The sequence below is a fragment of the Centrocercus urophasianus genome, unplaced genomic scaffold (assembly GCF_019232065.1).
Source record: "Centrocercus urophasianus isolate 14NV4802_14NV808 unplaced genomic scaffold, USGS_Curo_1.0 seq_13, whole genome shotgun sequence".
In the NCBI taxonomy this organism is placed as follows: Eukaryota; Metazoa; Chordata; class Aves; order Galliformes; family Phasianidae; genus Centrocercus; species Centrocercus urophasianus.
In genome coordinates, this window is record NW_024884475.1 from 22,057,619 (window position 1) to 22,201,797 (window position 144,179).

General features: G+C 36.2%; 1 protein-coding gene across 3 annotated transcripts; it reads right to left on the reverse strand.

Annotated features, from left to right (window-relative positions):
• Positions 1–3,705: 3,705 nt before the first annotated feature.
• Positions 3,706–99,263, reverse strand: ATP8A1 (ATPase phospholipid transporting 8A1). 3 transcript variants are annotated; one of them, XM_042812172.1, is made up of 36 exons: positions 99,184–99,263; positions 88,355–88,469; positions 86,742–86,841; positions 85,521–85,619; positions 83,629–83,674; positions 79,995–80,035; positions 76,358–76,431; positions 74,385–74,454; positions 73,662–73,789; positions 69,345–69,456; positions 68,325–68,490; positions 66,000–66,127; positions 64,247–64,324; positions 63,456–63,544; positions 59,811–59,883; positions 58,412–58,517; positions 57,714–57,796; positions 57,512–57,561; positions 52,812–52,881; positions 51,730–51,814; positions 48,273–48,412; positions 46,780–46,918; positions 45,601–45,665; positions 41,629–41,801; positions 36,565–36,748; positions 36,356–36,466; positions 31,751–31,825; positions 31,498–31,620; positions 29,070–29,148; positions 26,209–26,270; positions 22,431–22,487; positions 21,905–22,012; positions 14,200–14,288; positions 13,673–13,765; positions 8,896–8,987; positions 3,706–8,253 (listed from the first exon to the last, which is right to left on the reverse strand). In XM_042812172.1, the coding sequence occupies exons 1-36, from the start codon at positions 99,230–99,232 to the stop codon at positions 8,156–8,158; spliced, it is 3,450 nt and encodes a 1,149-aa protein (XP_042668106.1). In that variant the 5' UTR covers positions 99,233–99,263; the 3' UTR covers positions 3,706–8,155. The 3 variants fall into 3 exon arrangements, with proteins under 3 accessions (XP_042668106.1, XP_042668105.1, XP_042668107.1); XM_042812171.1 differs by lacking the exon at positions 76,358–76,431 and adding an exon at positions 79,040–79,113; XM_042812173.1 differs by lacking the exons at positions 76,358–76,431; positions 86,742–86,841; positions 88,355–88,469; positions 99,184–99,263 and having other exon boundaries at positions 85,521–85,566.
• Between the last annotated feature and the right edge of the window lie 44,916 nt (positions 99,264–144,179).

Genomic DNA, 144,179 nt, shown 5'->3' on the forward strand with positions numbered 1-144,179 from the left:
GATATTGAAGGCCCTAGTTTCTAAACATACAGAAAATGTACCTGAACTTACATTGCGTATTTATACTGGTGAACTTAACTAAAATAAATAAAATAGCACGATTTAGGCTAGCTGAAAACATACTGGTCCCGAGCAGCCAAATAATCCTATGCTAGAAGAACAGAACGTGTTTGCTAATATTTCCACATAACTCCTTGGCATGCAATCCCAGAGCTGTGCTGCACTGAGGCATTTTTTAGAGGGAAATATTTATTGGTGGCCTTTTGCTCAGCGCCATGCATACATTGGATGAACTGATCCCGAAGTTCTATTTGTAAAATTAGCCATGTATAAATGTAAAGCTTGTAATTTAAGATGTATTTACAGCATTGACAGCACTAATTATTTAGTAGTCACACCAACAGTTTATCAATAAACAGTGGTGGAAATCTGGTGTCAACTGTGTCTCTGCACATACACTACTCCATGAACGCATCTTCACTTTGGCAGTGAAACTATTCTGCTTATTTTCCTGTCAAAAACACTATTTTGCATTTGTAAATGCTTTACATCTTTAGCTGTGCACCTGTTGTGCAGACTTGATATGATGTAAGATTCTCTCCAGCTAATAGACTAATTGATATCTTGTATATGCACCTCAAAATGTAATGTGGTTGAAAACGACACTGATTAGTTGGGTATTTTAATCTGAAACAGCCACAGGAACATGTTTTGTTTGCCCCCTACATTCCTTCATCCAAGTAAATCAACAAACCAAATGGAAGAAGAAAAAAAAAGGCATCTAAATCAAACACACGCAGCGAGCCAAGAGAAGAGCATGAGAAAAATGGGCAGTTATTTAAGGGCCTCCTTTATAGTTCATTTTGTGACAAATGCAGTCATATCACACAGAAGATTCTGCAGTGTCAGAGGCTGAATTTCCCTTTTCAGTAAGTCCCAAACTCCACGTGTGGGATCAGATTAGTGTGGTGCAGCTGGCCTGTACAACAGCCATCAGCATATTAGTGTTTATGAGATTCACAGCACCTCTGGTCTGAACTGTGGCAAATCTTTGTTTTTGAAGAGATACCAAGAGTTAATTGTTCTTTTTCAAGAACTGAATAGTAGGCTTTTTTCTTAGCAGAGATCTAACAATGTTTCTTTGCGTTTATAAAGAAAATAGTTCTGAAAATATCACCTTTAATAATGATTTTTGTTGCATAATCAACATTACAATCCATGAAATTTCTAAGGAAAAGACAACTCACGTTCTATAGAGCAATGCTTTACGTAGTAGGATTTGATTTGACTGTTGGAACCAAGACATAACAGTGTATGTGCTCTACAGCATATAGCAACATATAGCAGAAATAAATACTGAACTGTATCAACTTCAGTGTGGTTTGCTAATATGTAATACATCTTCAGGTGGTAGAAATATTTCTCTTGCAGTAAATTCTAGCAAAAGAGATCTCGCAGGCAGAAACATTAATGTGATCCATTTTGGCTAGAAAAGAACAATTTTATTTCCTTCAAACATTGAGTAGGCAACATAACCACTGACAAAGGTGACAGCAAGCTGAAATTTGGCATTTCCCTCAAAGATGTGCCATGTGTGAGTGACTGGGAGTTTGGCACAGTTATCGCCTATTAGCATTTATCAGTGTACATGAAAGGACAGGCTCCAGAACAGCTGCAGCAGGCTCTGAAGTAACATCTACTCATGTATTAACACAGGGACTGATTTTTGCTATGCTTGATGACAGTCTTTCAGATAGGGAGGTTTATTCAGCCTAGGCAGAGGCTGTAAGGTTTGACGTGTATGTGAAATTCAGCCTCATCAGGAAATGCTGCCTGAGCTTATTTGCTTCCTACTCTGATTCTGAGCTTGGCCTCATAAAATGCTGAGAAAGTAATACACAGGAACAGCTTCATTGAATCAGGCCTCAAAGTGTATGGTGTGCCAAGCTCCTCAAGGAGTTTTGGGAACGATGACACCAGGTGTGGTGGGGATGGCATCGTGCAAACAGGCTGACCAAGAACGGTGAGTAACTGTTAAAGTAAGGATACTGATAGTGAGGCAGATAGTGCAAAAGAGAGGAAGAGATGTTGATAGAACACAAACCCAAGGGTTGAAGCAGTCATTGCCTACGCTGGTCATCCCCGGCACAATTGGATTTGGGCTCTGAGTTAAAGTGCTGAATTTTCTTCTGATCAAGAAGGACCCAATGGCAGAGATACTGCTGTGATTTACAGAAAGTATCCATTCTTTTAAAACCTGCAGACAGAACAGAAATGGCATTTTGGTCGACAATTTTAATGACTAATGAAGCAGTTTGAAGGGCAAGATGTTGGCCTGAAGAAAATATTTAGGCAGTACTTGCTTACCATCACCACTTATTTTGAATGAATTAGATCAGCCCTTTGTTTTGTTTTCCTGTATGAAGAGTTTCTTCCACACACGTCTCCAAAACATATCAGACCTCCAGTGTGCAAAGGAAAGCACTACATGTGCTCGCAGGAATTTCCAAAGGATTTTATTTGAAACGAGGTACGCAGTATAGCAAATGGCTAGGTATGCTGATGGGCTAATGCTCCTGGAGTATAATAAAATGATATATGACAATTTCAAAATTATTTTGCTGCTACTATTAGCATAAGGGTTGACAGTAGCATTAAAGATTTAGAGCCAGCCCTTGGTGCAGCTTTTCTGCATGCAGCCATGTGGGCTTTGCAGGCTGCTCTGAACAGAACTGCTTTTGAACGGTCTGCTGTTCTGCAACATCCAGGCAAAGTTCTTCATTTGCAATTATGCTGAGGCTGCAATTCCATGATATGCTGTCTTTACTAGCAGAGCTAGGAAGAAATGCCTCTCTTCTTTCTCTTCATCTGACTTATGACGGATTCAGGTCTGTAGTACGTCAGCTGAGTGAAATGGTTTTGCTTATGACTAACATTTCCCATAAAAGAAGAGAGTTAGGACTTGAAAAGGAACCTGTATTGCTATAACCTGGATTGTAACCTGAGTAATTTCAATGCTGTTATGACTGTCAGCATAACAGAGGACATGGAATTGCTTTAAAGCAGCTTTACCATTTGGGAGGGCATCATGAAAAAGCACAGAAGGTGTATCCACTATCGATCCTAACAGAATACAGAATCTACAAGACAAATCAATTGCCTAACATCAAAAAAGAATCAGTCACCTATCTTCACCCAAAACACAATCAGGTGTGGCTGTACTGATTTTTATTCAGTGGGTGGACACTGTTAGCATGAAGAAGCATCTGCCACTATTGAGGTCAAAGGATGCGGTACTTACCACTGTTATCTGAAAACTGAAGCAAGATTCCCTTATTCCTGCTTTGCCATTTCTGTTCTGCATACTTCTTTCCAAATAGGGCAGCACCACCAGAACTACCTTAGGGCTCGGCTGCAAATCATTACATTGCTGACTCGTATATTCTTTTTGTTTGTTCAAAACTCTTTCTGGACTTCACATGAGAGCCAAGTAAGACAGTTGAAAATAACTCCTTAAAAAAGAAACTACGTTTTTATATTTTTTCAACTTCTTACAGTAACATAAGTGATCTCTGATGCTTGTGAAATGCCATTTCTGATATGTTCCATTTCAGAAGAATAAAAAAAACGAGACTGATGGAGATAGTTTTTTTTTCTTTGAAAGTAATCCCTCACATTTGCAACCATTCATTTCAATAAAACATCTTCATTAATGGCAAAGTTTATTATTTTTTAACAATTAAAAGACAAAACATTTAAAATCTGCAGTTCAAAACATGCACATTCACCAAATGCTAAATGACATGTAACACTGCATAGAACCAAATGTGTTACTAAAAGAGAATAACTATAAAACACAGTGCATTTAACATCCAGTTAAAACGAAACCTGAGAAACTACCATAAACACCGATTCAAGAAGTCTTCGTTCATGCAGCTTCATAGTTTCCACAACAGTTTCAGCAGTAATGGCTCAGTGGGGCTGTAAAGCCTCACTTTGCCTCGAATGCAGATTTTGCTTGTACACAGCAACCACTTTCTGCAGCAGTTCATACATATCAAACACTGAAAATCTTAATGGAAAATTAAGTTGAAGTATTAAAAAGCAATATCAGTGCATTTATGGCTTCAGTTCTACAATGAAGAAACACAATAAAACATAACTTATAAAAAAAAACCAAAAACTTATTCTGGTCACAGCTTTGCAATTACAAATCACTATTTAGGGAAATGCTTTCATTTAAGCAATCCTCCAAAAGTACCAACCCTCCTATGTGCCCAACTCTGCATGGCCGTTACTCAGCTGAGCAGCCCTCATACTTACGAGCAGCCCAATTGAAGCTTATGTGAGTAACGGCTTGCATAAGCAGGAACCAGGTTTGGAATGCTAAAATATTCCTTTGTTTAATGAAGATCTATTGGTTAACAGCGAACAAACTGGGGGAGCGAGGGTGGGGGGCGAAGGAGCCACTCATTTGTTGAGTTTGCTACCAGTGAAAACATTCAGTACCAAGAAAATGGAAACGACAAACTCATTTGCTTACACAGCGCTAGCTTCTGGCTATACTATGAGGAGACTTTTAACGAAGGCAGTAAAAATGAGGGCAGAGCAACCACCATGCATTGCCTCAGAACACTGAAAAAATATCACTTCATGCAGACAAAATGACAAATTCATCAGAACTACAAGTGCTTTTACACAACACAGAAGAAAACAGGAAAATAACTTCTCTCCTTAAATTTAACACATGTTCCAAATCACTACTCATTCAAGATGGGTTTAAATGTAACGAAAAGCCCTAAGACACTTTATACGCATCTCTGTGATACAGGGGATTTTATGAATGGATGTGGGCATATAGGAATTTTCATCTCTTATTGTTTCAAAATATTTTATCTTTTTTATACAAATAGAATGATGATCAAGTATAAATCTGTTGAAACTGCCTTGCAAAAATAAGTGTAAAATTAGGAACTGGCAAGAAAAGTTTCCAAATACAAGTTAGCAATAAGTTTGTTAAAATTGTTTCCAGTTACTCTTTTGAATCACTTATATATCTATGTATATATATTTAAAAATAATTAAGCAACAGTTTTTATATAAGATATCTGATTTTGAAGTGGCACTGCTCCAACTTTCCAATGTAAATGTATAATACTAACTTGTAATTACCCAGCACACATGAAGCAGATGGAAAATTCCACATGAATTCTGTATTTAATACAAATTTGAATTGTTAAACGGTGAGAACAAGTGCACTGTTACAACCATTTTTTACCCACACTCTTTTTTCTTCAAACAAACATCTGCACAATCCCCTTACATTAACAAAGAGAGGATGAACAAATCAGATGATAACAGACCACATTACTGTGTACTTAACAGGAAAATAAAGTGCATCTTGTATTCTTGATCTGATTTAAAAAGTGGGCACACATAGGTAGGTTGAGCTCATATTTTAGAATGCAGTTGTACACAAACGTAAAAAAAAAAAAACATGGTTAGAATTGTCACATTTTCTTTTTACTGCCTCTACGAAGCAGAATCTTCCTACCACTAATTTCAGACAATACATAAGATGCAGCACGTGGGAAAAGTATAGAGAAAAAAGAAAAACACTACAATAAAGTGAAAAACATACTTTGTGAAATTTGAATTCTGTAAAGATGTAAATAGGAAACAGTGACAAGACCCTTAAAAAACTTAAATTACAGTCTAATTTAGAGTTGTTTCAGTTACTTTTTAAATACAGATAAATGGGGGATATGCTGTGAGTCATTTTCAACAAGCTTCTACACTGGGGCAACACTTTATTTTAAATATGAAGAATAACTATCACAATATATCACAACAAATTTATAGTGCTCATGTAATTTCTGCAAAACCCGTAAATAAACCATCCAGAGCAGAAAAATCATAAAAGTTAGAATGAAAGAATGGATGGATTGGGACATTTATAAAAGAAAAACAGTATCATGGTTAATTTCAGAAATGTTTTCAAGTTGGCCATTGTCCATTCGGTGACAGAAAAGAGGGATCCCCGTCTCAGGAAAGGGCCATGCCCCCAAATTTTTTCTTCCTGCCTCAGGTCAAGTGATTTGCCCCTCCCATATTGATCCATCTATTTATCTCTGCCTGAAATGGCTTTTCTGAAGGCAGTTCTTGTCTGCATGACTGACTGGCAGTACTGTTTCTAGTGGGATACGTCCCCTTTGTCCCTGTGTCTTGTTTTCTCTTCTGTTTAGAGATCACTCTGAGAAAATGGGAGGAAGACACTGCATAACATGCATATGAAATGCAGACTGCCTTCCACTGATACGCCTTCTGAAATATGTACTTTCGTATCGTTTTTGTTATTGGGGTTCTCTTTTGTATTTGTAAGCTTCTTTTAGAACGGAGCACAAGGAAACTGAACAGTGCAATGAAGTTACATGTTAAGTGTCAGGTGAAAGGCAGACAGATGAAATCACCTCTAGTAAGTGATATTATAAGATTTTCTAAAACTTACTGAGGACAGGAGAGAAGAGATGCAAATATATGGCCTGTTGCTTGTAAGTTGAAACTGGCTGAACTGGAGAGCAAGAGGAAATTCTTAATCTAGCAGATCATTAAGGATGTCATTGTTCTGCTTTTCCTTTTAGCTGATCTCCATTCAAGGGAAAAAAGTATCAGTTCTGTGCAATGCACTGAAATTTAATTAAAAACAAAAGTGCCTGTTTCTATGGAAAAATGTATTCTAGATGTAATTATGATGTCATTTAAAATCAGAAAAGCTACAAGATTTAACTAAACTCTGAAAGTTAAAAAAGCTTTTTATTGTTTGAATCCTGATGGCCACTGAGAGGCAGGCTGAGAAATACCAACTACAACTACCTAAAAACACTATTATCACCATATTCTTACTACGAGACTTTTAATTTAGCTCCCCTTCCCTTCCATCTTTTAAAAAAAAATTTATTATCCATTTTTTAAATAAAAACCATAAGTGTATCTTTCTCTGCAGTCACTTCCTCTCTGCTTTTAATTAAAGGTGCACGTATAGGTATTTTGCATGATCAGTGTTTTTGAAAGAGACTGCTGAAATGTTATTTCAGATCTTTATAGGAAGTAGCTTCAGCACAAATAAAACAGTACATGCCACACACTACTGCAGGGCATGCTTTGCTCTGTATTTCAATGTATGCATTATTTTAGTATAAAAAGATTGAAAATGTGACTAATTTTTAAAAATAAACTAACAAACTTGCCACTGAACCTACTGTATAAGCAGATACGAGTATCAGATGAAATCGCAAAAATAATTAAGGTTTGATAGGGGAAGTAAGGCAGTGCAATTCTTTACAGTTTGAACAAAATGTGTACTCAATTTTACAAGGTGGCAGCCATTTTCAACATATGCACTACTAAATGAAAATAAGGGAAAAAATTCTATAAGGCCATGGGTGCAATACTTGCACTTTTGAAAGCAAATGCCATCAAGGCCACTCACATTAGATGCGCTGCACTGTAAATCCTTCTCTGCAAGTGCAAAGACTCAAGCATGCAGTTCTGTGATCAGGACTGGAGTTCATTTCCTTTCAAAGTATTTCTGACAACAGAAAAAATTTATGGAACTTCTTTGGCAAGCGTTTTTAGGCTAGTTTGACACAAACAACTATAAACATCTTTGACTCAAAATCTTTCTTAAAGAAGGTGAGTGAACACCATTAAGATACTATTTTTTCAGCACTTGTTGAAATCGAAGGCTTGTTATCAACTGTATTTAAATACATTGCCACTTAAAAACCTTCACAGGTGCTAATGGTCTGTCAATGTAAAGTATGTTTAGCAATCTGACCATTACCTTCCAAGTATATAACCAGTATTGATTCAATTTCATTGTAAAATAAGCAAGCTGGCAAGATATAAGGTAAATTCCAATCTGTTTACAAAGGCTAAGCGAATACCCGGTAAAAAAATTTAGAGATGTCGTGTTTACAGTATAGTTGCACAGTGCTTATGTCTACTGAATACACAAATCCAAACTGTATGGAATAAGACCATCACAGATCTTAAAATTGCTGATAATTGGGCTATGGTTGCAGCTCCCAGCAAAGATCTAGTAGTCTGTCTCACAAAAGCAATTTATGAGGCCTGAATATTGAAGTGTGTTCTTTCACCATTCCTCAGGCCTTTGTTTTGTGGTATCATAAGCTCGTATCACTTCAGATTGGGAAACAATTCCATTTTCATCTTGAGAGAAAGCGTAGCCGTCTGCAGATACAAAACAAAACAGGGACCAATTAAGTTTTTAATCACATTTTGCATATTCCTCAGTATTTTAAAGCTTTAACGAAAGCAACTTATTAAAGGCCAATGAAGGTGCAGAGTGTAGGGAGAAAACCTACACCATTCTTAGATAATTTCGCAGTCATATGGAAGCGAAGAGCTCTGTGTAAAATCTTAGGAATGAATAGTATCCTAACCACAGGCAATGTATATGGTGTACTGAGTTTACATTCAAACATGAATATGGTCACATACGTTGTCAGTTCTTACAAACACAGTATCTGATAATTACATTCTGTATGTCTTTCTTTTTTTTAGACAGACTGAATTAAAGCAGTGTAAAGATGCTTAAAAGTTAAAAAAAATTAAGATTTCCTTGTAATTCAAGAACACATATTAACTAATTCATTTATTAAAGATAATGATGAGATGTTAAAAATGAGTTTTATCCAGTCTGTAATACAAAATAGAGGCAGAAATTTTAAAGATGCATGCTGGATGTAATAAAGGCAGCTGCAACAAGTATTAGGACACTGCATCTACATCTTTACTACATAAAAAAGCAACAAAAGGTGGAGTTCTACTTCTATGCTACAATGGATATTAGGTTACTTATTAGACACTTACGAAGCAAGTTTTGCTGCAGAGAATCAGAGCGATACAGGTTCACATGGTTCTTCTTAAAAACATTCTTCAGTAGTTGGGCTCTTTCAGTTAAGCTAGGAAAAAAGCAGAAAAAGTTTACTTACTAGTTACTGTATCTCCTTCATCCTTTGAGTCTGTTAAAGAGGAATTAATTATTAAAAGAAAAATGTTCATTTTTTGTTTACTATTTGTGTCTGAATTAATTGTTAAACAGATGATTAAGAGCCTGTGCAAGGGCAGATTATGAAGTCTAGATCCTTGGTATTATTTCTTATTTCTTGCAGTACATGCAAAGCATCTGTCTTGAAGCACTGACAATACAAATAAATGAACAACACTGTAAACATTTGAATGTGACTCCTTTAGAAACATGTGGTGTAAAGGGAAGGCACTGGCTTTCTAGAGGCAGCATGGGTTGGTTAGTGCCAGGCAACATTTCTTACAGAAAGAAGGGTTCAGTTTCTATCAAACAGTATCCTAGAGGGGATATGAAAGAAGATGGAGGGAGAGTTACACCAGTTACATACTATTTTTGATAGCACATTGAAGATGCACAGACTATATTAAAAAAAATCGTAATAAAAACGCTAATTTCTTGCTCTAAATTTGATATTCACTGTGAATTAGATCTTACGTTTTACATTTCCAGTGCTTGAAAATCCAGTCCCTCCCATTGTGAGCTGGTCTAAAAATGAATTATCTTGCTTAAATCTATTGCAAGTACATAGCAATACAGTTTTGTTAATTCTGCTAGATTATCAAAGTTTTCTCTCTGCTAGAATGTAGTAAACATGAAGGATTTACACAGACCTAAATCTAGTGAGCTCTGACTAGTCAAATTACTCCTTACCACTACTTGTCAACTAGCTGAGCAGATTACTTTCTTAGACTACCTACCAGACTAAATGGTAGGAATGCAACTATATTCCTTCCCTTATTGGAGTAGCATTCAAACCTGTAAATTAGAAATGCTTATTTTTTCTTCATTAAGCACTCAATTTTTTTTGTTTATGAAGCTGAACCACTGGCATAAACTGGAGAGACTAGAGGTCTGCCTCCCTCTTCTGTTTCCCTCCGATCTGGTGGTTAAAGCATATGCCAGGAGGTCAGAGCTTGGCAAGAGGGAAAAGAGAAATAAACCTACATCCCCACATCCACAGAGTAAAGCTAACCACAAAATCTACAGGGTAAGTGGATGGGTGGGCTAAACTGCTTCTGTGGCCATGCTTTGGATGGAATGAGTCTTCTTTATAAAAAAGGAATTAGGTACCAGTTACAGGAAAGCAGTCAGCATCTGCTGGCTGAGCTAAAATCCCAAGAAAGGAGAATTTAGAGCACTGAGATACACCTTTCCTTTCATGTTTTCTTGAGATAGCTCTTTCGGAAAAAAAAAAAACCAAAAAAAAATTTCCTCGCTACTGCTCCACCAGGCAGAGTAGGTGCCTTGATTTTCAGTTCAGAGCTACAAAATACTGATAAAGTAATGGAATTCTGAAAAATTGGCGACTGAGGATTAAATCACAAGGTGATACACAGGGTGAATAAATGAAGACTTTCACATGCAACGGGAAAGCAGAGAGATGAAAGACCATACAAATATTCTGATAGGGGCATAACCTGCATCTCCTTTGCAGTACATCTGAGAAACCTCTCTTAATATTAGCTGAAAACAGAAAATTTCAGTGATTTTTTTGAGAGGTGTTATTTTCTAATACAAAACTATTTCATTAAAAGAACAGTAGGCCTATTCTAGTATTTTAGTACCGTCATTATCACTTGCTCATGTTCCAGAATGAAACATTCAAGCTGCCTAAGTGCTAAGCACTGAAAATACTGCCTTAAGTTTTACATGAGGTACACACATCTGTTAGTTTACGTATAATGAAGTTTCCACTGCATAGATCTGATTGCTGGTATAGAAAATACAAATAAAGTAGGAAGTAATTTTGGAGAACAAAAGTGCTTCCAGCTATTCAGGTATTAAATTCCGCTCTATTTTATACTTGATGAAAGAGCACAGGCTCTTTTTTATGAATCATCCTGCTGCCATCCAAACACATATATTTAAAAATCTACATGTAAAGTCAGTAAAACATAGTTTCATAATTAACCAGTCATAGCAAGTAAGTGACTATGCTTATCATGTACACCTGTATGGAAAAGTGAGTATTAACTGCATTTGAACTTGCTATATACATATACACGAAAACTGTGAGTACTTCATATATTCCTAACCAATCATGTCTGGTTTAAAAATAAAAACTTTACAAGGTGCTTGAATGGAAAACAACTATTATATGAAGCAGCATTTGTGGCAAATATCTCTAAAGACATTTGCAAAAGTTAGGGCTGTTATTTATGCTACTGTTAGCCTATGTAATAGAAATATTTTTATGGTAAGTAATATTATTGCTGTTTCTGGTTACTTGGCATTTTATGAGAAAAAAAATCTCTTTTTCTACTGTAACATAGAAAGGTACTTCCAGAGTTTTTTTGCACACTAGGAAAGAATATTAGTTGGTGCTAAAGAATGTACACTAAGTTTGTAAAAAATAACTTGATGCTCTCCTACAAAAAGTACTATAAATCTAGAATACAGGAGTCAGGCATGCGTATTTAGAACAGATGCTGAGGACATTCCTTGCCAACTTAACTATGTACTCTGCACTGGTATCTAGTCCAGGCTTCTGCGACTTAGAGACTCAAAAACCATCACAACTGCTCAGCCAAGCTTCTGAAGATCACAGAATCACTAAGATTGAAGAAGACCATTCAGATGATCTAGTCCAATCATTTACCCATCCCCATCATGCCCATGGTCAGGATCACTACACAGGTAGCCTTGGAAAAAGGCTGTGATCCACTCTGGTGCCACAGCTCAGGTGCTGTGTCCCTAGTGTGTGCAGGCAGAAGGAGATGGAGCCCCATGTCCTGGGACACCACTGGGATGCTTTGGGATTAATGGGATGTGGTGAGAGATGCAAGTAGGTCCCCTTCATCAAAGCATTTCCTTAACAAAGAATACTTTATCCACGAAGGGTGAAGTTTTGTCTCTGTTACCTGAATTAAGAACACCCCCAAAAAAAATCACCGAGGAAATAAATCCTTAAAACACACTAAGATGTCTAATATCCATGGATTTGTATGCGAGGCAGATGCTTTTCTAAACTTCAAAGAATATAGGCCCAAAAATGACTTTGTGGAGAATAAAGAAAGATATTCTAGCCACGTAACTGAACAATCTCAGTGAAGCCTTCCTATTTATTTAATTGTGACATAAAGAGATGTCTGTAAAAGCACTGGTGAAAACACCAAGTTCCTCTGATCTAAATAAGAATGGATGTGGGAAAAATTCTGGAGGCTGAAGGAAGAGCATGCTGAAAGAGCTGAATTTCGGAATACGTGAGCAACCTTGGTTATGAAAGTGCAAAACTCTAACCAGATACATCACCTTACTTTCTTCTGCAGCTACAAGATGCACCTCTTTCAGCACTTCCTAGTTCTACCTGCGTTCCTTTCAGTAATTTATTCTTCTACCACTCCTTGAGAAATAGCATTCAGCAAATACTGCTCCTGGCTCACAGGTAAACACAATGATATACGAGTTAACTTGGAGGAAGATCCTGCCCTGGTGCTAAGAAAGATATGCAGCTAGAGAGAGGCATCCAAAGCAATCAGCTTAGATATTCAACACATTAGAAATGTTGGTCATCATCTTGGTATCCAATACCATTTAGTCTCAACTGGGTAAATTCTAGTAAGTTGATTCCCACAGGATTGGAGGAAGGATGCTATAACATTAAAACAGACATGAAAACTAATTATCTTTATGAACAGAAGGTGCTTCCTGAAATTGGAACTATGATAAAAGAAATGTCTCCTTGCATTTTTATGGTCTCCTTACATGCATGCCTTTCTTCCTATAAAGCTTCTTAGTTTAGCCCTTTACCATGAAGATATCAGAGAAAACAACAGTCCAAAGTTGAAAAAGAAGAGGAAAAATCAAATATCGACAGCTTCAGCTTTTGTAAAACTTCACAGAAGTCATGAAAATGAAGACAAGGAAAGAAAGTCCCAGTTCAGCCAAATGGCACTAATGAAATAGAATTGGGTAGTGGGAGGAGCATACTTTGCCATCTCTCAGTCCTTTTCAAGGTTACAAGTTATTCATGAGTTAAAAAGATGCAAGTATTTCACTAAGCACTAAGTTTACATATGAAAATTGTTCAGTTTCTCAATTTTACATCCTCCCTTTTCAAATTACCTGCCTGACACATAATGGAGGATGTAATAAGAGAATTGTGGAGTGTCAAGTTCAAGTTATTTCTTACCTCACAAAATCTGGTCAAATTTGTTTGCTCTTGACTAGCATTAGATACAGTCCCAGTTTGCTCCATTTAATTTCAACAGGTCCCTGACAGATTTTGCTGTTTTTTCCTATGTTATCAAGGATGCTTTTATTTATTTTTTAGATGCTTAAGCCCAATTTGTAACCGTACTACTGAACAATGCAGATTTAAACTGCCTTTGCTTTGACTGTTAACAGAAAGTGACAGGATTAAAGTTTCATCATCATCAGGCTGAGTAGACCCCAAATCTTTCTACAGACACCTACACGAAATGTTTTTCACTCTATTTAGTTTCATGGTTTTGGAAAGTAATATTTTGCCTTTGATACATGTATGAAGCTGAAGCATCATTATTATTACTAATTTTATTATCATATAGAAGACATTGATACATAGATTTTTTACAGTACCTCTTGCCATGTACAACTGCCCCAGGATCCTCAGACTTTGCTTCCAATTCCTGAACTTCATCTACCAACGTCTTAAAAGTAGCTCTTTTTACTCTGAAAGTAATACAAAATACTGTCAGATTTATGATTTTTGAAAGCAAAAGATCAGGTTATTTTAACACTTACATATGCACATTCAATATACAAATCCATTTTACCCGGTAACTTAAAATCTAGTCTTAAATGAATAAATATGGTAAAGCAAGTCTGAATAATATATTTCATCATCTGTTCTTGCAAAATAGAAACAAAAAACAGGCATTAAATTATTGAAGGGTTTAAAATACTAAGAAAATTTATAACCAGGGGTCTGAGACTGAACAAGACACCAGGTTTGTCAAAAACAAGCTGAAAAATAATTTCATAAAATTAGAGCTGATCTCTATTTGCTTTTCCTGCTGTTGTAATTAGAACATGCTATTGATGTAATTAAGAACATGCATGAAATTCAGTACTTTTCCCATGAACATCAGTGTTTTTGCACTCACACTTTGTATACTACATCAAAAAGCAAAGCTGTCATGGGAATACATAAAAGTCCCATCCAAAACACTCCAGAGCTGAACATCATAGCTGCCTGGAAGAAGAAAGCACAACATTTGATTATGTTACGAAGAGAACTAGAAAAAAAACAACACAAAAAACAATGTAGAAACATCAATGACTTGGTTGAGACAATGAAAATCAAGTTTAAATGAACTGTTCTAGAACGTCTAATGTAAGCACTAATTCATGTTAAGATGCTGGTAAAAAGATCACGCTGCTTAGCTCTTTTAGAGAAGGGGAATCTACCCCTCCACATCCCTGCTCTATATTACTACACTGACTAATTTCCATTAAAATCAGATTTAGTGACCCCCCTCAAGCCCATCTCCCAAACTTTGTCAATACATCTCTCATTTGCAATCAACCCTAGCAGCTGCAATGATTACTGACACTTGCTATGGATACTGGATGCTGCTACATTTTGCACTGTAACTCGGACTGAAGTTGAGCTGTCTCCAATAGAACTCCCTCTACCACTACTCCCACACTGCTACAGACTCCTGTGCACAAACTGTTAAAAGATGAGAACTAACAACTAATTACATAATTATGTAAGTATGTAACATAGCCTTAAATGAACATGCTAATACATAGTGGAATACTTGCAAAATATGTTAATGCTCTCCGCTGCGTTTCCATTCTTATCCACCTTCCTCTATTAATACACAGGATTTTCTTTTTGTAACTTATTAGCATACTAAAATTAAATTCAAAACAAGTACCAAAACATAGGGACTTCACAAGAAAATCTTTATTCTACTCTTGCAAGTACATGATCAAGTATTTAGATTAACAATATTACGAATGCAGAGAATTAAAAAAGCATAATACTGGAAGATTATTTTGCAGCCAGTATTAAGATAACTCTGAAATGAAATTAGATTATTTCATAAATTACACAGAGATTGGAAATAACATTGCTACACAAGGATACTCTTTGAAATCCTTGTATCACTATTTGGAGACAAATTCCTCTGAAAAGCTAAACTTTAGTGCCCAACATAAAAATGTTAAAACTCTACTGGTATCAATAAGCAGAACAATGTAAGTAGCTTGCAGTAGCTGAAGCCCAACTTTTGAATGCACATCTCTGAATATTTTAGAGTTATACTTGGTATGTTACGTGTAAAGCCTAAAATGAATTATTTTTCAGAAAAAATTCTCATTTTCATACAGGCAAAAACTCCTATTCACCACATTTTTGTATCCAAATTCCGACCAATTCTCTTAAAAGCATAAGCCTATATTTGAACTGAAAGCCTGGTAAACTTTTGACAGCTATGTTGAAAGGGCATAGATACTGCCCTGAGATTATAGTAATAATTTTTGCCAGTGGTTGTTGGCAAACATGTAATTACTGAGCAATGACAGGCTCAAAAAACCCAAACCAATTCACAGCTTCAATGGGAAGAAAAAAAAAACAACACTGATTTTCTTTTCTATCAGAATGTGAAGAAAAATGTATTTGTGCAGTCCATTTATAAGCAAAACATGACTTTTAACACAGGTGATTAAATACTAATTTCCTAAGAAAACAGCCAGTAGGAAATGTCTATCATAACTACATTTTACAAGATCTTTAATAATTAAATATAAATTAGACAGAATAATGGTTTCCTAAACAGAAACAAAAAGCAGAAAAACTTGAAGTAATTACAACTGTTACTTCCTATTTATTAATAATATTTTTTAATTTATAGGACACAACTAAGAGCTACCCTTGCATTAGCCGCCCTGTATTAAATGTTTGCCGGTGAAACAGCAAAAGTGATAATGTAGGTCTTAGGATGTTAATTCTGACCATTGTAATGCTAACTATGAATGAAGGAACAACTGGCGCCTACTATTCAGTCCATCCAGCCTTTGGCTTTACAAATGAACAACATGAATTGAGGCAAAAAAAAAAAAGTTTTTCTGCGTCATATTTGAAAGCCTGTCAGATTTTTTTTCTTTTACAGAGTTAATCCAAACCTAAAAGATTTAAAGCCGACATTCGTGTTAAAGACAGAGGGCCTCTTTGTATTTTTTGGATGAAGAGGGGAAAAATAAAATCCCACAGAGGTATTTCCTTCCTTTCTGTACAAGAAAGCTCCCCCCTCACTCTGTAGAAAACATTTTTGTCTCTAACTTTTCACATCTCTCTACACATAGGCAGGTCATCTGGGAAATGGCAAACCAATCCTTTCCAGACAATGGCACTAACAGGAGCAGCCTGTTCTGGGGCCGGACTCTGGCTGCCTCTGTTCGTGGTTTACAAATTGTTCCTAATGTGAGAGATTTGTGGTCTATGCCAAGTTTTCCCCCTTTAGGCCTTGTGAAACCAAATGGAATCTGCCACAAAAGTGGCTCCCAGGGGAATTCAGAAGTAATCCAAAATGAGAGCTGGAAAGCCTAGTTTATTGTAGAACTAACAAATCCTGCAGGGAAGATAAATAATTTGTCGTCTGCACAGCTCACGCTCAATATTAGGACTTTCTAAAATGAATTAACATTGCTTGCTAAGTGCTACACACAGACATATTTTTAAAGAAAAAGATGGACTGAAAATCATTCCTGGATAAGAAATCCTGGAGGCAAAGTGTTTGAAAGGACGTGTAATATTAGGAAATTACGTGCCAAAATGAACAAAAATATTTCCTTTTTCTTCACTATGAAATGTTCTTCTGAAACAGCTATTAAAGATTTTAAAAAACAATAGCCCTCTAAAAGTAAAAAGACGAAGATTCTTGCTTTAGTTTACTTCATCTGCCATCTATGTGCATATCCTCTCCCCCTAAACCACCGAATTATTAAAATAACATCTTTTCAACACCAACAACAGTTGGTTAAAGCAGTTCAAATCAACAACAGTTTTTCTTCTCAGTTACCTTCAGAGACAACTTCATTAGTTTTAGTTACGTATTTCTCTTCATACATGTCTAAGTACTTAGCGTTGTAACACTAAAACAGATCTGCAATTAATTCTCAGTGCAGCAGTCTCCACAAGGAGCTGTAGTCATGCCTGCAGTGCTTCTTTGCTCTTTGCAGTTAAAAAAGAAATAAAAATCCCATAGGTCCTATTAAGTAGGAACTTTGCTTATTAGGTGAATTAAAAAGGCAGTCCCTCCCCTTTTTGAAAATCCATTCAAAGTAAAAACAGGAAGTAGTAATTAAGAAGCAGATAAAGGGATATTTGCAGACAGAATTCAGAAGTTCTTACTTGAACGAGTCCCCTGTGAGACAAGAAAAATGGCTACGAGACCCGCTGTCACTTTTTCCCCCAGTTTCTCTGATTTTCTTCAGCTAAGAATACTACTAGGTCATTGCAGGGCCATGAATTTTCCTCACAGCAGATAGGTACAAAAGAGAAAAGGTATCCCTCAGGGGGATGAAATATGGCTCCAGTAACATCAACACAAATAATAAATAACATTTTAAGTAATAAATACACACAGGTCACTATAAATCCTAAAGCTCCAAGAAGCATTACTGTGATGACAGAATATAAACCTTAATGAAGTCAATAGAGCAATACAGGTTTGTAATCATCAGATTAGCATTTATCTCTGACCACAGTAAGACACTTGAGTTCAGAAAAGGATGAAAAGCAAGGACGAACCTTACTACATATTCGCAGGACTGGCTTAGGAGTGTTTGTTCATTCTTCCTTTCTGAACTACATTTATAGATACTCAATTCTCTCCTTGCATTTTATAAAAATCCAGATTATTTCAAAATTTATGCAAAAAAAAAAAAAAAAAAAAAAAAAAGCATCAACAACAAGCAGCCACCAAAGAAGTCCACAATAGTAAAACAAAATAAATATAGGAACAGCAAGAACTGACTAAAAAATATCTAGTACTAGAGACCAAGTACAACTAAATTGTATGGTCTTAACACTCAAAACAGAGACCAACCCAAGGGAATTAAATGGAGACATTATTGATAAATTGGAAAAGAAAAATCACTTATGAAAATTCCTTGCTTTTGGATTCCAATAGTGAGAAATTAAAAGCAAACCTCTTGTTTAAAGAACTTAATAAGATTAAACGTGTAAAGTGTTAGGACTGTGAGATAATATTAAAAAGGAAATATGAGATTAATTTTGATTCACTTAAAAAAAAAATCCTCAATAAATCGTCAAATTCTTTTATGAAGCAATATTGTTCTACATAAACATATACATGCAAAACAAATTTTATTCCCTCCCTATACCTATAGGTATAATAGGTATAGGGAGGAAGACAGACACAGATCAATGATCACTGTTTTGGTGTTCTGGAGAACTTTACAGTGCACATTTAGAGTACAAAAATAAATTAAACAGTTCTGCAGATACTGAACTTTTGCTTTTAATCTTAATACCATATTTCTTATTTCCAGTAAATTTTATAATTTTTAGCTACTTCATTAATCAGGTGTATAAAAAAACAACACCCCCCTAGAAACTCAAAGCATAAAATAGTATCAAGAGAGTCAGGATTTGTATGAGTGTAAAATAGACACTAAGTTGTTCATGCTTCCCTCCCAGTTATATCCCTTCAACTTGAACCACACTCATACTTGTTTCAGAAAAACAATTTATACTAGCATAGAAATTCAGCATTTTTATCTATTTAATGGAAAGGTTCTACGAGCATTAGATTCTACTGACACCCATTTGAATAGTTACTCTGATCAGATGATGTAAGTTACAGAAACTTCATTAGTTAACAATAGTTACTGCGAGAAGATTACACGGACAAAAAGGCAGAACTAATTGCAGCATCATTTCTTTCTTTCAGGTGCTATATTGCACAGTATAGCAAAACAGGAGAACAAAATTTCTCCTGCTAATCCGCTCGATGACAGATTGGAGATGTGTTTTGTTCAGCATCACACAACAGTTTTCTGCATATGGAAGAGTTTGTACAAAGTAAATATTGAATAAGAAGAGATTTGTCATTTACTTTTAGTTACTTATGCAAACTATACGTGGCTTTAAAATGAGAAAATACTGTAGGTGTGCTTGAGAACATATTAAGAGTATACTCCACTTATTCTCTTTGTGAATGTTGTATGTAAAAGAAAAGTCAGTTAGTGTAGAAGAGATTCACACAGTTGGCTTTCTCAGATCTACAATGAAAATGTTCTTCTTGTAGTCTGCAGTGGCATCTTTTTCCAAATGAAATGGCTTTCCCGTTTCTGACCAAAGTCACAGCACTGTGAAATTAAAGAATGAATTTGGGCACAGGTTGCTGTCAGCAGTTTTGGCCACTGAGTTAGTACTGGAAAAAATAAGCAGTTCCCAAATCTAACCCCCTAACATTTGTACAAAACCTGTTTATAAAAAAACAAAAAACAAAAGAGCAACAACAACAAAAAACATTCAGACAGTCCCTTCTGCACATTTTGTCTGACCAGGCTAAGGCAAAACAGACAAAAAGCTACTGAAACACTGGTCAGCTTGTTTCTTTAAGTTCTGACAAACATACCTGGATAGTGCAAATCTTCAAGTGTGACTTATACATTTGAAGGAATCAGACAAGCAGCATTTGCATAGAAAAGTAGAGATGTACATATGCATTTCTTTCTACCATACCACAGTATGTTTCACAGCTGTGAATCTTTTAGCTTGAATACTTAGGAGACTAGACTTATTTCAGCAAAACCCAGCAAATCTGCCCTAGAGGTTTCCAGGATAGCATACAAAAACCCCAGCTCCCACCTGAGGCACTGTATTTATCAACAGGACTGTCTTTGTCCATAAAGAATGTACCTCAAAAAGCTAGATGAGCTTTTAAAATGAGCACTTAAGGTCTATGAGAAGTTTAAGAGAGATCATTCCAATGTTAGAGGCCTCTGGCTCTATTCTTAGGAAAAAAAAAAAAACCAGAAGAAAAAAGCAACTCCTCCAACAACTGTGTGCATCTAGTGCTACTATATATACATAAGCAAACCACAAATTCCTAATGACAAAATAACTAGATACATTTCAATTACAGATACATTTTTTCCAAATTCATTTATTTAACTTAGTAAGTTGTATTACTTTGGTGTCACGTGAAATCCAAATTGCAAGAGGATTTACTTTTAATTGGCAGAAACCTCACTTTACAAGCAAATATTTCGCAAAGTTTGTAGGAAAAGCATTCCTTTCACTGACATCTTTTGTTTACAACTTCAGACTGAACATACATTCAGTATTCAGCTATTTCCACTGTAAAGTAGCCAACTCTATGCCTTACCAAGTGCAACACATCCTGCTGCCCACATTGTTCTTACTGCTATAGCCATTCTTCTGTCTTGAACAACAAGACAGTGTAAAAACACAAAAAAACCCAAGCAAATGAAAACCACACATGACCAATTTCAGATATATTCTGAAATTTCTTCTAAAAATATAGTGAATATGAAGGAAAACGCTTAGGTACAATAGCTTTAATCAATTTAGAATAATGTACTTTTTTTTTTATGAGTAATGGAGGCAACAAGTTAACATAAAATCTACCTACATATAGGAAAGTTAGAGGTTATAGTAGAGGGGAAAAACAGCAGGAAATTATATAAATTTCATCCTCTTTCTTTGGTGCCCAAGTACTTAAGTCAACTCCTTGTGTTTTCCATTGTAATTTAGTACTTACATAAACGGCTACATATTTGAGAATATATATATATTCTCATATATATCTATATATGAGAAAACAATAGTATGCTCATAACAGCTTATGTGAGAGGTGAGATTTGTGGGTCTGATTTGACTCCAAGCAAAGGAGGGATATTCACTACATTTCCCCCACTGTGCAGGTGTTTTTAAATTGTTGAATTACATGACAGAAGCAAAGTTAAAAGTACCTACTCCCCTATTTGTGTGTGGCTCGGTCTCGTTGATGTGATTTGAGAACAATCAGAAGAGCATCTTTTTGAAACAAACAGGTATTCTCACCTGCTTATTACCAACATCCATGCCAAGAAACAGATATTAGTGTCTGTAGAATAAATACTAAGCTTCAGATGTTTTTAGAAGTGAATAGTTTTGAGAATTTGGGACTGAAGTTCCATTAAATAAGGACAAGCAGCAATTGTGTATCTTTTGTAGATTTAGTACTATTTGCAATACTTACAATAGGTTAACACAAATAGGATAATAATAAAAAGAAAAACCAAAATTTACACTGAAAGATTAAAGAAATGGTACAATAATACATTCCAAGCACAACACTAATTGAAAAGTAAATGTGTGATGGTGATCAGCTTCTCACACAACTCAAATTTCTGACCTATACTAGAGTTTCGAAGACAGCTTTAATCAATGTGCTACGTGTGCTATTTAGGTATAAAAAAATCTCCAGCCAAGTCAGTGCTGTAATTTTGAGTGCTGAATTTGGTTAAGACATCTCTTTAGAAAATGTCTTAATCAAATTTAGCACTCTGTGATGTGATGCAGCTTATTTGTCAGCTCTTCCTTGGTAGACCATATAATCACAGCACGTTAGATGAGCTTCTTTTTTCAGAAGAGTAAAATTTCATCCTGTTCTCAATAAACATGACTTCCACATTGAAGATATAATAAGAAGCAAACATCTTATGTACCTTTAGCTAAGAGAAGGATCCAATACAGATTAGGTCTGAACTAAAACCTGAAGTATTCTTTGTGCCCACGCGGAGATCGATTAAAATATACTTTACCTCTCCTGACATATCGGGTGCCATAGGAATGACTGGCCACAAAGAAGAGTAGATTCCAAAAAACACTATCCAGAGTGCTATGCTGCCCCAGATAGCTATATGGCTGAACTGTTAAAACAAAGAAAAACAAAACAATCATCGTAGATGTATTATGACATAAAAAAGACCTTTGCTACTTACTGTTTATGATGCATTTCTGATAAACATTCCAATGCCCGGTATTAACTGCTATAGTTTCTTAAAGCAAGCTTATATTTTCAGCAGCAATGTCATTTCCATTTTAAACCAATTTAAGCTTAATTACGAACAATTCAGTCATTTGATTTTTCTAGGATGATTTTAAGCCTTACTCCAAATTCCTCCTTTTTACTATTCACCATTTTTTTAATGTATGTATTTTCTGTCTTATGAGTTACCACAATTTAATTTGATATTATAGCAAAAGCCAAACATAATAAGAAAAACAAAATATTCATCTACCATACTTTATAGTGCACTTGAGAATGTGATAAAGACATTTGCTTACCAAAGTCCAATATGAGGTCTCTAATCCAGCCTTCAAACATACAGTTAGAACCACAAACTTTAAAAAGAGAGAAAAAGAGAGAGGGGGATTCTTATTTAAGATAAAAATCTTACTGAACACATTCAGAGTTAATTATTTGATTGATCTTTCAGGAGAACATAGAATAAGAGGTTAAACTATTTCTGTAATTTACATTACGTTTACTTGCACAAATAAGAGAAACGATAATCAATCTCTTCAATTTAAATGAGATTACTTTAATAATATTCAACAAAGTACTGTCTGTGTGTCAATGCACACGCAGGTCAATGCAACAGGTTCCGATGTACCAATGCAATAGAACTTAGTAAAACAAAATGCAGTCATTTCTATAGAGCTACAGGGAATGGCCCGTCTGATTTAAAATAACGCATTCCAAAAATGTGGAATTCTCAGCAACTCCGAAATAATACTATTTTAGACTGTGCGAGCTGCATTTTACCTGTTTCTCTGTAAGTATGCGAGTTTAGATCTGAAGTTTAAGTTTCCATTTGAAATGACCAAGTAAAACGAGACTACAAGCTTTAAAAGTAAATGCGATTAATGAGCAAGTAATAAAGTATTAAGGATTATTAGTTTGAAGTAATAATCTTAATTTGTTCTGTCTGGAATACTCTTGTTTTACATTAGGAATCTTAACCATTTCCCTTGCCTCCTAGAATACTGGAAGCTTGCCTGTAACCAAGTTGCTAGTTTCTCTTTCTACGTCATTTTGGTTAACAGAGAGGTGTGTGAAAAGTATTCCAACTGTAGTTCACTGCAGTCAGTAAAAGATCATTCATGGCCTTTAGCCATCCTCTTTAGAGAGGATGACTTCTGCTTTCTACATAAAGAGAGATTCTGAAGATACAGATGCTTGGCTGAAAACCTGCAATTGTTTAAGTTTACATTAGTCTAAATTTAAGAAGTTGCTTCAATTCAGCAATATTTCGTTCAAGAGTCACCTTCACCAAACTCAGAAAAGCCAGAGCCAATACTGACAGTCCAAAACCTATGTTCTGTGTACAAAACACATACAATCTGTTTTATGTTATTTTCCTTCTTCTCAGTTTTTATCTTTTCTTATTTTGACTCTTTTTTATGGAGCAATCCCTGAACACATCATGTTATTCTCAAATATGATATGTTCTATCTTAATTTAGAGATGAGTAGTAATTGAAAATCTACAATCCAACAGAAATGAGTAGTCAATAAAACTGTTTATCTCTTTCCTTTGAAATTTACAAAAACGAGTTTTATATTCACTAAAGAAATGCTGAATATAAATTTAGTACATGCGCAAACAGGCATTACAAGTTTTGCTTTATCTACACTTCAAAATACATGAGGCCAAAAGCTGAGCCACAAAGACCAAACTCTAACAGCTACACTTTAGTTTCAAACATATATGATTAAAACTCTGGTTTATCGGCCATGTTGGCAGCAATCATTTAAGTGGTGACTTCATCAGTAGCTGAACTTCAACGAGGCTCAAAAACTCAGAAGTAATTTCGTTTTATCAGAAGCTGAAAATCACTAGTTAAATATATTTGACAAGTCTTGCACTGTGTGTGGAGCACAGAAGGATACAAAATCTCACTAGAAAGCTGTCACCCTACCTACAAGTTTATGCTTTTAATCTGGAGTCTGGAGTATCTTGTTTCAACTACTGCATTAATAAGGATTAAAAAAAAGCAAAACAAAACAAAAACAAAACCCAAACCACTGCCACAATTTCATTATTTAAAAATGGTGTGAAATCTCATTAGAAGAAAATTAAGGACCATGATGAGTGTTATAATTTACTTAATCTATCCAGTCATGGTGCTATATTTGGATGCATGATAAAATGAATTATAGAGAAAAATACTTCTCGCTGTTACGTGTGCTTGTTATTTTTGAATCTGACATGAGAGAAGAAATTATCCTTTAGGATCAGTTTGAGAAGTTGTGTTGCATAGACCATGTGCACAAAACAAAAACAGTGAAGGCTGCTGTCAAAGGAGATATTGACTGTGTGAATAAATTCCCTCTTCACATTACACTGTTCCACACCCCCAAACTGAAAGCCTCTCATATCTTCAAGAGTACTCAAGAACTCCTTGAATTCCTGTACAAGGATAGAAATACAGCCATTGCAACACTCAGCCCTCCCAAGATTTTCAATGTGAAGGGAAGGGAAGCAAAAGGAAGAGCAGGTTGTCTGGACTTAAAATGATGAAGTAATAGTTTATTTGGAATTCTTGACTATTTTGTAAGGTAGTAACAATTAATTAAGACTCTCAAGACAGTGAGGTTTCAGCTCTCTAAGTAGAAAACCAGTTGCAGAAAGTGACAGAAGAATTGCACTGTCTATTGTGGCTTCTAAACATTTATGGATGCAGCCTGACAAACAGTAGCAACCAGCTCCACATTACAATACTGAAAGTATGAGAAACGAAATAATTTCCCAAGGCAGTGGAAAATTCTACTGCAGATTTATAAAAGCAGGCTTTGATGTTTGTGAGCCACCTGATATAACAGATGACACTCAGATGTGCTAAGATTTCAAGACTGCCATCAGTTGATGGATGACAGTCAAAATAATGTAAGTAAACCCTAATCCACTAGCCTCTCAGTATAGCATATGTAACTTGTTTTCTTCTGGTGTCAAGCTTGGCTTTCTAAAGGAGATATGGAGCACAACCTCTACTAGGATGAAGTTCTGAGACCATTTCAGGACAGAACTTCAGCTGTGATTACAGCAGTATGTTGAATAATTGGGTTTAACAATATGTACAGTGCTAACCTGCTCAGTTAAATGATGGCCACTGTAAAGGATGCTTTAAGATACCCACCTAATAGAACGATGGCCATTATTAAAGATGCTTTAAGAGCAGAAGTGGATGCTGGCTGTCAGAAAAACTGACTCAGATCCTGGGATAAGCGAAGTTACACGAGTCATGTATACATTTTATAAAATTCACAGCAACAGCTGAACTGAGCCAGGTTGCAACTTATAAGTAAACAGTAGAGTCTGAACCTGATACAGAGAATCTATTTCCCTCAGAAGAATCTGTTTCACCTCAAATGTCAGGTGGTTCTGGTAGACACATTTAACTTCGAAGAGTGAGCAGGTCTAATTCTGCTTCTAACAGTTCTTAGAAGAACTCTTCTATGGGGGAAAACCCATACCTGGTCAATATTCTCAGTAAGTGAGAAACAAGTATTTAGCTTTGTTTTATGAGATATAAAGATTAAAAGAAAAAGCATGAATAATTAGTAAGTACAAGAGTAACATAAGATTACCGTTAGGTATGGTCAAATTTAACCAAGAAGTCTTAGTTGCATGTGGCTATGCCTTTATTTCAAGTTCCTATTACTAATTAAGAGAGGGAGTAGAGACTTATACTTTCTCAAGTCAACAAACCAGTTTCACACACAATAACTCATGATGTCTCCAATGCAGAAACTTACCTTAAATTATGGTAATTGTTAATTAGAGAATTACAGTTCCCACTACTTTAAAAATAGACTGTTTCCAGTAAAGGACAGCTGAGTCTTCTGCATCATTACTTTATTAAACTATTTGGTTTTAAAAAACAGAGTTAAATACAAAACAAACTTTAAGGTTTCTCAGAGTCATCCAAGTACCATTTCACACCAAGTCTTCAATACAGAGAATTATAAATAAGAATAAAAACCATCTCTGTAGGAGTTAAAAATAGAGGCAGTATGCACAACAGTTGATAAAGCATTAGACAGCTGTAGCAAGACTTACAGTATAAACGGTGTTTCCCAAGAGCAGATAATCTGAAGTTTTACCATTACCAAATACAGTGCCTGTGGAAGGAAGCGAACACTTAAATATACTCAATAGTACCATACTCTATTTACACTTTATCTTTGGATAGAACAGGACACCACAAGGAACAGCAAGAGCTCTGGAAGCCTGAGAACAAAGCTGAGAACACTGCTCATTTTGAAGTTTATACAAGAGAGGTGGCAGTTGTTAGGCTTACTTGTACATACAAATTTGATTTCTGCCATTTACTGCTGTATTGATGAACTTCCAGAAAAATTTTCTGTCAAGATCTATGTCCTTATTACTTCTTATATCCAGATAACAAATAAAGTGTAGACTAGTTTTGCGTACTGTCCAGCGCCTAGGTTCTATGAAACAAATCCTGAAAATTCTTAAAAATTCATAGGTATTCTCAGCTATTTCTTGTAGATGCTACTACAATGCAGGCAGTTTGAAATTTTCCACTTAATCTTATTTGTCCACACATTTATTGTCTCTAAAGAGTAAACACAAAAAAGCACTCAAAGAAAAGGCTGTGAGCTCTCAGTGACTTCCATAATCTTCAAAATTTTCAATGTACTAATAAATATCTGTTCAAGTTTGCATTCTGTTGCTTAGCAATATATATATCTAGCAATAAAGAACTCAATGAAATAAAACACAGGAATAAGCAGACAGCTATGACAGTTCCCAACTGTTGGACTGCTAAGACTCAGCACTTTTATGTACTCTTAAAGTTGCACTATTTATCATTCTTGCTCCATTACTCCATTCATTTCTCTCAGAATTCTCCTGCACTGTCTTTTTCATAGGTGGAGACAGAGACCTGTTCACAGTAGTTCTGTTCTCTATTGGATCTCTCTGACTTAAGCATCTCTCCTGGGAAAAAAACAGCATTATTTCTTCTTCTTTAGACACACCTAGCGGCTTCTGCCCTGCATTCTTCTCCCCTTGCAGAAGCTCTGCACCAGCTGGACCTACAGGAAGCTGTTGTACTACACACCAAGCACACAAACCCCTGGTCTTATTTCTGTTCCCCTTGCTCACCCAGCCCTTCGTTAGGAAGGGAGAGAATGACATTAAGCATTTTTTTTTCAGACTTGATGGCAGTAAACAGGTCAGCTCTAGCTCCTCTACTGTGAGCTGGAGAGATCCACTCTGGAATGCTCTTGTAGGAAACCAGTAGTCTTACCCAGATAACACAGATTTACTGTTCACATGACCTCTATTCTGTGCTATGCAATGCATCAGTCTCTTACACAGATTGACTACAACTTCAAATTTGAATTTTATGAATTTCAAGCTGCAATATTAGCATATGAAATAACATTTTGGGAACTCCTTCCTCCTGGGCTGTCTCCAACCTTTTTCAATGCAGTAAGCTGCCACTGAACTTGCATCCAGTGGCCTTTCAGAGAAAACAGGCTGCTTCCTACTTTCCAGTATCCATTCAGAAGTCACTCAGCATGGAATATTGCAAATTTTTCCCTTAACCTTCCCAGGCACAAGCAGCTGTGACTGTCTCACTCTCAATGAGTTATGACTCACTCTCAAATGTTATGTCAAGTACCAGAATATTCCTACAGTCCCACGTAAATGACTGATTTATATGGGTAGATAGTGATAGGACAAGGGGGAATAGTTTTAAACTAAGACAGGAAAGATTTAGGTTAGATATTAGGAGGAAGTTTTTCCCACAGAGAGTGGTGACACACTGGTACAGGTTGCCCAAGGATGTTGTGGATCCCCATCCCTGGAGGCACTCAAGGCCAGGCCGCATGTGGCTCTGGGCAGCCTGGTCTAGTGGCTGGCACCCCTGCACACAGTAAACTAGATGATCATTGTGGTTCTTTTCAACCCAGGCCATTTTATGATTCTACAATTCAGCTCTTTGAAAGGGTAGATAACAGCAGAACATGGGAAAATGGTTTTAAGTTGAGGGAGGGGAGATTTAGGTTGTATGTCAGGGGAAGTTCTTTACTATGAGAGTGATGAGGTGCTGGAACAGGCTGCCCAGAGAGGTTGTGGATGCCCTGCCCCTGGTTGGATGGGGCCCTGGGCAGCCTGGTCTAGTATTAAACAGGGAGGTTGGTGGCTACCAATCGTGCTAGAGCGAATTGTTTGGCTGCTATCAAGAAAGCTGAGATGACTACTAATGTAACAGAGAAAGTATAAGACACAAGCTATTCTTACGTTTATATTTTCACAATGTGGAGGCAAAACATCCCAGGCCTATTAGAGCTGCCATAAACACAAATATTCCCACAGCCTGGAAATAATGCTTTCTGTCTTTGACAATTAATACGGTGTGCCTCCCAACCACCCTGTTTCCTTCTACATCTCAGGTGCACATATGACAGCTAAGCTAGAACAGTGACAGGACTGAGCTGTCCAGGATGACCCGCTTTGATCTGTCACAAATCTGCTGATACAGATGTAAGCTACTGGGTTGATATACCCCTGATGCAACAGGAAAGACTATATCCAAAGCCAATAGAGACTTACAAAATAAGAGTCAATGCAAAGGACTCTAGTGATTTATGATCTTTTAAGTATTTTACACAGTAGATTATTATACAAAGATAACAATTAAATAGTAATTTTCTCCACAGTTTAAATTTACTTCAAGCATATTTATAGTTTTATGTGGACAGTATTGCTTCTGCTTTTAAACACATTTTAAACAAAACATTTTAAATAGACTGCATCTGTTTCAGTTCTAGAAGTGACACTACCTCACAGAGCTAGCAGTATTAATAAAGCATCACCACATTAAAAAGTTACTTCGAAATTCAGTACCTTTTAACATTTATTTTTTTATTTTTCATAACACTTACCATGCTGGAGGGCTTTCAGTGGAAACCAAAACAGAATGAATGAGTGGAAGAGGCCATTTAAACAATGTACCCAGAAAACCTAAAGGAAAAGAGAAATCCATGAGAACCATTTGCAACAAACTAGCTCTGTGAACCCTGACCTTTCTTTTCATCTGTGTGTTAGATTCACAAAATGTGTTTCTGTCAGGCCACCACTGTGAAGTAACATAACTGACAGGCACTTTCTGCCTCTTAGCTCTTCATGGGTCATTTGTTTATTTTTATGTTTTGAAAAAAAAAAAAAGTATGTATTATCTCCTCCTTTTAATTTCAAATCAGAAGGGCAATTAAAACTTATACATATGGGAGCATCATCAGAAGAAAATAAACTAAACCAGACAAGTGGAACAATTGCTACATTCTAAGGAAGGGAACTAAAAAAGGACTTCAGTTTTTATAATTTACTTTTTGCATAATGATTTTTAAGGCAGAACAACAAATCACAAGTTTACATAGACTTACTTACACATCTCCACACACAAAGAAATTAAAAAAGGACAAATAATATCTTCCAAAGACTTTTCCTTACATGCACACCTTCATCACACGGATCTCTCTTTAATGTACTTTCAAAATAATCTGAATTAACTTCAAACTTATTTCCTTTTATAAAAAAAACTTCTAAAAACAAATGTATTATGCTTATCCAGACACAACCTTCTGATGCTTTCCGTAATAGATATCATACATATTCTTAAGTTTTTTTTTTGTTTGTTTGTTTTTTAAAAATATCTGTAACCTGTACCTTCAGGATAGCAATTTTTTTTTTTTTTTTTCCATTAGCAAAGTATTTGACAATTACAGCCTTTATTAGAACTAACTATTGTGTATTATCAGAGTTCAGATGTTCAAACAATTGAAATTAAGTTGCTTCACACTTTTCACAATGTCTCAGAGTCTTTTGTTAGATTATACAACTACCCTAGGATGTATGATCCAATTTACACTCCAACACTTTGCACATTTGAACTTGTGCTACTCATTAACCTTTGTCTCTCCCTCTTGCTATGTCATTACCAGAAGTTTTTATTTGACAGAAAGCACAGGTGGATGCAAGAAAAATTAGTTCTACTTTTACATTTTCCTGGCCAATTCTTATTGTCACATGCTAATCCTTTAACCTCTGTCATGACCTCATAACCTTTGATCCCTTTTACCATAACAAACATCTGCATCAACATTCAAGACAGTCATGTTCCCAAATCTTTAACAACACCTATTCAACTTATATAGCTGGGAATTTTGTAGACTTTTACTTCTAATAAGTATCATATGCCACAGAATTTCCAAGGAAGTGAACAATACAACTGTGCAATAAATATATACGTATTGGAGTTATCATTTAAAAACAGAACTGTAACTCATGATGTACACTACTGTATTAAAAGTATCACAACACAGAAGTGCCTGAATTAACAGACCATTGTAAGTCTTGCATTGTTAAAGCATTCGCAGTGACATAATGATAGTTTTCTTATCATTTTCAGGTTTGTGGATGAAGAGAAGAAGGGAGGCTGAAGGAGAAAAATCTCACACATAGAAGATTCAAGGACATTTTAGACAAGTAATTCTCTTTAAAAGTACTTCAGTTTCATAAGAAAAGTGGCACAAGAGTAAGAGGTATCAATCATCACTTAACAGGTATTCAGTGGCAAATTAAAAATGTCTTCAACTTAATTATGCAATGACATTACTTCAAAGTCCTAATTATATGCAGAAAAATAAAATAAAATTAAAAGGAACCCTTAAAATGTTACAATTCTTGCACAGATTTGGGAAATAGTTCAATTATCTCTTAATACAGATTATTTATGGACAAATCTGTAGAAATTGCATGTTTTATATATAAGCCCTGTGGTTTTTTTTCTACTATTTAATCTCCAAGATCATACAGAGATATTAAGATAAGATATAACAAGATATTTTCTACTAGAAGTAGCTGCAAATTTCTTTTGATCTGATGCATTTTTAACTGTATTCAAGTATCTTTTTCCAAAACTCAAAATTAAATTGTAAAATCACAACCCCAAATGGACAAAGAATTGAACCACGTCCCTCCCTCTACAAATCTAATGACAGATTTAATTGTCCTTCTCCACACTTCTCCACAGGCTTCTGTAATCCATTCCCATATAACAGTACAAACACATACAAACCAATGACAGAGGAGTTTAATCACTTCTGCCTGTAGAAGACAGCTTTATTGCCAGCAGAGAAAAAGAATCAAGGCTGAAAATAAAAGAATACTTGCTGTCTATTTTCACATTTCAGTATAAACAGACAAATACGATTTGTATCGTTTATGGATAAGTGGACAACTGGAAACAGTAGCAATAAACATCCTCTCCTAAAGATAATTACGTTTTAATTACATTTGATTTTTATCTACCTTGGTATTGAAGTCCAGTGCATTTTGGGAAGTCTTGTATAGCTCAGGATATTTCAGCATGTTTTCTTTCCGGCAGGATCTCTCAAATATTCCAAGAGTCAGTGGAGGCATTGCTGTAAACATCTAGTATGTGGATTAAAAGAGCACATTGCAAGAGTTGAGAAGTGAAGCCTTGCTTAAGGATTATTCAAAGTTGTTACCCAAGAAGTCTTTATGATTATGATTGAAAATGAAAACACAAAAACAACCTTACCACATTGTAAAGGCCTATACACCATCTTTCAAAGAGAATTTGTCCAGAAAAGCCATTGACAAAAGCAAACCAGATCTGAAAAAGAGGAAAATCATACTACTCAAGTGTCTTGCAAAGTGTAATAAGCAGATTTTTCTTCAACTTCATAAAACAGGGTATTCCTCAAACACATTTACAATACAGTTGAGAGTGTTCTGATCTAAACCTCTGTGACAAAAATTATTACAGAAACAACTTGCTTTCAGAACAGATGGGCAATCTGGTCTAATATGTGAGCAATTACAACTAAATATGAAAATATTTCAGGGAGGTAGCTATTTTCAAAATCAATTTCATGTTTTTTAATATTCAAGAGTAATTAGCTCAATGCATTTGTATTGTGGTTTTTTTGTTTTGTTTTGTTTTTTTGTTTTTTGTTTTTTTTAAATGAAACAGGATTACTTTCCTAAAAACATGGAAACATGGAAAAAAGAAACACATTTTCTCGCATTCTTTAGCAAAGCATAACCACTTTCTTGTTTTTCTTACCTCATACTTACATTATTTGAATGACAGGAAAATTATGTCATGACAAGAGAAGATGTTTTACTAGCAAGCTATGCCAAAATTATTTTGTCTTTGACAAATACTCATTGTAAGGTATCAGAAGTCAGGATTACCTACATAATATTCTAGTTAATTTAAGGTTCATGTCTTTCAAGTGAACTTTCAAATGTCACTTTGCAGAGACTCTGCTACAGTTTGCATTTTGTTTGACTTCATAATGGAAGCATGAATTGCTATAAATTCCATGTTTATCAATATATATACAGGCTGATGTGCAGATAATCAAATTCTATGAGCAAACTTATTCTTTTATTACATGGAGGAATGTTTGAACATTTTTGCAAATACTTCGAGGCAGAAAAAAATTGAAATTAGCAACTATTAATACGAAAAACAGGAGTTGAAATCCAGTTAAAACTGCTGTTTATTCAAGCAATAAGTAATAAGTAAAAATATCTAAGTCCAATTATTGGACCAAGATTGTATACAAGAAGCACAAAAGTTAGATTTGCAATACAAAGTCATAGGACCCAACAAAGTTTCAGAAATCTAAGTTTCTTCTGTTATAACAAATATCCTATTTTCTAATGTTTTATTCTATTCACTTGAAAAGCAGTGTTACTTAAGGGAATTACTCCATAGCTGTTCATTAATCAGATTTTTATTAAATGTTGTGTATTTTACTTTCAGATTATTGCAGTGGGTATTATGATTAAACAGTGATGAAATTAGATCTTTACAAGCAATATTTTCTCAGTAATTGAGCATGAGAGTTGTATGAGCATTCGTTACTAAACATCAGCATGATTTTTTTTATATTTTACAACTGAGCTTAAACCATGAATCTAGTCTAGACTCACCACTACTGTTCAAGACAAGTTGTGCTCGACTGCCTTTTTTCATTTCAACTTCTTCATAGCTCCTGCATTATCGAACCTCCAAACTAGGAAGATGGCTCTTGGTAGGGGACTGATGGACAGGTAACATTACATGATTTGCCCCTTTTAAAAACACTTAATTTGAAACGGTTGAGGGTGATGTAAAAGCAAATTATCATAAAGGAATAAGCGACTCAGTAGCCAGGCTTAAGTGCATATGTCTCTTTGCTGGTAATGTTAGACAGTTTAACAAAAAATACAACTCTAGTAAGAAAATTATACCCTTTACCTTGCATGAAAACCAAACTCTATAGAGCTGAATACAGTATTAACAGTGACAGTGACAAGAAACACACACTTTCTTCACAATGGGAAATCTAATTACAGACAACTGTGTTTCATTCTGATTTTGGGGGACAATGGATGAAGGCAACTGCATGAGCAAAACATGAGTATTTATGACTTATTTTACATCATGGTAATTTTGGTTGTGCGCCCCAGTCAAACTGTTCAAATTACTGAGCAAACATCCCTGTAATGAGAGGAAAGGAGAGAGGGGCCTGAGAAGTAATTTGGACTGTAAGAAGGAGAAGTGAAAATTCAGACCATTTTGTGGTTCAGTGATCATGGAATTTCTCTCAAAATAGAAGACTTTAGTTCATAAAATGAGATATATATCAATGCAGATCCTTACATTGCTGTTTTCAAATCATATAACGCAAAAAAAAAGTGGGCACAAACTGCTTTCCACTGTCCGTTTTTTAAACTGAAGTCAGTACACTTTACATGCACTATAATCATACTTCACTATATAACCTTTAATGTTACGGGGACTAGTTCCATATAAAAGATGAGGTGCATATTGAAATATATATTGAGTCATAACATAGGGTGGAGAAAAAATTTATTACTGATCACTTCTGCTTTCTTTTCAATAGTTTAGATGTTGATAAACACTATTCAGAGAGCATGAAGTATTACTATAAACCTTCAGCATTCCTAAACCAAGAAACTCGTGGCACCCGTTTCACCTCACCTCACAGCTGTCTATGAAAAAGGCTGCATTTTAGATTACATGGAATCCATTATAGCACTTGTTTCTACTGAGCAGACATTTAAAATATAACATGCACTTACGAAGTAAAGGCAGGCATCATTAATTATTTTCAGCTAATAAATGTATTATTACTATTTTTTTTTAAATCAACCTTCCAGACATGTCTTTCATAGCATTACTTTCTAAATTCCAAGACAGAAGAGGCGTGGTCACAAAGGCCTCACAGACATTTTCCTGATGTAGCATTTCTGCATATTAAGCAGCAGCTTACAAATACTCATTGAGCTCTCTGCTCCCACGCCTGATCTGTAAAAAAAAAAACTGAAAAGAGAGATTCAAGACTGGCAGTTGTCCTTTCCAGAGACATTCAATGATGAATTTCTGCCCATTCACTCACAGCATTGACATGAGCCATTAACGTCTGTGAAAGATTTTGAGCTGACAAGTGTTGGGTATATAGTAATTGAACTAGAAGTCTCCTAATCTTCCAGAGAGGGTGTATATGACAAAATGCTTGTACGTGTGATACGTAAAGGGTCAAAATCCACATTAAAACGATCTCTTTGCCCTCTGTCTGCTCAGCAGGTTGAGGCTTCAACTACTTCTGGTACTTTGTATTTTTTTACTCTAGGATCTTTGCACCTTGCATTTAAGTTTCTCAGAAAGAATGCAACTAGTGGAATATTTACATCTGATTCAAGTTATACATTTACAACGTGTTTGGAGGTGACAAAAACAGAAAATTCAAGAAAACAAGAAGTATGTTCTAAAGCCCGACTTTGTAAATTTTTCTTTAAGCACCTAATACCCTTCTTCAGTAAATGTTGAAAAAAAAAATTGAAAAAATTTGAACATTTGAAAAAACATTGATATAAGAACTACTTATCAGGAATTATGGAAGTAAGATCGTTTGATTAGATAATCTGATTTTTGAAATGCTAGATCTAAAAAACATCTATAAAACACAAAGGATGTTCAATATCTTTTTTTCCCCCCAGTGGCTTTCTATTTTATAAGTTTTTCTAAAGAGTCTGTATACTTACTGCTACTTATAAAATAAAAAGTTTTAAATATTTTCAGATATTGCAACAGTAAAAGATCACTAATATAAACAACAAAACCAGAAATACTGTTCTAATCTTTACATCAAGTTTAAGAGGAATAAGGCATTTTCCTTCAGTCAAAATTAAACACATACTGTGCAAAAGTTCAAGATATTAATTTGACAATGTATTAAAATTTGAAGTGTTTTTAAGAATAACTGTTAACCACAAGGCTGCAATATGATCACGAAGGTTGAAAGCTACATCTACATTAATCACACTGCAGTACAAATATGGAAGATTTACTTGTAAAAATTACTGTTTAATCAAAGCTTGAAACGTTTTTTTCCATATTTCTAACTCACAACATCACTGTTAATTTCAAGCTTGAATTATACAAATAGTGCAAATAGATATATATTATGAAAATTCATTAAAAATACACTCAAAGTTGTAAGGCTGCAATGGTCCCAAAGGTCTTGAGAACTACACCTACATGTTGTCTTAAGAATACAAATGAACAGTCCTCTCGTGCTACTGTATTTTTCACAAGATACCATTCCGATTAAAATTGCAAGTGAGAAAAAAAGGTCAGACACCTTTAGGAAGGTAATCCTGTTTCAAAATAGAGCTTAAAGAGGCATGGCTACCACCTCAACAAGGAAAAAGCATGCAACAGTGTAATTAAGCATGTAAAAAACCATAAGGATTGTTCCAAACAGCACAACACAGTTCAGTAGAGACCTGAAAAAGGACTTCAGTTTACAGATTGGACAATTAATGACACCAGCTCAACAAAGAGCTTAAACACATACATCTCATGGTAAATTTAAGGCTACTTACTTACTTATTAGTAAGATTGTTGTGGGAGGTCTTTTAAGTTAAAAAAAAATATTAAAAAAATCACTAGTATTCTAATTAATATGAATATATCACTAATATTCACTAATATGAGTTCAATAAAGATTTATCACTACTGTTCACTGGAAGTTAAATGCTTCTTAAAAATAATATAGAATAATCAAAATCCCAAAAACAATAAAGTTTTAATTTTATAAAGTAGCATTTACTGTAAAATTACCTCAATGATATAAAGGACTATATTCTTGTAGAAGCAATATAAGATGCATTTAGCTACTCTGTTATAATTCCAGGCACCATGAACCAATAACAAATTCTTCAAATACTTGAACTGCAAAAAATGAGAAACAAACATATAATGAAAATGTCCATAGATTGATATTAATTTGATATTAATTTATTCTTGTCTTTTACAGTATAATGGCTTACCTGAGCTATTGAGTAGTCTGAAGAATTAGCAGCCTGTAGACCTTCATTTCCACTAATACCAACACCAACATGTGCTGTCTGTATCATACTAACATCATTTGCTCCATCACCAATTGCTAGAGTTACTACTTTAACTTGCTTTTTGACCATATCTACAACTTCAGATTTTTGAAGTGGAGATACCCTAAGGTGTAACAGAAAAGAAAATAAAAACAACAGAACTTACAAAAAAATGACCTTGAAAAACATGCTTTATTCCTTGAAAAGGCACCAAAACTAGAGTAACATCCTAGAAAATGATATCAGCTTGTTGTTGGCCTTTACACTATTTGCCAAAAGAAAATTCCCAGAAAAATTCACAGAAACCTGGGATTTGTTGAAACAAGGTATTAATAAGACTAGAGACACACAAGTCAAGCAGTAATGGGCTCCTAAAATGGAGTAATGGAAGAAAATCCAACATCGCCCCTACAAATAGTAACTTAGAACAACTGTAGGCTGCTTTTCATTTTGCTTTTATACGTTTTTATTTTCCTCTCTGCTAAAATACTTATTTTATAAATTTAAGAGACAGATGTCAAAGCAAACAGGCAGAAGTAACAAGCATGGAGCACCAATACATTAACATAACCTACAGTGCTAAGTTAGAAGATGCAACTTTGAACGCTCTATCCTTCACTCTATGTAACTGATAGTAATTTCTCCTTCATTTGTTTGCGCCAAGAGATGTGGATGGGCAAGGAACAAACTATTTCTCAAACTACTGAGATGATTCTCAAGATCAAACTCTATCAGTTTTGGTTCCATCTTTCATTATGTCATATGCGTATGTTCCATTTCAAGTTCACAATGTTCTATTTTGAAGTTGAAATTGAGTCCATATATTTGAGATATGATAACTGCAAATAATTTACAAAAATTATGTGTCAGCACAGGCATGTTTCACAAGGTAAGGAAGGGTAGGAACAAACTCTAAGAAGTGTGTATATCCAGTCTTGTGCCTCCTGGCACTGGAACTGCCAACCAGACACTTCCTGAATGAGTCATTTAGGGATACTAGAAGAACAGAAAATATGCAAAAACCCAAACCTTACTCTTCTATATCTTCTGCAGAGAAAGCAATTCACATTTCAAAACATGAACTCTGCTGCATCTAGCTGAATTTTCTGTAGAGTAGGGAATGTGCATCCAGTGAAGAGAAGATGAAATGATCCTTTCCTCACATATCTCTGCAGATAACTAATTCTGACTGCCTCCACGCAAAAACTAAACAATGTTAAGAAGGAAAACTTGCCCTTGGATACAAAAAAAGTCAAAACTGAGGAAAAAATGTGCATTTGTAATTTATTTTCTCCAAGTCTTTTTTATGCATTCACAGCAATAATCACCGTGGCACCATAAGCTTGTGGTATTTTGTAGTTGAGGCTGCAAAAGAATCCCCCTTGAAGTGCCAGAATTTTGGGGTTAAGGGTTATATAGGGATGTCATATCTTAATTCTTCCAGGTCAAAAAGAATAAAAATAGAACAATATAAAATAAGAATAATATAAAAAAAGTTTTTGGGAACAAATTCAGAAATGAAAGCCACAAAAGCGCAGTTATTTCTGAATAATGTCTCTTCCTGAACACTCTGTATATTGCTACTCACTGGGATACCGCCAAGCAGCAGAGCCTTTACAGTTTACTAGTACATTTCTCAACTGAACTAATGCACTTGTAAGCTCAGTAAGAGGAAGAAATATTACAATCAAACAAAAAATTCAGCACTATTCTATAGATCCTCGTCAAAGATTCTGTAACTTCGGGGTCCCAAAGACACCAAAGACCTCAGGACACTTGAGAAAATTACACGCATATATTATTGATGAGACTTGTGATAGCTGGCTGTATAATTTAGTCGAACTATTTTTCAGAACATGGCATAGTATAGCGTTTCTGTCTGTGCAAAGATCTTTACGGTAACAGCCAGGCTGAATAATCTGCCTTGTCTTGACTTTGCTCTTTTTGATTCAGTTTGAGAGGAAAAGTTCTTTTCTCTAACTGAATGTACATTTCCTCACATTTCTTCTCCTTGCCTCTTCCAAAAAACCTCCAAAATAGAACAAATACCTCATGTCTTTTAAGATTAAGAATGAAATTAAGCTCTCCACATTCAGCCACCTTCTTTTTAAATAGCATTGAGTCTGAAGGTAAGCACTATGTAAGCGCATGCTATGAGATTTTTGAGAAAGGCAATTGGGATGAGTACAACTTTGTGGTGAACTTGGGATGAAAGCTTATGGGTAACAATCCTCTAGAAGAATCTCTGGTCCAAGTATTTTAAGAAGTATTTCTAAGATTTTTTAAAAATTGTTTTTAAAATTTGAATACTGCTGATGAGTATAATATCAAGATCAGCATTAGTCAGCTTCTACAGAAGATTCCTGACCTGATAACTTCAAATAAAATCTTTCCAACTTTCCAGGAACAGCGACTTGCTACCCTTTTAGAAAACATTATAGAGGCAGCTGGAAGATGGCATTTACTTTCATTGCCAAGTGAAAGCAACAAGTTCGGTGGATATATCTAAATTCAAGAGACCAAAAAAAAAACAAAACCAAAACACCAAACCACCTCCTTTTCAATTTGTTTACTCCAAGTGGTGCATTTTTACTACAAAATAATCAATTTGACATTCTTACTGCACACATTATTTAGAAACCAATACAGAGCTGGAATTCAGTTTAAGTCTTTAAGCCAAACATCTGCTTGCGATTAATAACATATTAAGATTTTTTTGAAGTAAAATATCTACTAAATATTTGTCAGCTTCTTGTGTTACGGCTACTCTTATTAAGAATTCATTGGTAAAAAACAACTCCAAAGAAGTGAATATAGTATGTACACTTCTAAGAAAACAAAGTAATTTGTAGTTTTACAACAAAGTAGTGTTTAAAATGTTTAGTGCTTTTATATGGATGGAAAAGAGGTTGAAATTTTAATATACTCAGAACAATATATTTAAGTGATTTGTATTAATTAAAATGATAATTTTTGTCTTCAAAATCAGAAACAAGTAGAGGCAATTTTATATGCTGGAGCATTAACAGCAAGAAGTATTTTGATAGAATTTCTACTTTAGAGAAGTATGTGGGATTGAAGATGTGCATATTAGAACAGTGAATGCTACAAGCAAATATTTTAGTTTTAAACCTGCATCCAATTTTAAACAACCACAAAATATGTCAGAGCATATACCTAGATATGCATTGAAACCAGATGACCTGAGAATATTATTGAAATAAAGAAATAGCTCAGAAAACGCTGCTAGAATGGAAACCTTCATTTTGTACTTTTTGTTGTTTTGTCACAGAAAGGTTAGCAATACATGACAACTCTATGTACAGAATACCTTGCAATGGCTCAACAGTTCAACAGAAACAGCAATCACATCTTTTCAAACAGTTCAACAGAAACAGCAATAATGTTTTTTTCAGAAAATACAGTTAAATATATATATAATACAACTAAACTATATATATAGTTATATATTTCTATACAACTATATATAACTATAGAAATATAGTTCAAGGAAAGAAAAGAAAGGAACAGTTTTGAAATAAACATTCTATATTCAACCCATCTATGACCTGTTATCTGTTATAACGAGCAAAGCTGGAAAGACTACTGCTGTGAATTTTCTAAAGCAATTATAATCAGGCACAGTACCCAGTGTAAAACAAAATAGAATTGGATGTAACAAACATATGGAAACCTCTAAAAATGTGAGATTTCATGCTTACAACACTTCTATACTGAGAAACAGCAGGACACCTGGACTACAGAAGACTCTAAATATCTGTTTTTGAATTCACCATGCCTACACCCAATAGCTTTTTCCATACTATTACAAAGATCAAAACAGCAAAAAATATTTTGAAAACATTAAATGGCTATACTTCTAATTGTTACCTTGGACACTGATAAAAATAACACCTATTTCCACAGCTCTGGGATTTTTGATTGCATTTCTAATAGATGCTCTGTGGTGTCAACAAACTTGTAATAAAAAGTCCTTGCTTCTGTTTTTTTCCACACATAAATCACTTGGGCTAAGGCAAGCCCTTTGAAAGTTGATAGGAGCAATTCTTATTTATCTAGCTACTAATGACTTGACTTCCCTTTTAGTTCAATCCTCCAAATGTAGAAGAGGGGATATACTACTAAGGAGATATTTGTGGGTTTTGTGCTTAAAGCTGTAAAAACGCAGTGAAGTCCCAAAACACAGAAGCTTTCAGTTACAATGCACTTTTTAATATAAATACAAAAACATTAAAAAGCAAGGCAAACTGTTTTCATATTGTGTATGCTTGAAAAAATGCACATCATATTTTGTTTAATCTCAAAAAAGTTCCCCTGTTAAGGTAAGCCTAGAGCTCTAATAAAGTTTACATGAAAGGATTAAATGCTTGGTTGTATAAGATAACACCAAAACAAATCAGGAATAATAACAACAATAACATAAAGGTGTTTCTGTCAACTTCAGGAAATAAAGATCACTTAGTGTAGTAGCTTTTGCATTTCTGTGCACTTATGCAGCATCCCGATGGCTTACAGGAAAGGCAGAGATGTTAAGTTTTGCCTGCAGAGGAAGTTCTATAAAAGAATCATAGAATCATAGAATCACCAAGGTTGGAAAAGACCTAAAAGATCACCCAGTCCAACCATTGATCACCCAGTCCAACCGTTAAAGCCAGACACATTGAAACCTGTAGTTAACTAGAGTATCAATTTAAAGTTAAAATCAGTCTTTTAATCTTGCTGAGACTATTCTTGATGGATAACACAATTTTCTTGGGTATATGCAATCTCAATCACTTTGGGAGGTATGCTGCTGTATCAGGCTTTGCTACAGAAATACTTTGCTTGAATGACTGCATTTCAGAGCATTACTTACTGCTTTTCTTTATTTAGATTTTATGGGTGGAAGATATGGATACACATAATTTCTCTGTGAGGGAAACAGCTTTTTAATTTTTACATGTCAACAAAAATACTGTAGAGAAAGAGTAATGTAAACCTTACCTGCAACAAATAACAGCTTTACATGACAAAGCCAAATCCAGGAAATATTGCCTCACTCCAAAAGTCAAAGCATACTTCAGAGATTTACCATCAATAATGAGAGCAAAATCATTTTCCTTCCTTAAAGCATCACCAAGAGTACTGCAATGATGGCTAAGCGTCTCCCTTGTTCCCTGTTGCACAAAGAAAGTGTTATTTTTATTTCCTTCTGTTTTTTGGTCTAAATATTCTTTCAGTAAAAAGAAATTTTCCTTTTGATTAAGTTAACAAGTAAATAGTATGTTTGTCGGTATTTAGGAGGCAGTATTATGTATTTAGCCTGCTTTGGGGAGGTCAAGCACAGCTATACAATCGAGTGTCATGAATAAAAAAAGTAATTTCTTGCATTTCTTTCTATGAAAGGCCTTTGTAGGGCTACAATATACTGTCCTTCACAGCTCAGAAGAAAGAAGGGCTTTAAAGAAAGGAAGATTAAAGTTTTTGCTTATAAAGATTTGAATTTGACAAACTGTTGCATCCTACGAAAACAGCAATATAAGGCTTAACAACCAAAAAATTGTGCTACTCCAGTGATGTCAGGCATATGTATACAGAATTTTGTGTAACCACCTAAAAAGAAAACTTCAAGAAATAATTATGAATTTCAAATACTCTGAAACAAATCTCAACTTCACCTGTCTCCATGTGCTGACTCTGCTGTCTGCCTACTTAGCTTCTACTGGTCTTTTAAAGGCTAATTGGTTTATCTAAAAGAAGATTAGGCTGTTGGGGAATTCAGTACTCCAGGTTTCTTGTCTCTCCCTCTGTGGAAACTCCAAGAGTAAGATGACACAACAAAAATTCTTAAAAATGACAATAACTTCTGTAACTATTTTTCAGAGTGCCTTTGTCCATTATGCAACACTACAGCGTGCAAGAAAGTACCAACTTTTCTTCATCTCCACAGACTACTCAGCTTCTGACAAAGCTTAAACAACACAAGAGCCTGTAACTTCATATTATCCTCATCTATTGTTTCTCCTCATACATGCAGTTATCAATTGTTTAAATTGCCCTCAATTTTTTTTTAACCACAAACATTCCGCCAGGTAGCTCCAGGCATGCTACAAATAACAAACAAACAAAAAGAAACCCCAGGACAATACACATTACTTACCACAACTGAAATCGCCATATTTAAAATTCCTATGTGGGCTTACATGTAGCTGCATGCTGAAATCCAGTGCACTCGATCATAAGCAGTGAAACTTCCCTCATTTATTTCTACATCATTTCCATGTGGAATTTCTCAGTGAAACTCGCTAGTAATCAAACTGCTTTCCACTTTTGGTTTTAAGTATTCTTAAGATCATAATCAAAAGAATAAAGCTGCATTATGTTTTCTGTCCATAATCAGCAGCACTATGCTAACATTAAGCAGTCCATTAAGCTAATGTGGAGGCAAAAATAAAATAAAATTTCTTTTATGTAAGAAATTTCAAGCAAAAACACATTTTGTTAGTGAAGCTAAGCAGATGTTCCTGGGAGTATAGCCATAAAACAAATAATGCTGCAAAAAGAGATACTAAAATGTTTCCTGGAAGTGATTTCAGTTCTACCCCACCTAAGGGATGCTAAAGCTAAACTGGACATAGTGGAGTTATTTTTAATTCCATTAAAGAAGGATATTTGTTCATACAAAAATCTCTTAATACAGTATATTTTTTGTAAACTTAGTTCCCTAGGATGGGATAAAAGTCTGAAGAAGGTTGTTGGTTTTTTTTTTTTTTTTTGTCTCTAGCTTCCTGTGTTTTGAATGCTAAGGCTGTATTAACGACCAAACTGAGGAGACATTTGCTTTTCAAAATGTTTTACATGTCTTAGGGACACAGGACTCTGCCTGTCCCTAAAGGATCAGTGTTGAGCTGCTTGCATTTCAGAAGCCATTGGTATGCAACAGCTATTGTGGTGTTACCTTAACGGCAAGGTCAAAATCAATCTACCACCACCATTCTTTTTTCAGTAATGTCAGGAATGAGCAAACCAAAAGAAGTTCAACCTTCCTAACTCCTATGAGTCTATATCAGTCCTGACAAAGCCATGAGACTATATCCATACTTAGCAGAACCAAGGAGGAGAGAAACATCACAGCAATTGTTCTCTAAACACACAGGTCCCACTACACTGTGGGGCAAAGAAGTTCTGTACCCTCCAAGATTCCTGTACCATGATTCTACTTCAAGATTTCATTGTCCTCCTGTACTGTGAGAAGTGGCTACTCAGCACCTCTCATGGGAGCACAGTTCCATTGCAAGAAGGAGCACAGAATCCCAGTATGAGTGGTGGACCTAAGTTGCTAAGAAGCGAAAGTTTTGGCCATATTAACAGATAATATTCCAGCCAATTATTATTGCCTTATTGTCAACTGCCCTTGGCATGCAGAAGAGAAACTGCATCCACTCTTCCAGCTACACTGACTTAAGGTTCTTTGATCGCAGCAATCCACTTCTCTCAACATCTCCTAAAGCCTGCTCTGCTACCCAGTCAGAGTTTTCAAGGCTAGTTTTGATTCAAGCAGTTGCACTAGTAGTGTAGACTGACTCCCAAACCTGACCATAAAGCAAGGAAAAAGCACAGCAAGGAGACAAGGGATGCATTAACCAAACAGTGAAATAAAGACCATTAAATGAGCCAGAAATCTTTTAATGTAGACACTTATTAAAATATCAGCACAAAGTTCATTTACTATATTAAAATAAAGTGTCTCTTGCCCTAAAGTTGATTGCCACATTTAACTGTTCCTGAAAAAGCAACTTAAGTTATTAGCATACACAAATACGAAAGTGGCCAGTTTGCAAATGCAATTTCAATTGTCATGAAATCTGTTATTCGGTACATGTTCAGTTTGAATACCATTTCTTCTTAAACTTTATTAACATATGTTTTTAAAAAATACTGCTTAAAATATATTTGACTTTTTAGTCAAAATGGTTAACGTGCAATACTTGCTGTTTTCTGCTTTTTTTTTTATTTTTATTGGACTCCCTTAAGCAGTTAAGCAAAACTATCGCATTATTTCATCACATATGAAGAAGTATGCAAAACTGTCAAACTTGTGCATTTCAAATTCATTTATTTAGTATTGCAGTAGTTCTGCAAACCATCAGTCTGTGTAAATAATCTAAATGCAGTAAAGAAGCTCTCATGTTATAAAGTGGTTGAGGAATGAAAAACTTAAAAGTAAAGGGCTTAAACCAAAAACTTTTGTCTCTCTCTCCCCTCTCTAAAAACAATAACCACAAACTTTCATAAGCTATACAAATACATAAACTGAGAACAGAAGAAAATTGCCTTTCTTCATTAATATCCCAATCTACTTGTGAGAGAAGTTACTTACTGTATCAGTAGACTATTTTCAAATATTAATCAAGAGCTGCTGCCTGCTCTGTTTTCAATTCTGATTTTACTTTTATCAATTTTATCAGGAAGAATATGTCAGATAAAATAGTTCATATTTAAAATGAAATCACTGTGATGTTCATGCCTCAACATTGAAAGTATGCTATTCTAAATGACTCAAAACATTTATAAAAGTACGTAGTTTTTTAAAAAAGTATTCTTGTTGCCCTGGTCTAGTATTAAATGGGAAGGTTGGAGATTCACGATCCTTGAGGTCCCTTCCAATCCAAGCCATTCTGTGAGCTCATGTTATAGCCTACTTTACACACTACCACTGAATCCTTCAGTTAAGGCAATCCCCTCTTGCTGATTCTCATACTTCCCATTCACTTATATTTCCCTTCCTTTCCCTAAGTCCTAATGTAAGCTTAGTTTCAGAATTTTCTCCTGAAGCCTCTTGGTCAGCAGAAACTCTTCTGCTATAAAGCTCATTTAAGATTCCCTGAGAGGACAGCACCAGGATATTTTATCTGGATATTTTACATAGAAAATACTGACGTTTTATTAACTTACAAATTTGCGTGTGTTACTTACATCAAGAGAACCTTCATTTATAACAATCAGTCCCATGTTCTTTCTCAGAAGTTTACAGGAGTGACCTGTAAGAACATTTTTTTCCAACAGTTAGTTCCACCAAATCCAGTGTAACACAACATAGTACTTTTTTCTGTAAGTGAGAGAGTTAAAATTAGAGCTCCCCAGTTGAAAGCACTGGGAAAAAAAAAAACAAACAGTAATTTGCATTCCATAGAAATTAGAGATAGTAAGAATAGATAGAATTTTCATCATTGCAACTTGTGAGAGGTGTTTTTTGTTCTTCTTCTGAGCAACTCTGAATAAGGCACACATTTTCTGTAAATCCCTTTTGGGTAGTTGAAAACACCAAATTTATTGAATGCATGTTGCATTTCATGTAACATTTGCATATGTAAATGTAACCATTCTTTTCTAGTGTTTGATGCTTTAAGGAGAATTTGTGCAATGAGCTAATTATGCCAGGACAAATAAATAAATAATATTACACATAATTAAAATGAAAATGTTGGTATGACACTTATTTCCTCAAACCTCAAGGTTTGAAGAAATGATGAAAATAACCTCAGACCAATGTTGCATCTCGTGGACAAATAAGAGATTTTTAACATTAAATACAGTAATTGTAACAGAGTACATTTATCAAAATTATTTTTAGGACACATTTAGACTTAGTACTGTAAGGAGTACTACGTCTTCAATACAGTTTTCATGTATTACTATTTAAAAATATAGGTTTATTACTGCTTAGTTTAGTTAACACATTATTTCCTTCCTCCTGCACAAAAAATACAAGGGGACAATCAAAGGAAATTTCTGACTGATGGTAAAGATTATAGTACTTCACAAACTATGTGCTTTACTTTATTTAAGATCATGGTTCCTATCAGCATTTCTTGAAAGAATGAATAATAAGTATATCCTTTCTTTATATTTTGTTAACATTACACCTTCTCATTCTTTCCTCCTCTCCAGGATAATAGCAGATTTTTTTGCTGTTAGTTTTGCAATGGAGGAAAAAAACAACTTACCCACCCTCCTCCTACCAAAGACTGAAAAATAAATTATTATTTAAATTCGTGAATGCCACATAGTAGTATTATTCTACAAAATACCTTTCCATTCTGAAAACAATTTTACTCTATCAACAAAGCCATCAAGTAAGTGCAATTGTAATACCGATGTTAATGGCAGTTTCTTGTTTGTCCCCAGTAAGTATCCAAATTTTTATGTCAGCTTTCATGAGTGTTTCTATGGTCTCAGGCACTTTGTCTTGTAGTTTATCTTCAATTGCTGTTGCTCCAAGCAGCTGAAGATTCTGTGAACAAAAAATACCGAGATCATGAAGATTTTCCAGTTTAAATTCAGTTTTAATCTTTTAGTTTCTTTTTGTTTAATATTGCATATTTATGATGAAACTGATGTTTTTAAAATTCATGAACCTGGTATATTGAATCTGGTATATTTTTAAGACTCTTCCACACATCTGTTTAAATTGCTCACATATATAAACTCAAGTCCTACAACTGACTGAAACTGCATGTTCACATCTTTCTTTTTGATTGATTAAACACTCAATTTATTTTTCAAGGTTTTAAATTTTAAGCAGTTTCATCAATGGGATCTGACACTTTTTAAAAACAACAAGAACAACAAAACCCCACCATCACAAAAAAACCCCCACAAAAAACCAAACTCAAAAAACAACGCCGGCCGCCCCCCCAAAAATACAGAAAGATAGCCAAAACAAAACAAAATCAAACCAAAACAAGAATCCTTCACCAAAAATCAGGAGAAAAAATGCAACCAAATGTCAAAACCTCAAGCAATATCTCATGAGTGCATTCTGGTTACCCACTTTCCTGCTGAGGCAGTGAATTCAAAATGCTCAGGGCTGCTCCAGAAGCAATATTGCCAGGAACAGAAGGAAAGCTCTGCTATGGTGAGACTGTACCTGAGTATCACCTCCCCTTCTGGGTCTTCAATAGAAAAGATATTGAAAAAAAAATGGAAGAAATCCAGTGGAGGGATACATAGCATGCTAAATGGGTGATTCTATTTTCTGCTAACTGAAGAGGGCTTACAGAAAAACCATCTTCCTCTATGACATGCACAGTGTAAGAACAAGAAACACATTCTCCAACAAAAGAAATTTAAATTCAGAAAATTTGGAAGAAGAATAGTTTAGCTCTATAAAATTGCTTAGTGCAGCTGAGAGAATTCCCTTAAAATTTTATTATAGTTCTGGGCAACCTGATCTATCCTGAATTAGCCCCACTTTGAGCAGGAGGCTATGTCTGGATGACCCCTTAACCTTATTCGTTTCTGCGATCAGTATACAACTTAGCAGCTCTTTATTTATCACCTACTTTATTCCACAAAACAGCAACCCTGAAAAACAATAAAACCTTTACAGTAGCTCAACTAAAAAATCAGTACTTTCCAGGAAAGAAGTTATTTTCTGTCAAAACTTTGACAAAATAATCTTTCTTTCATTTCAGTCGCCTCAGTTGCAAGGGTTGTACAACTATATATATGGCTATACATATAGTATATGGATATATATGGCTATATCCATCAGTATAATGGTAGAGCTTTTCCTATCAAAGCATTATTTGTCAGTCACTCAGATTTTATATCATATAAAGAAATCCCCAGAAAACTGCACATACTTTCTCAATTAGTTCATAGCTCTCCTCAAGTTTGAGTGCTCTGTTTTGTATAGCTGTAGAAGCACGGTGATAGACATCTAACCATTCTTGATAATCACTTTCTGAAATCTCAGCCACAGCAAAACACAAGGTTCTTAAGCCTAAAGAGAAAGCAAATAGCAAACGATTATTTGTTTCCTTCATATACATACAATGAGTAACTAATACAAGCATTTTTCATTATATTTGCTTCTGTCTGATTTTCAGCATACTGCTGCATGTCTTGAAGAAATTTGTTCCACATATCTAAAGCAAAAAGTATAATAACCTTAATTAAATGCTGCTATGATGAGAAGCAATAAATATATAATGAAGGTTAAAATATATCATCGTGTTATAATTTCTCCTCTTTCACACTTCCCCAAAACATCCTCAGAAAGTTCTGAGCCGAAATTTAAAATTCACCACATAGAAGCCAAAGATGAATCTCATCAAATTTTATTTCCTCACCTCACAGATTTTCTCAATGTTCCAAATTCTTAAAATAAACCCTCTGAATAAAGGCAGCATTTTGGGATTTTATTTAATCTTTGCAGTAGTTACAGATAAATAATAGAATTTTTCCTTCAGTGGAAACCTAGACTGAGCACTACAGTGAGAATTTGAGGCTGCAAAATTACGGAAAAAACAACACCATATATTTTCTGTCCACACAGATTTAATTTCAGTTTAAATAGACAGCTACATCCTAACAGTTTGCTTTCATGTATCCTGAGATTTTTATGGTTCTAGGGCATGAAACTGGATTAACTCTTTATATATGGAGAAGGGCATGGCTCTAGCCAAATGAAATCGTCTGAAACCAGAATTTGCTGGCATGGAAGTTTAGAAGAGGTATAGTAGGACTACTACATCACCCTTGAGCATTTACCCACTGTTCTGTAGGAGGTGGGGAGCATCTTAACCAGGGATGGACAAACAATATATTTGAACATTGTTCCGTTGTGCACAGATCAGCATCAACAGCAAGCTTCAAATGCTGAAAGAGGCTTGACACAGCATAAAACAATTTTCTTTCATTTAAGATACACAAGTAATTTTGTCAGAATGTAAACCATTTGTATTCCTAATACACTGACAACTGAGTACTGTTATGATCACAGCTTCTTACTACCTAGCTCCAAAAATTTAACAAATCAAATGAATTACTATTAACATTTTTGTTTAAAAAGGATATGTTAGCAAGATTCAAATTAATGAATATGAGGTAAGAAGGAGGAAAAGAATTCATGACTAACTAATAGTATTTCCACAATTCCTTCAAAATATTTTATGCAGATGATGAAATAAAGAGAAAAAATTACCAAATACAAGCCAACTTACCTTTTAAGGTATTTTTTTTTTTTAATCAGAGTGTAATTATTTTTCTATTTTTAATTTGAAAGGTTTATTTTAATTTTATTTTAAAAGAGTCTTCCAAGTAAAAAGTAGCAAAGAGTATCATTAAGTCAGCTTTGTAACAGACTGGAACAACAACACAGAAAAATCATACACTTTCTCTATTTATCCTAGCAGGCATTAACACTCAAGCTTAGTAAATGCTTAGATATAAATGCCAGCCATGCTAACCACTTCATTTTTGAACACACCAAGAACATGCAGCAAATGCCAAGGACATACTGTACTGCCACATGAAAGGCTATACATGAGAAACTTTGCAACATCATTGGCTGCAATTTAGATCTGGTGCAAAAATAAATACCAATGTCATTAATCGATTCCAGAGAGAAGTACTTTTACTACTTCTTTTTCTCCAGATTGAGAATTTAGTGTTTTTGAAAGGTTAGCAATTCACTTCTGAACAGTACATCTTTTCATCTGGTGAAAAGCACTTGAACAAACTTCTTAACATCAATACATATCTTCCCTGGTTTTCAAGACGGGCAAAATCCTTCGCTTTTTATTTCCATCAGTCCAACCTGAGTGCTAAAGAAACACAGTATCATTTGTACCACTGATCTAATGAGAATATTGTTAAGAACTGGATTTAAATTCTCCTATTAGTTCACACAAGGTAACAGATATGGATTCTACGTTTATCTTTTCTGCAACCCAATGTATAGACTCACATCCCAAACCAACTTCACATCTAATTATCTTTTCCTTGACTGGTCCTGATTAGGTCATGAAAATACTTCCCCAATCAGGCCAGTCAGCTCAGAGATGGATTCTTATAGTGAAAGGATGCACCTGAGGCTTCTTGTACTATCTATACAGTTGCAGTTCTGCTTTCAAGTTTCTTGTAGAAATTTACTCTAATTTCTAATATCTGTAAGACTTCTTTTCTTCATTTTTTTAAGGCTAACAAAATGTTTCCTGCAGTGATCTTAATATGGAGAACGATCTGTGGCTTGCTTCTGCTGTCACAAATAAAATCAAGAGACCAAAGTTGCCTACTAATACACTAACCAAAATGCTTAATGACATGATAAACCAAAAGAGAAAAAAAAATATTTAGAGAAGTCATACACCTAACAAGCAGAAAAAGTATCTTTCCTGATACAATAGCATTTGACCAGACATCCAGCATTATGAAAAGAAAACGTTTTAATAAATTTTGCCTTCAACTGTAAGCTTATTTCTTAAAAACACGTTGAAGTTACTTTCAATGTCCTAGTAAGATAGTATTAGAATAAATGAAGAGGTAAAAAGTTGCACTTCATATTCTCATAACTATTATAATTCTGCTTCCAGCCACTCTCCTCGAAGAATAAACTAAAACACAACAATACTTCACAGCATACCTCCATAATGCTTGACACATCCCCATTTTTGTTATCTGTAATAAAGGAAGAGGTAGGAGAAGTGCTGGGTGAACTTACATCAAAGCCCACAGCTTTCTACAGTCTGCCTTACTGCTCATGCGTACACTGTGGAAACCACTTTTATTTAATAACTGGCTGTTTGTATCAATCATCTTAATTTCATCGCCTCAAATTTTACTTACTGCTCTTATTTAATAAGCCTTAATGGAATAACTGCTTTGAAACAGCAGTTGTTAAAAAGTAGCATATGGAAAACCAGTGATTATAATTCTCCTTATTGTGAATGGTAACAGAAATATTGTAAAGCTGCCTTAAAAGCACTGTGCTAGTCATAACCAAGCATCTTTGCCTTTTCCTGTGCATCACCCCTACAACATTTGTTGTGTGAGGGGAGATGAAAGTAATCATGAAAGATGAAACCTACAAAGAAACAAAGAACCTTGCAATGTGTTTGTTCATTGGAAAAACGTATTCTGTTTTAAGAACCTAAAACCACAAATTTACTACCAAAGATTCTTAGGAAGATTATTATATTTGATGGATGCAAAACTAAAACAATTTTCTAAATTACATATACATACAATACAGCAACATAAGATTGGCAAACTGAATTGAACAGTGAAGAAATTCTGCGTTCGCACTCTATTACTCACCTTCTGTAGCAAACTGCTCTAAATGTTTTAAGGTGATTTCTTTGTATTTTGAACTTTCAGCAAGGCGGTCATAAATTACAGTATCCTACAACACAAATAAAATGAATGCAAGCCAATTCAATAGGAAAAAAAAAAGTGTTTTGTTGTGTACACAATAAAAATAACACAAGAAAAATGGCAGGAAAAATATGCAGCACCGTATTTATTTCAGTATAAAAAATGAATCTCTAAATTTGCAAATTCTGCTATGATGTAATTCATCTACTACATGTTTTGCTGTTTTTTCCTTCATTTTGAAAAGTATAGCATCTTCCTTGTGGAATCTTTTGATCTCTCTAACATTAAGACAAAGACAGCATTTTAAGCCCCAAAGTAAAAATCAGTTTTTCTTAAATGCCATTTTAAGGCTTTTGTAACCACCCTGATACACAGAACATTAATGATAGCATCTTGTCTAAATGAGAAGATATTGAATGTACATTTATATTCAATCACCTTTATCTCTTTGAACCATTCAGGAAATAGATTTGCATCATCCTCTGATCAAATTTCAACCTAGATAATGGACAAAGAACTAACAAGCAACTCTGTCATACCCTAACAAAAGTGCATATGGGAATTTCCTTTCCACAGAGCCTGTATTCAGGAAGACGTAGAATTAGCCTAACACTGATGACAGGTTAAAACTACCACGTAGTCTTTCCTGGAAGACTACTATTTCCACCTACTGATTCATGCTCAGCTACTCCAGCAAGAAAATTACATATTTAGCAATACCTTCAACCATTTTCTTGGAATACAGAAGGAAATTAATTGACAGTACAAAAGTATTTAGCTAAATTACAAAGAATAAGATGGATGAGTCTCCCTTACCTTCACAGACAGTAAAACAAGGAATACATTAGTCCACCACATTAAACAACTACACAACGAAAACATGTACACTGAAAAAGTTATCAGTGCTCCTTCCCATATCTCTCAACACTTTCCATATTCTCATTACAGTTATTCTAACTTTCTGCAGGCATATTTGCATTGTTAGCATATGTTCTTTGATACAGTGAAAATATTGTAAAACTCACAGCTCCTTTGCAGTAGAGTCTTAACTTTCCTGTTGGCGTGCGAACTATCACTGACATTCTCTTCCTAGAACTGAAAGAGAATTAAGTGCCCAGTAAGTAGGTGGTTCATAAACACAAATATTTACCAATGTCTTCCCTACAGTTATCAATATTTAAGTTACAAAATACAGAGGAAAACAAATAAGGCCCACGTTTTCCAAATGTTCTTCTCAGGAAAATGAAATTATTACTTGGAAAATATAAATTTCACTGTCTAATCACTGAAGTTAATGCAGTCTGCCTGTGCTCTTCTTTGTAGATCTTTTCCTGTAAAAAGAATTTAAGAACCTTTACTGTCATCTTAATGCTCTCTTACTGATCACAAAGAAAGCATCTTATGGCATAAAGCATTTGCGGCCAGGATCATAAAGTCCTTCTTTACCAGCTAAACAGAAAGAGTCTCTAGGCCTCTGCACTGTGTTACTATTGACAAATACTTCAGTTTAATTTAGCATGCTAAAAACACTGCATAACAAGACTTACAAGGTGCCTTGCTTAATATTACCTACCCTCTAGCTCTTAATTGTTAATGGCTTAGAAGTACTTTTTCTTTCAGTTTTAGTGATTGAGATCATAGTAGGAATGAGAAGAAAGCATGGACAAGACAGTCATCTTTGTTTTCTCTTTTCTCTTTGAAGTTCTCCAACAAGCCCTACTTTAGATTCAAGTTCACGTCCAGCCAAAATGTGTATTTATACCACACTTCTATCAAACTTCAATTTTTAAAAATAAATCCACAGAAACTATTTAGGGAATGAAAATAATTTATCATGCATGTACTTCACAGTAAAATGCACAAAACAGATGGAAGTAAATGGTCCATTTATAAGTTCAGTTCCTGTTAGGAACTGGATCTCATTTATAGATCATCAAATAGCGTTATTATACAATAGTTCAGATTGCCAAGGAAAACATCCTGTAAGTGGAATATGTGAAGATAGGTTGAGGAAAGAATTTTTAAAATTACTGGTGAAGCAACTGACTGAATATTATCTTCAAAAAAGTATTTTTTGTGTGCACTTTACTTCAACTACAGATTTGAACAGCAATATATAATTACATTTCTCCTCTGATTACTGCGTAAGAAAGCATGAGAGAAATAGTTGCAGCAGTGAATATCTATTTCATTTTTAACCTAAAAAAATCTTAGATAATCAAGATTTCCTAACTCCTTAGACTCTATCCAGTTGGGCATCTGCTAAGATAATCATTGAGAAATTTAAATAACCTAAACTGCACTTATGTTGCCTATAATAAAGGCAACTTCTGGGATTCACTTTGCTTCCTGGCATGATTGTTCAGCCTATAGCTATCTTAATTTATTATATCTGTCTGAATGTGAAGACTGTGGAGGAACCTGTTATTTAGGGTTTGTCTTTCTAAAATGTATATATTTATAAAAGTGTTTATATACATATATACACACAAACACACAAGTTTATACACACATATCCTCCCTTACAGCTACTAACAAAGTTGTCTTGTAATACCAGAATCTGAAGTTACATTGCATGGTGATCAATCTTTCAAAGATATATTAGAGAATAACCAAGGTTTTCCTGCAGCTTTCTGAAAGTTGAGCTATGAAGACAGCTATTGAACCTTGGCTGAAATACATTTCTCTTAAAAGTGCAAGAAAGGCAGGACTTACTGTCAAAGACTTCTAACTTTTTATGTGCGTTTTCACTGCAGTGACAGTATTATTTATTTTTCGTGGTGAAATACAGAAACCACAAAAATTGCACTACTGCACGTAACTGTCAGTGTGATACCAACTTTTTGTTTTGTTTTTTTTTTCTCATAGGAGGTAGAACAGCTGGTAAGTCCCATGGAATTGCCATGAGATTACAGATTGCCAGAAGCAATCATAAGGAGATAGAAACACTCTTGATGAGCCCCTTATTAATACATAATGTCTATCTCAAGTTTAAGATAAAAAAAAAACATCAGAGTTTAACCATGCAAACACAGAAAACAAGCACTGCTACCTACCCAAGCTAGATAACTGCTCTATCAGCCATTTGTTCTTTTTCTACATTTAGAAGTATTTCTCTCCAGACGGAAAACAAAACAGAAATCCAGGCTCCTATTTGGAGAAGGGGTAAAATCTCAAATGCTCTAGAAGGCCTTATGTTTGCTCAGAACAACAGCCAAGGCAATGTGCATTATTCATAAAACTGGTTTGAGGTGCGGGACTAGTCAACCTCTTGATGCATTCTGGACAAGTTACAGTCTCTACATCAGAAACCATACCCTGTAACTAACCATGGTAACTAACCATGGTAACTTACCCTGTAACTAACATCTGCTAGGATGTGGAGACGTGCTCCAGGGATGCAAGTGAAAATTAGTAAATTAAATCCATAGATGCTGCGTATTCCAGATACTGAAATATAATTATCAATGGAATTAATTTTAATAGACTTTACTACTGATCTAACAAGCAGGTATCACCAAAACCTCCATCAGGAACACTGCTGATGTAATGTCATGTTGCACTGATAAGCGATTTGTGCACTGGTAATAGAGACAGCTTATGCTTACTGAAATGAGGAATCACATGCTCAAATTTGTACTCGTTTTCCTACTCTCTACCTAGTTAGGTGAAAAGACAGTGCATGTACTCAGCACATGGCAGCAGAGGGTCTGACAAAATAATGTCTGATATGGAAGTGCGTATGAAACAAAGGCATGGAATTGAATACCAAAATACTGGTACTCATTGACATTCATTGACACTTGCTGAACATTTATGGAGACCAAACAGAGGATGTGAGCACAGTAAGGTGGTGGGTGGTCCATTTCAGCAGTGGTGATGGTCACTTCTGCTGGTACAGATTTTTACGAGCACAGCCTACCGGCTCTTTTTCATCACTAGCAAAAAAACACAGCTAATGGTGGTGACTGTGCTGAAAGATAGTGTTTTGTAGCTGAGAATTTGCCCCATCAAATGGTGTTAGTCCTAGTATCTTCTGTAGCTTCCATGGAAATAAATAGGAGGCATTATTTCTGGAGAGGTTGATGCAGGATATTGTATACTACTACTATTTTCACATGCAAATATACTATCACTGTAAAAAGAGGATACCATAAAACAACTCCATCAAGCATTTCTACAAGTTCTACTTCTGTAATTTCTCTTCAGAAGTACTTTATCAAATGTCGACACTGTTACATTCTATTTGCTGAACAGCCGTATCTGGCTTGCGTAGGAAGATAGTAAGAAATCTGTATGCATTTCTTCTGGGGCAAAAACACCTTAGAACACCTGGAAACTCTTTACTCAGGAGTGTTGACTGTTACAAACTACTCATCCGATGATACATGCTCCTACCCACACAGTTTGTGTTGGGTTTTGGAGCAAAAATTTCTTCTGTTGTGGAACAAGGGTGACCTCTAGTGCTTCCAGTAAGTCAGTTCCAAGTAAAGCTAAACACAGAACAAGAACAAAAACAGCTACAGAAACTGAGTGCTTGGTAAACTTGGGTTATTGGTATCCACTGAAAAACTAAATCCTCCAAAGGCTTGCTACATTTTCAGAACACAAAATGAGAAAAAGTGCCTACAGGAAAATGAAATCATGGCCTAAGCCTGAAAATTTTCAATTATATCTTCCACAATACATATGAAAATATTAATTAAAGTTAATTGCAAGCATTCATTAATACACGTTCAAAACACTAAAAAATGTATTTGAAGCATTATTGTTTTATTCTATTCCACAGACTTTTTCCCTATGTTTCACATTATTTCTTTTATCATAAATCACAGGCAACTGTCTATCTTCAACCCTATCACTTCTACTGCTTTGGAATTTACTTATTGAATCTTCAAGGTAAGCTCAAGTGAACCAAAACAGGACAGGGAAAGGTAAATAATGGTCACTTTACACGTGCACAATTGTAAGAAACCATTATAAAAAAAAGAAGAGATTCAGTACAGAAATTTCTTCCCCATCCAGTGACAAAGTAAGCAACAGGACTACATGAATGCTTAAAAAATAAATTGCAATCATGTATACAATTTAAATTAGTTTACATAACAAATGAAAAAAACCTGCGTACTATGAGGATCTTTACAATTCCAATTTCTTGGACAGGCATTTTTAATCAAAAGCAAGGTAAGTGAAAAGTCACTTTCCAAGAAAACAAATCGATGCTCTAGGGTTCCAGCTCAGTTAAGAATGGACTCCAATCTGGATTATCTAAATAAGTCAAAAACATATATATGCAAAGACATTCTATCAGTCAAAGCAAACATAAATTATCTGTAGCACTTGAGGCTTCCCCTTGCTTCCAAATATAAATTTCAAAACACCAGATTACTCTAGCACTTTCAAGAATATATTTAACTTCAAGTATTTTACTTTACTATTTCACTTCACATCATTTTTTGAGGTTTTTGAGAGTAAAAATTTTGGGAAATGAGCAAAAGCAAATATGAAAAATATTAGCAAAAAAGATAACACAGAATGTGTCACCATAAACATTTTGTCAGAAAAACAGAAGTTTGGTCTTAATCATGTGCATTACATTGCCTCATCACATATTATAGAAACAAAAGCCAAGTCTGTACAGCTTGCCTGTAAGAATATAAAAAAACATTATTTTTTATCCATGATAAATTCAATGTACTTTCACAAACAGACATTAAGTGCTTACCTTGTAAATTCTAGCACATTTAGCAATTCATATCTTTCTTCATGTCCCAACTGAAAAACAAAAGTGAGAATTAATGCAAAAAAATCCAAAGCAGAAGAATCAAAGAAACACCTGTATATGTACCATGATGCAGTTATTCAATAATTTCTTAATATGGTAACAGTAAATACAGCACACTGTAATGTTTTCCCAAAGCACTTACAGATTCTATAATTACTGAGTCAGGTGTCCTTCCAGTGAATACAAAACGAAGATGTCTTGCTGCTCTGACCAATGCTCCCTCATCTGCAACAAATCAATTAGTAGTACTTTTTTTTACAAGATGTACGAAGAAACTGTTAGTTTGCCCCATGATTTAATGGATGCTTTTGATTTTGCCTTGCTTTGTTCTCTCCTGAATTCAAAAACATCCTATGAACGAGAGTTGGCTTGAACTAGACCTTTTGTGCTATACTTTTTGTCTCACTCTCAAAGGATCTTATCATTACTTTTATCCCATTGAAAGCATATTTTGTTCATTTTTGATTACAAACTCTTTGTTCTAAATTCCATGGTTACCAAGTACAGATAAGTTCACAAGCAAGGACATACATTTATGTTCCAGTTAGATTTTCATTTGCATTTGAGTACTTCCATCAGACATTCACAGCTATCTAATGACAGCTTAGGAACAGAACATGGTTAATCACTCTTTGCCCTTACATAACCTGTATATATTTTCTAAAGCAAATCAGAAAAGTCCGAGTTCCTATTTTTTAGACAAAACAGTCTAGCTGATATCTACTCTTTTTTGAGAGATGCTTTCTTCGTTAATTTCAGAAGATAGTTCAAAATAATTAATTTTAAACAAAATTTGCATGTTGAGTATGCATGTTTATGTTCTCTCGACTTGACTCTCACCTGGAGATGCTGCTTGATATATAATCTTATCACCTTCTCTTTCTGGAACAGCTGTATGACACACTGCCATCATTGTCAAAAACTCACATATTATAGGTGCAGTTGGCTAAAAAAACGGCAGAAAATGTTTAACAATTTAATCGATAAGTTACTAAAGTGCAATAATAGATACGGACAAACAATAACCAATAAAATGTTAATGGAAGATTGCTCTTTTGAACATCAACAGATAAGCCCACTGGACATTATCTGTCTGTGTATCAACTTCAGCGTGCAGAATAACTTCTCATCTGTGCACTTCATTATAAGCTATGCAGATAGAGTTTATATCATTTACACTCATAGAATCAAAAATGAAAAACCATAAACACAGAGAAATTCAAACAAGTATTTTATAGGGAAGGCAAGTCCAAATGATGAAAATGCAAAATGATTTCACAGCTAATTCTTATTATTCATGAAAGTCTCTTTCGATTTGAGCTGTTTTATTAAAACTATTCCTTCCTGCATTGCTTTTGTCTAACACCTTATTTATTAACATAGTTTTTAAGAACCTTTGGAAAGACTTCGCAACCAAACTTGAAAGTCATTTACAAAATAACATAAGGTCAGGCAGCTAGTTCTTAAAGGAAGATACTAAGATAAGCATCTCAAATACTTCAAAATCTGCAGAGCTGAAAGAACTTCAGATAGTTTAACCAAAGGAGGGAAAAATAATGTATCTAAGCAGAAATAACTGACTGTTTTTGACTAATAAGAACTAAAAAATATATTAGTACAGATTAAGTTTGCAAAATGAATGAAATTATTCCAAAGGAAACTATTATATTTCCCTTAAATAAGCTCAAAGTAGTCACCTCAATCAAGGTTTTTTGTAGCATATATACAGTATCTGTGATCAGTGTTAGAATGTCAACCATGAAGATGAAATTAATTACCTTATAAAATAATATCTGAAAACAATTCCACACTGAAACACTAATGAGTAACTTACAGAACTCAAACAAATTCAAAGCTCTTCATGGCCAAATGCGAGCAGGTTTGTCCCTCTTACATCGAAAACCCCCGGATTCTTTAGGGCATCTTTAAAGGTCTATGTTAGAGATTCTTTTCCAAATTGCTTACAAATGCATTTAACATACATTGTTGAAATTAGATTGAAATTTTAAAGGATCTTGCCCGTATTATATACACTTAATACTATATATCTACCAGAAAACAGATTTATTTCCAGGTGGATCTAATCAACGTGCATCAGCAATGAATAATGTAAAGATATTCATGAGGGCATGCTGATTCTGTATGAGAACATATTTTCCCTCACAGGAAAACACTTTGACTTGCTAAAAGCAACACTGAAAATTCAGAAAACAATGGTAATTGTTTCTGTATTACTTACATGATTATTTTGAAGATTCTCCAGTAGTGATGAGTCACTAAACATTTTTTCATCTCCATTTTGTGAGCCCTGCCTAGAAATAATTTGGTAAAAGAGAGATCACCATTAGCATATACTTAATAGTTCATATGCAAATAATCCACATTACCGTGCTCTGGTCAAACATAAATTTTGGTTGAAGATGCTACAAGAATGGCTGTAGTCACTCACAGTGCAAAAATGAAGGAAATAGGAATTTGTTAGAGGTCAAAGTTTACCTAGTTTTAATAAACCTTATACAAATACACTTGAATTCAGGTATGTTTTTCTGCTCACTTCAGATAACACAGGATAAAGTTTTCAAAGCAAGACTGGCTTCTTGTTATCTGATTTCCACAGAAGGATATTATTGGAAGGACTTAAAACAACACATACCTGGAAGAACTTAAATTTCTTAAGAAATTAACAGCTTTGGCATAGGTTTGCAATGTGTTTGCAGAAAAGAAAGTCATACCTGAAGGAGTAAGCAAACTGAGTTCAGACATTATGGGACAAACATTCTGTTTGTTTCCCATTACTCATGACTAAAATAACCTAAACTGATATATAAAGGACACAGAAGTAAGGATGAAGTAGCAAAGGATTGAAGAGACACTAGATGGAGATAGTCCTTGAGAAACAGTCTTACACTAACGTTCACACTGCAGAGGTCTTCTGGCTGAAGTAGCTACTTCTAGAAAGACTTCTTATCAACTGATTGCCGAGCATCAAGACAATCCAGTTGAGTTTGAATCTCAGTGACATAGAACAGTTCTGAAAAATGAACCCTCTCAGAGGAAAATATTATTTTCATTTATTTTGGATTTTGCCCTGTAGTGATTTTCGTTGAAGGATAAGCCATGTTTGTCTCAAAGGCAGTCTAAAGATCTTTTATGAAAACCAAAAAAGTGAGCTGTTATAGTCTTGAATTACCATGAAGGAATGCAAATGACAGCATTCTGCACAACTACTCAAGGACAGATTTTTTCCAAAGCCTGTTATGAAGTGAGAAATTCAAAGCATCCTCAATCACCAAGATTTATATTTATTTGCTTTAAATGCAGAGCAGCTGGGCAAAATGTTAGCAGTTTCATACTCATTCAATTTATTTATAAATTTCAAGCTTTGATTGCTTAAAATTTTTAGACAAAGACTTTAGGATATTTTTCAGATTCTCAGTACTAAATCTGAAAAATACTTGTAGATATAACTGTTTTTCAGGTAGACAGAAAATATCTATAATTTAAAAAAATATTTAAAAGCTTTGGAATTTGGTACATTATTTGAGTCTAGAAATATTAGTCAAGCGGATGTTTTTAATTACAATGGACCTCCACACAAAAAATAATTTTCCTGAGTATTTTAATTTGTGAATGTTTACATGTCATTGATAGCTTATAAAGTACAGCTTTTTTTTTTTTTTTTTTTTTTTTTTTTTAAACACAGTTTTGTGCTACATATCTTGCCATGGCTTTCAAGAAATACAATAAGAATAGTTTAAAGATTGTAAGTGACTTTTGTCCCCAATTTACCACAGTTTATTTTGAAAAAGACTGTAAATATTTAGTTTAAGAAAAAACAATGAAGGAAATGTAAGGCATCATGCAGTAGGCAACAGCAAGGAAGTCATGACTCAGTCTTTCCTGAGGGCCCCTGTTAAGAGATTGTCTCCTCCAAGGAATCTGTTATCTCAGTTTCAATAAATAATTAAGTAATGGTAATTCTCTAAAACCATTTGCAGGAAGCAAAATACTAACACTAACTTACGTATTTTTTACTCTCAAACATTATTTTTCAAACACCTTAGGGATTATTACTAAACTGTTACAGGATAACAGGAGAAAAGTGTGACCAAAGTTACCACAGTACCATGTACCTTTATAAAAAAAAAAAAAAAAAGTTTTCTTCAATATACAATTTGGATTTGTACACGATTACCAGTAGGATACCTCAGTGACTCTATCATCAATTCTATCCCAGAGTATAGATCTGAATGCCACAGAATTCTGATTCATAAATTTTTGTAAGACTTGGTTGGGCTGCATCAACTCGAAGATAATATGACTTTTGAGTAAAATATTCTGCAATAAACCATCTTTCTGAAAAAATCTCACTGTTTTTAAGCTTCAGTTTTAAACAAATACCACATACTGCTTGATTCTGAGAGCTTACCAATCATCTGAAGGAACACTATAGTCCTCAGGTTCAGGGCAATCGCTGCACATGAAGCAAGAGAGGAAGAGAGGAAGAGAAATAGGGATAGGAAAAAGAATCACAAAGGCTAAAAAAAAATTGGGTTATGTATAAAAGAGAAGGCAGTTAATGAAATTAAATGACTAAAAAAAAGTAAAGCTATCTCAACTGAGTATTTTGCTAGTGCCTAGAAAATAACACTGCAAAAAATATGATATTTCTCTTGAGGCTTTATAAGGCAAAAGCTATCATTTTCATTCAGCTGGGAGCATGCCTGCTTACTAACTTCTACCAGTTGAACAAATTACAATTCTTACTTTATATTTCAATATACACTTGAACAATGTTTTGATTGTAAACAAAAGGTAAGTTTTAATTTTTGTTATGATAACAAAACTTATCTGAGTTCAAATATTCAAAAGCATAGCTAGCCATTGCACATCAGGATTCAACCCTGTGATGACAATTAGCTGACTTAGCTGATGTAGAGTTGTGTGTGTGTGCACAAGTAGATATATGAAATATCAGGGTTAGAATGGCACTTTATTACAGGTCTTAAATAAAAAAAACCAACACAGTATGGTTAAGGATCAAAGTTTCTCAAAACAGAAAGTTGACATTAGAATCCTCAAAACAATCCAAATGATAAGGCCACACTGCTGGCTTAAGCCATAAACTTAATCTCACAGACTTGCTTGGTCTCTGCCCACTTTCAGAGTTATCTAATTACCAGCTTACTGATCAGACTAGGTCCAGCATCTCTCATACTGGGCAGCCATGCTGTCACTTAAAATATAAATGCTTCTGCTCTATTCACCGCTCTAAAGAATTTATTTTAAGTGAACCACCTTGGAGGTTTGAGCCTTTGCAAACTCAGTTGAAGAATATGTCTGCAACTACTGACAAATAAGTAACAAAATTCTTTGTTTGCATTTATCTGGAGACGTCTCGTAATAGCAACACCAATACCATGAGTTATGTAATTTAAACAATCCTCATAAAAGCTATCTAGATTATGTGGTAAAGCATGGCAGTTCAAGTTCTTGTTCATCCTCTATTATCTAGTGAAAAAGCATGCAAAATATGAAGCGTGAACCAATAAGGAAGTCCACGCACTTTCGCAAATTTGAAGGCAGACTTTGCTTTTTAAAAAAATAAAAGAAACAAACACTGAACAGACACAGTAACAGAAAAAAAAAACAAGTATACTGAAGTTGTGTTGCAGCAGTAAGGATAGCTACACTTTTGCTTGCAGAAAGAAGCACTCATGCTTCCTATTAATAGCATATCATAGTCACAAACAAATTGATCCCTAGTTGCATCTACTGCTTCTACTATTAAGTTTATTATGGTGTTAATTCAACTGTGTTCAAATATGCATAGGCAGAGGAAAGGCATACAAGTAAACAAATAAATATATAATAAAATACCTACCCATAAGCAACTCCTGCCACAGTACATTTTTTAAATTGCATGACGTTACATGTCAGAGTACCCGTTTTGTCAGAAAATATGTATTTGACCTAAATGAACGATGAAATCATTACGTATTAATTTTGGCAGTTACTTACATATCTAGTACAATTTTGGCTATAAACACAATAAAGTAAATACATTTTTACCACTTCCACAATCTTCAAAGCATCACAGAACAATCTAAGTTGGAACGGACTTTAAGGTCCTTCCAAGCTCCTGCTGTAGGCAGGGCTGTCACCCACCAGATCAGATTGCCCACGGCCCTATCCAACCTGGCTTGAAAGCCTCCAGGGACGGGGCATCCACAGCTTCTTTGGTCAGCCTATTGAAGTGCAACACCACTCTGAGTGAAGAATGTCTTCTGCGTATCTAATCTAAATCTATCCTCTTTTAGTTTAAAGTCATTACCCCATGTCTATCACTATACTCCCTGACAAAGAATCCTCCCCACCCTTTATGTACTGGAAGAATGCTACAGGGCCCAGATACAGTTCTACAAAGTCAGAATTTCAGAAAACAAAGAACACACAACTGAGCTCCTGTGAAAAGTGACTGCTTTTACAATATTAACAGGGAACTCCAAAGCAAAATGCAGAATTTATCTGTCAAAATTAAGAAAATGTAAAATAAAGAAAAACATGTAAAATAAAAAGACTAAGGCATATATGCTTTTAAAAATAAGCTCTCACTTATTTTTTTTAAGAATTTAAATTTTTAAACACTGACTTAGAGCCAGTAATCTTCTCTACCTGCCCAAGTTCTTCATTGAGATTGGAAGTCCGAGCCATTGCAGCAGTGTCAGTAGGTTCATAATGCATGTCTATGTCCTATAAGAAAAATGAAAGCATATGTTTCAAAATTATCTTTCCAGAACTTGTTATGAAAAAAAAAAAAAAAATCTGGCACCTAATCAGCAAAGAAAAACACAGAAGAACAGATTGAACACAAAGACAAGGGATCTACTTCTATTTATTTCAACATGGGAGCCACAGACACAATCAGATCACTTCCAAATATCTCCAAAAGAAATTAGATTTTCCGTTTTAACATCAGAATCTGTAAAGACTAAGATTTCACAGAATACTGGAAGTAATCTGAGTACTAGCAAAACTGTCGAACCCATGCACCTAAAACAGATTTGTCAACAGACAGAAACATTGTAACATTTAGCGTGAAGCAAGTCTTAACTATCCACATTGTTCTCACTTCTAAATACTACCATAAATATTCTTTAAGCTGAAGACAGAGATTAATTTAAGAGTACACAATAACTTCAGGATACATTGTTAGCTGTTTTCTTTCTTCTCTCACATCTTTAGTCCTTCCCCCCCCCTCCCAAGAACAAATCCAAACAAAAACAGTTCCATTTAAAATACAATAAAAATAAGACAACACTGCTAAAGTATGGCAGTATAGTGCTACAAATTGCAAATAGCCAAATTCTCTATACTGATACCTCATGTACACACAGAAGGATTATCCTTAAGATAGAAAACATTCAGAGTTCCCCATTAACATAAATGTATTTAAGGACAACAAATCCCTCATTATGTGAAATAAAGGGAACAGAAGTTACAAATGTCTCCTTTAGGATTCACTCCATTGATACTAGTTGCCAATCTGCACATTCAATGTAGGTTAGCCTTTACTGAATAGGGAACACAAAGGAACAAATTCCTCCCATTCTTTTATAATTTGCATGATAATTTTGCCATAGCACAAAAGAAATAAAAAATAGCTGACTAATCACAATAATATTTAACTTTTACAATGAAGTATGATTTTGCTAATGAGTATTTTATCTCTATCTACCTGACCTCACACAAATCTACTTCATGCGCTTGACCAAGTAATCAGATTAAAGAGTTGACAATGGCATGAGTAACTCACATTTAGATAAAACTGAAAAACTGAAGGCATGATAAAAAAAAATCCCTTGTGTGGCTTTAAGAAAAAAGAAAAACACAAAAAAACCCCAAACCAATATTTGTCCCACCAGCAACCCAACTGATAACCCTTTTTCCAATGGCAGAAAAAGAAACTATTCAAATGTTCTTTATACACTCTGCAAAAGATAATACTAATAGACAATGGTTTTGTTCCAAAACCTTTAAAGTGCAGTGGCAGAAAAAGCAAAAAGGCTACATATATAGGGAAAAAACAAAGAAATATGGGCTAAGCTCAGAAAAAAAAACCAAAAAATGAAACAATACAAAACTCCACTAGGATGCAAGATACTTTCTTCTGATCATTCTGGCTGAAGATCTGATGCCTCAGAATTAATGAGAAAGAACAAAGCACTGTAAAAAGTGCTACAAATAGCTTGTATGAGTATAAAATGGTAAATAAAGCCACATATAATTACCTTCTTGGGTCTCAGTAATAATAAACAGCACTCTGAAGTATTAACCATAAGAAAATAAACCTATATATAAAGAAGTGTTTAACTTAATTGCAAGCCACTCAGTTTTAGACATTAATATTTATTATAGAAATATTTACCCAATTTATGAAATATGCTTGGATAAATTTAACAACTTCAAGTGTAACCAACAAACTGATCGGAATTAGATTATTGAAGAGAATGATAAAAGTCAAGAAGTTCAAACCAAAGTTGCTTGCTCCACCATCTGCCAAAAAAAAACAAAGCAAAACAGAAAACATTTAAGACCATATTCCAAAGCAAGCGTATGTAGAGTATTCAGAACATTGCTGATTTTATAATTCTATCTAAAAAGACACCTAAGAATTTATAAATTACTGCCTTAAAAACTGCATGTAGCAGGAAAGGTTCCTTAAACAACATGAATCATCAGCAATTTAAGAGTACTGAGACTACATTCCACAACAATGAGTAACAAGATCAACGTGTTAGCCCATGTTAAGAAGTACTCTTGTGTTAGCCTATATAGGATTATGACCATCGCTTGGAAATTATCTGGTTTTAGCAGTGCCTACAGCCTGATATTAAGAGAGAAGAAAAGAGAAATAGAGCAAGGATCAGACACTGAGTTTCACGGTGGCTAAGATTTTTCAAAATTGTGGCCTGTTGCAGAAGGCTGCCCTCCAGAAAATCAGCAGCTCTCTCAGTTGAAAATCCCGGTGATCCTGTTCCAGTCTTTTTATTGTACACACTGCCCCCTTGCATTTCTACTGCATGCGATTCAGAATTGCTTCAAAAACACATGCTGTTTTATTTTTTTCTGTTGTGGCCAAAAAAAAAAACCAATAATCCATCAGCGTGCTCAGGGTCATCAACTGGTGTCCTCTACAAACATCCTTCTGACAGATACAGGGCTGTGGCTGTGGGCCTATGGCATGTGGACCTGCTTGTTACAGTAAAATCCAAGTTTTGGATACTTTCATTAGTACCAATTCTAGCATCAAACGAAGTACAAATTTGGAAGATCATGCAGGTAACACTCATTCTAACTAATGGCAATCTAGATTAAATTAAGTTTGCTGGTTAAAAATAAAAATTGTGCCAACAAAATTCCAAATAGTATTCCTCAGAACAGAAAAGATGGAACTCTAATGAGAATGTAATTAAATAAACAGCAGAATTCAATAAAGGTAAAGAGGAATAAATTGCTTCTTACGTATTAGCAGTACCTTGATCAAGAACAATTCTAAAGGGCATAACTTAAAGAAACATCAGAAGTCCGTTTAATCATGTAAGGTATAAGGAAGTGGACTGATAAGGACAATCACTTGAAAATCCCATCAAATCTCAATGGCCACTATTTCAAGTTTTCTTATTTTCAGGAATAAAAAAAGAAAAGCTTCAGAACTGCTTCCACAGACTTCCATAATTATTTATTTGACTACTACATTGGGCAGCTTTGTATTCAAGACTCGGTGTCACAAGAAGAAAATTTAGTTCTAGCCTGACTATCTAAGTAAAGAAGTCTCTAGACCCTCTGTAAGAAATTCTGAAATCATCACTAACAGATCATAAAGTATATTTATGAAGATTTCCTTTAGATCTAGTTCCCTCATTGAGAATTGAATTCTGTCAATTCATTGTATCCTGCTGGAAGAACTGCATAACATTCCATTGCCTTTGTCAACTGAGAGTAGAGCTGTCCACATATTAGGTAAGAGGAGATCTTTCTGCATGTTAATTTCAGGAGCAGCCTGCTTGGATCTGACACTGGCAGTCAGCGTTTACTTAGATTCTTGAACAGTGTAACTATAAAACTGCAGCATCATTTTCTGGTACAGTTTAAAAGTTTGGGGAAGAAACCGCACCTTTACATGTAACTCATCAGCAATAACTGACAATTGCTTCATTTTCAGTGAATTTGACTATGTCAGCAGAATACAGCAAGTGTTGGTATTTTTTTCATTTTCATTCCAATAATGTAGTGATGTCAATTTTCTGAATAGCCTATTCAGCAAATGAAAGTTACTGCTAGAAGGATACATTTTTCAGCATTCAGGTGGCATCCGCTGAACAACATGTTAACAAATATTCTTCTGTATGAATTATTCCCTCTGCACGCTGTAAACTACATCCCTTCTATGTGAAAAGAAAAAAGGATAACACTGGCAGAGCACCTGGCAAGGCAAAGTCTGCTGTGTTCCTTCCCTCAGTTGCAGAGATGCAGAAGCTTCAACAACAAAACTTTGCTTTCTGAATTTAGCAACAACTCACGTTGCACAGAAAGGCAAAACTTACACTAGCTGTGACAAACCTAGACTAACAACTTCAATAAACAACCAATAAAGGACTGATTGAAGGATGGCAACCATCCCCCTTTCCAAAAATGAAAGGCTTCAGGACAAGTGAACAGTAAAATAGTAATACATTACTTCACAGCTTACAGTTTAGATCAAGATACCAATCTCTTTCAGTATGCCTCCGATTCCATACAGCTGAACCAATAGAGCAGATCAAAGACATGGCAATAAGGATGCAGAAAAGAATCAAAATCTGAATGTTGGTAATACGTTCCACATTAGACATTTTAAGAGGTGGACTTGTTGAATTCTGCAAAAGACAAAAAACACAGCGGTTATTAAAAGATGTCCAGAGTTCTAATTTCCAAATTACAGGCTATTGAATTCTGTTCTAAATATTCTCCCAGGTATCATCATGATAAATGGCATAAATGTTTCACTCAAAGAAAAAGAAAGCAAAACCAAAAAAAACCTTAAACACCAACAGCTAACCATAAACATTTAAAACATGATTTAAATATATGTGCATACATCCTATCAGAGCTATAGAAAGTTACTGTTAATTAATACAATCAAATTTATTTTAAAATAGCTCCTTTACAGATCAGAAAAGCAATAAATGAGACATGCACATCCAAATGGAAAGCATTCTTTTTGTTGAACACACACAATTCAATTTTGATATTTCAAACACCACCAGGAAAATAACTTCATAGCTTAAGAATGGTTCTCCTCCCTCCTTATTTTGTAAAGCAAGTTTCACTTCATTTTCTGACAACAATGCTTACCTTTTTATTTGAAAGAAAGCTCCACAAGAGGACAGTTTTAGGAGCAGTCAAAAATGAAAAAAGATGAACAGGCAAACTATAACGACCCAACTTACAACAGGGAAGTCAAAAACAGAATCAAAAAACATTCTCACAAGGGAAAAACAACTCTTTCTAAGGAATCGATAATTATCTATCAGCTCTAAAAGCAATTATTTCCTTCAAGCCAAACCAATAAATACGCACTATTACTGACATTTGAACTGTTATACTTAATCTAGTCATGTTTTCTTAAACTTCCTTTTTTTTGCGTGTGTCCTATTACAAAGACATATTAAAAGGTAACAAGGTAATTGTAAGAAAATTAAAAAAAAAAAAAAAAGTCCAAGCGACAAACCTGCATAAGTTTTGTGTCATGTCCTGTATAGACAACTATCCCATGAACCCACTGAGTATTTCTCAACTGAGCTCCTCGTAGAAGAATCTGGTCAGATCCCAATGGAACAGTACTAGAAAAAAGCATTTTTGTATTTTAGCAACAGAACAGTCAATGCCAATGCAATAAGGATAATGCACAATTCATAATTCATTGTTAAGACTTATTAGCTCATATCTCCAAATTTAGATGATTATAGAAAATACACCGGAACCTCATTTTCAGAGTTAAAGTATTTGGTGTGCTGACTTCAAGAAAATCTGACAGTTTAAAGCAAGTCAAATATGGAGCCCAAATATTTAACTTTACAACAGTACTACTTATCACTTAATTTTGATTACTAACATTAAAGATACGGTACTGCATAGTAAACATGATGAAACCAAGAAATGTTAATTTTCCTTTCAGATTACAAAGTTTTGTCTAATTGTACACTGAAACATGACAGCTCCTACAAAATTGATTTTTCCAAAGCACTTCTCAAATCAAATAGTCTTCTCTGAACTCACAGCTTAATCTTTTCTTCCAGCTGTATGAGGAATGCATAAAATGCTGGAAATGTTCAACTGTCTAATTTAGACAACTGACTTAGTCAATATACCGTACATTAGTATCCTTTTTCATAAAATAAAAAATTTTAGATAATTATCTGTGCTCCTCATACAGTTAATTTCCTGGTTTTGCATTTATGTCTATTTAAATAATAGCTATCAGATTTGCCAATAGTGCCTTAGTGCTTGCCATTCTCACTTAAATCTATCATCTCCACAGCTGTTGAAAATCAACATGTTAGGACAACATATAAGTTGCTTGTGCATAGCAGTTATACCCTCTGATATGTAAGCTATAAACAGCTTGACCAAGCCATCATATTTAGTAATATTTCTGGCAGTTTCAGAAAGTTTCATGTATTAATTTCTTCTAAACCCTCATTTCCCCTTCTATCCTCTCATAAACAAGCTTTTAAAGTGAAAAGACTGCAAGTAAAAAAGAAACAACACATTCTTCCTCCCCTAAAAGTAACAGTAGCAATTTTTTTGTAGTAGAGTTTTTTTGGAGTAAGTTCACTCAGAAACTAGGAAAAAAAAAAAAATCTGTTCTGAAAAAAATGTTTAAGTATTTTTCCATACAAAACAGGCAAATAACAAACACTACATCGTCATGACTTACAGCCTAGGATACTACCAAAAAACAAAAAAGAACTTAAAAATATACAACATATTGAAATTCACATGAATTGTAACATTTTCATTTTGTGGTAAAATAAGAAGAAAATTATTTTCCTTTCAAGTATGAAAGGAACTGAAGGGCTCTGAAGTAGCCAATAATCATTAAGAAGGACTCATTTTATCATCAAATATTATTTCCTTTTTTTAAAATGCATTCCTTTCTCTAAAGCATATAAAAGTTATGAAATGAATTGTCATTTCAAGAGTAACCAGATTTTTCAAGAATTTCACCTATAAAAGATGAAAGTAATAGCCTTTTTGATAATATGCCCACGTTATCCCAGATAAACTGGAAACTTTTAAAATTGTAGACCTTATCTGGAATGCCAAGACTTTCTGTCCCTTCTACTAACATGAAGAGGAAATGAAACTCTAGTACGGCAATAGTAAAAACTTTGTACTCCTACTTGTACTCCTTAAAGTATCAGGTTGAGTTCTAAGACTCCTGCAACTTCTTAACCCTCCTGCTTATTTCCCCTCTTAAAAACTCTGATGAGTATGCAGTGAAGTCCCTTTTACTGCAGTAGCCATTTCCCCCCCCCCTTCCCATCCATCAAACAGTTCTCAAAAGTCTATGGATACCCCTCCAATCTGGAACAGGATTTTATCCTCAAGGGCCTGTTACTAGGAAGACTATTAAAACAGAATGGTGTTTGCAGCCTGTGGGAGTGTGCTCCAGCACTACTGCTGCACAGATGAAGACAAACAACAGAACAACAGAGGACAGACAGAAAAGCCCCCATCTGCCACGTGTCATGCTACTTTCAACACTATGACCGTACCCCATTCTGTAACAGTGCTATCACTGGACAGAGAACTCAAGTCTCTTGGCCTCAACCTTCTCAAAATTGCCCCAGCTCTTGATTCCTATTGTATACTGCACGACTAATGGTTTCTAGCAATATATGTTGCTCATATTCAGTGAAGAATGTTCTTAATGAGGAAATATCCCTTCAGCATACTACCCAGCTAAGGCTGTCACTGGCATATTAATTTCAAGGACATGTTTGAAACCTTACATAGCAAGGTGATTTTCTTTTTATCAAGCGTTTATTCACAATTTCCTCAAGATGGTCTTCAGGAAAATGTTTACTTCAGGTCTGGACAGTAAATGTCTACCACTGTAAATTGCCAATCTATTTTCCTCTGAGGTATTTATCATAACTTCAAATTTATCCAGGCTAAAGAACTTTTCTCCTTTCTCCAGCTAATAGTCTTCAACTCCTAAAAATCATATACATTTATGTGCATTAAAAAAGAGCTGCACCTTTCACATACAGAGTTAACACTCAAAAACTGAGGATACAATGAAAATATTTTTGACTTTAAAAGAATCTACAGATCTAGCAAAAAGATTAGTTGTAATGGAGGTCTACTTTCTTGAATATTAAAAATCCAAAAAAGAACCACTGCCTTTTTTACAGCTGCTCTCCCAGGAAATGAAGAGGAAAAGACTGAAAAGACCACCCAGATACAACATTTACGGATCACAGCATTCTTGTACTCCAGTGAGTTTATAAAAGGAAAGAAGAAATAAAAGGGAGAAGTGTCCATTACTCCTTTTTCTTTGCTTTTCCAAAAACGTCAAGATAGTGGATACAGTGAAAAATCTAACTGTGGGATCTTAAACAACTAGATGAATGCTAGTTAGATTAATCTGTGTTACAGATAATATGGGCAGAAAGAGAACTCATCTTTGATTTTTTCTGGTTGGAAATTAGGTCAGGATCCAAAAAAAGTTACTTACCTGCAATTCTTTTTCACTGAAGGTAAATATTATATTAGAACCACACTTTTGGAACTATCCTACTGAACACCAAATATATGTAAATGTTCCCAGACTGAATTTCTCAAATGACAATTTGCTTGACCAGCAGATGGCATGCTCCTACACATTCTCGAGGCACACCAGCCATCACCACATTTAATATTTCTTTTTTACTCAAATTTTAAAATTAAATAATTCAGTTAAGCAGAAAAGTGTTTTCTCCCTAGCCAGGGAGGAAGGAAGGATGTGTGGATCTAGTATAACTATTACCTGCAGAGAAGAATTACAGGTAAATGTTTTTCTCTTCTTAACGACAAGTACAGTGGAATTATAATAGATCCACACTCTTGCGACTGAAAACTCCCGGAATGCATCTGTAAGAAATCAGTAAATAAAAATGGAATATAAAAAAGGTATTTAAGAATTAGTTAGTAGTATATATTATCAGTCTAGAAACACAAACATGGATAACAATGCATATGGAGAAATAAAATCCTAACAAATAAAAAAAAAAATACAATGTAAATCTTCAGGAATGAAGCACTAAACAATTCTCAATCTAATAATAAATTTTAAACTCCTAATATATCAATTTAGCTTTGAAACTACGAAGACTCCAAATACCTATTGTGTAAACACTTAAAATTACTAAGAATTTAAGTAGCTTTATAAGCACATATGCTGTAATTGCACTGAGGCTGTCCATTTTTAAAGAAACACTTTCAGTGAGCTAAAGTATTAAATGTCTTTAGGCTACTTAATTAAGAGAATTTGAAGTACATAGTAATGGATTCAGTTCCTCTAACAATAACAAACAAACAACAAGATAATAAAAGAAGAAACAAAAAATCCTGCAAAAACAACAACAAAATCATAAAAGAAATTTCTTATGTACAGATTCTATAATACATAATTAATAGATAAGGAAAGAGATCATTACAAAAATGAGTTACATAACAGCTACAAATCCCCAAAATTTTAGAATTTGGTTCATACACCCTTCTATTATTAATAGCTATTGATTTCTGAAGATCAGCTAGTATTAAAACTCAATCTGCAGACATCAGAAGATTTTACAACTGCAATTTTCTGAAGAATAAAGAGTAATAAAGAACATATCAGAATTTTTTTTTTTTTTATATGTATATTTTTACCTCTCTGGACTATAGAATGAAGACCTTACTAATTGTATTTGGAGTAGTTTAACAGTATGTACTTATTTACTACTGTACTTATATACTTATTGAAGCTACCAAGATCTTTCTCCTTGGATTTACATACCCATGCCCATCCAGTCTGATGTTTCCAACAAAGTCATACAGATGTCGGTTTGGGCTCTCACATTCAATTCTGCCTGAAAGTCTCATCAAGCTTTCTATGTCTTTTATATCTGATGTTAGGGGCAAACCCTGTAAAAAAAAGTTTGTTACCACATTTAAAATTACTTTCCAATTTACCATTCTGCATATTTCAAATCTGACAGTGCAAGACATGAAAAACCAGTATTCCTGTGGGAATAAAACAGGACCACTACATTTTACAGTGAGTAAAAGTACCCTGGTATTGTAAAATATCATGATGAAGACAGGCTCATAGATAATCATGTAATTCAGCAATAACGTCCGTGCAAAACACTGCACACTCAGTTAAAAACTGCCATTCCCTATCTGCCCCTCAAGGACAATACAGCACTAGCAGCATCTTTCTGCAGTGCTTTTGTCTCCGTTATCCTCTAAAAATAAACATACCTGAACAACAAATCCATCCACTTGTTCACTCACTCACAGGAAACCCCCTGAAGTGCAAGAAATAGCTAAAGGTTTAAACATTTATTCCCTCCATTTAATGAAGGGAACAAAAACATTAATGAGATAGCATAACCCATGGCTTTTTATTCAAAATATTAAAATTTCACAGCCTTCTAAAAGGAGCACCTAAAATGTTTTATAAGCAATAATAGACTAAAAATAACATTCGAAATATTCTCAAAAATGAAATTCCTACCTGTCGAATTTTTAAGTTTGTCTCACCATCTAAGTTAGATGTTTCAATGTAGCACATAGCTTGTGGTTCACTATTGAGAAAAAAAAAATCCTTAATTTTATAATTGCAATGTCAAAATCCATGAATTTCCTTTAATTTTCTAATATCTGCTTAGCCAATCAGCTTTTTTTCTTTTTTTCCTTTCCTTATCAAATTTTGAGAACTAAAATAAAACGCAGTTAAATCTGTGAAATTACCAACAGTACTTCACATTGTCAGAAAAGTTTGCCAGAAGTTACCTTCTCAGATGAAACTCTGCTAAAAACGCAGTATAATTTTATTATTAAGTTTTTACAAGAAATTACACGTAGGCACAAACACAGTATAATTGTACTGCTTTCTGACACAGGCAGTGGTAATTTAAAGATGAAAGATTTTTCCAAAGTGTTCTCTTCCATTTACGTCCATATTATAAACTCTTAATGCAATTTTAAAACATTTTTTAAAAATGCCAATTTTTTTTTAAGGTCTATCCAGAAAAATCACAGCTTTCATATTTTATCTCTTTGAGATACACTGATCCACGGCTTATGTTTTACACTTTTTTCAATACAATTTTTTATGTTTAAAACATAAGCAGTGATTTTGTATCCTGTACAACACCTCTAGATTTGAATAATACACAACCATTATGGAGGTGTCAATAAGGCAAACAGAAAGAAGGATAAAATGACTTTTCTGCAAACAGAACAAGAGGTAAAACAGGTCAAGATTTCTGAATAACTCCACTCAGCTTCCATCTTCTGCTTATGAGGACAGAGCACTTACTATTTATATCTGTGATAAATTAAGATCCTGTAAAGGACCAGTAGAGCCATAAAACAAACAACAACAAAACAAACAAACAACAAAAAAAAACCCCTTACAACTTAGAAGAATTAACACTTACTCTCTATACCACTTTGAAGCTAATGTTTCTCCTTCTTTCTAGCACGGAATTCAAGAGTCAAGAGCTTTTTTTGATTTTTTGAATTATACAATTATAGCTACTGGTAAGTCACAACTTTATTCTGCTATCATTCTAAAACTACAGAGGTCACTGTAGCATATCTTTGTGAAGCAAAAACATTAAAATGTACTAAATTATTGTCATAAAATCTTGTCAGGAGAGTATTTTCTTCTTAGCAAACTTTTCTAAAAATGTAAATAACTTCTGTCTAGATTGTTTGGCTCAAATCACCTGTGTAAAACGCTACTACAATCCTAGCATTCTAATTAGTTAATAGTAAAAAAAAAAAAAAAAAAAAACCAAAAAAAACAACACCCAAACAATATTTTTGTGAAGCACTTTTAAGAAAGGCTAGGGCAGCAAAGACATTTCCAGTAAAACACATGCTTAGTTGTAATTACTTTAGCAGATAAGCAGTGACCTCCAAAGTAAATGAATTACAGCTGGATCAAGGCAGGCCCATTGATTTAGTGGAAAAAAAAAAAAAAAAAAAAAGGTTCAGTAACAGTGCAGACAATAGCATAAAGCTAACATGTCTAGGAAACATGCATTTTGTCACATACACAAGAACAGTGCTGCTTTTGCCACTGCATGCAGCAGAGAATGCGCGACATTCAAATTTGTGCAGAGGGTCCTCTACCAGTCCTACCAATAATAACCCATATTCTTCACTGAAAGTATGACTTGGTGTTTTATTCTGTGTTTATTTAATGACAACTTTTCTAATAAGATTTCATGAGGATAGTGCAAAATCTTAAAAAGAAGGTCTGGAACAAGTTCTTGCTTGTTGGAGTATTATCATCTATTTACACTTTAAAGGATCTGCACTTACATCAACTGTACCTTTTCTAATTTTATAAATGCATGGGTTTTTGCTTAAGAAAGATGAATGGCAAAGCAAACACTATCAACACATAAAGCATTCTTTATAGTTGGTATATGAGGACCCACATACACATATCCTGTGCAACTGGTTTATTCTAACCTTGACGACAGACTGATGAGATCAGCTGGGAGATGTTCCCCATTGGTCACTTTCACTACTTCCCCTACTGCCACCTACACATCCCAGTTTGAAAATGATTAGAACAGAAACATAAGTAATAGGGGAAAAAAACAAAACAAAAAAGAAAACAAATGGACAAAGACAAAAAGACAGAGTTTGAAATTATTATACAAACAATATATGTTAATTAAAATGTCTGATGACATTTTTTTCAAAATCTATTTTCATCAGGTCAGAAATAAAAGAATTAAAATATTTCCATCTCTATTCAAGTGGATCATTTCACTTTAAGGCACCAATTTTAGGCTGCAGAGAACACTGGCACTAAACAGAAAGCATAGAATCTCAACTGACAAAAGATTCTAACCACTCCATTAACTGTTTAAAAGCAAAACTAAACCAAACCACAACAAAAGATTATCCAGCAACATATCTGAGAAGCTGAGCGAAAAGAACATGCTAAAAATGACTTTGTGTTTTCTGTTTTTGTTTTATAATCTTCAATTTCCAAATAACTTGCAAGAACAAAACAGATTTTAAGTCTCATAGGGCTGTTATTTCCACTGTAAGAGACAGCATGATATTAATTATTTTAGGAAACTGTAATTCTCCAGAAACCACCAGTGCTTGTAAAAAAAAGAAAAAAAAAGAAATAACATTTGTTTGAAATAAAATCAGGACTGTAGACTTGCATCACTTTTGAAGCCATCAATTGTAATTGGCCATCAGTAAACAGCTGGAAAGCAAAACTATTAAAACAGCCTTCCTGGGAAATTGTCACCACGTGAAGACAAGAATAGGAGGAGACTACATGCTGGTGTGCAAGCAGAATTAGAGGTAATGTAGTGGCATAAGGCTCTCTACAGGAGGGATGCAACAGGCCCCTAGTGACTCAAGAAAGTTGTTTTAGCTGTAAAAAAATACCAGAACTGGATCCAGAATACCAATCAGGATTCACCTCAGGATTCACTTTTGCATGTTTGATCCTAGAAGAAAACCCAATAGGAAAATTCAAGGTGAATAACAGTCATAGAACAGATAGCGTATTCTGACAGGGGGGCAAAGTGATGCGAAGCTGAGGTAAGTTCTGACAAGTTCAGTGGCAGCTAACTATTATTTCAACATATTAACACATGATGCAAGATTGCTGTTGAGGAACAAGGCTTGGAAAGAAGTATTTGCGGTCAGATGGCAGTCTTCTATGAGTAAAACAACAGCTGTAGAACACTGCAATATGAATGTCCTCCAGATTAAAAAGGGCAAAACAGTGAAGAAATCTAGAAAAAGAGACAAATTCAGGAGCTTAGTCAGGAGGACTACAAATAAGGTGCTCTGAGAAGATGTAATGTATTTTGCAAGACACTGGAGTTTGCATGAAAGAAGCTATTAGCAGGCCAAAACGTTGTTGCTGCATGGTATGCCGTATGTAAAGATCTTGGTGGTGTGGCACCAACAAAACTTACAAATGCTTCCCAAAGTGCAGAAGTAATATGTTATTAATTCAGAAGATACTGAATAGAAAAGCATCTGAAGTTACAATAAACATTCAGATTGAACAAAGGCAGAATTTACAGAAGAGAACTTACAGAATTATCCAGCAACTCTTTGACACTTGGTAATTTATCAGAAATGTTTTCAAAACTACTATACTTAATTTTGAGATATAATGGAAAATGGCATAAACACATGCTAGTAGGCATCACAATCTGTCACTGAAATGCATAGCATCCTAACCCTATTAATTGTATGCATAAGTACATTTGTTCACTTCAGTGGACTTGTAGAGGGCTTATGCCTAACCTGTAATCATACGTGTTACAGTAATACTTTCACTTGCACCAGAAAAAAGATGGCTGTAATTGCATAGTAATCATACAGCAATTAATCAAAATGCAATTGAACATGTTTAAATAATCTTAATTTAAAGCTCACAAACAAAAAAACAGCAAAACAAATTCTTAGAATATATCCTCTATTGACCTGATCAAATAGATGTTGAAAAATGTTCATCTTCCACATAGTAAGATGTGGATTTCTTTAATAAGACTGTCCAAGGAAATGATGATAAACAATCTCTGACTGTCCATACAAAAACAATTACAGCATTAAATGCTTTGAAGTCTTGCCTTCAGGGCTGAAATTATTAAAAATACATTTTATAGAATTAAGTGAATGCTCAGCTCAAAGACAATGCCAGTTTGACAGGCTACATACTATGTTCACGGTTTTCCCCCCAATTTAGCTATCAAATATCAATTAAACCACATTTCTGTTGTCTGCAATATACCAATTTTAATTTATTTATAGGGTGCAATTTGTTATCTACATACCCAAAAATCAACCAGGTAAAATACAGCAGTTGATGTCCAGAGGCAGAGAATCAGCCTCTTCTAAATTAGTATGTGATTTTTTCACAGTTTATTTCCTCAGGGGTAAAATGAAATGCCAGTATTGTTTGAGAACAGTTATTGACAAAATTTAATGAAACACTGTCTGAAATGACAAAATCCCAAAAGAACAAAAGATTACATTCAAGAGCGGTGGCATTTTTGTTTATTCCTTATTTCCTTGGAGCAATCACAAATAAATAAATAAATAAATAAATAAATGCAGGGTAGAGAAACCAGCCTCTACACTATAAGCATCAGTGGGCATCTCTACCTTGATGAGAGCAGTACAGTGTCAGCAGGTATATACTCTTTGCCTTTTATTATAACTATATCTCCAACATCTACCTGAAAGAAAACTGGGAATTGGTTAATGGTCTCAAACAAAATATGTTATCCCTTTGTTTTAAGCACAGTAAATATTTACCTTGCTGAATTTCCTAGAAACACTGGTAGGAACTCAAAACACTTTAGGCATTAGATACTTAAAGCCCTCGAATTCCTTGGAGATCTCTTTAATAGGCCTAATCCTGAGGTTGGATATGCATTCTTTACTTTTGTTACTTACTGTAATAAATATTTTATTAGAACACTGGAGTTGAATTGAGGATTAATTAACCTCCCTGGGGTCATATTTCTGTTGCATCATGCTAAAGCCCTTTACCTGGTTTCTGCAAAGATTTCATCAGAATTATAATCTGAATCTTGCCTCCAAATTATTGATGATGAATTTTTACTCAAGTTTAGAGGTGTGGAAACCAACACACGTAAGAGATAAGATGGACAGCACAACATTAACTCCTTGAAAGTTACCTCTAGTAGTCCTCTCCTCTAATTAAGGTTCTCATGCTTTAAGCCCAAGTAATTCTGCAGACATAACAAGTAATTAGTTTCCAGAAGGAAGCTTCTTCCTTGGCACTCCAAATAATATAAGGAACTGCACAGCTTTGCCATATGTGAAATTTCCCTAGTTAACCATATGAATTAGGTGATTTTTAACTGAACTTAAGGGCTGTCATCTAATAGTAGTTTTGGCTGACTCACACCATCAAAACTGACTTGACTGAAAAGTACATTTTAAGAGACAAATGCAACAAGCATTTAAAATAAAATATAGTAGATGATACATTTCCCAACATACTGGTTAATTCTTATCAATAATACAGATTTGCAGAAATAAAGCAAGTATTAGATGCTCTACAAGTCACCAAGAAAATATAAATACACACCTTTTCCCAGTGGACAATCTCCCATGCACCATTTCGTAGTACTGAAAAAAAGAAAAAAAGAAGAATTCTCCATTTGCACACTCTAACTGCAGTATACAAGTTTGTGTTAGTTTCCTTATGAAAAGCCATTCAGATGGAGCACATTTACAGAACATTTTAAAGCATACCTTGTTTCTTGTTTTCAGTCAAGCATCTAAATTATACAATGCATAGAAACTTACTATAAAATGAGTGAGAAAATTCTACAGGGTTTGCTCAATCACATACAGATTGCACAATAATGCGTGGTTTTCTAAATAAGTTAGTAATTGGAATGAGAAATTTCAAAGTAAAAAACACGATGGGGAAAATATCAATTCAGTAACATATTTTTTCTCATTTTAAATAATGACATTCTTACAAAAAAAGTCACTAGCAGGCTTATCAGGATCCAGCTGTCCAGACTATTGGCATGTCACGAAACAAATTGACATTGCAAGCACATTCTTCTACTCTAGTTTTAGTACTTTAAAGTTGAGTAATATTTGTTACTGTGATACAAAAAGAAACAAATAAACGAAAGAGCTAATTTGCCATTTAATCAACAAACTTATGTTTTCAGGGAATAATAAAGGTGTCTTTTTTTTTTTTTTTAATTGGCATTAATTACAAAGCTACTGAAGACTGACTTGCAAGAAGTAAATTAAAATAGAGTTTATAAACAGGTATTAATACTAAGACAGCTACAGGAGACTGCTCTCTTTCAATGTGCCTCCCAGCTTTCAAACTGCCAGGATGCTTATTTAAGTACCTGATTAAAAAATCCAATTCTTATGAAATTTCGTCTTAAGAAAATTTATCAAAATCTAGGAATGCATATTGTTTATATGTCTAAGTCTTCTTTGTGGTTCTGTTCAGATTGACCCCTCCTGAATACCTCACTTTCTGTAAGCCATTAACCAACATGCTTAATAACTCCTTATTAAGAGATTAGCCCTTTTACTCCTCCCCCTACATTTATTAATCCTGATACATTCAGGCCAATGGTAAATTGAGCAGTCTCCATTACAGATATTAAGCATGCTGTTTTCATGACTGTCTCACCATTGGCTGGTCATTACACCAAATCTTATCCAACAAACCATTTCCCTTCAACGGGAAAACTACAGATCCACAGTGAGGACCGACTGTAATAACGTAGTAAGGAATTTAACACAGTTCAGCTACCTAAATATATCCCCTTGTGTCAGCAGCATTGTTTGTGGAGCCATGGCGTAAAACGAATGAGAGAACTGATAAGGGATGGAAAAAAAAAAAAGAAGCACACACACCTTGCAGCAATCTAAATGACTAAGTTTCAGTAGTAGCATAACTAACAGTGAAGTTCTGCTCACTTGAAATGTAAATAAGCTGCCAGACATAGCTAAGAGCTTCTTAAAAACTAGCTACAGAAACACTTTGACTGCTGAAATAGATCCCAAGGCTGTTTCGCATGCAGTCAAGCTGAACTAACAGAGTACTGCTATTGCAAAGGGAAGGTCCTGTTCTGCATTCACCTCATGCAAAGTGCATAGCTTTATGTGCCCCTAATGTATGCTGCCTTCCCAGACCCCTTGATTAGACATTTTAAGCTACCAAGTGGAAGGAAATCATCAGCTTTTCTTGTTAGGTTTGTTTTCTGCTCTAGCTAGTTAAAATCAGCTCACAAATGGATGAAACAGAATCGTAACACAGTGAGAGACCTGAATCTCAAGAGTACTCTACCCAACCTTGCTCCAATAAGGTTTCAAGCGCAATTAACATGCACTGACATTCATTTAAATACCTTTTCTTACAAAGGAGGGTAAAAATGGTACTGCTATGAGTTTTTCACGTGATAGATTACTTGCCTCGTAAAGCCTTCTGCAGCCTAAATTTCACATTCATACCTCCCATTTTTCAAATGTCTCTAACAAACAGCTTTCAAAAGCATGCTCCATCTGCCCTACTGAAGACCACTTTAACACAGCGCAGAAATGCATGCTTCACCACACCTGTGTGCACGACTGTGTCCCAGTATTTATGCATACATTTTGGGGAAATAAAGTCATCCCTAATATAGCATAATAAATCAAAATCATCTGTAAAAGGCTTTTTTTTTTTTTTTTTTTTTTAATAGCCATTACAATTTAGAAAGTTAATTTCTTAAGGCTGAGATAAATATAGTCTTTTATGAGCAGATAGATGAAGGAAAATCCATACATGCACAAGTAATATGTTGACAATTTTCTTTGTTTGAAGGACAACTGAAGGTGGAGCTGGATATATAGCATTTATACACATAATCACTTTTCAAGTTTACAGAATTGTCAAATAAATGAAAACAAAACTGCAGATTAAATTAACTTCTTCATTATTCTTCTGACAATACACCACATTTGACAATACACTTACATATTTTTTTAACAGTACACTAAGATCAGTATTAGGCTTACATGAGCTCTGCATTAGCTTAACTTGTTCCTAAGCACTTGTAATATTTTGTGTATCCTTACATTTTCAAATTCTAAGATGCTCTTTTGTATACATGGAATATTGAGAAATCTTAGGAACAGTCACCAAGAGCCTAACGATAGCTAACCAAGCAAAAGAGGTGAGAAAGGCAATAAAAATTAGTCTTCTATTCATTTAAATCTCTCTACACTTGGGAGAAAAATTTGAAAAGCACTTGAAGATTCATTATTTGTTGGTTTGTAATCTCAAAAATCTCTTGATTGTTGACTGTAATCTTGAAAGCTATGAATGTCTGTAGATATCCAGATTTTTTTTCATCATCAAGCTTTCCTTTGTTTCTGTCTCTCTCACTTTTTCTTTAAAGTATAGGCAAAAGTTATACTCCCAGCACTGTCAGCCAATCGATTTGTGCCCCTGTCCAGTTTCTTGACACATCCTGTTGAGCTATAAACTCAGTGGTTTCATACATTTTCCATACATTTTCACAGAATCACAGAATAGTTTGCATTGGAAGGGACTTTAAAGAACATCCAGCTCCAATGCCCCTGCCATGGGCAGGTAACCTCCCCACTAGATCAGACTGCCCCAAGTTCCAACCAACTTGGCCCTGATTACTTCCAGAGTTGGGGCATCCATAACTTCTCTAGGCATCTTACTCCAGCGTCTTAACATCCTCATATTGAAAGACTGCTTACTTTTGTCTAATCTAAATCTATCCTCTTTCACTTCAAAATCATGACTCCTGGTCTTATCATTACATGCCATTGTAAAAAGTCTCTCTAAATCTTTCCTATAAGCCCGCATTGATGTACTGAAAAGTCTCCCTGGAGTCTTCTGTTCTCCAGGCTGAACAACCCCAGCTTCCTCAGTCTGTCTTTACAGGAGAGGTGCTGCACCCTCTGATACCCTCACAGCCCTCCAGTGGACCTGATTTAACAGGCCCATTTTTCATGCTGGGGGCCCCAGAGCTGGGTGGAAGGCTAATCTGGCTGCAAGTTGTTATATCAACAGTTCAAATTCAAAGTTTAAGAAAAAACAACTGTACAAGCAATTTCCAACTCATTTCCCTGTATATTCAGCAGTTAGGATCATCAACATTTGCAAAAAACTTCAAAACAAACAACACACAACCACAATCAATAAGCTTTAAAAAGTTTCCTACCTTGAGTTTGTTTCTTGTTCACCGCATTATCAGCTTTATGCCTTTTCTGAATCAAAAAAGCATACTGATTAAAGACTTCTGTTGACACGATAAAACTTTCACACATAAGGTGTAACACTCATTTTTTACAGCTTGCACTCAACCATTAAATGAACAGACTTAAAAACATTTTTAACAGAACTGTGGATTACTTGCATAGTCTTGATCATCAGTAAAGTCACTCCCAGCTCTAGGCTAATACTATTCTATTAAAATGTCTCTCATCTGAGCAATCAGTATTTGAACAAATTTCTTGCACAAAGAGTATTTACACTCCACAACTTTGTCCTTCCCTGCAACTCGAAAAGTGAGTTTAATTTCAATTGCTTTCTGAGCTATGCTGGGTGAAAAATTATTAGAAACAGACAATAATCTTGCATTGCCTGTCACAAATTTTGATAGTACTTCTGAAGCATATATGTAAAACATATGCTGTTTGTGAATAATGCCTCTTGCTAACATCATCTACTTCTTGTGATTACACTCCAGAAAGGAAGCTTTTGGTTATTCAGTTGAAAGTATTATTTTAATAAACTGAAAAGCCAAGTAAACCTGCTCTAATATCAGGTAAAGATAACTATTTCACTGAGTAAAGAAATTAAAATATAACTAAAGCTAAAGAAAAATGGAAAAAATGCTAAATATTTTACTATGGATCTTTCCAAGGAAAAAAGTGCTATTGTCACTGTCAGTCAGATATTCCTGCAACAATATAGGAAGTACCCACATGCTGAGGCAATATAAAATTAATAGAAGGAAAAATAAGTTTTGACTTGCCTTTGAGGAATTCTGTAGCAATTAGGAACAATACCTTTTATTTTAAAAACTGATATGTGTAAAAACAAACAACCCTGGACCCGTACCCTGGCTTTTGCTTCATGCCAAACTAAACACATCAAATTGTAAAGAGCAAATGACATAAAGAAACAAATGACATAAAAGAGGAGGGAGATAATTTTAAAAAGGACACTCTGTACAGTAGCAGCAGCCTCAGTTTTATATTTGCCTAGACACTGACAGATGGTGCAAGTCTGTAAGCATTAACCGCAGAACAGTTAAAAATATCTGAAAGAGCATGAATTGATTTTATGGCTTTTTAAAAGTGGTTTTGTTTATATAAAAGGAAAGCAACAAAGACGCGTAAGGAGAAGCTGCTTAGTGGGCAGCAAATAGTATAAATGCAAAACACAAATCCAGCCACTTTCTGTTTCGGGGAAGGGAGGTAGTGAAAAAAACCCCAAAAACCTTTGCTGTTATCTCCAGTTTTATAGAAAACGTTATTGTCTAGCACCTCATTTAGAGACAAAATTTAAACCCAGCTCAAATGTGTAAGTAGTGAGAATAAAGGATTAATGCGGAAGAAAATACATTTTTTCCTGCCCAAATAATTATTTCAAGCTTGTTTTATTCTAAAATAAGTTCAACTTTCTATGAATTCAGTAGCTTCCAACATTCCATTAGCTGAATTTTTGACAAAACTGCAATAATCTGAATGCTCTGAGCCTGAGTAGTTTCTGTGGAGTCCGTAGAACTTAGTAGTTCTACTCTAAAGCTCATACTTTACCTAATTATGCTTGTACTGTATTAATGAGAATTTCTTGACTATAATCAATCTATATAATAAACAGTCACTGATTTCCCATGTTATTGTCACTCTTGCACATATTAAACACACAAATTGTAACACCACATTCTACAAGATTCCATCTTCCGACATAAGCAGCTTTATAAGCTTTCAAGAGCATTCAGAAACCAAGAATGGCTCAACAGAAAATTACTCAGAAAGGTTCTTTGCAATATAATCTACAAGATATTTGATCGTTATTTACAAAATACGATTATTAAATACTTACAATATCCTCTATTATCTCCTTCACTGCTGCTACGGCTAAAATAAATAAGAGAGGGACCAATGTTGTGTAACGGCCTGTTGGTGATACATCTGGAATTTGCTATTAAAAAGAGAGAAAAAAAAACTGGGCTTGAATTCCTGATTAAAAACATTTTTTAACACAGTAAGCAGAACTTTCAAATTTTCTTGAAAACATAGAGGTGACAACTAAGTTCGTTACTCAGACAAGGTACTGATTATTTCCAAGTGAGGGGTACTGTCTTAGAATCAAACAAAGCTGATACAACAAAACATTTTAAATTGAACAGTATTCAGTAGTTACTTTCAGAGGTTTTAGTGTCTCCAGAAGGTTCACCTTCATCTTTTGTGTTTCAAACTAAATTTAAATACGTATTCGTAAAATATGATTAATTTTTTTAGTTTAGTCTAACAGAGCGAGCACAACTCCAAGCTATTTTAAATTTGAAGAAGCTATTTGGTATTTTACTACTAAACTAATGAACAAATATTGAAAAGCTACACAACTCTAAGAAATCTGTTTCTGCTAAGCAAATAAGGGTACAGACGATGCAAGTGAATGTGTATGTAAAATAAATGCTGAGAGGATGCAGCTACTTATGTGATACATATTCATAACTACCTGTAATTATCTTTATATTGACTAGAGTTGTTAGTGGCAGCAATGATTTACCACAAGAGTATTCCTGCTTTAATACATTTAGAACAGGCAATGTCACCCATAGGACTACAATGAGATTTTGCAAAAAAAGTGGAGTAGTAAGTAGTGCCTCAGTGTAGTTAGAATACATCCTCAATTTATCATAAGAGGTTTACAAAAACCGTCAATGTTATTTATTAGACATTTATTTTTTCTTTCACTACATGGTGTATTTAAAAACACAATATTATTATATATAGACTGTGTTTCTTGGAATAAGATGAATACACATCTATTTTCAATGTTACTCTAGATCACATTTTAAAGCAACTGTGGAAATCTGGCAGAAAGTTAATGTACAACTTTCTGTCAGCTACAGGGCAACAGTACCCACCACTTCTCCAGTTATTTTTTCCCTTTCATTTCTAGTCACACGTGACTACACCCCCCATACTAATGGCACATTATTTTTCAGGCAAAATATGAAATCAAAGGGGCACCACATTGTACCCTGCTTCTATTGCCCTGTACCTGTTACTCCTGCTAGCTTACTGATGCTCTTACCTGAAGTAATGCAATAAAAAGAAAAAAAGCATTGGCAGCTCTTCTGAACTGGGAATAAAGGAACCTTGGCAGGAATGTGATAATGTTGTACTTTGCAGTGCTAAGACAAAAAGAAAAAAATATATACTATTATTACACTATGAAAAAAATTCAAATATATTCCTTCTCTCTCAGTTATACAAGCTTTCAAATACGACAGAACCTTCTGTGATTTCTGTGATAGCAAATAGATTAGTTTTTGCTTAAAAGAGAAGCCTGAAGATTTCTACAAACCAGCCACCCAAGGAAAGTGCCCATCATCCACAGAAGCCATTGTGTGCTTCAGTTTTGAGGCAAAAGTTTCCTTGTCACCTCTGCTGTGACTTGGTTACAGGATACCAGGGAAAAAAAAAAAAAAAGAGGAGCAGGAAGCAGGGAAGTGATTGCCCTGAGGAATTAGGACAGAACCTAGACTTACAGATCTTATATTCCAGAACAACACCCTATCCAGCAAGCTATGGCACACTTGGTGATCAATTCTGCACCAGGACTCATGTGCAGAAAAATTCTTGGGGAAAGCATTATCAGTTGAGCTAACATAATGAGAAAGGTGCTACATCAAAACTGAAGACTTGCAGAGCATCTGTTTCATGCAGGAATTTTTGTGATTCAGTGCATACTGAAGACTAATAAAACCTTACTTAACAATATTTAAATGGAGTGTTTAAGAAGTCAATAAAACTAAAATATTCAATAATGTACATTTTTCCTACAGTTTCAATAATATACAATTTTCCAATGTGGTCTTTCAATATCTAAACTAAAGGTGTACTGCAGGAAAGAAGGCAACAGACTCTTTAGCAGAGTCTGTGGTGAGAGGACAAGGGGAAATGTTTTCAAGCTTAAGAAGGGTAGATTTAGGCTGGATACAAGGAAAACACCTTTTACATTGAGGGTGGTGAGGCACTGGAACAGATTGATCAAAGATGTAGTTGATTCCCCATCCCTGGATACTTCCAAGGCAAGGCCAAATCACTCCCCTGGCAACCTGATCTAGCTGTGGTGTTTCTGATCATTGCAGGGGAGATGCAGTAGATGATCTTTAAAGGTCCCTTCCAACTCAAAGCATTCTATGATCCTATATTCATTAAAAGAAAAACAATATCCTTCATCAAGTGGAAAGGTTACCTTTAAAAGAAAACAAAACAAACAACTGCTGATCTGTATTAAGTGAAATTCTGAGGGTTGGAATAACAAAATATATTTAATCCTAGTGTAATTATCTTAGTTTCCACTTAGCTTCCACTACATCTACCTCTGTCCAGCTATCCAGTGATATGCTCAAAAGCAAAAGATAAACTGAACTAACCAGAAGAATAAATCCATACTCTAGAGATACGTAAAAGCTGCAGAAGTTCCATCAAGAACCTTCCTACTCAGAATTTAAAAATTCTGAAGGTCAGCTTTGTATATGAAACTGTCTTACTATTCTAGACATTTCTCTTCATTCCTCCCTTTGGAGTCAGACTAGTGATCTAAAGGAAATAGAATAAACAGAATATTTTCTCTGATTTTGCTCAACAGTATGCAACCTTATGAAGCTCGTATGTATTAACAGAAATATAATTTGATACCTGACATGATTATTACAGAACTTGGTTAACTGGGGCTGATTAATGAATATAGTTCTCAATTCTTCTTGATCAGCCAAAGAAGTTTTCTCTGAAACATCATCTGTCTTCTCATAGCCTGTTAAAAAAAAAAGAAAAAAAAACATTTTAATGTGAGTAAGTAAATGTACACATACAAACACATGCAAGATTTAGAGCACTGCGTGACAAAAAAATCCACATCTATTCTGACTGTGAACTCAATTTACTTGTATTTCTTACAATAACAGGTAATGTTCATTTTAAAGCACATTGGTGATTAGATATGAAAACAACATAGTCAAGAAGCCTTGTAAAGCTACAACTGAATTATTGAGTGCACTCAAATAGCTTATACTGCTTCATGGAAAAGTGAAATGAACTATGGTCTGTGACTGACAACCTCTTTCACTTCTCCTGAAGTGCCCCAAGTACTGGGGCAAACAAATGTTTTAAAGGGAAGACACTAAAACAAATAAATGAGCACTAACATGAAAAGAACAAGAAGTTCAGTACTACACTATAATATCAGTGACGAAAAAGTAGTTATCTGTTAATGATGAGTATCATTAACTCAGATGATCTCCACATTGCATAGAGATTATTCAACAGATCAGTTTCCAGTTTTGCATGTAAAATGTTAACACTGCTTGTTGCAGTGAGCATTCATACAACTCATTCAATTCTTCTTGATACATTTTCCTGCTTTGCGCCCAATAAACATATAGCACCATTTCCCCTATGTGCCTCTCTTAAACTGAACTGTTTCACAACTACGGTAGTGCAACAATTAGAGTTCCTGTAAGGGTACAGAAGTAAACTTCCTACCAGAAGCTTGGAAAAGTTTTACTATTAATCTCAATGGCAGTAAAACAGTTCACTAAGAGTATGTCTGAAAAATGAAATTAAATACAAAAAGCAGATGTCTATTACAGCTATCTTAAATCAAAGTGACTTACCTGTTCTACTTATTTGCACAAATAATCTGTTTTGAGAAATACTCAGAGAAAATTCATCGTCAACAGCCTATACAAAGGCAAAAAACCAACACGGCTTATCCTACAGTTAAAGGAATTACATTCTTCCAGTCCTCAGGAACCACCTCAGACCAGCACAATGTCTCATAGATAATGGGGAGGCATATTGGTGTGATCAGCCGGCTCCCTCAGTGCCCATGGATACATCTGAACATCCAAGCAGAGTCTGGGCACTGCTGCATTTCCTGTTAAGTGTTCCCGAAGTTGATTCTCCTCCACCCAGGTAAATCCTTGCTCCAGACTTTCCCACCAGTATCAGGGACCTGAAGTTCCTGATATTATTACACAGGAAATCCCCGCTACTGTGTTCGCTCATTGGAATTAACTTCCTTCCTTTCAGCTCTCCAGTGAAAGGCACACATCCAACAACTGCAGTCAAGCTTCAGTAAACACTTTGAGAACACCCTTCTGGCCAAGCCTAACAGATTTGGCCCACACAAGAGGCCTGTACACCACTCTTTGCCTGGAGGAACCTCACAATTGCATACATCAGATTAAGCAAGCCATTTCCTTCTCCCATCGTTAATGACCCTTAGAAAGGCAACCCCTACCCCTGTCACACAACCAACCAGCTGTACAGGACTCCAGCACACAGCTCCATAAACACGTACAGCTGTAACACGACTTGACACAGGCACAACTCTAAGAACATGAACTTTTCAGTCATCACATTGAGTCACAGGTTATACTCCCATCTCGGTCCAGCACACTGCAAGCACACCTTCGTCCCAGGAACACAACACTTCCCAGTTGCTCCACAAAGGAATGTATGTGGAAAAACAGCTACTGAGAGAGAACACTGGAGAAAAAGTTGGAAACTACTCTCTTAGAAGTAGCACTCCAGCTTGACTAAGCCCAGGAAACAAAGAAAGAGTTCACACATTTGCAGAACGCACCGCTCTATTTTTACAGTGCTAGTTTTAAAGTTTTTGCAAGTGTAAACCTGCAGTCCTGACAGTGATAGAGGTAATACAAATGTTAGCAGGCATTAAATGTAATATCTGTTTGTTTAAAACACCAAGGAACTATAGACATTTAAACACCAGTATTAAGGCATTTATTTGTTCTTCAAATAAAAAGCCAGAAAAAGATGCTTAGGAGCATCATAAACATTCACTACCTTCCTTTCTATTACTTTGAATTCACATTTCTCAATCTGAACTTAAAAAGGAACCTCTGGAAGTAGGTGCTGAGCCTCATAGGTAGCTCTCTGCAGCCTGCAGCTTCAGTAAAAGCATATTAGACTGCACTGAAAGCTTAATGGTTACTCATCTCATTCGTGCCTCTGCCTGATCTCTGAAATACACTCACCAGAAAACAGATTCTGCACTGCCACACAAAACTAAGTATCAAGAAAGTATAGTTTGTCTTCCTCATTTGTGTCTATAAATGTGTGTGTATATATATATATATAAATATCTAAGAAATGTATATGTATATATATAAATATCTAAGAGTTCTTAACTACATTACTGAAGTTATTATAGAATCACAGAATCATAGAATCACCAAGGTTGGAAAAGACCTAAAAGATCATCCAGTCCAACCGTTCACCTATTCCCAATAGATCCCACTAAACCATGTTCCTCAACACAACATCCAGCCTTTCCTTGAACACCCCCAGGCTCGGTGACTCCACCACCTCCCTGGGCAGTCAATGTTGACTAAATGTCAACATTGCTATGCTGACTAAAATGGTAACTATGCTTAATTTAAATGTTTCCCAAGCAATGAAAAACACAATTCCCTTTGAAATGGTGTACTTTCATATATGATTATGAAAAAGAATGTAAAGAGAAAATAAAAGTGTTGAAATTCTAATTCAGCATTTGACAAAGGTCCGCTTCATCCTACTCTTCCACACTGCCATCTTTTTACAACGCATCACCTCTTGGAATGCTATCATCACCTCTTGCTCTCACTGTCTGCCCAAGAACTTGAATGAAGTGTTAGCAGATGCAGGTTTCAGCCCCTATGCATCTGCTGTTTGCCTGACTTAGCAAGCGATGCCTTTTAGCAGATCAAAAATGCAGCAAGCTTTTCTTGCCAGGAAGCTGCTCCTTTTCAGAGCTGCCTGAAGTCAAAGACTTGCTGCATATCTGTACAGCAAACAACACCACAGGCACCATTTCTGTGCTGTTTGCACACCAAATGTCTTCAGGGACACTCAGTCTGCATGCTATGCAGGCCAAGCCTAGGACTCCACGTTCCCCCTCCCCCCGCCACCCCCCAAGTCTATACATTATGCTTTGTAGGTGAAATTTTTCACTAATTTCTCAAGATATTGAATCTCTGTGACTATAACTTTGAGAGTAAATGGGCATTTCTCTACATGATGCAGCCTTTTTAACTGCAACCACGTATCTGTTGCATTCCCACAGTTAGTTTGTATTCTGCATCTTCAGAAAATGATGAGCATTTTCAATTTCTTTCACATCTCATCCACACTCATGTAATACAAACATATTAAGTCATAAAAAGCTCTACTTAATCACGGCCATTCTTTCAAATATGAACTGCATATCTTCAGTATGTTTTATTTATATTAGGTAAATACAGAACCTGGCAACAAGTTGTTGGCATTCAACTGGCCCCAGATAATGTCAAGCACTAAAATACCAAGTAGGACATCGATCAAACTACACTCACAAACCTGAGTCTAACTGCAATAAATCACATCAGACTTTTAAGAGCTACACTTCTATGAAATTTTAAAACAAAATTTATGGGTTAGAGCTCAGCTGCTGCCTAAGCCTCAATGCAGCAGTTTCATAAAAGCTGACTGCTTTGTCAAAAGGAAGCCACTAAGTGCTTTATTTCTTCCTCAAAGTTTGCATGATGAACTCAGCCTACTAATCAAATACGCAGATGCCCATCTCAAAACGTTGTCTGAAAGTAACCACAAGAACAAAGGGAAGAACATCCAACAGATCAATTCTTGGTGAAAGCAGCTACGATTTTAGCAAAAGTGGTTTTCAAAGATGCAGTTAACAAACCAGCAAAAATTAAAGATGGCTGCTCTTCTGTAATTCATTAAAAGGTTCCGAGACAGCATAACAACACTGATCCAAATATTCAGCAAGTTGATAGTGAAGAAGGTATATAAAAAACCAGACAGGAATCCAGACAGGAAAGATAAAGATTACAAAACACACAGTCAGTATCAAAGCATCAAAGTACCAAAGCTGTGACAAACATCTGATAATGAAAAAAATACTGTGAAGAATATGAGTAAGAACCTAAAATGAAGCAATTGCTCCAATCTCCTTTCAAAAACATACACAATTATTGCTGCATTACAGATGTCAAAACTGATACCAACTGACTTGTTCATTGTTTGTTCATCGTGCTAAGGGTTCAGAGAAGTACTGTCCCGGGGTTAAAATTAAAGGCACCATCACTCTACATAGGCTCTTATCTAAGGACACAACAAATACTAAGGTAATAATACAGTAATAATTTTGAAGACTTACAGTGATCAAAAACAAAGCAGCAATTATCACACTTCAAACAGGAAACACGACGCTGCTTTATGTAAAACCTGGCACTGAGAAAGAGCAAACAGCACCACAAGGTTCCTCATCCTCTTTGTCAATAGTTAGCTTGTAACACTACTGTTATTTAACTACAGAATTATCAGACAGATTCTATGACACAAGTTCTCATGTGCCCCCACTGACAGAAAAGCATCTGACTTGAAAAAATTTGCAAGTCAGCCCTATTAAAAGAATAACTGGAAATACCAACAAGTCATAGAATCATATAGAATCATAGAATGGTCTGCGTTGAAAAGGACCACAATGACCACCTAGTTTCAACCCCCCCTGCTATGTGCAGGGTCACAAATCAGCAGACCAGGCTGCCCAGAGCCACATCCAGCCTGGCCTTGAATGCCTCCAGGGATGGGGCATCCACAACCTCCTTGGGCAACCTGTTCCAGTGTGTCACCACTTTGATTTATTATGCAGGAATGGCATTTTTTAAAACTTCTATTTCATATTCAGAACCACATTTTCTGATAATATATTGTGATTTTTTAAAATTTAAATTTAAGACCCAACAGCGTCAAAACCAATAAAAATGTGCTTCAATATCAAAGGGAAGTAATTATTACCTCAATAAAAAAGTTTGCGTGCAAAACTACTGCATAAACTAAAATTATTATCTTATTCTGCACACCAAAGTTTTTTTGCTAGCACAACGCAGAATGTGGAAGCTATTGATGAATAAACACAAAACTATAAATTTCATTCAAGGTTGCTTAAATAATAGATTTTGATTGAGGATTTTCTTTCAAGGAACTGAAGTAAAATACACATGACAGTGGGAAAAGGCAAGAAAAAACTGGAGACAGTTGCTGGGAATTCTGAGAATACGGAGCCATGGCTGTCCTTTGTCAGGGTATAGGCAACACCTCAAATAAGTTCATAGTAAAAAGTGTACTTTGTAAGGAATAAATATTTTAAGTTTTTCCAGTAAAAGACAACAACTTCAACAACAACAAAATCCAAATAAATAACCATTGAAACAACAACAAAAAAGCCCAACAATCAACTTGAGCTTTCTCCAATAAGAGAACCCACTAAGGACCATGTTTTGTTTCCAACAAAACTTCAGAATAGGCAACTACGTTCTGTTACATCATATTTGCAGGGCCTCTTTCTAAACCAGATTTGGTAGTAAAGTCTCTAAATTAGCAGTTAAAACAACAATAAATTCTAAACTCTGTACAAAAAGTTTGTACTTTCAATTTTTCCTTCACATAAATGAAGAAATAGATGGAAGGTAAACACAGACAGATTCTGCCATGGAAAGAAAAGGAAGGAAAAATAAACGACCAACTCGCTGAAATCAAAGGAACTATTTTAATACACTTTACTTAATGATTAATAACATTATTTTATTCTCAAAGTATGGCATTCTGAAGCTTTGAAAGCTTGATTCTGTAGCCAAGTACATTTCGAGCTCACATTTCCAAAGAACACAGCACAGTTCAAAGACAGACAGTGAGACTGAAAAAGTGTGTCACAGTGCCACAATAAAACTTTGATAAGAGAACTAACACTGAGAACCTGGCCTCTGCACCTCTGGGGAGTCAAAGAACAGAAGGGAACTGCAATTGCAATCAATTGCTCTGACCTATTGCTGCTGAGGCTGCCAAGCCTACACTGCAACTGGACCCAAATTTTCCACTCTGACCCACTGGGAATCTCAACATAGACTGCAAAACACACTTTTCAGGAAAAAGTACCAATAATGAGCATCAGGTCTGTTAAAATGCTACACAATCACATAGTACAGAAGTAGAAACACCTGAAGATATACTAGGTATCACAAGAATGGACAGATTACTGAAAACAACCTGATGACTACCACATAAATTCAAAATAATTGTCCTTTTCATACATATGTCATCACATCTTACACAAGTTCAGCTTCACCTAGATCTCATGTGGGGAACTGGCCTTTCCTAATATGAAATTGCTGTTAATGTTATTGGCAGACAGCATAACAGCACCTCAAAAATTTCTGTACTTTGTCACCTGAGAGAGTTCACTGAAATCCACAATTGGCCCACTGAAGTGCACTGAGTCCACTGAAATGCACAAAGGAAAGCATTAATCTTTCTATGTAGATCGCTCTGTAAGTAATGCCTCCTTCTTATTTCCATGGAAACTACAACAGATACAAAGAGCACAATAACACTATTTGACAGAGCAAATTCTTAGCTACAAAACATTATTTTTCAACACAGTCACCACTATTAGCTATGCATTCTCACCATTAATGAACAAGAACCTGTACACTGTGCTTTGCACCAGTGGAGGAGATCCACTGTTTCCACCATTGCTATGATAGCATAATTGCTACAAAAATGTTACCCACAACAAAAGATGTTTCACTGGCCCCAAAAAATAGAAGTCAGAAGGCATCAAACTGGACAGCATGGCAGTGTGGTAGGACAGTCCAGCTAAAACTTGCAACATGCTCCACGGTCTTCAAACTGGCATATGGCCTGGCATTTTTTTGTTTTGCAAAGGAAAGGTTGTCTTCTTCTCTGGCCTGACTCTGCAAGTTCAATCTTTCAGCTCAGTCAGCAGCATGATGTAGCAATCAGATGTTTTGTCTGGGTTCCAAGAAATCCAGATCCTTTCCTATCCTAAAAGCACACATAACTTTATCCAATAAGGGTTGTGTTTTGAACATTTTCTTTGATGGAGAATTCACGCCACCTCTCCACAGAGTGCCATTTTGACTTTGGCTCCTAGAGGTGACACCACATCTCGTCACCAGTAATGATGAGTTCCAGGAAACTGTCACCTTTAGCCTTATATCGATTCAACAGATACTAACAAATTTACATGCAGTGTTCTCTCTGTTCCTGTGTGAATACTCACAGGACTCACCTCATGCAAACTTGCAGTATTTCAACACTACCATCATAATTTCCAACCAGCTGATACTCAGCTCCATACACAGCTCCCTGGTGGTAACCTGCTGATTCAAGCAGATAAGCTAATTGAGATGCTCTTCATTTTGTGGTGTGACAGCTGTGCATGGACGTCCAGGACGTCTTTCATGTCACCGTCACCATTGCTGAAACACACCACCCTTCACCGCACTGGGCTCACGTTCAATGTCTGGTCTCCATAAGCATTCAGCAAGTGTCAATGAATGTCAGTGGGCACCATCTTCTCCATGTGAGGAATGCAGTGAAACATCTTTGCTTCATATGCACTTCCATGTATGATGCTATTTTTTTCAGACTGCTCCTTTGCTGCCATCTGTCACACATGAACAAAATGTAATGAAATATTAGCAGAAAGGTTCAACCTGTACTGCCACACCACCACCATTTGCCTCTGACACCGTGGGCCAACATAATAAAATAGGAGGCATTACTTTTGGAGCAACACTCATATTTTCAGAAGCTTAGAGACACCTAATAAAAACTGTCAATACCAACCCCACTCTCCCAGAGCGTACATATACATTAATATATATGTATATACATTAATATATGCTCTGTATTATTCCATTTCATATTATTTAACAGATGCATATATTAACTGCATGACTGTAAGTACTCTCAAAGATTTCCCCACGTGTTTTGCAACCACAGAATACAAGACACAGATGTTATTTCTGTAGTACCAAACACCCGAAGCCCAGCTAAGATTCTGAGTTAAGGTTATTGGTAGTGAAAAGCAACTTAGGAAATCTCTACAACGTGTTTAGGAGGACCCGATCTTCTAGGTCTTGAGCAAGACTTCATTGGTACACAAACCAATTCTGCACAACTGCAGCACTGCCTAATGTGAATCCAGGTTTTCTTTACAAGAGGGGACACTAGAAACAAAATTTATTACAGAAAAGACTGTAAGCATGCCTGTTTATTAGTCACAAAGAGCACAAGATACTGCAGAGGTCTGGAAGAATACCATCAAAATATTAGCTGTGTTTTAACCAAATTCTGCTCTCTATGCAAATTACATGTTGTCTTACAGATGTTAAAATGCCTGTAATTTTTATTTTGTAGTAATGTACAGACTGGAGCATTACATCTTCCGTGACTGTGAATGACACACGTTCATTATTCTGACAGGCCTGAGTTCTTTTCATCTGAGCACAGCAGCCAATTTTTTCTAATAGCAGTATTACTATCTCTTTATGCCAGAGTGAGCTCAGTTCTGAGAAGATGTCAAGGCAGTCCAGACTGATAAGGTAACTCATGATCCACGGAAAAAGTCTCTGAGGCAGAAATTACTTGCTGCAGCGACAGGAGAGGAAAATGAGGTTTTAACCCAAAACATACAACAAAGAAATTCTAGAACAAAGGGAGTAATATTAGCTTGTCTATCACATCCCCTCGAGTCTGTGGCTATTCTAAGGAATGGCCTGTGCTGTAACAGCACTTATGAAAACTGCTCTTTGTGATTGCAGTATTAGCAGAACGCACAGAATTCTGTCATTAACCAAGCACTTCCTACTTGCTGCAGGTAAGGCTTTGGGGTAGATCTCAGAAGACAGTCTTACCAATACTCTGCACAATGCTTATCTAAAAGACTCCTGCCATGGCCACAGCCAGGACTGTACGGCTACTTTATGTCACTTTCAAGAGCCAAGGATGACACTCACACTGTAGAACTCTGGATACTCTTAAGAAATAGTAACATTTCCCTATGCAGCACTGTTTACAAACACCAGCAACACAGTCCAAGTTCACCAAGTCTGGAAAAGAAGGAAAAAAGAAACTAAAAGATCCACTGACACTGTGAATGAACTTAATAGAAACAAAATGAACTAGTAAAGTTCACATTAATCTCAGATCAGAAGCACAGATTTTAAATGTCAATCATCATTTTTACATGATCTTTCCTTGAATAATAGAACATACATTAATGCACAGAACAACATAGTAATGCTATGACGAAAAGCCAACACACCTTCTTCCAAAAGCTCTGTTTCTTAAAAGAAATGCCATACATATTTACAGACCAAACAAAGGTATTTTGGAGAAAGCTATCCCTGTATTCAGCTGTCTTGCAGTCACCCAACCATGAACAATATTCCAATAAGCAGCATTTTTTTTTCCCTTTCACTGCACCCGTACTTCTTAGAAAAACACTTGCTTTTAGGGACCACAGTTGGTCACTCAATAATCCTTAAACTGCTGTAGTTTTGCCACCTTAAAGCAAACACAAATAAACTGGGAATGCTGATTCTAAGCTCTCAGTGGAAAAACAATTGACTGAAATTCAGCGCTGAGTGGATGCTTTGCCATTCTCACTGTACGCATCTTCTAATTACTGTGGGTACAGCACCACGGCCACTCTGTAAGCACATTTCTGAAGTGCCCCCGGAGGCATACATCTTCTTCACTGCTTCTCAGAAGGCTACATTGTTCTGCTCTCTTGGTCAGCTCACACTGCTTAGGAAGTAAGAGGTAAGCTCCTACAGACAAAAGCAGGTTCTCCCTGAGAAGCATACATGAGAAAGGCACACAGGATGGTTGAAACAGAAAAGATCGAGAAGGTAACAGCCTATTTCCAATATTTATTCTTCACACGCTTGCTGGGGCGCACAAACACAAAATCAAACAAAAAGAAGTAATCTGCTTGGAAGAAGGAAGGAAGATGCAGGGAGAAAGATGCTACTTCCCCTTCCCCTCACGGCCTGCACCAGGTGCAGTGGCCTGATTTATCTTCAATTGACTCGAACACAGCCCCAGGACTAAGGGCAGCACACCTGCCTCAGGAGGTACGGATCACTGCGGTGACTGTGTTGTCATTACTCGCAGCCACAGCAAAGCATCAGCTGCCCCAACGCGCTGCTGCTTCGGCGCTATTATTTCACACTCGCAGTGGAAGCGGTTATCTCCGACGATCGGCGGACACACAGATACTGCCCATAACGAAGGCGTCCCCACTGAACCCCAGGACAGAAGCGCGGTGCCCGGCAGCGCAGCGAGGCACGGAGCACGCCGCGCTCCCCGCGGTCACGCAGGCAGCTCCGCCGGAGGCAGATAATGACAGGCACACAACGCGACACCGCCCGGAAAGCACAGCGGCAGCACCGCGCCCTAGCGCTCGCTGCTCGGCCGCGGCCCGCGACCACCGCCACAGCTGGGCGGCCCCGGGCACGCCGCGGTTGTAGCAGCGGCTGCTGCCGCCCGCCTCCGCCGCCCAATCCCGGCTCCAGGCGGCCGCAACCCCGGCGAGCCGAGCGCACTCCCTCCCTGCGGCCGGCGGAAGGCGGGCGCCGGGTAGCACTTACCCTCCGCGCGGGAGCGGATCTCCGACACCGTTTTCTGCACCGCCGGCATCGCCGCGGAGCGTTGGGCGGTGGCACGGCCGCGCTGCACCTGCCCCCGTCCTCGCCGCCCGTCGGAGCGCCGCGGCGAGAGCCGGGGCCCGGGCTGCGCTCGGCGGCGGGACTGCGGCCCCGGAGGCACAGGGCTCGCGCCTCCCTCTGCTCGCGCCGCCGCTCCTTTCCGACAGCCGCGACGCTGGCGCGGCTCACCCGCCGGCCCCTCCGGAACCTACTAACTCCGCCCCGCTTCCCCCCTCCTCCTCTCCCTTCGGTCCCCCCACCGCCGTCTGCCGCCCCCGCGGGGTCGACCGTCGCACGGCTCGCTTCGCCCAAGCAAGCAGCGGCGCAACGAGCCGCTTCGCGTCCCTTTCTCCGACGAGTGCAGGGGTTACGGAGCGCACCCCCCTGCGATGCCAGGGGAATGGAACGTGCCGAGCCTTGGGCCGCTGCCCGCGCTCGGGGGTGGCCCCGTCCTGCCCGCGGGGCTCGGCCTTGGAGCTGAGGGGAAGGCGGTGGGGCTGCGGATCGGCTCCTGAGGTTATGTGTCCTGACAGTTACGTGGGGCACGGTGCCGGGCCGGCCCTCTGAGAGATCACCGGGGCTTCTCTTCCAGCTCTGTGTTTTTATCACAGCTCGCCATGCCGCAGTTTGACAGCCCCGAATCTGTGCGAACTGAAGCTCTCTGCCTGCGTGGGTTGGTGAAAAGAAGCTCCCAGTTGCAGGCGTCTCTGGCTGAAGCCGCATCTTCGCTGTCAGGCTGTTAACGTGACACTCGTTTTGTGCGACTGCAACAGAGGAACGTGGCTGTGGCATGTCGTGCCTGTGCCTCAGCGCAAACTGCCACCCGCGCTGTGTGAGCACGGAGAAAATAGGAACGGTGGTAGGATTTGGAACCGTGGGTCTTGGCACGCTTATGTTTTGCATCCATCACAGTTGGGCATGATAGATAGCTCAGATACTAGGAAAAAGAGATGCTTTCTTTCATGGGAGACTGCATTTGGAAATAAATGCTGTTTTTCAAAAGGCCATCAAGTCTGGTCGAGGCTCTTCTTAAAAAACAGTGCTCTTCTGCATTCCTGTTCCAGCACCTCACCACCCTCTCAGTGAAAAATTTCCCCCAACATCTAATCCAAATCTCCCTTCATTTAGTTTAAATTTGCCCTTTTCCTACCATTATCTACCTGCATAAGATGTTGATTTTCCTCCTACTTATGATCTCCCTTTAAATACTGGAAGGCAATACAGTCTTCCCGAGCCTTCTCTTTCCCAGGCTGAACTGAACAACCCTAATTCCTTCAGTCTGTCTTCATAAGGGTGGCTATCTTCTGGACCCTCCCCAGAAGCCTTACATCCTCATGCTGGGGGACCCAGAGCTGATCACAGTACTCCAGTTGGGGCCTCATGAGGGCAGAGTAGGGAGGGACAACCACCCTCCTTGCCCTGCTGGCCACTTCTCTCTGATGCAGCCCACCATACTGTTGGCCTTCATACATTTCCCCTCCCCCCCTAAAAAAACCCCCCAAAAAAAACAACAAAAAAAAAAAAACCCAAACACTATAGCAATGGTGACAAATAGGTTTGTCATTAAAATCCACTTTTAAATTCAATTGTCTAAACTTTTTTTCCCCATTATTCTTCCTGTAAACTCCCTGTCAAGCAATGCTTATTACTCATACCTTTGGGCAACTGGAAATTTACACAGTCAAGTACATAAGGTACTGAAACAATGCTGCTAAGTGCTCATCTGCATTTGTAAATAGTTATTTCACAGATAAGGCCACTATCCACATTGTGAAGAAAACAGCACAATATTATATATATGGAGAATAAAGCTACCAATATTTGTTTATGCTGACTTGTAAATGCTCAATGTCCACTTCATTTTAAAATAGACTTTAAAATTTTTGAATATCAGTAATATTAGCAAAAAAGCTGAGGAGCAAGGCTCTAAGATTTTCTACCACTTGAAGTTTCCATTTCTTTTGTAACAGTCCCCACCACCTACAGCTTTAATCCAGGAGAAGTCTAGCACCCCCTGCAATTTATTTCTCCCCCACAAGATCTGCAGACAGAACAAGCCAGCCGTTGTACTTCTTTCTTTCCTTTGGGAAATGAATATATGAGCTCATCTAGGGTAAATATAGTGTCACTAAAGAAGTTTCTATCAAAACAAGAATGGTGACATGCAGATTTAGAAACAGGTCAAAAATTTGCTTTGCATCTTTTTAAGCAGAGGGCATGCTCTATATTTAAGGAATCCAGTATTTGTTTCTGGATCATCACTTGTTTGTAACATACATAGCAGGGATGCAAGAAGGAAGCAAGTCAGTCATCATAACAGTTAAAGTTATTAATTATACCCATATCATACTTGGAAAATTAGATTGTACCCTGCATCACAGAATTATAAAATCATTAAGGTTGGAAAAGGTCTTAAAGATTGTCTGTTTTAATTGTCAACCCATCCCAACTATGCTCACAAACCACGTCCCTCAGTGCCACATTATGCATTTCTTTAACACCTCCAAGAATGGTGACTCCACCACTTCCCTGGACAGCCTGTTCCTATGCCTCACCACTGTTTCTGAAACAAAAGCTTTCGTAATACCTAACTTGAACCTCCAGTAGCAAAACTCACAGTTATCATCTTTCATCATATTGCTGTTACCTGGGAGAAGAGGCCAACCCCCATGTCACCACATCCCCCTTTCAGGCAGCTGTAGAGAGCCGGAAGCTGTAGATTTCCTGAGCCTCCTCTTCTCCAGACTGAACAAACCCAGTTCCCTCAGCTGCTTCCCCATAAGACTTGTGCTCCTTTTGTGCTTCCTCTTTGAAGAGAATCTGTATTTTGAAGTATGCTAGAGCTCTGGTGGAACCAATTATTACTTTCATACCAGACTACATTTTAGCACAAAAGACGACAAGCATATCCACAAGGAATGAGTTGTTTCAGATAGAGAAAAAGGCATTGCAGTGACAGCTGGAATGCTGAGCTAGTAATACTTTTACAATTTTATTTTACAAGTCTACTCATAGGACAGAAATTTATACTACTTCATAGCTTAAGGGATTAAACTAAGTTGTGAGAAAGCATTCTCTTCTGATCACTTCATGTTTTGTGTTGTAGACTACTAAACCCAACTGAAATCTGTTCCTGAAAATGGTATAAACACTTTTTTTTTTTTTTATCTTTAAAGATACATGCTTCCATTATTTAAGAAAAACCAACTCTCCTCTGTAGTACCACCACAGAAGAACCATTGCCTTTAAAATGAATGGACATACTGGGAAAATGAGATCTATAGGCTTGACGAATGCATTTTTAATAAAGGAAAAAATGAGGTGTGTACATTTGAAGTTGTAACAGATTTGGCATGTGTAAAAAATTTAATCCAGTATTTTCCTATGATGCCATTAGTGTTTGTGAATTGGTGCAATTTTCCTTTGTGACATACTGTCAAAAATAGATGCCTAGTTTTCATACATTAGTGGAAAATTAATACTGTAACTACTGCTTCTTTTCCAGCGCAGTCTAGAAAGAAGTTACATTTTTTTGCTGGCTTCAGTCATACATCTCATGCTTCGTAAGGTACTGCAGCAACTAGAGACTGTGAAGCTAATATCAAACTCTTATAAATATTTGAAGCAATACTTTGTTTAATATATAAAATGCTCTGATGGCATGGGGAGTTCTAGGTGAAATTTTATAAATAGACGTATCTGAAATTTAAGGAGTTACAGGGAAGCAACCCAGGATTTTACTTTGTTGATCTTTGAGGTACTCTCAGTGAAATTGCTAGCAGTTTACTATGTATTTTAACAACAACAAAAAAAGTATCTTTTATCTGTTTAAGATAAAATATCAAATTTAAGATACAAGTTCTAAAAGACAGAACGTTACATTTCTATAAACTCCTACATAAACAAAGGTGTAATTATGGCAACTAGATTTATATTCTCAGCTGAGCTGCTGCAGCAAATGTTTAATCAATTGCTGTAGCAGTGCCTGCAGTTCCAAGTGTATAAACAGTACTGGAGAGCAAAATAGAACCAAGTAAAAAGAAACAAACCAGACTGAAAGGCAGCATAAATGTTTCTTACCTAAGTTCCCCGCATGCACTGTTGGATTCACAGCCAGTGCACTGAAGGAAAAAGCATGGATCCAGATTCAAATTTGGTTGCTGTGGAAATCTGCAAGAGTGTTTTCTCTAATGTGCATCATGTATTACCTTGTGGTACAACTGAATGGCCACCAGACCTGCTAGCCTCTGAAAAGATATGATCTCACATGCAAGAGGAAACCTTGGTAGTCAGAAGCAGCCAAACTATGGATGCCCATGATAATACAATGCACATATGGTCAGCTCTTAGCCTGTTTCATAGCTTGGCTTGGAAAGTCAGTTAGATATATGAAGCGAGCCATCAGGAACATTCATTCTGGTAAAAGAAACTGAACATGTCAGTACTTCTTAAAATCCTCATTATTGTTTTCTGAGAAGTGTGTGGGCATCATATTTTTTATTATTTTAAATGTGAAGGAAACTGAAGCTTTTTCTTTTCAAAAAAGAAAAAAAAAGCTTTGTCATAATTAATTTTGGATAAAACAGTAACGGAACGGGTGCAAGCAGAAAGGGACTATGTGAGAAGAAATACTTGGGGACCTCTGCTGTTGGCAATTGTGCCATACGGAGGTGTCACATAGACTTCCAAACTTTGTGCTATACATCTTCAGGGCTTTGAAAAGGTGAGACAACTGCATTCCCTTCCTGGACCTACCAGGGGTCTGTTTTATGATCTTGACTCACTGGCTATTAAGTGCCATTTCTTCACCATTGGAAATGTCTGTAGTGAACTTTTTCCTCCTAATACTCATTTCCAGTCCCATTAGAGTGAGCTCCTAATATCAGTGCTTAGCCTTTTACAGATGTTCAATAGCATGCAAGACTGGGCCAAAATGACTGTCATCTCAGAGACTGTTTATTACAGGGTTGCCAGTACCACAAGACCTCGTATAGTAGTACAACAGGATAAACAACAGAAAAGTAATACAGAACTGAACAGCTCAAGAAGGATGCAAAAATACAGGTCTGTGTGTACCTTCCCTCTCCCCCCCCCCCCCTCCCTCCCCCAACCCCCAAGAGACTCAGAGCAGTAAGATCTGCGAGGAAGAACATCATGCTTGAAATAAAAGCCACCAGAAAGCAAGGCAAAGGTCTTCTTTCTTACCAAGCCACTCGGCATTCATCCCAGGTTCACTACTGCTATAGAATTCGGCAGATGTCCTTTGTTTTTGAAGCTGCAACAATTGCTTGGCAGGCAGATAGTGAAAGCCCTTCTGGGCCTTTCAGTTTAGCATTTTGGCAAACAGATTTGTCACATAAGGAAGAAGCATGGGAGAAAACCATTGTTGGCATGTAAATAAAATGAATCGGGAACAGTGTGACCAACCAGCTGTCCTCTTTGTGGACAAACATGCAAATACTTGACTAAAACCAGAATAATAATAAGCAGGTGTTTGTATTACCTTGGTTTCTGTGAGGAAAAAGTCTAAGAAAATGTTAAAAGGGAAACGACAAATGGATTTCATGAGTTTATAAATTATAAAGCACAACCATTTAATTCTGCTAGGAAGTGATTACTTTCACTTACGAGAAACAGGTGCAAATATAAGCTATATGGTTTACACTGATGGCAGTAATACACTTCACTGCTACATTCCTCCATTTTATACTGGCTTTAGTACTTCTGATTTTAAAGATGTTATAAAACAATAAACATGGAATAAGTGGATGATGAACTGGGCCCTGAAGTTTAGATCTAAAGCAGCTGCAGATACTTTCCTGATAATATCAGTCAGAAGTTGATATCCAACTAGGTAAAATTCTAAGAGAATGTGAAGGGAAAACAGGGAGAGACTCCATTACAGAAAATGCTTTCAGTTTTCTAGGCAGGCAGCTACCAGAAGCACTGGTAAGAGGTTTAAATATCCACACAGATACCTCCAGGATACCTTCTTTCCTAAAAGGAAGACACATCAGCAATCTAAAATCCACCCAAGCCAGGATAAATTCTGTTAAACAAAGCAACACCCATTGTAAGCTGGCTCTGTATGCTACAGCAGCAAGCAGGTGCCACTCGCTCTGTAGTATCAGAGCAGTACAGTGTGCACTGCCCGTTATCTTAAGGTGCTGTAGCTTGACAACTGCAAGCAGTCTTATCTCTCCCTGATTTACTGCACCTGAATAAAAAAACAGAAGACCTTGTAAGAGAGAAAATAATGCATTGTATGTAAATTCCTACATTAAAAACACTAAATAATCACTTAATTGAGAAACTGCTGAGCCTTGCCAGAGATGCAGGTGGTCAACCCAATCACTAGTTGAATGTTTTATGATATTTCTCAGAAGAAAACAACAAAAATATTGTCAGTTAAAATTGGGCAAGTCACGCTTTGGAAATTCTAATCTTGTGTATTCTCAATGCAGTCAGATTTCAATGGCTCAGTGTCTGAAGATCGCACATTTTGATGGACACAGCCTGATCCAGGAATACAGGAAGAGAGTGAAATTCATTTCTGTAATAGCTCTTTACCATGTCTCCCCTCCTGTCAGGAGGGCAGTTACTGGGTTAACACTCAGGAAAGAAAAATTAGATTTCCCTTGATCTTTAAAATAATTCTTTGAGACAACTGTATGCAAGACAGGAGTGAAGGAACACTATACAAATCAAAAGCAAAGGCTCTGGTTGCATAGTTAAAAACAATGGAAAAAAAGCATCAGTACTAAAGTACACTATTCGTAGAATAACAGGAAGCTCATGCTCTCAGGAGGCTTGTGGAAAGCCTTCTGGTATTTGAACCTTAAGTCCAAATACCAGTTGAAACTCTAAAGTTTCAACTGCTAAGTGTTGAAACTCATGACTAACCTAATAGTTTTAATGAAAGTGAAAACTGTACTTTGGATTTTTGTTTATTTTGGTCTTGGTTCTTTAACAGCTTTAAAGCTATAGCCAGTTTCACTGTAAGTGAGAAGTCACAGAGGGCTGCTTGGTGAATTGTATGGGCAGGGGTTTTGGGAGTAGATGATTATAAAAAGGTACCTTCCAAACCAAGCCATTCTATGACTCTAGTTTTCACATCACTATTGTGAAAACTTCCTTCTAACACCTTCCACATCTCAGTAAAATAAAAATTCAAAAAGAAGTCCTAAATACACTGAAAATGACAGGAATTTTTGCTACTGAACATAAGAGTAGCAGAGTACTACCCAATGTTTTTAAGCCTCTCTTATTAGTCAGTAAAATAAAAACAAGTTTCAACTCATTTCTAATAGCAACAACAACAAAGTAGCTCCAAGTAATGAGATGCTATAAATTAGCATTATTTTGTGACGATATGGCCTATTGGTTTATATGTTTTCTTTTTGTCTGTTGTAGAGGAAGGTGGTATAGGACAAACAAGGAAAAAAAAAAAAAAAAAAAAGAGGAGGGCAGAGAGGCATTCTCATACAATTTTTAAAACAACATAATATAATTCAAAGGAAAAGCTCAACAGAGCAGCAAGGTCATATGCTGCAGCAAGTGAGGATTAGCACAAATTCAGCAGCCATAGAAATAAAGGAAAGACACTACATACCTCCAGAAGAGCCCAGGTATACAGGGATCATCAGCAACATACCTTGTGCTCCACTGCCAGCCCTTAAATGAGGTCAAAGAAGGGGTGGATGTTGGCTTCACCATGTCTGGTCATTCAGGTACATTGCATGCATCTGAGCTCTCCTGGTTGGCCCTGCCTTCCCACTGGGTGTCAATCAGTGTTTCAAGCCATGACTCAGCATTTCTGCTACACATAGTTACTAAATTAGTCATTTGGTTGTGCGTAGCCTATGTTGGATGTATATCACCTTGTATTTTACTTTCTAATGCAGCAAAAGTCTGTCTACATCATTCGTTTAGCTTTTCAGTATCACAGGAAAGAGAATTACAAGACTACTTAGATGGGAAAGGCAGCCATTATGCATTTAATAAAGAACTTTCAGAACTATTTCATTTCAGGAGCTTATGCGCAACTGATACAATGAACAAAAACATCCCACTTTCTGTGTAACAGTATCCATTTGTATGTATGCACTGGATCCAGCGTATACCTAGGTGCCCACAGATAATATTTACTGTTATAAAACAGCATTATTTTAATGGATTGATCCATTATGCTGATGTAATTGTAAGCATTTGCAACACATATGTGCTTTTACAGAGGTAATAAATATAGACAAATCTGAGGAATTAGGTCATTGGCTTTGTACTCAGAGCCTTGCAACATTGGGCCCTTTTGAAATATTCGAGCCATGTGCATTTATGAAGTTGTTTTCTTGAAGGGTGTACTCAGCTAATGTTCTGCATGACCTTTAAACTAAATAATGTCCTTGTATTGGGCTCCTTACAGAATGAAAACATACCCCATGGTAGGAGCCTCTGAAAAGCCTTGAAAATTTCTAATATGGATAGAGGGAATTTAACATGACAGATGCCCATTCTTCTTTGTTAGGGAGGTGAGAATTCATGTTTTATTTTTGATGAGTTTGACATGCCAAAAAATCTCTATCAGTCTGGGTAGTCAACACTGTAACAAATTATTTCACTCATTCTCCTCCGTTCCCTTTTTATTTATTTTTGAACTATAATAATTACATTTCTGTTTTTCAGAAAAAGAATTTGTTACATGATTAGCCTGTTACAGCTCTGTACGTCCTTTAATGTGTTTACATTGTAATAGGCCAGATTCATTTTAGATATAGATTCTGATAAAACCAGTGGAATGAATGAAATCAAATGAAAAAAGCATTGGCTGGCAAGTTGAGTTTTAGAAAAGTGTGTATGGTGCCAGCTATAGATCTTCAATTAGTCCCAAACAATGCCTTCTATCCAACTGGATGACTTGGCAGAAACAAGATGATCACAGCTCATGCTTACCAAGCACTTTGAACAAAGTGTCTGTGCTTTATGGATCTGTTCCCGGAGCAGCCAATATCTCCTCTAAATCTGAATTTAGCTGAGTGTTTTAGTTTAACATGTAGGATCTTAGGGGTAAAGATGGGCAGAATATTTCTGTAGAAATGGCATCACTCAATGCTCAAAGCTTGGCTGAGTTCTTGGTGTGGTAATTCAAAGGTTTATCTGTGTGTATGCATGTGGTAACTCTTCCCCAGGAGTCAGAAACTATCACTTTTAAATAGTGTTGGGAATGTAAGATGCACCCTGATCCTCAGCAGTCATCCAGCTAAACTCCTGACAAATCCTTTTGTATCATATTGGGCCTATTTTTGGGCTGATTTTTTCTGTAGTGTGAGTGCATGGTTTTTCAGTGGGACCTCTAAAATTTCTTTTGGATTTTAATGATCCTGAGTGAGTCTGCAAGTTAATTTCTTACTATGAGTGAGCAGTTTCGGACTTCTGAAAGTAGGATTTCCTCATCTTTTTCAGTGCTTTTCCACGTGAATGCTGAAAAGGTAAAAAAAACTTGTGAAGTGCATTATGTGTTCAGGATATGCTCAGCACCAAAATTGCAGTGATCCTTTCCTGTCATCTACATTGAGTGGCTTCCCTGATGTAGACATCACTAAGTCTACAGCCACAGTGCTCCAGTACAACGTCTCTCTGTGAGTCACGGCCTAATGGCATTACAAGGTCTGCAACAGCTGCTACAGAGACATATTTGTGAGTCATCTGAAATCCTACTATGAATAAAGCTCTAATCCAGCATCATGGCCTATTCTGCTAAGAAGAAATGCTAAATATAAATAGATTTGTAACAGAATGCAAATAGAGTGGAAGGTTGGTAAGATTTGGGAGGAGTGAAAACACTTCATTACCCTAGAAAAGGAAAAATGAAGGGGAAATGAAAATGTATTTTTCTCTAAGTGTTGCTTTTCCATTTCTCTTTTAGATCTCTAGAGCTATCAACATCCTTTTAGACACCATGAAATGGATTTAATATTTATCTGTGAGAAAGGAATCAGAAAATGTAGATTACTGAGTGAAACAACTTGCTATTACACCAGATGTCTGGAAATTAAAGCAGATTATTCAGGGTTTGAAGTACAGGTATGAAATACTGTATATACAGTTCAGTGCATATATATATATAGAAATACAGTATACATGGGTGACTAGCTCATTGACTGCGAGCTGCAAAAGTACCACCAGCTTCAGTAATGCCAGTTTTTCATTTTGGGTCTCTTACCAAGATGATTTGATGCATATTTATATGGATATATTCATGGATATAATGATTAACTTCCACTAAACCAAAAAATACTGCCTTTATATCTATATCTATATCTATATCTATATCTATATCTATATCTATATCTAATCTACATATTATTTCTCAAACACTAGTCTGCTGAAAAAAACCTCTATTTTCGTAGGAACACACTGTGAACTGAAGTCCAGAGAGGTGAGTTTCACTTTCTTTTCCCTGCAGTGCTCTACACTCAGCTGGATCCTGTGTTAGTGAACACAAAGATCAGAATTAAGAGACTGAATGTGGTTTGCGCAATGTCTTGATTTTAATAAGCTTATTTCTTACTTTAAAACCTGCTGAGATGGTAATCCATTTATATTTCAGCAATACTAGGCACAGCTGTAGAGTGCTTAGGACCCAAAGAGCAGAGTAGTCCTAAAGGAAACGGAACTGTGCAGAGCTGATTAAAGGGTAAAGTATACATTTATCAAGACAAATACTGGAAAAATGGGAAAAAAAATTGTCTGCATTGAATACTTTCCTAGGAAGTGGGAGGGGAAAAGGAAAAACTTTGTACCCTCCAGTGTAGAAGAACAGCATGCCCCACTCCAATGACAGTGTCCCCTTTCTATTTATTTGTTTTTTTTCATTAAGCTGGAAAGCAGATGCAAATTTAGCTCCAGATAATTCCTCTCATTTCCTGCAGTGATTTCCACAATTGTCTCTTTACCAGTAAAATATAGCTGTTAATAGCTTTTGGTGACATTTATGAAATTCTCAGTTTAGAACAGAAAAAGAGTACTACTAATTTTTCATTACTCTCTATTATATGGGCAAATATAGAAACCTAAGTAGAACAAGTATTTAAAATAACAATTTATAAATATGTGTATTATTTTTACGATTATTCTAAGCACTTCATGCATGTTTATGGAGAACCAAGTTAGAGTGGATATCAGTTTAATGACTGGTAACGTTGCATCGTTACCACATGTGCAGTGATGAAACAGCAACAGCCTCATAAATCAAAGCAATGACTCAGCATTCAGCACATGATCCCTGCCTTACTTTCCCTTCCTAAATAAAATGTGGCAGTGAAAAGAGACTAATTCCTTTTTCTTGTAGAGGAGGAACAAGGAGGAATAGAAACCTGTTCATGCATGCTGCTGATTGCCCTGGTCTCAGTTCTCTGTTGGAGTGTGGCCAGCTTTGTTTACATCCCTTTAATCTGTCTTCTTCCTCCTGATAGGAGCTGTGCTGCCACCTGGGAGAAAGCTATGGCTCCTGCTACAAGTGACATGTTGGGGTATCAAGTATATTTGAGCAATATGATCACAGGCCACCTATCAACAGCAGATTCTAAAAATGGAAGCTGTGGAGTCATGCAAATGCATAGCATGATACAAGTGTGTTAGATGTATCAGTCGATGCTGAGCACCACTGCTTCATGAAATTTTTTCTTGCACAGAAGCTGAGAGAGGCTGCAAAAGCTGGAGCTTTTTTTTTTTTCATGCATCAAGTGTCAAGATAAAACCAAGGAGATACGTACACTAATTGGATTACTGCTGGTTGCATGAGAACATTATCTTTACTTGGCTTTGTGATTAAATCATTCGTGGGTGTATGATGCCATCACCAATAAAGGGCATATTATGAATGATGTTTGACAGGTAATAAAATTCATATTATTGGTTGAAGTCCCTGCCTTTGCACATGTAGCTGTGAATAAAAAATGTTTATGAGTTTGTCCTTAAAATTTCTGACCCAGACAGCAATTCTAGTGAGTTTTTTTTTGTTTTTGTTTTTGTTTTTTGCAACAATCTATTCATTATGATACGTAATAATGGAGAAGAAAGAAAAAAGCAACCATGAGTGGTCATTTACAGAACTCAAGTGGGACATTCATTCATAGTATAATAGAGAATAGTGATAACCCCCATGAGATGCTGGTAATCTCTTCTACAAGAATTAGTATAGGAGACCCATTCATTCCCTATTCTGCAGCATTTATGAATTATTCAGTTCATCCTGTCTCAGGAGATAAACGTTGCATGTTATAGGAGTTCATACTATGCTATTTATTAGTTTAGCTCAGTATCAAAGTCTTCAAGTTTGCTTTTCCAAATGCCAAGTATTATTGTTTTAGTTCTCATATTTTGTTTCTTATCACTGAGATTACAAGAACCACCCCCATCTGTCTTTCTGCTTGACAAGTTTTCTGAAATGAATCAATTAAAAATATTCAATGTTGTTAAAATGTATAGTAGACATTTTGTCTCAGATATTAACAGTATCTGTCAGTGACTAAATAAATACAGCTTGTCTGGTTCTTCTTATGCCTTTGAAGACTTTTATAATGTTTTAAACTTTATTTTTGATTCAGGTCTTATGTCGACCATGTAGTAAAATTCAAAGTGTTCTACACATTTGGTTGAAAAAGGTTTGTCAGATTTCAAGTTGCTTGTTGGAGTGCACTGGATGCCTCCTGGCACAGGTTGCTGCTACCCTTCGTTTTTCTCAGGGCTGCAGTCTTTGCAACTGATTCTGCAGAACTTCAGGTGAGTTTGGCATTCATTTTTAAAATGACTCTATATTTCTTATATTACACTGTGAAATGGGACATGACCTTTACCAGATGCAGCTTTCATTTTGCACCCCCTTATCCTTGCAGCGCAGTGCAGAGTGGCCAAAAAATAACTTTGCTTCGTGGGGAACTCCTCCATGTGTCTGCAGCCTCGCAACTATGCTACCCAGACAAAGCAGCAGCAGGCAGGCCTCATGCCCTGCTCAGCATACTGTCAGTATCCTGGTGGTTTTCCTAGGCTGTTGATTTCTAGGAAGTAGCTGACCTTTTCTACCCCTGCTAGAAGTCTCTTTCATTCTCTGCATGTGCTTAATCTGCCATTACCCTCGTGCTGACAATCTGAGGCTTGCTCGATCTGACAGGAGCCCTGTCTCTAGGAAAACAGGTCGAGCTGCCTGAAAGTCCTTGTCAGAAATATTTTCCTGATGGCATCACAATGTGAATGTGACTGTTTATTCTGAAAATACATGGACAAACACATATACGTGGGCACTGGCTGATAATTCAGCTTTAGATATAACCAAGTATAAGTATGTGGCATCTGATAATTCACCTGAAAACTGTCCAGTATGAGTGAAGCAATACACAAGAACCAGTTTTAGTGATCAGAGTTGACTTTGTGTTGACAGAAGATTACCACAGTTTATGCACAGGCCCTGTGCTTAGGGCACCTGCGCAGCAAGGATGGCTGTCATCCTCAGTGAACATCTCACATTTACTGCACAGACCTGTCAGGCCTTTGCAGCCCTATTTCCAGGCTGACATTTTCTGAAAGCTTCTTCTGTCTTGCTATAATAAAAACAGCAAACACTGAACCCTCAAAATACTGCATGAAATGGCTTTTGTGTGTATGCATGTATGCATAAGGAGGGACTGAGACATAGGTCTTTATTTCTTGATGAAAGAAAAGGAGTTTCAGGTGTTGATCATTACTGGGAAAAGAAAAAAAGCCCTTCAAATAAAATAGGGTTTATCAGAGTATACTTTGTAACAAGCCATTTTCTGAACTGTATATGCAGCTGTGATACTGGAATTGTACGTTATTTGCTGTGAATTCTCATTTTGATGGAGAACTGGAGGGAAGTGATGGATACTTTAATACAGGGATAGTTTTCCCTTCATGTTTATGAGTAGGCCTTGAATTCTCCTTCTGGGTTTTACATCATTATGTTTCCACTTGACCTGAATTTCCCTCCACACTTTGTGTCATAAAATTTATTTGGCAATGCGGTTATGGAGTTATTTTCAACCTGATTACTTTTCTTGTCTGTATTTGTTTTTTTCGTAATATGAGATAGAGATTGAGAAGAAAAGAGAATGAAATGAGCCACAAAAGTCTCAATACTCGACTAATGTTTTACTCTGGTTAGCCAAGAAATTTCCACAGTAAGATATGCTGGTGGTCAGTGCTGGACATGCTTGGAAAAATGTGGGTTAACAGGCAACAAAACTGTTGGAAGATGGAGGATTGGATGGAAGAATGCAAGACTGCATAGTATTGGGCTTCACTAAACTTAAAATTTAGGAATTTTTGATCAAACTTTATTTGCTGTGGAAGGACTGAAGTATGATTAGGCTTTTCTCTGATTGATCACTTTTTCCCCACCAGCACACAAATGCTGTGCTGAATGTGCTCTTTCTACTGAATTGCATTGCTTCAATACCATTCTTGGGTTTTTCATCCCATCCTTGAAGGATATTGACTGCACTCCTTGTACGAACAATTTTTAAGAGGAAGTTAAGCATGCATTTTCTGACCTTGCCAGATCCTTATTTCTCTGTGTTTTCTCCTTTTATCTGCTGTTGTTTGGTGGTTAAATTTAATTAACTCACCTTATGGAGTAGTTCTCAAATGATTTCTACTGACAGGCATAATAATTCATCTGGATAAGCTTTCTCTTGTTGATTAGAAGAGCTTATAGACTTCACCCTGAGCAGTAGAAGATACTTTTGTTTCTTCCTTTGTCATTCCAAGTCACCTGTTCCAACACAATAAAAACTATTATCTTCTATTTTTAAGATTTTTTCTTCCCCAAACACTTCACATTTAAATGACTCAGAACACCAGAAGAAAAGCTGGTCAAGAGTGTCAGACTTTTTGCTTTGAATGTTGATGCTTTGACTTCTAAAGGACACATTTAAAATGATAATAATGCTGTATCTTTCTTTTCTGATTTCCTGTTGCTGTTTTATTTTGGAACTTTTTTTTCCCTCTGATTTTTTCTACTTTTTGTGTGACCCTTCTTTCCAGAAGATCTCTGTATTACATTGTATGTATACAACATTCACTATATCAAAGAAGAAACAAACAAACAAAGATAAGCAAAGAATAAAAGTCTCAGCCTAGAAATTTAAGATCTATCTACAGGAGAAGTGATTTTGCCTTGTCTCAGACTTTGCCTATGCTGCATTTTTGTGCCCTCAGAAGCTAAGGTAATAGGATAACATTAGCCTGTGTCTCAAACATAATGTTAAGCAGCCACAACACTGAAGTTTTTTTCTACTTTGTTGTTTTTGTTTTGTTTTTGTATTTAATTTAAACTAACTGCTGAGTGACCTTAGAAAAACGATGTCCAGGAAGGAGTAGAGATCTGACTGAATGAAGATTGGCTGAGCTAGCTCTGCGCTTGTCACTTCCAGTTTGAAACATTTGCTGCTTCTCTTCTCCCTCTTTAACTGCCTCTTTTCCCCTTCTTGCTCTTCCCTTAGCATTTCAAAATCTGGTACACCTTTTAACATCCAGTGTGAAGCATTTTAGCTAGAGACAATAAAACCTAAATCTGGGATTTTCTTCTCTAATTTTTAAAAATAAATTCTCTTTTCCACTCCTGTTTTGTAAAATGTTTTGCAGACGATTATTTCACTGCCTCATATTTTGAAATGAATAGCATATAATTTAAATGCTATTGTGAATTGCTCTATCAAAAGATATCCCAATTTATAACTTAATTTGGCAATTCTCAGTATGAAATATGAAAAATTCCACTTTCAGACAGTTTTAAAATCTAATTAAACTATTTTTCAACAATAGCTTATGTGTCATGAGAAGAAATTACTATTCGACCTGCTCTTCTATTTTGGACTGTCAAGTTCCTAAATATATGGCAAAGACTCCTGACAAAATGACAAAAAAATTGCAGTTATATTTTAATGCCAACCTTGAAAATATCTGGGGATTTCTTTTGTATGAAGAAAGCTGAAGTCTCCCCAGTAGGTTATGGGTCATTTTAATGGCCAATTTAATTGGTTGTTAAAATTGACAATATTTATCCTGTTGCAATTATATCCATGGTGTTACTCACTGGCAGAATATTTGCTTCGTTACAACCTGCTTTCTCTGGTGACTTACTCTCCTGGTTCAGTGTATAGTCAATGCATAGTGACCACCACAATTCATCCTAATTTTGCACTCACTGTGCAGCCCAAAATCCTGCTATGTGAATCAACTGAAAACAAATTATGAATATACAAGTCGGGGCTATAGTAATGCTGCCCTTATCTTATGAGCCAGTGCTAAGATCTATCACATTCAATTGAACAGCTAACAACAGTAGTTGTCTGTGCAATTTATTTCTAGTTTAATCAATAAGCACAGTTACTAGAAGTTCAGTTTTATGTATAGCTTTAACTTCCTAGATTAGCTCTTTCATTTTAACTGTCTAATTATCCATTCTTGGTGTTACATTCACACTTCCACCTCCTTCTCCATTTCCCTAAAGAGAGCAATATTTAAATATTAAATTAGTGTTAAGTGAGGAATAATTTGAAATGTCTAGGAAACTAAATTTTAAGCACTGATCTAATCTGTTCCCCCTGTCAGGCATTACACAAATTATCTGAAGCAGTTCTGTGCCATCTCATGTCACATACTGTCAGGGATTACTGGGTTGAATGTATGGTCATAAAAGACAAGATGATGGGAGAGAGAACAGTGCCTCTTAATGGTTTTTCATCTGTCACTTTTGTGACCAACCTGATGTAGGAACGGCACTCTACTCTGCACAAACTGCTGTGGGTCTGTTGTCAGCCTTGTGCAATTGTTTAGGTATTCTACTACCTGTTTCTCACTATCCACCATCAGTGTGCAACTTCAAGCCTAACACTGTTGGTTTCAGTGCACTTATTTTCCTTGAAGATTTATGAAAACAACTCCTGTAGACATGTTTTCTGGAGAAAAGATCAAATATGAAACACGGCTTCCCAGAACAGGTTTTGCTGGATGCTGTACTAGGGACAGACTGCAGCAAGCCTTATTTATGCCTCTGCAAGGACTGGAAAAGTTTGTGTGGTAAAAGTGTTACAACCATATTACACATGATATCCTGAGTTCTTAGAGTATTAACAGTGAATATGAACCATTTGCTGTAAATATGGATGTCTTTTTACAGAGAAGCTACTTTTAAAAACTCAACTTGTTTTACACTGCTCGCTGGCTATCAGCCAGATGACAATAAAGTGAAGATCTGTGGTATATTTATAGTTTTCTTCCTGTCATTTACTTGAGAGGAGAATATATGATTGCAGCATGATGGCCATAGGTAGGTTATAGAGAGAAGATGTGAGCCAGCCAAAAGGCAGTGAAGGGCGCTACCAGCAACCTGGACCAGATTTGGATTATTTTGCAGAGCTTGGCAGGAAGATCTGAGCAAAATAGGTGGTATGTTTTCCTTCAGTTTAAACTAGTTTTCTATTCTAGCTATTTAGAATAGAAACAAGTGTTTTTCACGTGTATTTAGCAGCACAATGCTACTTCTTTACCGGAGAAAGAGAGCCTTGAATAGCAGGTGCTGAAAGGCTGTATGAGTTAATGAGAGCCATTGAGAAGAAGCATGCCACCTTGCTAAGATCAAAGTTATATCCCCTCCTCTAGTCTGAAAAGATTTTTATTTCCGGGTTATTTTTCTGGTTTCAAGTTGGAGGCCGTCCTTCAACTGTTGAAAAATGGTTTCAGACCTTTCATCAGACCTGTGTGTGCACTGCTGATCAGTTTCTAATTAAGAGTACAGCTTTTGCATCAGGTTGCTTCTGTACCTCTATTGTGATCACACAGACAACCCATGATTCAGGGATGCACAGTGAGACCAGGATCTGGGGAATGTTTTATCTGCAGAGAGAAAAAGTTTTGATCAAACATTCTAATTTTTTTTTTTTTTTTTTTTTTTTTCCAGAAGATTAAAAAGCTGCATTGCTGTGAACTGATCTAGTTTCTTGATGATTCCCATTTTGCAATTTCTGTCTATGTTTGTTTAAAAAATAATCTCTGGGGAAGGCTTGTTTTGCTCTGTTGGTGGTCAGAAGTGTGCACTGTGTGATAGCTTAGAGCAAACTTTACTGTTTTACTCTCAGTTACAAGGTAACGACACCTCCCAAACAAACTCTGCACAAGATTGAGAGCAACTTAATTTCGAAGTGCTGTGAGGAGCAGAACTTGCCCTAAAGAAGTGGCTTTCACCCTAGGTAGAAGCTTCCTGGGACAATTCGGAAGCAAAAGGTCAGGCTAAGAATTGTGTGAAACTGCATCCCTTGTTTCTGGGTTTCTTCAAAATTCACAATGCATTCTGTAAACTTCCGGATGGGGAACGTATAAGAGTACTGACAAAGGTTATCCATTGCATTGTATAATAAAAAGTTTTGAGTTTGTGGAATGTGGATCACATTGAGAGAATTGTTTCTCTTTCCAGGTTCCAGTGAGCGGTTTTCCTCTTATGTACAATTCAGAATATGCCCTTGGTAAGCACACACACACACATACACACACACACAAATTAGATGTAACAAAATTTCTGAACTTTTATTGAGAAAAACCTGATGTTTACTTCCACACACATACATGTTAGTTTAATCTCTTTCTGTTTTTTCCTCTGCTTTTCTTCTTGTTAACAGCAAAAAGAAGGAATGAATGCATAACTAACCTGCTCTCTTCAGCTTGGAAATATCTTTTGTAAGGATCTTCACAAAGAAAATCATATTTTAACTTTGCTTGGTAATCACTGTACTGAATGTGCTGAAGAAAAAAATTGATGGATGATTTTTATTGTTGGAATTGACGATCTTGAAAGTCTTTTCCAAACCAAATGATTCTGTGGTTCTCTGTTTCTGTGTAAGGCTAGTAAAGCTAGTTTCATTGTTGATTTAAGTCATTATGATATTCTGCTCACTTAAATTTCATCAGGTTCATTTGGGCCCCTAACTAGGTTTGTGATTTGTATGGCTAACAAACACAGCCTTTGTTCTCCGTTGCATAGTAAACTGATTTGCCATTTTGGCTAGGCACACATTGACGCACTTAAGATCAGTGCCTTGCTACTGCCATTTCTTGCTTCAGAGAAGACTGTCTTTCACTGTGGGTTTTGAGAGTGCACATCACAACAACTACATTTTACTTAGTTTTTCAAAAAATGTCCTTCCCAGCTCTCCATTCTTTTGCATTTATATTTAAATCTGTCTGTCACCCGTGGCTTATGCAACTGAGGCCTTTGCAGAGAATCTCTGGATATTGTAGTGGAAGAATTAATGTTCCTGTAAAGCAACAAAACAACTGCAGTCCCAGAATAGCAACAAGATCCAGGAAGCCCTTTCACAGTGCCAGAATTACTTGTCTCCCTATCTGAGTCTACAGCCATGTGTCACCTCATATTCCAGTGATGCTTCCTATATAGTCAAAAAAGGTCCTTCCTTGATTGAGGATGGATAGCTACGCTTCACACTCGAATAATAAAGTAAGGCAGGAGTTTTTAAAAAGCTGCATTCTGATCGTTAACTATCCCTCATAACGAAAGATCTACAAAATCCTATCAGCAGCTTATCATGACTCTGTGGTTTTGGTTGGAAAAATAAATACATCACTTAAAGGGAATAAAGTGCTTTTCTCCAGTAATCATTCTAGTCCAGGCTTTTGTGTCATAGATTGCCTGGCAGACTCTCACTATTGTTTTCTCCTGTAGCTTCTGGAAATGATCTCTTCTCTTCATTAAAGAGAAATATGCCCAAAGCAGAGAGAGGTTTTATTTGTGGCATTCCTTTGTAATTTTCCATTTACCGTTAGCTGACTTTTAGCTCTCATTCTATTTCATGTATATTGAATATCATTTATGTCAAGTCTTGTATGGTGCTGCAGGTGGCTGTTGATATGCCACAAAATATGCATGCTATTACTGCAATCATATTGTTAAATCTTTGATAAGCGTACTAGATTTGAATCACACTCATGACTACACATTTCAATAGTGCAAGCCTGGCTGCACACTCAAAGCTGGTGGAGGGTAGACAGTAGGTCTTATTGTGGTTGGGTGTCACATGAAGGATATATAAAAAGCCAATGATAATATCCCCTAAATAGACTTACATCTTTTATTTTATAGAACTCATTTGTTCAGGCTATCCTGAAATCTACTATCTAATTAAGGAAGAAAAGTATCTGAGGTAGCTGCTTTTGATTTTAAGCATCTATCTGATGAAAGCGAGCAGCAGGCATTTGGATATGAACTATCTGGCTAGTCTATGCTCAAAAGAGCTTTCTCCCCTCCTCCTTTCTCTTGGTATCTGAAGAGCAGCAGCTCACTCCCTCCCCCCGAGGCTTCTCTCTCAGCATTGTGCTGTGCTGTGGCCAGATGGCTTGTCTCTCCTGCCTGGCTGGCATGCCACCTTGAAGACACTACATCCCCACCTGCACAAGGCCTGTGTGTTGGACAGCAGCCTGGGAATTGCTGGAGATTTGACAATGATTCAAACGCTTATCACTTTTTTTTTTTTTTAATAGCCAGTGTAACTGCAAAACACATTTCCTTCAGAGCTGAGGAGGAAAAGATGAGCCTGAAGCCTGACAAAATGGTTAGTCTCTGACTAGCATCCTTTATTTGATGAAAGATATCGCTTGTGATGTTAGTATTACTGGCTGTTTTCCCTCTAACACCTGTTATTAGTCAGCATGAGCTTGAAACAATTTCAGAAACAAGTTTTCTGACTCTTCATCACTTCCCACCTCAGAAAGATATATATATTTTTTGCTCATGTTCTTTGGGGTCTGCAATTTCAAGGTTCTCCTGCATACACAGCATTCTCTGTGCTTGTGATACATTACTTTGCTTATGGGTATTCAGAGTCTGGAAGCCTGCTGTGATTCGTAAACACGTCTTTCGTATCGGAAAGTGAGGAGGAGTGGGCTCTAAGTACTTCACTGCCTGCTGTGCTGAAAAAATCTAAAGGTAGGAAATAAAGAATTTGTCCAGAGTAATCTGTTCTCTGTTGGAAGAACTTAAAATGGAAGATTAATATTAATAGCAAGGGTAAATTATGTATACGTACATGCAGTTAACAGTAAGGTTATCCTCTGCTTAGTTTTAAATAACAGATGCCAAACCAAATCTCTTGTTACTTTTGAGTGAGAGAGTGAGATGGACAATACTGACAATGTCAGATATTGGGAGGATGGCTCAGAGCACTCCTCTCAGCTCATCTACCCATTCTGGACCACTGCTTGATGTTTATCTCAAAGCAAAGTGTGTAAGCAGAATTTAGCAACCAAATGCTGCTAAATGCAGTCCATGTGAGATGTTGTGGGAAATACCACCACAGTCAGTTTTTAATCTAGTCTTCTATAACTTTGATGTCATTGGCTGCAATTGCATGTATGCTTTTTTTCCCTACAGATTTCCTAGATTTAACCATTTCAAAAACTGAGGAAACCAATATAGAAAACTCATACTACCTCAGCAGGGTCACTGAACATTACCAAACATTTAAATACACAAATCTCTTGATTGTCACTGGGTGAGTCAACAGCATGTCACCCTGCTTTGGAGCTGCCAGCCGTATGATGAGAATAAGATGAGCTTCTGCTAACAGACGAAAGCTGGGGGATCTGATGATCTCTGGTTCCATCAGGCTCTGAGAGGAAAATACTGTCCTGTGCAATCCCAACGGTTTGCTCCTTCCTACCCCTTTGCCCTCTTCCACTCTTAAGAGTGAGTTCTTTCTTTCTTATCCCAATATTCTCCTCCTCTTGTCTTTTGAGACATCAGTTTCTTTCAGCCTACTCTTTTATCTGGGAATAATCTTCCCGAAACCAGTGCTTTACTCAGCATTGCTAACGACTGCATTCTCCAGCATCCTGGTATTTTTTTTCCATTGTCATTCAGATCCAGCCCCTTGATCAGCATCATCATCTCTCAATGACTACAAAAAACAATGGCAAGTGGATTCCTATGCAGTTTATTGAACTGCTTCATTAATGTGGAAAAAGCAGTGCATTCCCATCCTCCACCAGCTCTGTTCTCAGACACGACAGCATTTTTTTCCACGCACTCCCAGTAAAACTCAGCCTGAGGCAGAAAACCTGGCACAGAAAATTTTTAGTCTAAATAGTTAAGAGAGAGATATAAGCAACCGAAAAAGGATCTTGCAGTGGAAACTGCCAGGCATCTGCCTATAGGTTACATTACTGGCTCTGCCTACCGCCGCGTATACCCATCCCTCCTTTACACAGCAGACAGTGTGGCATGCTGAAAGGAAATGTATCCTTGAACAAGTGGGTTTGAATTGTTCAGATACAAACAGCTGTTCAGATATTTTCTGTTTTATCAACATCCCTGGCAAGATATGGCATAATGTATGCTTGAGTATTATTAAAAAATTAGCAATAGAAGCCAGCCGAGTGACATTGCTGGATTTCAGACTACTGACAGTAAATGTGTAACATTCATGCATTAGTAACTAATTAAATACACTGCTCAGACCACCTTGCGAATTATGTACCATTTTAAAGACAGTTAAAAGAGCAGTGTAAAATGATTAAATGAAAAAAGGAGGAATTAGAGAAAGACAATTCTCAAGAAGACAAGAAAAAACATATACCCATGATCTGCACTATCTTATACTTAGAAGATACTGATGTAGCATAGCTCAATTAAAATTACAGCTTCATCAATACTTGATAGGAAACATAATTACCCTTTTAGCTCAATCCAAGAAGAAAACTCTAGTGCTTTTACTGAAATAAAATTTATTCTAGAGTTCTTATGTTTCAGAGGTTAATCACATATGTATCTCCAACTTGTGGTCAAGCAAAACTAGCTTTCTGTACAGACCAAGTGGCAAATTACCCCTCCCACTTTCTATTCAATCAAATCTACCATTCTGGACTGATGGTGGAGTGATAATGGGAGAGTGAGAGCAAGGTTTCACTGCCTGGTGGAGACCTGTAGGAGCTGCTTTGCACCTGCATCTCTTCACAACTTCTGGGAATCATGGACTCTAATGGCTCTGCTTTGCACAGCTGTACAAAGCAGGTGAATTGTCCAAATTACTTCCAACTAACTTAGAACACAGACATCAAGGCAGAGGGTTTTTAACCTTGACTGCAGGGAGGCAGGCTATGATTGATGAGCACAGTAGAATGAGCTCTCAGAACATTTCAGCATGCTGACAATCACAGAGATTAAACTGGAAATCTAATTGTGTTGCTTCAGTACTGCTAGTCTAAGGAAGATTGGCATTTGTGTTGCACTTCTATGTATACATGTCACTTGCCACCTGTGACCTGCTTGAAGACATCTTTAAAGCCAAACCAATCCAGATGGTATAATGTTTTTTGAATGCTGGATTCAGCCGGTTCTTCTAGAGGCACCTTAGCTGTTCTTCCTTCAGGAGGGAGGTTTACAACCAGCAGAACAATAGAAGAAAGAAAGCAAAGACCTTGAAAACTATTCACATTTCCTATTGCTATGGAAACTAAGTGTTTCTTTCCACACATCAGTACATGCTATTATGCTTTATTATGAAACTCTGGTAAGGCTTATCTTCTTGTAATGAAGAGTTTTATGTAACTTGTGTAACCTCTCTTGAATGGATGCAAAAGCTCTGAGTCTAGACTATGAAGTAATGCTTTGTGGTATGATTTTAGCTTAAGATATTTTATGTATTAGCCTCAGTGGTGAAAATAACAAAGGCTTCCCTGCCTTCCCGAGAGAAGCAGGGATGAGTTATTCTAAGGCAGCTAACAGTGGTGTCTCCAGGCACACACTCTGAAGGTATACTAAAAAAAAAAAAATTAAAAAAAAAGAGATCTAAAAGACATCTCGCTATGTTCAGTGAATAAATGGATGAGTATCCCCTTAGATGCAGACATCTCTATGAGATTTTTACATGCTGTTTGATTCACTTCCAGCATCTGCCAATATAAACCTCTTTTATGCTATGCTGGGGGAATTTATTAATTCATTTCCTAGGCTTCTCTGCCTTTGCTCTCTTGTCAATGCCCATACCTAGACCAGCTGTAGAAGCAAAACACATTTTTTCCTTAGGGACTTTTAGACAGGCTTCATGTCCTGTCACATACTCTGCAAATTGTCAGAGATTTCTGAAAAGTTGAAGCAATCCATGCCTTCTCCGTACTGTATGTGTCAACTTTATTGAGACCCTACAAAGAACATCATTTTGACAAGCACGTTACTTTTCTGTACCGATGTGCCCAAGACTAACTACTGACTAGATATTTGTCTGCATCTTGCTCACCTCCCCAAGTTTCCACCTGTGTGCCCCACACTGGAGCTTAAGTGCTGAGGGACTAGCTAGAGAGCTACTTCCAGCCCTACCTTTCCAAAGATCATTCTCCTAAGACTTTTTCTGGGAGGTTCTGCTAGGACATCTATCATTTAGCCTTTGTAAATAACAAAGAATGGGATCAGGCCTAAGGGTCCTGACAAATACCTCTTGCAGAGCTGCCCATCCAGCTCTCTCTTGCAGCTCATAAAGTAGAAACTAGAATTGCTGAGAGGCTGCTTGCTGAGGAAGAACTGTTTCCCACTCCTGGCTCTGATCTCTGCTACCAGTGCCAGTGCTGCTGAGTTAGTGCCCCATTCTTCTGGGTCAGTATCTGCAGCTCCTGGATTTGCAACTGTCAGATTATTGATTTTCCAGCATCTTTAAGCAAGTAGGGAGTGATGTCAAAACCAGAGACACAGGAAATCTTTGGATAGATTCTTTCTGTATTAGATGAGAAAACAGGAACAAAAAAAAGACAAACTCAAAAAACATTTCTTCCTGAACCTCATGCAGAAACTACCACACAACACATTCATCAGCTGATGTAGATGAAACCTAATGACTGTTGTGTTTTTGTTGTTGTTGTTGTTGTTGTTGTTATTTTTAAAGTTTTGATTAAGCTATGAATATACTTGCTTTCTCCTTTCTTCTTGGAGCAGTATATGCAGAGAACATCCCTGGAATTATTCAAGGCAAGGCTGGATGTGGCTCTGGGCAGCCTGATCTAGTGGTTGGCGACCCTGCCAGCAGGGGGGTTGAACTAGATGAAATTTAAGATCTTTTACTCAGGACATTCTACTATAACATCAGCCATCACTGAGGAAATTGACTGAACCACACAGGACAAGTGCTCAATTTATAATAGAGAGAGATTCCAGGAGGCAGGTCCTATACCAAATGATTTGTCCAGGAGCAAGGAATAGAAATCAGCCACAACAGGGAGAGAAGAAAGTCGAATCATTTCTGCAGACTGATACTGTTACATAAAGGAAGCTGCCTGCTGTTTTATTCTAATGACCAGGAGGTATAATTTGAACAAAGAATAAGGATAGAAATTGCATTTTGGACAGGTTGTATTGAAGTTGTTCTTTTGACAGACTCATACTTCAAACTGCATGATCAAGCTAGGGTGAAATCCCTTGAGGTGTTTTCATCATTACACTGATTGGTGTAAACTGCATGACTGCCTGGAGTTATCTGTGCATTTTAGACATCTGCCTGTAATACTGACTTAAGATCTTTTGCAGCTTGACTTACACTGTTTTTGTGTTTGAAAAACACAGTCACTGTGGCCACTTGGGACCTGTCAAGGAGTGTAGCCGGGAGTATTTATTCCTCTTTGTGCCATGAAAAAACTTGAGGTCTCTAAAACCTTCCATGGGACTCAGCCTGCTCAGGAAACAGAGGCTTTGTTTGTCAACAAAGACCTATCTCCATCACCAATACTTCCGTATATCTTGAGAGATAACATCTTGGAAAATAGCTACTTGCAATACTAGCTGTGAGTGGGTTGTCTATGAGTTTTTAGGTACTGGGAGGAAGCTGTAACTTTCTGTGCCTGTTATCTGGGGTTATATGAGTGCTAGAGCTATGATTCCATCTTTCAAACATCATTAGAAGAGAGAAATGGTAGGATTGATTTACTTATCTCATAAAATCATAGGAGTAAACTGATATTTGGGTATTAACTGATAATTACTGATATTACTGATAATTGATATTTGGGCTGACAGGGGAACTGCCAAATACTGACCAGTTCTGAGGTAGGATAGGAAAAAGCTGGGAATATTGTGCCATGAAGGTGTAAGCCTGGCCAGAATAAAGAAGACTTGATCCAGACCATCATGCTGTAATTTCAGGAGAGAAATGGAATGGAAATTGCACATGCAGTAAGGGTTTTAAGGCATTGACTATTTGAAGTAAATTTCTGTTTAAATTCCTCTCTTTTTGTTCAATGGGGACAAGATCAGACCATTAAGAACACTGGATAATTTCTAATAATAGTTGATGTCTAATTTTAACATATTAAAAATTTGTGATGCTACTGAAGTATAGAACTTTGAACACCAATCGTTCTGCTTTGTCAAAACATTGCAATTTCACTGCCTTTGATTTAAACATAGTTCCCTAAAGCTCAGCTACATAAGAAGTGAGTCATGAATTTAAATGGCACAGATTAAAGTCTAACCAAAAACATTCATCATCAATCTTATCTGCCCTTTATAATGTAGCTGTATATAATACAACATGGCTGCTACTTTCAACAGGGGACACCCACACGTAAGGGGATTAATTGTAGTAAAACTATGGTGAGTGTCTTACTGCATGCCCTCGTACTTGAAAAGCATGAGTTTTTCTTTTTAAATATCTGTAATTGCAGCTCCCATGTTTTCTGTTCTCACATCCAGAAGGAACACTTTGCTTCTACGCTTCTACCTAACACACTTCACATATTTTACTAAAAAGCATCTTTCAGAACTACATAGGTTACATATAGCGAGCAAAGAATGCAAACAAGTGTTTTTTAAAATTTATTTTCCCCAAATGGGTGGAAAATCTGCTGAACATCAGAAATTATATATTTATTTGGGTGCACATAGTTCCTATAATAGTATTCTTCCAACTCCATTCTGTAGGGATCTCTTTAATCAGATCTTCCACTAACTTAAAATTGATGGGTGGCCATGTGTTGCATGGTTTTGTCCAGGCACAACAGTTGCCTATTATATGTGTAAATATGTGTACGCTCCATGTGTATTTACATAAAATTACATGTATGCGTGTAAGTATGTATATAACTATGTTGCAGAATCCAGCCTTGTAAAGATTTCAGAAACATACTGCCAAGATATTGAATGTGGGGAAAAGATATTTGGGAGCCTTGTAGGGATGCTAATCAACAGCTTTATGCTTGCAGTTCTTCCTTGCACAATGCATGATCTCCTCCTGAGCTAGACAGACAGTCTCCAGGCCCTGCACCTGCCACAGGCTAACCGAGTTGCAATAGGTAGAGCTTCAGTTACACCAGGCTGTTAAGTGGACCTTGCAACATGGAAGGAAGTTACTTGCATCTTTATTCCTACCTTTTTTTTTTTTTGTTATTATTAAATACTTGCAATGTTACTGAAACACTTATTCATAATTTGTTATCTCACTTCATTCCCCAAGTCTGCTTTTTCATATTTGCACACTGTTTCTTATGCATGATTTATTGTTGAGCTTTGGCCTGTGTTACCTACAATTCATACAGCAAATCATAAGTTTTGTTTCTCTAAATAAGTAGGGATTGTGTCACTTGATTTTCCAGGATTGTTGTCACCCTGCAAATTTCAGCTTACAAATTACTGTGGTTTTGTCCCTCACCTGCTGCCTTCTTAAGATCCTTAGAAGGTAAATTTCCCCCCCCATACACACACAATTTTTTTCCCAGAAAAGTGATGTCAGCATGTGCCAGTGAGCTTTTCGGGATTTAAGTTGACTCCCATTATCTGTTTTTATTTTGAGACCTCATTTAATTTTTCTCTTCCACCCTCCTTTATCTAGGCGTTTTCTTTCTTAATTTGTGTAATTTTTACAGGTTTAGTTGAATCTTCACAAATATTCTCTGGTTCTCATCTTTTTTTTTTCCCTCCCAGATGTACTCAACTTTAACTAGTACTTTTGACTGGGCAGTTTTTCTCTTGTTAGCCTGAGATACATTCTGCTAGCAAAATGAGCCTAAGAAAATGAAAAACGATTATCACGAAAATGCATAGTTAAAGCTGTTAAAGCTGGTTGAAAAAAAGTACAGTCATGAGGAAAGACAAGATAACAATCTGAGTATGTGGCAAAGACAGAAGATTCACTGCTTCTAGAAGAAAAAAAAAGTGTAAGAAAGGATGAAATCATCTGGAAAATGGCTATAGCTCTCTAAGGCAATCTCCTAGTAGGTAAAGATACCAAGATGAACAACTTGAAAACATGCAAAAAAATCCTGCTGTTCTTTTTCACTTCAAGACACAAAACATATTACTGTAGAATATCCAACTGTTTTGTTTTGAATGATAATTTCCTTTTCTGCTTCTGTTATGGCTCATATCCTCTATAATATAGATATACTTGTACAACTTTCTCCCACTCATGTAGACAATGAAGAAAGGAACATGATAAAATGTAAAGCCCAGAGATACCATAGGAGGTAACTTGAGATGAACCCACAACTAAGGAAGCAGTCAGGAAGCCAATGAAGCAATGTGATTAGCACAGTGCTTTAAGAAGGAAGAAATACTGAAATACAGCTAGAGACATACATGGTGTTTACTTGGCCTGAAGTAAGGTTTGTGCTTTATGATGATTACTTTTTTTTTTTTTTTTTTAATTAAATAAAAGGAAAGAGAGAGCATTAGCTTTCCATGAAGCAGGTAATTCAGTAAAGGAAATGTAGCTAAGTGTAATGCTGGGAAACATCATGTGGAATGAATATAAAATTAAGAACTAGAAATGGGAAGATATCTAGTGGAGTGGAATGAGTTATTTAGTTAAAACATCACTTTAGCAGCAATTTGTTTAACGCTTTTATTTGCATTAGAGGAAGGGTTGAATGAAAAATAGGATGACTTCATGAAAGACACATCCTAGTGCACCTATGAACAGGACAACTATGCTGTAAAGTCAAAGCCATAGCCAGTATCATTGATATTATTCACAGCTCCAGAACACCTACATTAGTGACCAGAAGTTGGCTGAGATTCTTTTCAGGGTAGCCACCAAGTTACCTTTGTGCCTGCAGTGTTGCATGAGACCTGTGTTTCTGGTTTACCTTTGATATCCTTACAGCCAGGATCTTCAGGGCCAGGAGGCAACTGAAGACTAAAAGATATGCCTTCATTTTGTTTGAGTAGGTCCTGCTTTGGTATGTCTATGCTCATTCATGTCACCATTGCATTGTTGTAGAGCCAGTACCAGGCTGCCTGATGCTACTGAACTCAACATTTCATTGCCCTGATAACAGAGTTGCTGTGGATGATTGTGCCTGGAAAAGGCAGGAGAGGGAAGGGAGCTTTCAGAGGCACATGCTCTGTCCGGCACAAGGGACAGGCTGGGCTGTCAACCTGCTGCTGTGTGGAGAGCGTGCAGCATTGCAGAGGTGATAAGTTGTATGCTGTTATATCTATGTTGTACGTATGGTCAAGCGAAAAACAGAAGTGCAATGCTGCTGGCAGAGAAAAAGCCAGGTTAAAGGTGCTACAAATCTCTCATGAGCTACATGATATAAGAAAAGTATATATCAGTTACTAGCACAAATTATTATTGTACTATGTCCCATTCCACACTTCAGAATGTTAAGAACCTCTAGGAAACAAGTTATTGCCTAGAGAAACAAAGAAGCAAATCCCTAAGTTAGATGATTGAGGCATTACTTTCTTGAAGGAAGAAAAATCTCACAGATCTCTATTCATGGTGCCCGATGAGAGAAGCAGTGGCTCAAGAACTGATGGGTTATTATTATGAGAAGTCACCTTTTGTCTGAGTTTAGGCCTTTGAATCATCCTTTACTTCTATGATTAAAATAAAATAATCTCTTTAATTTAGTAGCAGGCCAAAGCTTTGTCTATCTAGCCTTACATCAAAGGCTTGAAAGGTAAACACACCATAACTCTTTGAATTTTGAATTGCTTTTGAACTCAGAATTCATCTCTAGAACATCCTCCAAACAGTAGCAGTAGAAAAAGATCAAATGGTTTTTCTCCTGATTATGTAAACAGTACAGATGGAGACTGTCTTTCATTTTGTGCTTCTATGTGAAACAACGCATACTTTTACCATGAACAGTTCCTCTTACTCCATTTTTCTTATTTGAACAGGTACATATTGCTTGTTCTTCATCTCATTTATTATAAGAATTTTTCCTACAGAGGGGAGACTTGGTCCTGCAAGTCTCACTGCTAGAATGAAAGAAGGTGCAAAGATCACAACATTCAGATTCTATTTAAGATTGAAGTGGTTCTCTGTTTTTGCATCTATACTTCCATTTACATTGCAAACTCAATTTTTATTGTCATCCAAGAAATGGCATAGCAATCGGAAATTAATGTGTCAACAAAATCAAGTGATCTCCATACAAAACTTCTGCTTGCTCAGAATACTTATTATGCTTTCAGTTCATAGAAATAATCCAACAAGCTCAATAAAAAACACTGAACTATGAGATGAATAGAACATGTTATTGCGACCATCTTCAAATGCTCTGGTCTGTCACAGTTTTTAATATCCTGTCCTTACTCTAAGTAGAAATCAAGTTTATCTCTTTTGAAAATTCAAAGGATTTTACTTAGAATTCTACTTCACTTTAAGCAAAATAAAAAAAACCAAAACCCCCACTTTTTTCCTGCCACCTCTCTGAAATCACACTAAGATTATCTGTGGCCTATGTCCCTCATTACTTTGTTGTAAAACAATTTTACCATGAAACTTAAGCCAGAGATATGCAAGCAACAGGCTTAAGTTTGACTTATACAGAAACCTTATTATAGATATGAGAAAGGACAAGTCTGCATTGTGTTAAGGAATGTCATAGGTATCTGTAATTTTTGTAAACTGTTATAATGGAGATAAAGTTTCACAGGGTACTGGCAGACAAAAGACAAAAATACAGGGGTTGTATATGGATTACTTCTATGACAAACTTTTTTTATAAGGAATTTACAAAAAAAAAAAAAAGATATTTGGTAAGAAAATAACCCAGAGCTGTATCCCAAAATATTTTATATTGTTAATACTAAGTACTATTTATTCTGGCATAATTTCATCATGTCATATAAAACTTGTGTTTTGTAGTGTTATCACCTTCTCAGAAAGATCTGAAGTGTGTCAAATATACATAGTGATCTGACCATAGATACGTGAGAATTTCATGTTTATATTTAATTTCATATTCATAGGGTGTACTTTCATGCCCAGTTGATTATCTTTTTAACTAGATGTATTCACAGCTAGTTATACTAGCCTGCTCAAAATCTCAGAGAATGGCCAAGTTTCACAAACTTTCTTTTAATTAAAGTCTACATTTATCTCTGCATAAGGCACTGATGTTCATACAGTTCATTGTATCAGTAATGAAATACAAGAAACTGAATTCTTACTCCATAAATAATTTATTTCTACTTTTTTTTAAGCTTCTAGGGAATTGCAAAAGAACATTCCTGGACCTTCATTTGTTAGTGCTTGACCCCAACTATCTTGTTAGAGGACTTGCAGCCCTCTGACTATAAAAAGAGCTCAAGTTTTTAAACAGCAATTTCCCCCCCAGTGCAATTTTCTTCTTCTTTAAGATACTACATCAACTTCATTTCTCTAGGATGTAGCTAATCTTTCAATATAGAAATACTTGGGAGGTATCTTAGTCTTCTAGTGCAAACCAGAGAGGATTGTAAGTTTATAAACTTCTCCCGCTATAAAATAGATGGATACTTTTTATAGTGTCATTTACTCTCTCACAATAAAGATAACGGTGTCTGCCTTCTTTCTCCCTCCGAAATACTTTCTTTTTCAAAATCATGTGTTCAACAGCCACCGTATTACCACCCCACAAATTTGATTGCAAAAGGAAGGAATGGTTTTGTCATATATGTTACTATCAACTTTCTTCCTCTTGATTGCAAGATTGCTGAAACATTCTTCTAACCTCTGGAGAAGAGAAATAATTAAAGTGAAGTAATTGTGCATCAAGAGTTCACAAACCTGCTGAGGTTTTGCAAAATTAGCATTGATTGGCTTATTTATTTTTTTATGGAGTTGCTAATATATTGGCAGCACGAGGATTTGCAACAAACTGCTACTGCAATTTTGATTAATTGTGACTTTGGCTTAAAAAGTGAAAGCAGTGAAGTAAACAGGAGTTACAAACTTCTTCTGCAAGGATAAGATTAGTGATAGTAAGTTAGAAACACGTCTTTAATTTAAAAGTAACATTCATGTCTTCTGCTTAAATATATAGAATAGGAATTTAACCCAGAAAAAATACCCAGTTACTTCTGGACCCAGAGCTAAGCAAATACTGAACAGCACATGGTAAGAAATTCCATTAAAAATTATAGTCCTATATTCTGTAGTGGTTTTGTTCATAAAACTAGAGATTGTCTCTGAGCTCCAGTTTCCATTCTGCAGTCTGTCAGCCCAACATGAACTATCATACTAACATTTTGAATTAGGAATATTTAAATTATAAATGGTTACATGATTAACAAACCCCATGTCGAGAAGGCTTACTTTCAAGAAAAGGTGTCCACATTATCATTAAAATAAGAAAGAAACTTCATATTTTTCTTAGCTTAACTTTCATAACTTACATGCACACTGCAGCTGGATAATAGAAGACACCTGCACATGATTTACTCATTATTTTGTAATTGATTTACTCATTATTTTGTAATATAATAATGTGATTGAAAGTATAGTAATAATAATGGAGTGGCAAAGTCTTTGGCTGCAGCAAATGAGGACAAGCCCAAACATAGCAACCGTGGGCACAAAAACAAAAGAAGAGAAATTGCTTACCGTCAGAAGGTCTCAGGTAGACTGGGATCTCCAGCAGGAGATCTACCTCCACTGCCAACCTTTAAATGATGTCTGGGAAGGGGTGGATCCTGCCTTCACCAACTCCAGCCACTCAGGTACATTGCATGCACCTGAGCTCCCCTGGCTTGGTCCCGCCTTCCTACCAGGTGCTCAATCACTGCTTCAAGCCACAATTTAGCATTTTAACTACAATAGTTTAGCTCATTTTCATGTATTCATACAGATTTGATGAGATATATTCAATGTACCACTTAAAACTATGGATTCATGCAAGAAAAATGTGGGTTGTTTTTTTTTTCTGTTTGTTTGTTTTACTGCTTCTGTGTATTACCTGTCATGCTGATTAGCGTTTTGGCAGATTCTGTCTTGGTTCATTTAAAACCTACATTTGTAACTACAGACATATGGAAGTTTTAATTCATTAAAATTCAATAAAGTACTTTAGAAAGTTTTGATGTATTTAATAGCCTGTTACTTCTTCCTGTACTAGATGTTAGTGTTTTATCTATATTGATTACCCATATTAAACCACAGAGACATAAAAGACAACCATAAAAAATCTTCCTACATTCACGAGAAGTACAAGGCTGATCAAAAACAATCTAGTCTTCCTCTAAAGGGTACACAACCAAAACCTGCTGCTTAATGTGTTCAAATATGAAATTACAGAGGTGTCTTTCTTGAAGATTTAATCACTGGTTTAAATCTTGTTGGCTGTTTTCTACCATCAATCTTTACTCTGAGAAATTTGTATAAGCCATTTCCTTAGGTCTCAGGCTTGCAGTGAGAGACATCTCTGAAGATTTCATGGGTGGTAATCAAAGCAACTCATCAGAAAAAGGAAAAAATCCAGCTTGAGTGTAATATACCAAGAAAATTTCATACACATTCCTTGTCAGCCAGGAGAATTTGGGAAACAGGGCTAGGTGAATGGGGTAGAGTCACTCTCCCATAAATTTGGCACATGGATATCTATAGTGTTCAGCTAATGAAGGTCTCCTTGTTTATTCCCACCAATTCCATCTTGACTCTATGCCTTTCTTTCTTCCTAGCAGCAATGATGAAATATTCTTCAGGAATTTTCTAATTTTTGCTTTATAAAGCAAGAAGCTTTTCACAAGAAATAAATACAAAATCTTTACCTTCTCTGTTACAAAACGACAAGAAGCATTGCTTTCCAACTGTGACTGAAACAGGCAGTAAGTAGAATTGCCTTGAACAGCAAACAAATCTCACCACATTCTTAGAAAGGAAAAAAAAATAGAGATTTTTGATGTCACAAATTTAATTCCAGTACATTGGTTTTATTTCTAGGTTGAAGCTCAGAATGTCTGGAACTCTGGAATGTTGCTATGAAAGAGGCTATCACACTTAAAATGTTTTTCCTGAATGTGTGTGAGTAGCATTTATACGTCCTAAATCTGGGCCCAGATTCTCGGCCCAGAATCTATGCTTGGGGAAATATCTGAGGAATTAATCAGATCATTGCCTTCAATATGAGAAGTTTTCTTGTTTCACTATTATTTCTTTATAACCCTGCATTCATTCTAAGAAAACTTGCCAGAGTACTTTGCATCATTTAATGTCAACAAAAAATTGACAGTCCTCCCTTGCAGAAACAATCTGGTATCTAGGAACATGCTACCAAGATCCCTCCTGCTCTCCGATGTGAATAATGTCATGTTGGACTTGGCATCCTAAGGGGAAAGGTTGCCTTTATGCCCTTCATCAAACACCTGGTGGAACAAGTCTCTCTACAGACTGCCAGGTAGACTGTAGCTTGGATTTTGTTAGCATAGGTGTCTTTTTTCCATGCCAAAGTGAGAAGAATATAGTCATACTGGAATGCAAATGGGTACATGCAGCTTCTTCAGCTCTGTGATACTGACACCATTCTACCTTCTATTAATAAAGACTTTAAGAAAATACTGCATAGTCTCTCAAGGGGAAAATAATTTTAGCCAGCAAGCTGGTGTCAAGAGAACTAAACAAAGATTACTCTGGCTCCCACATGAAGATAATAGAACTCATTATTCAGTACACTGGTAAGATAGTTTCCACCCATTGCTATGGATTTGAATCAGAGTTTTCCTATTTTTATATATATATATATATAATATTTATATATATTTAATCTGGATCATTCCACTTTTTCTCAAAACAGATTAAACTGTTTTTAATAATAAATAATAAAATAATAATAAAAAAGCTTTTATTAAGGGAGAGAAAAAAAATTAAAATGGTGCTTTATCCATTTCCCGTGGGCTTACTTTCTGCCTCTTGGGAAATAGATTACTTTGCAGTTTAAGCAAATGTTATTAAGGAATCCGAAGAATAGATGGACATCAATATTTTTATTTATAATACCAAAAATATATCATTATTGCTATTTTTTTTTCTATCATGAGGAAAGAAAATAAAATAGTTCCACCTTGAGCTATGCCTGGGTATTGCAGATAACTGATAACCTTCATGATGTTTGAGAACATTTGAAAATTAAAAAAATTATCTTGGAATTTGTGATGGCTTAGAATTTGTGATGGCAAAGGGTATATGCATTAAAAGGGAAGGAAAGAAAGGTACTGTTGTTTATTGCAATTTCACACCAGAGAAGCACACTGCAGGACTTATCATTTCTTCCAGCTGTCAGACAAATCTTTTTTATTCTACACTTATGGCAACTTTCAGCCTTGATTCTACAAAGACAGATGCAAGCATCATATACTTTCTTGCATTCAACTGTATTCCCCATAATGACCAAAGCTGTGCTTATAAGTCTGAGCAAGAGGCCTTTGCATGCAATTTAGGCTTTTATTTCCTTCTCCAAATAAGAATTTATGTGTCTGACAATTTGTACAATTCATAGTAGTGGAAAAACATAACTACAGAATGTTCAGTGTCTCCTGTGGTGCTGGATACTGCAGTGCTGCAGAAGTACAACATCAGTGAGTATCCTCATGGAGAAATAATGTCATTAAATCAGTCTTTGTTTATAGGCTTGCTTTTTTGTTTTACTTGCATTACAGTTTTTAAATTCTGGCTTCTTGCTAGGCATCCACTTAAATTGCCACATTTTTTACTCCTATCATAAAAACCTGAAAATGCAAAAAAATCAGGAAATATTTTGAGGAAATACTTCTGTATTTGTCCTACAACATTCATATACTTCTTTTCTTTACAGGCATCAATTTTTTTTTCTTACTTTTCTTTGCAGACTTGGCAATTTACATTCTTTTAAATCCTTAGTGATCTTGATTTTTTCATTACTTCTTATTTTTGCTTGTACTGCCTTTTGTAATTATGGCTCTTCTCTAAAAATTATATTGGACAGCCTAACTTATATTTTCTCCATTTCATACACACTGAATGTGGCACTGAATGATTCTTTTTATTATCTCATATCCCAAGCACATAAAGACTTGAATCCTTAATTGAATTCTGAAGGTCTGAGCTACTGCAAAAGTTTGCTATCTCTCATGTCTTTATGTGGAGTCTCAGGACACATGGAGAATCTCAATAAAGTTTTCCTTCCTGGAGGATTAGATTATGATTCTCTTTCAGGAGAAAAAGTAAGATGAGTGCTATGAAAGCACCAGAATTCAAACACAAAAACTTCAATAGTGTTTTAATGCATGAATTGTAAGTCAGCCTGTCTAATGTCTCAGCACTCATCAAAGAGTTGGGGTGCCCATCCTCAGTTTCTCCACAGAAAATCTCCTCACCTCTGATTACTGACAGCATTTGCTTGGTCCTGTCTCTTCTGCAAGGTGTGAGCATTTGGCTTGAAGGAGAACGTCAATTTGAAATAGATACCATATGTTCAGGCTTTGAGTTAACATGAATCCTATGTGAATTTATATAGTTCTTGCATTGTGATTCTGTATATAATCACAACCATATTTATTACAATGATTTTTCCATTAGTTTTCACGTCTATATAACAATGTATAGAATTTAACAATAGAACCTGAACAACAAGGTGTACCTAATCCCAGAATTAGGCACAATGTGCAGCTTCATAAATCTAAAGTTTTGAGTGGTAGGAATGACAGTCATTGTAAAGCTCGCCAAATAAGCTTTCTGTGTTCATTATCTTTGGCTTAAAATCTCCATTTTTCTTCTCTTCCTTTTCCTTAACAAAAAACCAGAAAGTCACTTTCTGGTTATAGCCCATCATTTTTCCTCTTTGCTTTATGTTTTCTTCTGCTGTACCTACTGCCTCACTATTTTTCAGTTAACTCTGCAGTAGAGTGAGTCATTGGCCAAGGACAACTACTGCCTAATACTGCAAGAGCAAGTAAGGAAAATAAAGGCAGAGAAGAAATTTTCCAATTTATTTCCTAGCAGTGATTCAGACCTTTATTAATGTTTTCATTGATTATACTCTCTTGCTCAGCATTTACACTAACAAAAATTATTGCAGTCAGTAATGTGCGGGACGTAAGTACTAATGAATGATTTACTGTGTATATCAGCTACTTAATTAGAATTAATTATTCATAGACTTTCCTGATGAAAGACCTCATTATTACAATGTAGGTTGTCAGTGCTTTCTGAAATACCTTGCCTAATGGGGCTGTGGAAATTGCTTGTGATTTTAGTCTAGCAAAATCAGGGATTAGAGAGAAGCCCTGAAGTGTGCTCTGGCAGAAAGTTCTCAGTGGCCTACACCAGGCAATCAGCAGTCTGCACAATGCCTGGCTCTGCACAGGGGCACAAGGTGTCAAGTGAGGCTGTGAGAAATGCAGCACGTTTCCTTTGTGGTTGTGGCAGAATCTCTGCAAGTATGACACAGGGCTGAAAGCTGTGGAAGACAGAATAAGGTGTTCCTTGGAATTTCCAGTTAATTTTTAAAAGGAACCACTTATTTCAGAGTTGAGTTTCTCTATTTCAGATGAAAAGAAATATCTGAAACATGGTGGGACGAAACTAAGCTTGCTCAAAATAGGTATTTCCTCTGCCATGTGCTGCTTCTGTCACTGTCAGCTACATGGTATCATAGCAGCAACTCATGAAGAGGGATCAGTGATTAGCAAATAATGCTATCAGTTGTGACAGCTGTATGGCTGCATATATCGTAGGGATTACAGGGCCATTATTTTTAATTAGATAATTAATAGAAAAGATACTGTTCACATTGTATATCCAAGCCTTTACAGTCTGACTGCTAAGAAAACACAGAATTAACAAAGTCTGCGTAACCAAAGCTCAAGGCCTTTATCTTTATCAATGTGCTTAAACCCAATCCGGAGAGAAAGACATGTTGATAAACAAAAATGAGATCACTGACGTGTTCTTGCTTTCTTGTTCATAGTGGTACCTGCAGTTCCTTATGTTTACTTTTGATCAACAGAAAAGCAACCAGAAGCCCTCTTTCGTATATTTTAGACAGCATTTCCCAGTGGCACTTGCTATGATATCTATTGTGTCACACCATAAAGGAACAAATCAAGTTGGTTTGTTAGTTGATATGTCTTATCTAGGACAGAAAGACAGAGAGAATGAAAGCAGGCTGGGAACATGGCCTCTTACAGAAGTGAATTTCTGCAGTGAAGCATAAGGTCTAACTCCTTATTTTGTCTTGATGGTCTTTTGTGGCTGCATCTTTCGTAGGAATTATGCCAATAAAATTGGATCTGATCTGATCCCTTAGATATTTTAAATCCGTTTAGAAGCTGCCTAGAACTATCTGAGCCAGGGTAAACTAGCACCTGTCTATATGTTCTTGGATACAATGCTGAATTTACCTAACTGATGCTGTTGATTAACTGGAGTCATCAGGAGAGACCTCAATCTGCCTAAGCAGTAAATGATCTGAAATTATTTCTGTGTAGTGGCTGATGATGGCTGTTAAGTCAAGGTGCTTAAGTTTCTCACTTAGAATACATAAGGGTGAGGTCCACTGAGCTGTTCAGGCTGGACTTAATCTGCAATAGTTGCAGTACTTGGCACATAACCAGAAATATTTTGTAAGAACCAAGTCATAAATGGGTGCTCAGATGATTACTAGAATGCTGGCTATTAAGTCAGTGCTACTGAGTTTGTACTTCTCATATGACAATGCAAGTGTCCTATTTCTAATGGGAGAAGAAGGAAGGAAGGAAGAGAATTGTAAAAGAAGGAGAAAGAAAGGGAAATGGAGCAATATCCTTTTCTTCTGTATAGAACATGAGCTACTTTCTGTAGTTAGCATCGCTCCTCTGATGACTCTGATGTTTAAATACAATTCTGAACATTCTCTGAAAATCAGTACAAAGTAGCAGTGCTTAAAATAGCATGCTATTATTAATTCTGAAATTGTTTCAGTCCCCTTTTCCTCCCACTCCACACATTACATAGACATAGCTACTGTTAGTTTTATGCTTAGCTCCCAGTCTATCTGAAAATGAACAATGATGATTGCTTATACAAAGGAACTGGTAAAAAACAAAACAAGACAAAACATTCATTATTGAGTTCTTCTGTTAGATGCACAGATCTATAGCATATATGGGGAAGTGAGTTCCTGAACCCTGTGCTCAAACTGGTTGAACTGCAGGTAACAGCAGCCCTTTAGCTTGTTAAATATTTGCAAAGTTAAATACTGATTTAGCAAATTTCCTCCAACTTGATTGCATGAAATGGTTGCATTTGCATCAAACTGCTTTTCTCAGAAGTAAATGTAGAGCTATGGTCTCAGCACTTGCTTGAGACTGTCAAATAATTGCAGTCACCTTGTCAAAACAAGAAATTGTTTTAACCTAGAAACTCCAATGCTGTGATGCTTCTGTGTGCGCTGCTAACACAGATCTGGGGGGCCTCAGATATTGCTGGCTTAATGCAATACTCCAGGATTTTAGTTCCATTATGCACACCCTAATCAAAAGAGTTGGTGAAGAGAGGGTGTAATAGAGCCGCCACTCCTTCTTGTTTATTTTCTGGGACACATACCCTCCTGTGGCAGAAGGTACGCATTGCATCACTACCGCAAGATAGACGACAGGAGAGCTTCCAGAGACCTATGTCAATTCCAAAGCTGAATTCAGTAGCACAGAAATGCTCTAACAGATATCTACGGGAGGACTGGCTACCAAAGAATGGCAAGAAATTGCTCGATAAGTTTCCTGCATCTTTCAGTGATTGCCAGTGGAGTTGAATTCAGCATGGAATTAGGCCTTATGGGTGATTGCTTTTCCCCAGGTTTTTTGGAATGATCATCTGGTACAGTGCTAATGCTCAGCCAAAACAACCTGTAGCTTCCTACAGGAAAAAAGTAGTTGTGCTTATGCCTGTGATTAGAATTAATTTCACTTACCGCATGAGTCAAATATGAATCACGATGGATATGAGCATAATGACTGATTATCTTGTACATAATTATTTGCTCTATCTGAAAGCCCTGTGTATATATTTGGCTATATTTTTTAATTTGTCAATACATTTTTATCTGTCATTACATTTTTGAACCACATTTTTTTTTTTCATTAGTGGATATGATAACATTCTTACTATCTTTCTTCTAAATTTGTAACATTCCTTTTGCAGTCTGAGAAAAATGCTAGAGCTGTAGTAAGGGATTGAGGCCCAGCTTGGGTCTCAGCAAGCATGGGAATGGGTATTATGATGTCCAAGTTACAAATTATTTCAGCCACCACTTAGAATATTCAACTTGCACTGAAATTCATGAATGCATTCCTTCTAAGGGTGTTGGGAAAACAATGCAGTCATATTTGAATTATGAAAGAAACAGTAGGTGAAAAATAATATGGTCAGCAGGCCTGGAGAGGATAAGACAAGTATAAATATGATACTTTGTACTGTTGTTTTACAAAATTAATACAGTTGTCAGTGAAGAAAGCTTTGTCTTGGCATTCTTAAAGCATGGCAATGGCATTTTCATTTAACTCTCAAGGAATAATGCTTCACTAGATAAATTTCTTCTACTTGCTCTATAAATTTCAAAATTCAGCTTCCCGTTATTGAAGAATTCAGATTTTGCTGTTTACAAAATTACTAACTGATATATGACTTCGAAATACGTCTGAAAATCTTAAATTAATACTCAATAAGAACAGAACAATTTCAGCTTTTGTGCTGTTCCAGGACTCACTGACCACACTGCCCTGTTTTTCCACAGAATGATGATATAATGATGGCAATCACAGGCTGGTATTAAGGTGACTAAGATTTTATGAAATCATAGGTCCATCTTCTCTGTTTGGGTTCCTCTCTTTTGACATATCACACGCATCACAGGCTGTTCAGGCCATTGTTTATTTTATCTCCTCCTGTACTGATACCAACCCCTCCTGAGAGGTTTTCATCTTGATTTTAGGACCTAAAAGACCATTGGGCTTCAGTTACTCATATCCCATGGTGTCTTTTAGCAAGCTACCTCCCAATCTTATTTTCAACAGAGTACTGTCAAGTTAAAATAATGTGAAGCTGCACCTGGTTAGTGCTCCCTGGGCTATCTTTGAGCAAACTGGCACATGCTCATGTTGTAGGGCAACCTTCTCTGAATTTCTTGCGCAAGCCACAAATAGGAAGACACAGGGAGAAAATAACCCTTGCCTCTCAACTGGGCTCTGGGCGTGTTTTGCATTGTGCAGTTGTATGACTTTGAAGAGCTAGTTTAGGAAACACTGCTATTCTGGCCAGTGCTGCAGATCATCCATATTTTTCTGCTGTAGAGCATGTCTTCCTGTCTTGAATCAAATCTTTCCCTGCAGGCAAGCTTTCACCTGAATTTTATTATCATTCCTTAACACTCGGTTTATCAGTACCAGATTCCACAGCTTGTATTAGTCTTCCAGCAAATAAGATGAATTCCTGAACCTAGGATTACTCAAAAACATTTTCCAGATTTGCTGTTCTCTAACTCATCTAGCCTGGCTGAATAGTTCACATTTGTTGTTTCTAGATGTGAAAACCGACCTTTGACTGTGTAAAAACTGTGGCTTTTGAGGATTTTTTTCTTTTAAATTATTTGTTTGATGAGTTTTGTTGTTTCATAAGATTTGTTAGCTGTTTTATAATCTTTTTGCAATAGATTTTATACTCTAATTCTGATTTGTAGTCATCCTTTGCCATGTGACAGTATGTCAGATACCTTACAGAACTGTGGGAATTATATTGGATTAGTTACTTTAATCAAAGCTTATGGTCTTCAAGGATGCAATTAGACTTGCTTGACAAAACTTATTAGTTTCCCATAAAGCCATGTTGACTGACATTAGTTAGATTTCTATAACATTTAATTAGTTGAATCTCGCACTACCTTTTCCATGATTTCATCCAGGACTGATGTCATTCAAAATTATGCTCTTTTTGAATCTTTTTCTGTTTTGCAAACACTTTGCAAACCAATTACAGATAGTGCATTTGTATACAGTAGTTGGGCAGTTAAGAACGCACTAATTAGTATATTACAGCAGTGGTGCTTATTATTTATGATGCCATAATCAGAGAATGCAATTAAGTTATTGTAGAGTTGCTATGGTTTCTAAAGGAGGTACAGTGCAGACTAATTACTTCAAGATGCCAGATGGTGATGAATAATTCCTGAGCAAATGCCCTATCACCTCTGCCTCTCCTATGTTTGCATAGTAAACAAAACATTGATAAAATGAAGAATGAGAATGCAGTGATTTCCTTTTATAGGTCTCCACAGGTTTCTATTTGCCCTCAGCATATTTACATTCTTCAGTCTATTGTTTAATTCTCTCCCATCTGTGCAAAGATCCTAATGAATGAACTGCAAACATACGAGTTTAAAAAAATCCTCTGCTGCTGGACACATTAAATGCAAATGCTACTTCTGCTGTATACCAGAAATTTTTGTATTTTGTATCATGGTCATCCCTTAGATGTGATGGATAGAAAGATGTCTGATCCTGTCTGCACTACAAATAAGCTGTAAGAGAAATTGTAAATGTTGTCAACACCCTAGGTTTCACTTTGTACTAGAAAATCAAAAATCACCACTTTGTGATTAATGGGGACGGCCTACAGAATAATGTTGATGAACATAGGACTTAAAGCTTGACATACAGGATGCTCCATAAATAATTTGGGTAAAAAAAACAACTGCAAAGCTTAAGGACAGCAAAGACTACTCTGTCTTACAGACAAGGCTTTCTTGTATTCCTGTTGCTGTTTTCTTTTTCAGAGATCAATAGGTTAGCCAGGTCTCTGCAAAATCTTTTGTTATACAGCCCAAGAGAAAAATAAATAGATCAACTCCAGGTTTTGATTTTCTATAGTGAATATAAATAAACTATAAATTTTACCACTGGGGGAAAAAGAAAAAACACAGAAAAATTACAAGACCAGATGTTTTTGGTGCTAGGAAAAATCCTTTGGGTAGCAGGTTGGGTTTAAGTAATCACTCTTAAGGGTAATCCTACAAGTCCAACAGAGACAAACAGTAGAGGGGACAACTTGCTCAGCAGCCTGTGCATTCTGCATTAGGAGCCTGTGGAGCATTTGGGGACAGGATCCAAGATCATCAGTAACACCAAGTGAAGCAAGCCATACCCACCCATGGAATTAAGGTAAGTGCAACCTACAGAGAGGGGAAAGATGGAAGCTGGCTACTTCTGGCAGCAAGAGGAAGGCTCTGGCCCTGCCTAAAGCTTGCAGCTACAGAACAAGTGCACTGCCCTCCAAGCTGAAGAGGAGTCGAAAGTGCCTTCAACCAAATTATCTTGTCCATCTCTGGCTCAGAGAAAAAAGTCCTAACAGAGAAAATAAAGTGCAAGAATGACAGAAAGAAGGATCTGGAAATAAAGTAAATTGAGAATATGGTATAAAATCAGTTTAGAAACAAAACGGAGTGTAACTCTTCTGACACAGGTAGTGCAGACATCTACAGTCAGTAATGAAGATGACTGGTGGACTGAGATGCTGATCCACCCACTGAGATGCCATATGGAGCTCCCCAGCAAAACGCTGAACTTAGGTTTGTGTCCAAAAGAAATTGGCAAGACTGATGAACTTGCAGCCCAGGGAAGGAAAAGGTAGAAAAAATAGTAACTGTATGAAATTTATAGTTAGTGATAACTAATAGCATTATAATTGTAGGTAAAAATTATGCAAAATCATAACTAAATCAGTAGTAGTAAAATGCTTATTAGCTTAATTATATTAATGATTAGGTAACTGTTTTCTTTGAAATATATAATCAGTAAATACTTAAGTGCTTCAGTTTTACAATTGTATTTCAGAACTGCAGGCTTGAGGGGTGAATTAGACACATGGAGTAACAACGTCCAAAGGAAAACAAATTAGCAAAACATAAATACCAACTGCTACTTCCTATGTTGGCCCTAGGTACAAATATGCCTGTCTGCACTGTTAGACTGATTAAGTTAACTTCTCTTTGAAATATTTAAACAGTATGAATTGCAGTCATTACTTCAGTTAAAAAAAAAAAAAAAAAATTCGAAAATATCCTGTAATTTCTTATCCCTGCATAAATTTTGGTCTTTGCTTAATTCCAGCAAAGGAAATAACAGTGAAAAAGCCCTGATCAAATGAAATACAATCCTTCTTCCCCATAAGTACTGGCATTTTGGAAACGCTGAAGACAGATTACTTTCTTAACTCAACAAACTGCAAAAGAGACACTGTTTTCAGTAAATTCACTTCAGGAATATCTGTGTTTCTCAAGATAACACATTCAGCTGTGCTGTCAGTTTGAGTATATAATTCTAGTATAATAAAACTATATCATTATGAGAATCAGAGAGGTGTGAAATCATTTATGTGTTATGCAATCCATTGATCATGAAACAGCAGATTGCATAACTTGAAAATATGTTAGGAAACAGTAAGTCTGTGATCTACTTTGTTCCAGTCAGAGGAACTCAGTACTTTTTATATGTAGTCAACAAACAAGGACTTTACTGAACAGAAACAACAATCACTGAAAGATTACAAGCTAGAAAATTTATTTTTATTTTGCTATAAAAGAACAACTAGTGTAAAATCCACTAAGGAATTGGAGCAGGGAAGGAAAGTTAGCAAAGTGCGGAACCTAGGACAGGAAGCAAA

Excerpts from the sequence above, each read along its gene's own strand:
- ATP8A1 (XM_042812172.1), bottom strand. The coding sequence starts at position 99,232 with ATGCCGGCGGTGCAGAAAACGGTGTCGGAGATCCGCTCCCGCGCGGAG. Across the intron at positions 59,884-63,455 it reads GTGGCAGGAGTTGCTTATGG|GCAGGGCTCACAAAATGGAG; the intron begins GTAGGTATTTTA and ends AATTATTTCTAG. Across the intron at positions 31,826-36,355 it reads TAGTCCTTTATATCATTGAG|ATCTGGTTTGCTTTTGTCAA; the intron begins GTAATTTTACAG and ends CCTCTTTTTCAG.